Raw genomic sequence first — 130,216 nt, 5'->3', positions numbered from 1 at the left:
GAGCCGAACCACGCACCGAGTAGATGAGTCGCGGACACCGTTAGTTGTCGAGCGGCGCCACGTTGCTGTTGAGAGTTGCTGACAGGATGTCGAGAGCTGCAACACGAACTCAGAGTGGATGCCGAGTCCAGCAGAGCGCTGTCTCCTTAAAACAGATTCGACCCCTCCGTGGTGCTCAGAGGATTAGGTGGACGTCTGTTTCCCAGGATAAAACTGCAAGATCACGAACACAACCGAGCACTAGTTGTCGTGACGATCTGAACTAGATCCGAAAATTATCACTATTTCTGTTGAGCAAAATAAATACACAACAGAAGGAAAGAAAACATGAGGATTCAAAGAGGAAGGGAAGCAAGTGCTCATGTGCTCTTCTCACACACATACTTCTCTCACACAAAGCTCACATAAAGCTCGAGTTTTTTGTTCTCTGCTCTTGCTTCAAGCTTCAATGGTCTTATATAGACCTCTGCCTCTTCTTTGCTTGCAACGAGCTTGCCAAAACTGCCAGCAAGCCACAATGTGGCTTGCCTGCATGCATGCTGTGGCTTGCTTGAAAGCTTGCCACGTGTTATGGCCTGCTTGCAAGCTTGCCACGTGGCGAGCAGGCAAACTTGCCACGTGGCGTGCAGGTAAACTAGCGACCTTTCTTGTCTTGTATACTGGTCAATAAGTTGTCTGACTGATGTTACAAATAATGGAGTTCACAAAAAGACCCCTCGGGTTGATGTCATCCGGGCCCTGGATTTTCATCCCCTTTATTCCGAATCAACCGAAAGGTGTCACTTTCTTTGTAGGACTGAAACCCACACGTCATATTTCCATTCAAGTTTTTCCAACAACATTTGCCTTTGACATGTGAATAGCCATTAAGGTGAAATCATTACTTTAATTTGATTAACATGTACATGTTAAAAGAAATATGATACTACCGGTGTGCTTCTAGAGATTTTAATAGCTCACACGCTGTTATAGTTGCATCCTGATTAATGTAAGTCCATTAAAATAAAAGTCATTTCACTACATTCATAAGTTAAATTGCAACTGTGAGATCATAGTAAGGGTCAAGAGGACACGAAGATCAAGGGTCAAGGAGATGTGAAAGTCAATAATTAAGGAAGGAGGTGGCCTAGCCCTTTCACGTCTTGACTAAGTTCAAAGGGTTCAAAAGGATGAACTCCTGGTCAGCTATACATTAATCGGGTTATTAGGACTCGGTCCCTTCACCTTGTCTGTGCCTGACTCCCAGTTAACTCTTGGTCGGTTATTCACCAGTCGGATCATTAGGACTCGGTACCTTCACCTCACTTGTGTCTGACTCCTAGTTAATTTCTGGGTGGTTATACATTAGTCGGGTTATCAGGACTCGATCCCTTCACCTCGCTTGCGCCTGACTCCCAGTTAACCCATGATCGGCTATACACCAGTCGAGTCATCAGGGCTCGATCCCGTTATGTTTTCTGGATACTCGATCTGTGCGTGTGCAGGTTCTTCGTACCATCGGCTCTGCTGCTACCCCCTGTCGCACGCGAGAGTCTCAGGATTTGATGGGTGTATTCACGGTACTTCCAAGTCTTCTCTTAATCAATGCTACCGTTATTGTCATTAACTTTTATCAGGGATCATATACTTTTGAAATTTATATGAATTCATCTATGCTTTCATTTTATCATGTGAGATGATCTGTAATCTCTTTAAACTTATAAAAGTTGAGATGAAGAACAAAGTGAGTTTGTTGCTACAAGGACAAAGGACCCATTATAAAAGATTAAATTGAAAAAGCAAAAGAGAAAAAAATACTAGCAAAATTAGTTTTGCAGATAAGTTTTGTTTTTCTTTTTATCTTCTCTCCTTTTTCTTATCTTTAGTGAGCACTTTCCTTTCCATTTCTCTTATCTCTTGAGAGTATTTTTGAGGAAGAAAAAAACACATATTTTTATAATTACTGAATGAAATCAGAGTCTAAGTTTCTATCTATATATAATTAACATGCATTAAATGTTCAAAACAACTCGAGGAATAATGTGAGTTATTAAAATGGGTTCATCAGGTCAAATACGAAGAAGTTCATAAACACTCTAATACACTCCAATTTGTAATTGGAGTATAAAGTGAAATCGTCATTTTACCCTATACTTTTCAAAGAGGATAAATAACAGGAGCATATTTACCCCATACAAATGATCCATTTATAATTGGACGGGTTGACGAGGACGCTCGGGGATGAGTATATTCATCTTTTTGCCATCATGAAATTATCATCTTAGCAAGAGTGAGACCTATATAATATGGAGTCAACTGATAGATTGTAGGTCAAAGTTAAGATGCTTAACGTCTAGATATTAAAAGGTCAAATGGAGAATAATTGCAATGGTCGGTCCGGCAAGCAGGGCCTGACCGACAAGAGACATGTCCAAGTAGACCTCCAATCCAGCTCGGAATGATACGTAAGACAACCGATGCTCAATACAGAATAACAAGAGGCCGAGAGAGATCAAATAGTTGGTTCGAACGGGAGATGACATGTTACTGCACAGTTATCGCATGAAAGAGCAACTGAGATCGCCAGAGTGGAGGACTCCTTGTTGGAAACCAAACAATCTGTTGCCGAAGATTTTAGGGAACTTAGTTGAATTTAAAACTTACACGAAATTTAAATTAACTTACAGTCGAAATGACCTGAGCGGATAATCTCAGGCTGCCAGCGGGGGCTGGTTTCCGTAACGCAGCAGAGCTGAGCGACATGACAGGTCTGCAGAGCGGTAGAGCAGGTCTGTAGAGCGGCAGACCTGAGCGGAAGACTAAGCCTGCAGAGCAGAAGAGCAGGTTTGCAGAGTGACAGACCAGAGCAAAGACTAAGTCAAGTCTGCAGGGCGGAAGAGCAGGTCTGCAAGTGGCAGACCAAAGCTAGCGGAAGAGCAGGTCTGTAGAGCGGCAGACCAGAGCAGTAGACTAAGTCTGCAGAGCGACAGACCAGAGCAGCAGACTAGAACGGTAGAGCAGGTCTGTAGAGCGACAGACCAGGTCTGTTAGAGCAGAATTGACATACCAGAAGATGCATAGCAGATAGGCCGATTGGGCAGTAAGGTCGTCGGTCGGACAAAGAGACTGACCGGGCGAGATAACCGAGGCTTGCAACCTCCGGCTGTGCTTTGAGGTTTATATAGGAGTTCAAGACCAAAGGTCTTTTTTCGTTACACAATAAAATGTTGGTTATTCCGCTTGGACAAATTTTTGTCCCGACCAGTCCGACATTCGTGTGCGCAGGTCGCGCTCGCACTCGAGTCAACTTAGTTTAGTGCAATCCGGGCCCTAGATTTGCACTCCCTGCGCACCCACGCGCGAGAGAGAGCCTCTCCCCATGCATTTGTTCACATCCTCAATGTATGTGAATCAATATAAACCAACAAAAGTGCCTTGAAACTCTCAATGTGGGACTAAAATCCCCTTCACAATAGAGCTTCTTCTCTTCCACCTCTTCTCCATTCACACTTAATCAACAATCTCGATCGAGTAGCTACCCCGCTCGGTCAAGCGGCGAGACCTGACCGTGGATGGAGCGGCTGAGCGGCTACCCCGCTCGGCCAAGCAATGAGACCACTGTAGTATCTCTCGATATCCTTTTGTGAGATAGTGTCGCTGACATGAGGCATGACCGACAGACAGATTGTACGACGGAAGCTTCTACTGTCTCGTCAGGGATATGCATGTCCTGTTAAGGTATGTTGTCAAAGGTACTTTCCTGACATATCCTTCATAGGACATATTGGAGAGTATGCCCATGCCTCGAGAAGCGCATACATCACCCACTAGGGCTCTATATAAAGGGGGGTCCATCACCGGCAGAGGTACACATTATTACTGTTTAATGTTAGTTCTACTGTTGCTCCTCTTCTTCTCCAATTATAGAGACTTACTTGAGCGGAGGGCCAACGTTGGAGACTCCTTTTCTGGCTTGGCACCGACGTTACTTATTTTCCAAAGCAGAGCGAGATTTACAGTCGGTCAACGAAGCCGCCATATCCCTAGTTTTCCATCTTCCCGCTTTCGGATAGGATCAACAATTTCCCAATATGACTTTATGTTTTCTAGAAGTGAATAAATTATAGGGGTATATTTACCTTGATGTGACACCCTTTATATTGAATGATGATGTATTAATGATAGTCTTCTCAGAGATACCGTGGTTAAGACATGAGGTATTGTCATATAAGATTAGTTTCGAAACTTAGCGTATTTGATCATACTTTCTTTCATGTCTTGACTATTGCACTAATAGTCAGTGACTATCTATAATTTAATTTCTTCATATTGATCTAGGGACAAATTGACAATGACACTCGGATAAACAAATCACATTTTGCCAAATCATAAAGGTCGAGAACAATGCGAGTTATCATGGACTATGATATCATAAACAAAGCTGACCGGTGACCAAGACGGCGCGTCAGTATCTATTCGTGGCTGAATCCAAACAAATTGACTTTACCTGACGCAGTGGATACCGTGAGGGATGGTTCTGGATTTGGCTGGCCATCCAAGTCACTCTCAACACGTGAATGCCTCCCACTGGATAGCTGCCGGATCCAACGCAACTCCACCACCTCCTGCTTTCTTGATCCCGTCCCAAATCGCCCTTTAATTTTCCATTATTATTGCAGCAAGCAATCAACGATGAAGTCGTCATCTTATCCCTAACGATCTCATACACTTTTTGTGATCCGAGGAATTTACCATTTGTATTTGTGATTGGATTGTGATCACGATCTGATCGTAAATTATTGCGATTTCTTTTTGGATTCATCGTCCCCATTAGATTATAATTTTTGTTCGGAGCGGGCGGCCGAAAATTACTGGACGCCGAGCGAGGGTGTCTTCCAGGTGACCTCTGATCGTCTGTTCCGAATAAAAGCTATAACCTGATGAAGACGGTGAACTTAAGAAGAGATTATAACTATTTACGATAGGATCATGATCATGATTCAATCGTAAATATAAGTGACACAGCTTCTTAAAAAAAAAAAAAAAAACTAGCCCAGAAAATCCTGCCTCGATTCTTGGTATTGGATAAAGAGGGTAAAAGGGAGGAAAAGGGAAAAAGGGTAAAGGGAAAAGGAAGGCCGGGGGGACGAAATAAAGAAACGGAGTTCAAGATGAAAACGGAGATCGAGGCCGAAGAAGCTCGAAAACCCTAACAGCTTACGGATCGGAATCCTCTCTCCCGCGGGTCAGGTAGTCTCCGGTTCCTTCCTGTTCCTCGAGCTTCTCCTCGTCGAATGGTGCCAGTCAATTTCCGCATCGCGTGATCTCTCCGCCTCTCACGCCTCTTGCGGCACGTAGGGGCCTGCGATTCCACTGGAACGATCTCCTCTAAGCTCGGTGGGTCCGCGTCGGTCCTGTTCGGCTGGGATCAGCGATGGAGGTCTGCTGATGAGTGTAGAGGATTGCTCACTTTAGAGGTACTGTCGGAGCTTGCTCGTTTACTTATATCTTTATTCGACCTGGCCGTGAGCGATCCTTTGACGAAAAGATCCATTTTTGCTGGTATCTAAGTGAAAAATTGAAGCTTTGAGTATTATTATTTTTAAATTACGGTGCCTAACGGTGATGTAGATTATGTTTCTTCAGTTAATCTACACTAATACCGCAACCTTTGCTAACAAAACCTCCTTTTGACGTTACACCTAGACGTTCTCCTGAGTTAATTTTTGGAAGAGGATCCTTTCAGCAATGCGATCGTTGGCTGGTTTGAGAATTAAGTGGCATAACGTTGTTGTGAAGGCCCGTAGAAAGAGAAATTTTCTAGCTGTTAATGAAATGGATGCTTGTCAAATATTGTTTATGGCTAACCTGATTAGTCAGCATTGCTTAGATTTTGAGCTCTTTTTTATCAGTAATGTAAAGAACAACCAAGATAATGATGTTGTTTAGCTTAATCTGACCTTGATTTCTGGTTTGCAGGATTATTCAAAATGACATCAACAGCATTGTTGCTGTGTTATATGTCGGTTGTAGTATGCTTGCGATTGATTGTTGAGGCGAGACATGTCAGCCATATGTCAGCAGCGATGATAACATCTCCATCTGCTGCTCCTGTAGGTCGATGGGATCAAGTCTATTCCTTGATCTCTTCATCAAAGGTTGAAAATCATTTCCTAGAAAACCTTCCAATCAATAGAGAACACAGGAAGTACTCTTCACCGCTTGCTGCAACATCATCAATGACGTTCAGAGATTCAGTTGATTACAGGTCCCTGACCACTGTTAGGCTTCCGTCGCCAAGCATTTCAAGTTTAGTAAATACTTTCATGGATCATAGCATGTATCCTTCTACAGAGTTGGCTGTCACACCTTCACCTTTTGGATATTCTCCTCCAGCACATTCAAATGCAGTTCCAACTACCTTTACACAGCCACCATTGTCACCTCAAACTCGTAAGATTAATTTGCTATTTTAACTCGTTGACCTGTTTGTCTAAACTCTCAGAATTAGGATAATAAACTCTCCTTTTCATCATGCGCCTCCCCATTTTTTACTTACTTTCAAGCATGTATTTTTTGGAGCAGAATGTTGTGAGTCTAATAAGGTGCAGAAGCGAGGTACTGAAGATTGCTATTGTGTTTACCCAGTGAAAGTTGAGTTGTTCCTACAAAATGTTTCTATGATTTCAAACTGGAGTTATGAATTTCTTCATGAACTAGCTTATCAGCTCAAGTTGGACATGGATCAGTTTGAGATTAACAATTTCTATGTTGTTGGTGCATCTGGATTAAATATCACAATGGACATAGTGCCATTTGACGGGATAAGTTTTTTTGCTGACCAGGTTCTTGCTATGAATTCTTCACTTGCACTGCATAGGGTTCATATCAATCCTGAGCTAGTAGGTGATTATAAACTTCTTAATTTGACTTGGTTCAGGCCACTGGCTTCTCCTCCTGGTAATTTTCTAGAAAAAAATTGATTTTTAAATGTTATTGAGTTCTTATATTTTGCTGATTGTTAGATATTTATTGAATGTTGTTTTTACTTGAAATTCATGTTCATCTAATAGTTGTTTTGGTTCTAAGTAGTTCTGCAGCACTCTGAGCCATGAATTTTTTGTGATCACCATTCATTTTTATGTTACAGATAAAGTAGTATGTTGTTGGACACATGAACAAGCATAAAATTGTGAATACGAAATAATTTCATAACATGTAGCAATAAATGTCAACCATTTCCATGAGGCCAATGATTTAAGTAAATTTGTGCATGTTTAGTTTACTATGGTTTAAGTGAATTTGTGCATCTTCCCCATAGAGAACTGTTGCATGATTTTATTTTAGTTTTGTCAAAGGTCGTTCCATTTGTGATGTTTCAAAACATGAGCAGAATCTAAAGGGAACGTATTGTGTATCAGCGAGACATACCAAAACCTTCCTTGTCAATGGTTTTAACTGGGGTGACAAATAGCTTGATGTTGATTGTTATGAATTTTATTTCTGATTTATTTTTTATTTCATGGAATTTTACCATATGCCACAAGTTCCCAAATCACTTAAAAGCTTACACGATGCAACTTTGATGACTGCACCTACTTTTATTTGGGACTCCAGAATTTGAGTGCTGCATCTCCATGATGCATCTCACAGTTCACAGAAATTTTGTTCAATAGACAAATTGACAAATACTAACCCCACCTACTGGGATAAGGTTGGTGGTTGTTGTTGTTGTAGACAAACTGACAAATACTCTAAGACAACAAGTCACCTAAAGCTTACGGGATGCAACTCCTATTTCTGCTCTTGCTCTTCTTTGTTTAGGCTTCAAAATTTGAGGAGCTGCATCTCCATCACGCACCTCACATTGCAAAGAAACATTGTTAAGTAGCCAAACTGACAAATACTCCATGATTGCTTATATCTTATATATTCTTGTGACTGCCCTTGTTTGTTGTGTTTTTCAAGAAAAATAACATAAGAAATGGCTACTGATTTACTTTGCTAAAATTTTATGTACTTTTATAATTTCCTGTTCAATGGAACTGATTGATATTTTTTCCATAAAAATGATTTATATTGTCAGATGAGATGACATAACAAATAACTTCTCAATTATTCAGTTCCTTCTCAGTCCATCTCACCGGTGGCTTCACCACCTGGGATACCCTACTTACCTACTTTTACGACGAAGAGTGATACTGGAGATGACAGGAAACACTCAAATTTTTTATTGGTTATTGGAATATGTATCGGTGTCCTGGTTGCTGTTACTTTTGTTTCTCTTATCCTTTGTTTTTGTTCATCTCGCAAAAGGATGGAGGTGCCGACAGAAGAAGGTATGTGCTTAAAGTTTATTTTATGTTTAAACTTGTATCTATCAGTAGCATAATGCAACTTGTACAAACATTAGGAGGAAGCAAAAGAAACTATTAAAAATGGGGGAAATCATTAGAATTTGATACCATAACCTGTCCCTGTTTTCTGTGGTTATTATTCATTAATCTAAAATCTACACCGAAGTTCTTATATTTTATGTTGTTTATAAGAAGGGGAGCCTTGGCGCAAGGATAAAGTTGTTGCTATGTGACCCAGAGGTCACGGGTTCGAGTTTTGAAAACAACCTCTTGCAAAGCAAGGTAAGACTGCGTACAATAGACCCTTTCTCGGGACCTGCATTGGCAGGAGCTTTGTCCACCGGACTGTCCTTTTTATAAGTAGGTCCTTAATATTTATAATTAGTTCTCTCCTTAAAGTGACTCAAAGGTATTATGAAAATCCAGCTTATTATAGACAGACTAAAACGCTGATTACTTAGAAGGAAGATGTAAAGGAAAGGAGGGAAAGGATAACAAAGATATAAATAAATGATGGAGCTTACATATATATTTTGTGAATCTTTCCCTCCTTTTACTTATATCATTCCGACATTCTACCTTAGGTAGCTCCCATTTGCCTATATAGTGCAACTTCCATATTTACAAATTAGGCCTTGGTAATCCGACTATGCCTTCTCTTTGATGAAGTGACAATCAATATCTATGTGGTTTGTCCTCTCATGGAACACTGAGGTTATGTGAATGATAGTTTGGCTGTCACAAAACAACTTCTTGGATCTTTAAGATGAAGTCCTGACTTTTTGGTCATCAACTATTTAACCCACATAAGCTTGCATGTAGTTAGGGCCTTAACATTTGAACTCTACCTTTGCACTTGATCTAGTTACGACAATATGCTTTTTGTGCCTCTAGGAAATAAGATTACCTACTAGAAGGCCAAAATAGTTTGATGTGAATTTTGCATCCATGGGAGAATCTACCTAATTGACATTAGTGCACCTATAATCATAAGGTGATCTCGATCCTAATATAAAAGAGTACTCTTTAGTTTCTGTAGAATTTTATAATAACATAAAGCCTCAAATAGTTAATTGATCACACTTATTGTAAATGGTAGGTTTGGTCTTATAGTTATGAAGTAGTTTAGTTTTCCATCTAGCCTTTTATACCTTCCTGAAACATAATGACTAATGGCTTCCCCTATCCTTGCATTAGTTTGATATTTATATCTACAGAGGTATCAGCTGGTTTATCTCCCAACATATTAGTCTCCAACAAGTAAAACACATATTTTCATTTGGAGATAGTGTCTCTAGTTGAGTGGGCCACCTTTGTACCAAGAAAAGGTCCTAGGTCTCTTTGATTCTAGTCTGAAAGGGAGATGAAGATATGTGTTTTAGGTTCATGAACTTTGTAGAGTCAGCATCTTTATGATGATATCATCGATAGAGACGATGAGAATGCACTTTCTAGATGGAGAGGTATGATGAAATATTGGGTGGTTTGATTCTTTTGATCATCCTAAACTAAAGGATAGATAAATTGAATTTACTTAATTGCTCTCTAGGGGCTTGCTTCAAACCGTACAAAGATTTTTTAAACTTGCATTGTAGGCCACACTCCTGAACAACAAATCGTAGTAGTGATTTTTTTCTTTTCCAAATTGTCATACATGTTCAGTTGTTGCCCTAGATTCAATTACAAGCTTATTAGTTAAACAAAAATTAACTTGCTTCCTCAATGATCTATTTTAATATCACCAACAAAATTTTCTTTTGCAGTGAAGTCTACTAGAACAGCAGATGCAGCTTCTGTGGAAGGTTGTCTTCCATATCCTTCAAGTACACGCTTCCTTTCTTTTGAGGAGCTTAAAGAGGCTACACATAATTTTGAGCCTGCTAGCATGGTTGGAGAAGGTGGATTTGGTCGTGTGTTCAAGGGTGTGCTGAGTGATGGTACTGCTGTTGCTATCAAGAAGCTCTCTGGTGGAGGACACCAAGGAGACAAAGAATTCCTGGTTGAGGTTGAGATGTTGAGCAGGTTACATCATAGAAATCTTGTCAAACTGATTGGTTATTATACCAGCCGCGACTCATCACAGAATCTTCTTTGCTATGAGCTAGTTCCAAATGGAAATCTGGAGTCTTGGCTTCATGGTATTATTAGTTCAGGCTGTAGTTATATCATTAAGAATTTTATGCCATGGAATTCTTATGAGGGAAAGCTTCATGATGTGATGTTGATATCTATCTTTTCTCCAGGTTCTTCAGGAACAAACTGTCCTCTAGATTGGGACACAAGGATGAAAATTGCCCTTGATGCTGCTAGAGGTTTAGCTTACCTTCATGAGGATTCACAGCCCTGTGTGATCCACAGGGATTTTAAGACATCCAATATATTGCTGGAAAACAACTTCCATGCCAAGGTTTCTGACTTTGGTCTGGCAAAGCAAGCACCTGAAGGGTGTGCAAATTATCTTTCTACACGTGTTATGGGAACATTTGGGTGAATTAGCTTTCTCTTCATTTACATTGACCTTATTTTCTTCCATATAAGTGCACTTTTGAGATACATATCATATCAGGTACGTAGCGCCTGAGTATGCCATGACAGGACATTTGTTAGTAAAGAGTGATGTGTACAGCTATGGAGTAGTTTTACTTGAACTATTGACAGGAAGGAGGCCTGTTGATATGTCACAACCTTCTGGCCAGGAAAACCTAGTAACTTGGGTTAGTTCTTTTACAGCATCTACATACAAAATCAATTTTTTTATTTTTGTTGGCATCAGTTTTTTTTTTTTCCTATAAACTATATCTTACTATCATCATTATGTCATCAACCCAAATTTGTACGGACTTTTGGGGGTTGGCTTGTACAAATATATCATGGTCATTCATTAAAGGGTTAGGCAGCATGGTTGAAACTTGACTGAATGTAGTGATGAATGAACATATTGATTGACATATGACTGCAAGTTGCAAAATAATAGAGTGAAGAATAATATATCAGCAATAGCTAAATATTCTTAGAAAGAGCTCAATATTCTTAATAAAAATATTCTTCAAACACAAGTTCTGTCCAGCAACTTTGGCTATGTTTTTTATATCATATATCCAGCTCATGTAAGGAATTTAATTCTGGGCTGTTTTAGCTTGTGCAGCTCATACAATTCCCTCCACAAATAAGTAAACAAAACTCAACGAAGTATATAAAATGGACTAATTTGTTAATATAAAGAATGAACACTCATTTCATGTATGGTGGTACCTGCAGGCACGGCCAATTCTTCATGACGGTAATAGATTAGAAGAACTTGCAGACCCTCTGCTTGCTGGTAAGTATCCAAAGGATGATTTTGTGCGAGTTTGCACAATTGCTGCAGCTTGTGTTGCACAAGAGGCAAACCAGAGGCCTACAATGGGAGAAGTAGTGCAGTCCCTTAAAATGGTGTATCGTGTGGCAGATTGCCAGGATGCCCAGCCAACACCCTCAACTAATCCAAGGAATAAACCCTCAACAACCTATGAATCAGATGCCACTTCATCAATGTTCTCGTCTGGTCCTTTTTCAGGACTAAGCCTTTTTGACAATGACAACATTTCCAGAACAGCTGTATTTTCTGAGGATCTCCATGAAGGTCGGTGAGGTGGATGTTCAATGTTTAGATGTGAGTGCAGAATTGTTGGCTGGGTTAACTATTGAATTTTGTGTTATTTTTGTATATTGCGTTTGTCATCTTCAAATTTTAGATTCAAACACATGAAAATATTTATTCTTCTTTCCTCGATTATCACGTCGCATTGGTTTAAATTGCATCTAGTTACTTGGTTTGCTTTCAATTCTTTGTTTTTCTATGTGAGATATTAGTTTTTATTAGCAATGGATTATTAAGTTTATTATCAGCAGATCTCATGATTGTAATGCTGCTCGACCATATATCGATCCCCAATTCAGTTTCTGATGAAGAGGTATGTGAAAACTGGATTGTTTCAGAACTTAGTGATAGTATGTTCATATTAGAAATCTGCTGCCTAAAATCCAAAATTTGCAAAAGGTGACTGGGGCATGTCAAGTATATCAACATCAATAACCTGAGTTAGACTCAACTATCTGGGGTTGATTTTATGAATTTTAAACTCTATGCAAGGTAGGAGCACAGCAAATTTGATTCAGCTTTAACTATCAAGTCATGGAGAGAAGATGCTGCTAGTCAGTTGTATACTGTCTTCTCTGAAGAGTGAAGATACACTGATGTCAGTGCAGCATTTTGTAGTGTTTCTGGAAAGGGTTGTAAATGAAGCTGATCTCTGTTTAATTATGCTGATGAATTGGAAGAGTCATGTCTCTAATGTGGGCTCTCGATGCAGTTTTTTTTTTCAAATAAAAATAAAAATAAAAATAAAATAAAATTGGTGGAGCTCGGTGATCTTGCACAAAATGCAGTAGTTCCTTCAAATGTAATGCAGCTCTGTATGTGATACTGATAAGCATATCGTCTCATGTTGCATTTAAAGAAATTCAAGTATATTGCTTCTCTGAAGAGACTGTGGTGGTGTTCTAAATTTATATTCTGTATTTTAAAAAACATTCTTTCACCCTATGTTTCATTTCACATTGGTTTATTGTTTTAGTTACAAATGTGAAGGTATTAGTTACTTTATTTCTTAACAATTTAAGGTTTTTTTTTTTGGATATTAATAATATTTCCATGTTATTTTTATTGTCAACTGGCCGATCTGAATATTATAAGTAAATGATAATTCTAATTAGTCTTATTGATTATTTTTAGAGTGATCGATTTGATCTTACGAAAATTTTTCATTGATCATCAGAATAAATCGGAAAACGCACACGACAGTCAATTTAAAAATTTAATATCCTTTGGTTACGCTCTTCATTTAGAGAAAAAATTCTTATAAATGTATTGTAGTTGGAATTCGAATCGTGAATATCTGAATGACAATCTGAATATCCTACTACGGCACCATGATAGGCACCATGATAGAGGACTGAATATTACAAGTAGCTGGTTGGCACTGAAGTAATAATAATCGGAGATTAGTAATTAATTGGGTGCATTCGAGTTCGACTTCGTCTCCGATCGAGTCTTCGTCTCCGCTCACTTCACAATCGCACCCCTTTGTGCTGGCATAAAAATCCGATCGACCAGGACAACCTGGATCGCAGATCTCGGTGCCGGTGCTGATCTGCCTCCGCTGCTTTTCTGTGTAGGTCTTGCTTCCAAAACCCTAACTCGATCTCACATCTCATGATTCGCGCTAGGATTTTTCTTGGTGATTCGAGAAAGATTGCTGCAGTTCGCTTCTGTAATTTATTGCTGAATAATCGATGCAGATGAGGTTCTTTTCCATTTTACCTGTGCAGTGGCTGGCTTAGGAGATGCAGCATATTCCAACGACAATTGAGGAGCAGCTCCTCTTGAAGGCGATAAGGGACGAAAGCCCATGGGAAAACTTGCCGAAGAGACTTCAGGCGGTGCTTGCTTCGAAAGAAGAGTGGCACAGAAGGTTCCACTTCTGATTCTTCGTGTATTTGGACTGCCTTGTCAGATCGAGCATAGTAGTGTATTTATAGTTTCTGGTATGGAGTTCAGTCAAATGCTGGTCCCCTTGAAACCCAAACATTGGTTTTGCATGTTGGTTTTGGTCTTCGCGTCCCTGAATAATATCACGCTTCTGGTTCATGCTTTTGAATATGGAGCATTTTGCATGATCCTTTTTTGTAAAATTTGTAACTGTCAGTTGTATGCTTTGTTTGCATTCTTCATAAATAACATCAAATTTTTGTGGGGTGTGATTTAATACTTGCAAAAGCATGTGATTTCATGTTACCAGTCTCGAAAGCGTGATTTTATCTTATAACCAAAAATTCTCTGGAGCTCTCCTTAATATCTTTTCCAACCAAAGTTTAATTTTTCCTAAACCAAAAAATGTTTCTGTTGCAGTTTTCTTGTTTATCATCCAACAAATTTGTGGTTTAGAGCTTGTCGGATACAACTATTGATGTTTCTTATTGACTGTGTTTCTTTCATCTATAGATTACATGGAGTAGATATGTAGTCGATACCTAAATTTTATTATGGACACAGGATCATCAACCACTGCATCAAAAAACGTCTACAGTGGAATCATTGCTTTGCACGCAAAGTCTGCAAAGAAGGAGAATATTATGAAGAGATGATGCGCTATCTGCGTAAGAATCTAGCTGTATGTGCTGGAAACTGATTATTTTTTATGTATACCCATCTTTCTCCATGGTTCATAGATATTCTAATGTGTAGGGGATGCTAGCATGTAGCACTTTGCAAATGTGTAGGGGATGTTAGCATGTAGCACTTTGCATCTCTACTTGCACTTTTTTTTTTCACTTCATGTTTTTCCTTAATTTTGCCATGGTATTTTACAAATTTCTAAAATTTCCAAAACCTGATTATGTATAGTAGCTGGATGCACATTTTACTCTTGGTTTCAATTGTGTTTCTGATTCTTTAGTATTATGAATTGACGTATTGCCATTTCAGTTATTTCCCTACCATCTTGCGGAATATGTTTGCCGTGTAATGAGAGTGTCACCATTCAGATATTACTGTGACATGATCTTTGAAGTTTTGAAGAATGGTAATTCTCCATTTCTCTTAACTCCTACATTTAGTTCCTCTCTATATTTTCAACTCTCACCTTCGAGTAGCCTTTTTTATCTAGGGATTTCCTTGCCTTATGAACATAAGAATGTGAAATAGAGTCTTGCTAAAACGTAGTTATGGATGAAAAGTAAGACCAGAGGACTTGTGTCTTAATTTTCATGTACTAATATTCCTGAAGCATTCTGGATTCTTTGCACAAATGGGATATAAACTTCATTGATGTTTCTAGCTGAAAACAATCAATTTATATGTGTAATTATGCTAGCTATCAAAGTTTAAATTAGAGACCTCAAGTGCTGGGCCCTGCATTATCGTGTAGCTGGTAGTTACTATTATGCTCAGTTTTACATTGACATCTTACTATTGATCATGTAGCAAAAACTTCCAAACAAGTTCATTTCCATGTGGATTTCTGTGCAGAACTTTGCATTAAGTGGGTACCTCAATATTTGTTTGGTTGAAGAACTTGGTAGTTTCTTCTATTTTATTGGCATGGATGGATACACAAGTGTTTTGTGTTTATTACACCTTGTTTTCTTTATTAGTTGCAGTGTTCTTGTCTTCTCCCTTTTTGATCTATCCTTTCTTACGTATGCGTGTTACACAAGAAAAGAATTTAGACATGCCTTTATGGTCTTTTGAATTTACACATGCCTTTATGGTCACAAAAGAACTTTATGCATATCTAACGTTCCAAATAATTCGCAGAGCAACCTTACGATAGCATCCCAAATTTCAGTGCTGCAGATGCTCTGAGGCTTACCGGAATTGGTCGAAACGAATACATCGATATTATGAACAAGTGCAGATCGAAGGTCCATTTATTCCTTATCATGTGTGCATGGAAAGGGTTTGCCATTTCTTTAATTTGTTAACTTGGTTTGTTTTTCCATGTATAGTAGGCCTCATTTATTTTGCTTTTCGTAATCCTGTGTGATTGCCTTTTTCATCCATTAATGTGTATACGTGGTTAACTCAATGTGCTAAGGTTGTGTGGATGATGCAAAATTAACCGGTGGTATTTTGCTAAGTTATCATTAGTGTACATACGTTAATTATTAGTAGATTATTGTGCGTAGCCATATTTATTTTGCATAGATATAGTCTATATGGGAGGTTTCTTTGGTTTTATAGAACCTTAACATTATCCTATCATTGACAACTGCCTTCTCACTTCACCTACATTTGTGGTATGAGATTAGATCAATATCTCTGTAGAAAAAGGTTAACAAATTGACGCTGTTATTTTTTATTCTAATGGTGTCCAAGTGAGGGTGATTTATTCCATCTCTTGCCTAATTATTTTCTTCCTAAGTCTATCTGCTTCACCTACGCCTTATTATCCACCATCCATCTTTTTACCTGTCATCTTCATTTTAAGAATCTAATGGTGAAAGTCTATCTTTTGGCATTTCTCTAGCGAACTCTATATTTTTGGCATTTTTCATAGAACTTTAGAAAAGTGTTAATTTCTTATAAATCTTTCTTAAACACTAAAAACTCAACAACTTGCCTTTCTTCATTTGTCTTCCATCATATACATGGGGATGTCGAAGGTATAAACATGATCCCCATTTTATTTGTGCATAAAATCCATCCATTTTGTAATAGTATCGAAGTTGGCCATATGAAGAACAAAAGGACTAAAGGAGAAACAGGTTCATGTTCTTACTAATGACTTTTTTTTTATTTGCTCGGCACAAACCATTTTCTTGATGACAATAGAATTTTAACAAGGAAATGTTCTTGTTATTGTTCACTTAAGTACATAGGTGAGTCACAATTTGGTGAGTCTATTGCCAAATCCAAATATTTTGGAAAGAATCCTAGAACAATTCCTTCCTTGATGATGGTTACTTAGGTTAATATTTCCAACTTCATGTTAGCATTTAATGCCGGGATTACATTTTTTATTACTATCGATTAAGCACTAGATGCCCATCAAACTGATCCAATACTCAAACCACCTTTATGAAGTCATGTTCGTATGAATCAATTGTAATCTTTTGTGGAATACCTATTTCAACATACTACTTATTAGAGTGGGAGATCTAAAGATATCTTTAATTGCCATAATATGCAGAAGCAGGAAGCTCTAGTGTTGGGTGTGTTAGAATTAGACTTAAGAATGGTTAGAATTACAATTATATGTCGATAGGTTTTTATCCCACATTGGGTATTTAGTTATTCAATATATATTGTATAATGATCCTCCTTATACAATTACAATATAGTATTTTATCCCTCTTAACTTGGTATTAGAGCAACTTCCTTTTTCAGTGTTAGGGTTTTCTTCTCAATCCCCTTGATGGCAAGCTGCAACGTGGATTTGATACTGATGCGACCATCCTTTCTTCTACCATGCCGCTGCAAAATCCTACATCTATAATTTATTTTCTCTCTCATTCAGCACCCACCCCTCTCAGTTTACTCCTATGAAACATCAATGCTATCCTCTACAACTCTACCATTAAGATCCGAATCTGAATTCCCAGAGGTTGTCCTTACTCACAACTGTATCCACAGTCCACACTGCATGTTCACCAAGCATTGAATCTATGAAGACACTAGCTCACCGTTTACTAAATGCTTGAAGTGTAATTTATAATCCATCAACTTCTGTCTTCTATAATTTTAAGTATCCAAGTTGGTTGGGCAAATGCTAATATTTAGTCTCCTTATACATTGGCTCGACTTCATATGATACTTTCCTACTTTTCAATCCAACAATACCATGGAATTTCAAAGGAACTATTTGTTTTTTTGTAATCTCATGATATTTGTCTGTTTCTTTTTCTCTCGTTCCATTTTTTCTTCAGATAGTGTTTAGCTGCTGCTGGACTTTGTTATTGCATTGAGCCCTGACTGGTATGTTTTCTTGGATGTTTCTAGAAGATTATGTGGAAGCTGAACAAGTCAATTGCTAAGGAATTGCTCCCCACACAGCCTGTGGATTTTCCAATTGAGCCATGGTGGGGAGTTTGCCTTGTTAACTTCACACTGGAAGAATTCAAGGTCTGTTTCCTTGGCCACCTTTGTTGATAAATAGTGGAAATATGATAGTTGGTGTTCCTGCATATACTTTCACTTGTCATTCTGACCATACGAGTCGCCCAGATTTTGCTTCATGCATCTAGCTTGAAGATATTGACTATTCATTATTGATTCAGTGGAGATTCTTTCTTGGTAATGCTGTACTAGCCAATTGTTTGAATGGTTTCTAGTAACTTGGTTTTCCTCTATAGAAACTCACTGAAGAAGAAACAGCAACCATAGACAAGGTCTGCAAGGAGGAAGCAAATTCCTTTGTTCTTTTTGATCCTGGCATTGTAAGAGGTCTTTACAGAAGGGGATTGATATATTTTGATATTCCAGTTTATCCCGATGATCGGTTCAAAGGTATGTTCACATTAGGCACTGCTCAAATTAATTTGGCTAAATACTCATTACAAATTGATGGAGCTCGATGTATCCTTACCCTTTTCTAACCTAGTTGACAATAGTTTGGACTGTGGTGCATAGAATGTCTTGTCCATGCCCAATTGACACTTTGTTACATAAATGTTCCCGTCAATTAGTCATTTATCCACTGGATCATTTACATTTTGCTTTGTATTTTCAATGTTTCACTATCGACTTCATGTTATGTATGACTGATGCTGTGTATATATTAAAACTATACCACTTGATGAATTTAAGAAGCGTATGCAGTTTGTTAGAATAATAGTCCCTCATCGACTTTTCATTGAACAATATAAGGTGTGGCTGTCATAATTTGTCTTTAATAAACAATATTATTTCTCTTTCCACTTTGACTTGGTAGTGAAACAGGCGTTTTACCCTCAACAATTTCTGCCTCCCCCTATCCTTACATGTCAACTTTACCTTCACCTGACTGCTACAATACCACAGCAGGGTATTAAAGTAATTGGTGGTACTGTACTGTTGTGCCTCGCTACTGTGCATTCACTTCTGTAGTTAGTAAATAGATCTTAATATTATATTATAGAAAACTGTTTATTTTTTCCCTCATAGTTCTTTCTCAAGTCCTTTCGTATCTTCTTCACATGACTAACGTCTATTTATTCAGTTTCCAGGCTTGAAGGGTTTGTTTCAAACAGGGAACAATCCTATGAGGATCCAATTGAAGAGTAAGATAGTTTGAGCAGAAGAGATTGTCAAACCAATGTTATGAATTTTAGTTTTAACATTCTTGCTCATCAGGTATCTTTAGTTGCATATGAAATTTTGCTGCAGGTTGTTGTATGCAGTTTTTGTTGTCTCAAGTGAGAATGCTACTGTTGCTGAATTGGCAGCTACTCTGCAGGCTGACCTTTCTCAGCTGCAGGCAGCTGCATCATTTGCTTGCCGATTGGGCTGGGCTGTAAAGCTTTTGGATCCAGAATCTGTCCTTCATGATTCGAGCATTCATGGATTGGCTAACAATATACTAAGTGATGACGAGGAAGGTTCTAATGTTAGCATTAGCTCAGAAAAATCTGGTCAGCAGAATCATGGTTTGGTAGCCGAGAAAGATAGAACAATTTCTGGCATTGCTCATGTTGCTTTTGTTGTTGATGCCAATATAACTTCCTATTTGATGATGGGTTCTGTTTCACCAGGTTTGCTCCATTTTTTGTCTCATTGGTATTCTCACACGTCTTTTTGTATATCAGTTCTATTGCTAAATTGAACAGAGTAAAATTGAGCCACAAGAGTAAAGTTTCAACATTTTGAGGATGAACTATGATGAGAAATTGTGAGGATAAAACCTCTACAAGTTCAATTTTTTAAAATTAAGGCACAAGAGTAAAATTTCAACAGTTTGAGGATGAACTATGATGAGAAATCATGAGTATAAAACCTCTACAAGTCAATGAACTAGGACACCTTTTAGATTTGCTCAATATGAGCAAGTAAAGTTATACTCAATTCCTAGAAGTCAAAACTTTGTGCCCTTGCTCTCTTGAAGCTAGTATGTCATTGTTATAATCATTTCTCATATGCAGTGGTAGGTTTGTAGTGATGTTATTGAGTTGTACTTTTAAAAAAAAACAATAATTTCATATAATTAAACATCATGATTCACTCAATAACCACTTAGGAACAAGAGAATTTTATCTCCTACTGCTTTGATTACACAGGTAGGATTTTTTTAATATTTATTAGTTAGTTGTAGTAATTCCTTATCTATTGCTTGCAGGTTTGAAGTCTCATGCTGTAACGCTCTATGAAGCTGGAAAACTTGGTGATTCTAGTATTGCTGAACTCTGCAAGGATCTTTCTACATTAGAAGGGAAAAAATTTGAGGGTGAATTACAGGAATTTGCCAATCACGCTTACAGCCTTCGTTGTGTCCTTGAGTGTCTTCATTCTGGTGGAATAGCTGAAGATGACAAGAATGAGAGAACAATCAATTCAGCTGATACACGACTCCATCAGTCTGGTGGAGTAGATAATGGTGACAAGAATGAGAGAGCAATTAATCAAACTGGTATACAGAATTACTTTGTGGATGCTACAAGTTCACTTGTATCTGAAATTGAGATTTCAGACACAAATGAAGCAAAGATATATCATAATGTTGATTCTTCAACACACAGTCACACTAATATTCACCGGACTGATTCTTCTGAGGAATGTGATGGTGCAAATGTTCATCTTCTACCATATTCAGAAACTTCAGCTAAAGATAACACATCCAGACAGGAAAATTATTCACCTTGGGATCAAAAGATTCCATCTTTAGATGGTCCAGAAAACGAAAAGATCATTCAAAAAAGAAAAAGGAAGTACCGTGTTGATATTCTTCGTTGTGAAAGCTTGGCTTCTCTTGCACCGGCAACATTAGATCGTCTGTTTCTCAGGGACTATGATATTATTGTGTCAATGGTTCCACTTCCTGCTTCATCAGTTTTACCAGGTTCTTCAGGTCCGTTCCACTTCGGTCCACCCTCATATTCTTCAATGACACCATGGATGAAACTAGTTTTATATACTATAGTGGAAAATGGACCTATCTCAGTTGTCTTGATGAAAGGACAGTGTTTGCGATTGCTTCCTGCCCCATTAGCTGGTTGTGAGAAGGCACTAATATGGTCTTGGGATGGTTCTACAGTCGGAGGCCTTGGAGGCAAGTTTGAAGGGAATTTGGTTAATGGAAATGTATTATTACATTGCTTAAACTCAATCCTTAAGCATTCGGCTGTGCTGGTTCAACCTCTTAGTAGATATGATCTTGATAATTCAGGAAGAATGGTGACTGTGGATATTGCATTACCGCTTAAGAATTTTGATGGATCTGTTCAACCTGTTGGATCAGACATGGGACTAGATCCAGAAGGAATTGCAGACTTAAATACATTGTTAGAGGAGCTCTCTACCAAAATAGAATTATTAACAGTTGGTTATATTCGCCTTCTAAGATTGAGGAAGGTGATACAGTCAGAGATGTTTTCTTCAGATGATGAAAAGTATGAATGGGTTCCTTTAAGCTTGGAATTTGGAATTCCTTTGTTTAATCCCAAATTATGTGGCAGAATTTGTGAAAGGATATTCTCATCACATTTACTGCAAACAGACTGGCTTAGCGAACACCATGATGCAATGCAAAGTCTAAGAAAAAGATTGCGTGAGCTTTGCTCTGAATACCAAGCAACAGGCCCAACAGCGAAGTTGTTTTACCATATCGATCGGGTTCGGGAATCACCTCGTCATTTGATCAGCTATGCAAGTGGAAAATGGAGCCCACATTTGGACCCTTCAACGCCAATTTCTGCAGCCTCTAGTGAACATCAGAGGCTCAAACTTGTAAATCGGCAACGGTGTCGAACAGAGATTCTTAGCTTTGATGGGAACATGCTCAGGTAATTCAACAATATGGTTTGCATTCTATTTTATAACTATTGAAAGGGATTTATGAGCTTTATTGGTTTCCATTTGAACCTGCAATTTAATTTTTATTTTCCAGAATGTGGCAATTAAAAATCTATCAAAAATTTCAATTTTCTTAAATCTTTTTCAACTCTCCTTTTAATTTTTATTATCTTTTTTTATCATAAATTTGAAGTCTCTAAAGATAATAAAATTTCTTAATTTTATTCTAGCACCGCTATGTTGTAAACTTTTTGAGCTTGTACTTCCTTCCGTCGTTTTTGTGTTTCTCCATTTGAAATGTGCTATCTGATCTTCTCTTCCTTTTTATGCTGATGATCATGATGCCTGACTGTGGTCTTATGAAGGATCACATAATGAGTTTTGCATCAACTATCAGAGTTTGTCATCAATTATTTCTGATATCTAACTGTTTCTGTAAAAACTTAGCTATGTAGACTGACTATTTGTTGCCTTGATTCTGTCCAACTCTCTTGAAGTTTGTCTGCCTGCAGGTCTTATGCGCTTGGTTCTATTTATGAAGCTGGTGGACATCCATTTGAAGAGTCAACGTCTTCCGGTGGAACAAAACATGATGAATCTGATGAGGACAACAGTCGAGAAGTTGCCCTGCCTGGTGTTAATTTATTGTTTGACGGGGCATTGTTGCACCCATTTGATATAGGTGCATGCTTGCAAGCTAGACAGCCTGTTTTGCTAATAGCCGAGGCATCATCCGCATCTACTTCAATGCAGGAAACTAGGACGTCCTTATAGTGTTATAACTTACAAGTTCGTGACAAGGCTAGCATGTCTCCTTTGTTTACTTGATCAGTTCTCTTGCAGCATCTCGAAGACTCACTGTCACCGTTCTATTCCAAGTATTATTTAATTCAAGCAGGTTATTTGTCCAACTATGATTGACCAAAATTTTTTTCGAGAATTTTTGGTTTGTCCATAAAATTTTCTTATCCGGGAGAATGAGTTGTGATATCATATATGCTCTATATTCCTTGTACACTTTGATCCTCTGCAACTACATTATGGTTGTTGTAGGCTGTTAGTAGTTTATTTGAAGAATATGATGAGGATAGATGCCTTTAAAGGGAGGAATAAAAAAGATGTGAGAATTTCTCTTAATATTAGATTCAATCCCAACCAATCGAATACCAAGTTTAAATAGATGAATGTTATATGACCTTGTTGTTGCTAATATAAACTAATAGTCATGACTTCTAATTGAGTGTTGTTTTTTTCATCAAAATTCTTCTCCTAAAATAAGATAAAATAAAATAAGAAGATAGAAATCAACAGTGCACTAGTGACATGTTACTTTTCTAATTTAGTGATTCTTTTATCAACTCAATTATTTTTCATCGGGTTTAATATCCTGCACATTGACGGTGTGTAACATTTATGTAACATCTATGGATAAATAAGAAGATAGAAATAATAGGGAGCTCCTTTAAATTTTAAAACTTAGGAGTGCCTTTTTGTTTTTATTTTTCCAAATACAAATAGGGGAAGCTGGCGAACAGGAGAGGAGGAATCCATTGGACGTTCCAGATGAAAACATTTTTCGCGATTCGCCTTCATGATTCATCGTGTCTCTTGTGGAAGTCTGGGACTTCTGCCGCACTGCCTTCTTCCCCGAGCCCTAGCAAATCCGCCGTTGATGGCGGACGACTGGCTCTGCTCTTGAACGAAGCCCTGCTTCACCCTTACATTTCCCGCTTCCCCTCCTCGTTTGTCGCCGCAATCATCTTCCATGACGCCCTCCCCCCTGATCCATGCACTTCGGACCCGATTCAGGGAAGCGAAGGTCGGAGTGGAGGACAACGACCGGTCTGTATTCCTCCTTTGCCCCTGTCTCGCTGTCCGCATCTTACTCCTCCTCGCGGCTTTCATTGTGCTCGCCGTCAAGTTTCGCCTCTTCTGCCGTGGTCTCTTCCGACCCACGCTCGCCCGCCTCATCCTCACGGACAAGTGCCACCCTTCCACCCGAACGCCGCATCTCGATTCTACTGCGCCTCGTCTTCTGCCTCCGATTCGGATGCGGATTCTAGCAGCGAGGTCCCCTCGCGTCCATCCGACGCGAAGGAGGCGGAGCGCGTTTGTAAAGTGATTGACGACCTCTTGCTCTCTGATCGGAGCATGGAGGCTGTGCTTGATAATTCCATGGTCGACCTCAACTCCTCTCTCGTGGTTAACGTCCTCCAACGTTTCCGACACGCCCACAAGCCAGCTTACCGGTTCTTCCGTTGGGCCCATGGGCGCCCGGGCTTCTCCCATGACTCTGAGACCTACACGAAGATGCTTAGCGTTCTCAGTAAGACGAGGCAGTTTGAGACGATGATGGAGTTTCTGGAAGAAATGGGCAGGAAGGAATTCTTAAATATGGACGCTTTCAAGATTGCGATTATTGGTTTTTCAGCCGCTCGTCAGATAAAGAAATCATTGGCCATTTTTCAGCTGATGAAAAAATTCAACTTTAAGGCTGGACAAGAGACATTCAACTGCTTGATCGAAGCTTTAGCGAAAGTAAAGCTCGGGAAGGAAGCTCAAGCACTCTTTGACAAGATGAAAGATCAGTACCCACCCGACCTCCGGACCTATACCTTTCTCCTCTCAGGGTGGTTCAAGTTGAAGAATCTCACGGAGGCTAGTAGAGTCTGGAATGAGATGCTGGATATGGGATTCGAGCCAGATGTTGTTGTATATAATACAATGATCGATGGCTTGATTTTGGGACACAGGAGATCAGATGCAATCAAGCTTCTCGAGCTCATGAAAGCTAAGGGCCCAGCTCCAAATTCTAGGACATACACAATCGTGATACAAGACCTCTGCAAGGCTGGGAAGATGGATCTTGCAGTCAATCGTTTCCAGGAAATGCTGGATGCAGGATGTGCCCGGGATGTTGTAACCTACACTTGCTTGATTGTGGGGTTTGGAAATGATCGGCAAATGGATAAAGTTTCTTCGCTGCTGAGTGAGATGACTGAGAAAGGATGCCCACCGGATGCTCGGACATACAATGCCTTGATTAAACTCATGACTAACAGAAACATGCAGGGTGATGCTGTTAGGATCTACAAGGAAATGATTAAAAAGGGCTTTGAGCCCACAATTCACACATATAATATGCTTATGAAATCTTGCTTCCATGGAAATAATTATCTGATGGGTTGTGCTGCGTGGGAAGAGATGGGACATAAGGGTATTTGCCCAGATATAAATTCTTATACTGTCTTTATTGGAGGCCATATACGCCACGGAAGGCCAGGAGAGGCATGCAAATACTTGGAAGAGATGATAAACAAAGGAATGCAAGCTCCTCAGATAGACTACAATAAGTTCGTAGCTGATTTTGCTAGGATGGGAAATCCTAATATACTATATGATTTGGCACAGAAGATGAATTTCTCTGGGAAGTTTAAGGTCTCCAATGTCTTCCATGGTTGGGCAGAGAGAATGAAGAAGAGAGTCATAAGGCGAAGACCCAATCAGACTGGAAGACGTCTTTTCTAAGACTGACTGATCAAGACAAGCATACTTAAACTAAGAGAAACCTTAACTAAGGCTACTTGGAAGATGTTGATGTAACATAGCTGAGTTTCTTCTTCTGGTATGTGATTTCAGGTGCTACTTCTGTTATGTGTTTGCACATGATTTTGAAATTTCATAACTGCTGATACCCGACATTTTCTGTGTGTTGGTATCTGTATTTCCTCTGTCTCCTTCATAGATTGTATGCATTGATGAAACTGGATCGGAGTTATAGACATACTCTTTGCATTACATATTAATAGGCTCAGCTGTTTCTCAAGGATGCATTTCAAACTATTATATGGCTTGACTGAGACTCATGGATTTTTTTTTTCTCATATAATGATTATGCTAATTGATAATGTTGTTTAGCTCAAATTTTGATGAATCTATTCATTTGCATCTTCCCTAATTTCTCATGATGAAAATATGCCTAGATTGAAATTTTATCACCATTTCACGCTTTCACTTAGGTGAACTATTATGGTGTTGCAGAGAAGACTTCTTAACTGATTGTTTGTGTTTTTTTTTTTTAAAATAACAAACTAGTTAAAGACGGTATCATTAAATGTGACCAGGCTATCGAACTTATGTTGTGCGGACTATGATTCTTGTATCTAGTATTTGTATGATGGACCTTGTGTATTTTAGCTTTTCATAAAATGCAAATGAAATAATAGATCTCCAGTTAAGAACTTATAATATCTTGAAACTGAAACTTTATAGTGTTACAAACATATTATCATTACATGTTGTAAATGTTACAACTCAATAAATTAAAGTCCCTTGATTTAATTTGATCTGATGACATTTGTTTTGTGTTCAGTTTTTGGCTATGGATACACGCTCATACCGAATCCCATTTATGACCTTGTAAGATCCCTCAGCATACTGAGTCATTCAAAAGTAATCTTCACAATGTTTTACAGTATAAACATTACAGGTTTTGGCATTGCATACTAACTAAACAGCCGGTACAGGTTTGAACATTCGATGCCTCTTTTATTTCTTTCCTTTTTTCTTTTACTTTTAAGCTGCTCATAAAGAAGAAACGGAAGGGCTGTTTCATTAGCTATGGCCATCAGTACCTCAATACAAGTGAAATTTACAAATATACTGCCTCAGCACTGTGTTAATAGAAACAAGGTGCCAGAGACTGAAGAAAGATTGGGAAATTAAGAACGATACAAATGTGTAGTCATAAACTTATTTGAATTCTGTGCTCGTCGTAGTGCTCTTCCAAATTTCCTCTCTGCGTGGAGAAAATTTCTTCGATCTGTAGAACGATTACAATAAAAACTCGAAGATAGCAAACAAGAGAAAATAGGGAAGTAGAAGGAGGAATAAAATAACTTACCTGAAGCTGCTGCTGCTGTAGGTTATCTTCTTGTTCCGCTTCCTGTAATGCTGCAATGAACCGCATTACCAAGTAGAGTGGCAGAAGGATTCCACTGGCTCTCAGTAGGAACACCTGTGAAACAGACATGATCTTAACTATTTTGACTCAGGTACATTTACATTTTATTCTTGTTTACATTTATTTATTCATTTATTAATAATTCAGGTTTTCAGATTTTGTCCGATACTTACAGTGAGAATGGTGAATGCATAATGATCCTCCCCAGCGGTCATCACACCAACGAGGTTTCTAACCAACAAGACAACAATGAACTGAAAACAAATCAAAGCAAATCATCAGTTACAACAAAGCCCAACCGGCTTAGAATGTGACTCGTCGAACATACAATGAGGGCGACCGATCGGAAGTACGACACCCGAAAGCTGGACGCCGGCGAGCACTCAGCGTAGTCGGAATCTCCATCGTCATTGACGTAAACAAACTCCGGGTTCCGAGGGTCATAATTGATCCTGGGAACTTCCAAGCTTCCTCTGCCAAAGAATGAACGCAGCTGCTTAACTAACAATCATATGAAAGTAATTACTGATGTGCTGTGTGGTGTGCACATGCATCTCAACTGAGAATGTGGTCATTATTTTTTGGGCCCCACTATATCCATAATTGAAAGCAGGAGTAGGGTTGGAACATGGGAGAAGGCTGCAAACACAAGGAGGAGAAGAGTTGCAGAGGTATGGGCCAGTAAGCCACCCACAATAAAGCCAAAGACTTCAAATTCAAACAAGAAAGGAAAAAAAAATGTGCTCAGCAATCAGCTCCAATGGAACAGGACACGAGGGGGGAGGCCCAAGAAATGTGATACTGACAAAGAAAAAGGGGGAAAAAAATTTACAGCGAGGTGAAGAGAGTTTAAGCTACCTGATCGTCACTTCCACATCCACCAAGGCCTTCTTCTGATTGACGGTGTATCCAGGTTCAAAATTCTGCAGAAAACATCTTATTCTTCATGAATCTGTTTATTAATCCATTAATCTCGAAGAAAATAACGAGAATCCAATTTCAGAACATGTGATTCTTGAGGAGGACATCATATCGATCGATCGAGCTAGAAATTGTGCTCAGCCGGCAGGAACACTGACCTGAAGGCAAATCTCGCAGACAACGCTTCCCTTCTCATAGCACCATCTCTGTATGCATTCCCTGTGAGCAAACTGGAATCGAACGCAAGATCAGACCTTTACGCAGAAACCGCCGTCGCGAGAAGACGAGAAGGGAAGGAAAGGCCTGACCTTGAGCGTGCCGGAGCAAGCGCAGGGGGATTCCATGGCGGTCGACCGTTCTTCCTCTTCCTCGTGGCAAATCCTGCAGAGGCACACGGTAACGGCAGCGGCGGCAGCAGGAGAGCAAACGGAATCCTGTTGATGAAGATGATCGTGATCATCTATCAGAAATCTGATCTCTTCTCGCCCTGCAAACTCCATCCCTCTTCTTCCTTCTCCCCTTTTTTTTTCCAGTAAATTAAATCGGTAGCCTGTTCTTGGTGCTGGAAGATATAAATAAGGATGGGAAATCGGAGGGAGAAAAGGACGGATATGTCCTCATCAATCGGCAAGCGAGTAGATAGATAGAGGAAGAAGAAGAGAGTCTCGTGTTGTTGGTCTACGATTGGAACTTGGATTTGGATTGATAAACAGTTGAGAGTCTGACCACCAAAGTTGAAATTGAAATGTTCCAAGTTGAATTGTTCCCCTCCCTCCCCCTTCCTGGGTATGCAGAGTTCTAGACATGTTTTGATCCCTCATGCTCTTATTTAAGGGTGGGCTATCTAACTTCAACCGTCCAATATATTCTGAAACTCCAATTCAAAATCTACTCGATTCATGCTTACCGATGTCTTAGTCGTGCTCAATCAAACCAGTTTAGAGTCTTGGAATATTCTTGATGTGATGGAAAAGTCATGCTGTCAACCAAAGTCAAAATATAGTAAATGCTACTTATGGAGGGTCAAATTCATCGTAAAAGGAACTCAAGTTGAGTCGGATAAGTCCAATATACTTATTCCACAGACGCAAAGCTAAACAAGAACAAGTCGGTTACCATAGCCCCTGTCTTGACTCAAATCCCTACTCAACCCCAAGCCTTGGCACCAACCCTTAGTCTCGGCTTCAATTACCATAGCCCTTGTCTCGGCCAAATCTTGACACCTTCCTTGGTTCAACCCTAAGCCCTATCATCAGCTCTCAGTCTTGGGTCTCTTAGGTAGGTGTGAGTATTTGGTTAATTTTGTTCATAAATTAATCAAATTAATCGAAAATCAATTTAGTGTTCGCTAACTGAATCAAATCAAAATTTTATTAAAATCGAATTAACCGAATTGGTTATTTCAATTAACACTTAATTAACTAAATTTATTTAAAATAACAATAAAAAGAATTTATATAAAATTAATATCAAATTAACCGAATTCTCACCTCTAGTCTTGGCTTCAACTACTAATAGTCTCTTACTCTTGGCAACAAACTCCCTTGCAGTCTCAGCGACAGACTCTCTTTTAGTCTCGGTGACATACTCCCTAAGTTTTGGCAACAAACGTCCTCTTAGTACCAGCGACATAATCCCTTTCCGTCTTTGTTGCCATCACTAACATCATCTTTGTCTCAGCTTCATTCGTCGACGTCCTCTCTCTGTATTAAATTCCCACATCATCGTAGTCTTGATTTCAGATCCTGACTTTGTTTATTCTTAAGGTTATTTCACATCGACCTCATTTTTCTACTCTCAACGCTTACATCCTAGGCGAGCTTGCTGACCGTAACTACGAATATTTCAGGACGCGTAACATCCTAAGAATAGAGGAGCGTTTACGAAGTTGCTAGACCTGATCTCCTAGATGCTCCCCTAGGAACATGTGGTGCTGGATGAGAGGAGCGGTGGCTAACGACTGCTAGAAATAGTCCCCTCATTGACCCCATAATGAGGTTTTGGCGGACGTGGGGAGGCCTTCGAGGGAACCATATAAACACTCATGAAGGTAATAACAAAGGATTCCCAATCTTTCTAGAAATCATAGACCATGTTTTACCCTTCATCTCCATCTTCTTCTCGCATATCATCCCAAATAAATCCTAATTTGAACATCGGAGTGGCCTTGGGATCCGTCCCATTACTAATCTACCTCTCTTTTAGAATACATTTCAGGTTCTTTCATTTCAATCATCGACAATCTTTAAAAAAAAAATGTGTATCGATAAGTTCATTGACTGATGGTTTGACTATCCATGATGATGATTTGACTATCCATGATATTTGACCGGAACAATTATGATAAAAGATATTTTAGTGAAAAAATAATTAATATTTTTTTCCTTCAAATTCTAAGTCTGTTCTATATACGTTGATTGTCTAAGTTTCATATGTAGTATATTTTTGTTACAGGTCTTATCCTATCAATTCATCGTCTTTTATATATACATATATATTGTTCAGCATAGGACAAAATAATTTCGTAGGTTTTGGAGGCGTTGAATGGCTGCCATTTGCGCTTTGCAATCACACGTGTGGTTGTGTAGCATGATTATGCTATCTTTCATACTTCGTCTTTAGATTATGTAAAAAAAAAAATTATAATATTAATTTATATTCGACCGTCAAATAAAATTAGATAGTGTAAAATTTTTTTTCCCGAACACATACATTCGTTAGAAATTATTACAATAAAATTGTCATCCTTTTTGTCTAATTTGACACCCAGTGGGAACTACTAGGTTGAACTCACGACTTCATGCCTGGACGGCGGTTCGGTTAATTAATTAATTAAACAATTAGTTTGAAAAAGTCCCCTAATATATCCTGCTCTAGATATTGACTTCCTTAATCCTCTTGAACGATTCCAAACACAAACTGGATTCGACACAAAATCCAGTCGCCGCCGTGATGTGGGATATAACGTCCTAGTCAACGCCACATTTTGCTATATGATTAAGCAAATTTCGAATTTAGCACGATCGATCTGGTTGTATGAAAATTTTTCATCGGACATAATAATAAATCAACAAGCTCTCGTGACAAATGATTCAAAAATTCAACATCCCTTAATTATATATTTTATTTAGAAAAAAATCTTTACAAATGCATCATACTTAAAAATCGAATTGTGAATATGAGTAATAATTAAACACTCTTCCAGTACACCATAACCCGGGGAAGAAAAAAAAAATCTAATATGAACATACAAAAGAAAGATTTCCCAATTCAACTTCTTGCCATGTGTTTAATTTGCTTGTCTCGTGTTATTTGTTGCCCATGAAGAAAAGCCTAATATGAACATCACTTAGACTAATATTCGTCTTAAAGTAATAATTAATGATAAGACGAGACAACGATGATAATGATTTTGATTAAATGCCCAATTTGAAAAATAGGATTTTCTTGGGGGTGTTTACATTGATTTTGTGTATTCAATGTTTTATATTTCAGTTAGATTTTTGGAAATTTTTTATTTATATTTTGGATTTCAAGTAAATTTTTATTATATCTCCAATGCCCCGTTCCCTGCTTCTTCTTAACACTCTCAAGCATGTTAGTTGATTAGGATCTATAGTATTATCTTCATTGTTACTAGGGCCGTCAATTTAGGTTGGGCCTATCGGATTGACCCGTCTCGTCAAACAATTTAAGCGGGTTGGGTTGGAATTTTATCAACCCAAGTCCATCGTGGGCCGACCCGCCTAGGCCCGCGACCCGCGCGGGTCGGCCGGCTCGGACTTGGGTTGGCCCGCGAGTTGAAAAACACATGTAAGCTAAGTTTTAGGTCAATTTATTATCTTTCTTTGTTATAATTTTAAAATAAAAATAGTACTTTTCATCCAACATAAATACTTGTTTGTGTTCATTTATATTTAAAATACATGTTTATGCATACATTTAATTGTAAAAAAAAATTTCGAAGTAAAATATTGAAGATATGAAATATTTTTTAATTTTTTTAAAAATTTTTGATGGGCCCGCGAGTTGACCCGCCAAACCCGCAACCCGTTTTAGAATGGGTTGGGTTGGGGTTAGCCCGCCCTAGCCCCGCCAAATGGTTAACCCGCCACGGATCGACCCGCCCCGCCACAGATCGACCCGTCTGACAGCTCTAGTGATAAAAATTATCGATTAATCTATTTTCTACTATTAATGGTAACTTACAACGGAAATCTCAATTCATATATTTAATATAGTTCTAATATATAGAGTTATGTTTTTGTTTTAAAATTATATATTTATAATTTTATTGTTGGAGTTTCTATAGTAATTTTATTTCTTACAAATTGCAATCTTCAGGTTATAACTTTTTTTTTGAATTCGAATGGACTGTTAGACCATATGCCTCGGAAATTTTAGAGAAAATTAATGAATTTACAAGTAAATTCAAATCCATCTGTTAGAGTAGCTCGGATGGATAATCTTAGATTGTCGGCCTTATATTACCGAGTCTGAATGGCAGTCGAGTTCTAAGTGCCAAGTCAGGAAAAGTCACAATATCACCTGAGTGGATGCCGAGTAGGGAAGGAAGTTATCAATCAGATGTCAAGCGATACCCAAGTACAGAGTCAGGAGTTGGAGTCGTCGAGTTGGGACTTAGAAGGAGATGTCGAGGCTTGCGTTCACGTGGTTTCCTTAAAATGGATGCGCTCTATCTTCAGTTGTGCTTTAAGATTGTCTTGGGTCATCTATTTTCTAGGTTATAGTAGTAGATAGTGATTCCCACCAAACATTGGTAGATCACGATGAACTGAGAATGTACCCAAGAAATCAATAAAATCACGCATGAGACGACCCTACATCTATGTATTCACGCGTGAGAGATAATTTCTTCTATATATTTATAACATCATTACATGTGCCAAAATTTAAATAAACAATAAAATCAAGAAACTCTCAATATGAGACTAAAAACTCATACACAATATAATCTTTTATTCTCCATCTCTTTGCTATGTTCACATTTCCAACATTTATATATAGCGAAACCAATATAAAAGAATCTAAAATCCTCAACGTTTAAAGATCTAAATTCTTAAAATCCACGGACCAACATGATAATAACAATTTATAAAGTATAATACTGTTAATTTATAGCCACCATTAACCATGTATGGTAACAAATTTAATTAACTGCACACCAAGTGCTTTTGTACTGCACGCTGATGAGGCCTGAGGGAAAGCATTCTAGGACTCTTATTTCATGGACAGCTTGAGGGCACGTCCGAGTGCGTGTCTTCTGGACTGAACTCTATGGAAGTTTGCAAAAAGCTTGCTTGATATGAAATGAGATACATGCTGCTCATTACTTTTGCACCGTCCAAGCTGCATGGCGGGGGCCTATTTCCTTTTAAAATCTTCTTTAGCCTTTTAGGCAACAAAGCAAACCACTCACTCAGGATCATTAACTACGTTACCTATTTGATGTGGTGATAAAGAGAAGGCCTGCTAAGGGTAAATCAAAAGATGAAGATAACAAATGACGTGGAGGTCAAAGTTAAAAAGATAATGCAAGAGGATCAATGGAATCACTAAAAGAGTGCTGAGCGAAGCTCTATTACAGTGGTCGATCGAACATGAACAGCCTGACCAGCAAAAGACTTGTCTAAGCAGAACATCTGTTCAACCAAGATCATCAGACGCTCGTCATATAGCAGAAGACCATTGGGACGATCGGAAATTTAGTTCGATAGGGCGAAAACAGGCTACCAAGTCCAGTGATCGCAGGGAAGAGCAACTCAATCCGATCGAGCAGAAGTGTCCCTAGCCGAGCGACTTTCCCGCTTGACTGAGTAAGGGGATCACTGACGTATCTCGGGATATCCTTTTGAGAAATAGTGCCGCTATTATGAGACATGGTCAACAGATAGATCGTACAACAAAAATTTCTACCGTCTTGTCAAGGATATGAATGTCATGTTAAGATATGGTATCAGAGGTACTTTCCTAACAGGTTCTTTCATAAGACAAATTAGAAAACGTGCCCATGATCAATTGAAGAACATGTCCACGCCTCAAGAAACACACACGTCGCTCACCAGGACATTATATAAAGGGGTTCATACATCGACGGAGGTACACGTTATTTACTATTCATACTTGTGTCTACTGTTATTCCGTCTTTTTTCTCTTTTTAGTGTCTGACTTGAATGTCGGAGGACCAACGCCAGGGACTCATTCCCTGACTCGATGCTGACATTTCTTATATGACAGAGTGAAACAGAATTTACATTCAATCAACATAATAACCACATCCTAAATAGTCATCTTTTCAATTTTTAGACCGGATCACTATATTTTATTGGACTTAGCTTGCATACCGATCATGGCGAGCACGAACGCCTAACCCTATTCTTCAGGCTGAATCCAGCTCTTGATCAAAGTCAGCGTGCATTCCCAGTGTTCGATGCAGAGAGCTAGATCTGTCATATATTTCAGTAAACTAATCGATTTCAAGCACCCACGGAACCTGGAATTCCGCTACTCTACCCAGCTTATCAAACAGATACAATTACTTAAACTAGTCGTACAAAGAGGGATGCAGCAATAATTGCTCTGTTATCAGTCTCCATGAGTTTTCCATGTTGTCTGAAACTAGAAGATCTACAAATCACGAGAAATTATTTGTCAATGCTAGCTGCAGAGCATGCATATACGTTTAATTCTTACATTTTATCCATAATTATTCCAATAACAATTGACTAAATGTAACTGAAATTGAGATTTAATTATAAGGCCCTGCTTCTTCTTCTGCTGCTTCTCTGCATGGGAGTAGACAAATTAAGATCAGGTTTCTCCTACAAGAAGAAGAAGGAGAAGAGGAGTAGCAGTGAAAGTGATGAGGCCGGGAGAATGGAAGAAAAGTAGAGCTCCCGAGCGGAGGCGGCGGCGGCCGAAGAGTAGGCGGAGGGAGACGGAGGACTGTTATAGTAAAACGGGAAGTACGGTAAGAACGGGTTGGGCGGCGGCGGCGCGTTGTAGTAGACGTCGGTCGGCGGGGAGTAGTAGTAGCCGCCGCCATTGCCGCTGCCGCCGGCGGAAGGCGGGGGAGGGGAGTAGTAGTAGAAGGTGCCCGGGGTGTCTGACGGCGGCGGAGGGCACTCGTATGTGGTCGGCGAAGGAGGCGGCGGCGAGGGCGGCGGCGGGGAGGCGATGGGTTGGCAGGGGTCGTCGCAGGAGGCGCACATTGTGCACGAGGTGCCGTCTCTGACCACGACCCTGCCCGCCGTGATCGCCAGCGGCGAAGAGAAAGCAACTAGAAGGAGGAGGGAGATCAACGCAGCGGAAACCGCCATGGCGGACGGAGACGCGAAATGACGTTGGACGCATTTGGGCAGCGATCGAGCGCCCGTATTTAGCGTTGGGGTTCGGCCGAGGTGGGTTGACTCAGGGGAAGACTCGGAGAAGGGCGTGGCACGTGTGGCGTCGATGCGGAGGAGCTCGTGGCACGTGTGGAATTAAGCGGTGACAACTCACACGCGTGAACAGAAGGTCAATGAAGCTTGCAAGCTAAGCTACGTAACTATAGATGCATGGACCCTACGCAAAGGGGGTGCCATCATCAGTGAGTTCGCTTAATCATTAAGTTGAGGAGCTGGGGGTGCTCATGGAAGGACTCAACCTTTTGCAGTTCATTTGGGCACCTTTTTCAGGTTGTTACTTGTCGATGATAAAGAAGAAGAAATTGAGGCTTACTTTTCGATCAAATGTTCACTTATATGTCGATAATTGAAGTAAAGAACATTCAGAGGTTAGTTGAACATTTCACTCTTGTCAAAATATATTCAATAGAAGTAAAGAACATTGTTTCCTTGTCTCAACATACTTTATGACATGTTAGAGGGGTGGTTGAAGTGGGTTTCCTACGACTCTTTATCATTGGCATCCATTAGTTTTTTTTTTCTTTACTTATTAATATGGATTTATATCACTAACTTTTGTATACAAATTTATCTACAATGGAACTCAGTTTTCTTTACTTGAGTAAGTTTCAATGCGAATGAGAACCTTTGAAATTTCTACCCACCCTTCAAGTCGATTGAGTTTGTACACAACTCATATTTTGCCAATGTATTACCTACAAGAAACACATGTCCTCAATCCTCTTTCTAGTGATGGCCATGGGGCTGAAATCGGAGTGAGAGAACAAGCTCTCGTTAAAATTGGGAGTGAATATAAAATCATTTAATATGTGTAATTAATCAGGTCAAACAGAGGTGGATCCAGAAATAAATTTTAACGAGGGCTAACAGAATTTTTTTTTTTAACATAATAAATATATTTAATAACAAAAAATTCAATTTGACATCATAAAAAAATAAAATATTAAATTAATAAATTACAATCATTTTCTGCATCTTGCAACTTTTCATCTTTTGAAAACGCTGCAATATTTGCTCATTTTCAATTGTTAAAAAAATATCTTTCTCGATGTATATGACTAGACTGTCATTCATCCACTCACCTCCCATTCTGTTACGTAAATCAGCTTTTATCGTCTTTATCGCTGAGTTGGGACTTAGAAGGAGATGTCGAGGCTTGCGTTCACATGATTTCCTTAAAACAGATTCACTCTATCTTTTGACTATACTTTAAGGTTGTCTTGGGTCATCTATTTTCCAAGTTACAGTAGTAGATCGTGATTGTCACCAAATACTGATAGATCACGACGAACTGAGAATGCATCCAAGTGTTATCACGAGTAATTCATGTTGGATACAAACAATCTGTTATCGGACATTTATGGGGTGTTAATTCATGTTGGATCACAACTCATATTTTGTCAATGTATTACCTACAAGAAACACATGTCCTCAATCCTCTTTCTAGTGATGGCCATGGGGCTGAAATCGGAGTGAGAGAACAAGCTCTCGTTAAAATTGGGAGTGAATATAAAATCGTTTAATATGTGTAATTAATCAGGTCAAGTACAATCATAGTAGAATAGAAAATAAATATAAGACTACATATATGATCTATAATATATCTAGTGCATCATTTTTAAATTACTCTACTAAACTAACAAAAAAAAACACTTTCAATTATAATTATGTCGCTATTTGAATTTAGCGACAGAATTACGATGGATATATGGTAGTCAGAATCGATTGAGTCGGAAACGATTTTTTTCGAAATAAATTAAATACCATTGACAATATAAATATTCATAGCTAAATTTATCGACGGAATTTTAAATTCCGTTAATATATGTAACTACGGATTTTTAATTTCCATTAGTAATTTATCGATGAATATTATGATTTCGTCAGTAAATAGTGAACGGAAACTTGCTCCTGTAACATAAATTATCGACTGAACTTGTAATTCCGTTGGTAAATACGAGTTGTAATAATTTTGAACAAAATCTCTTTTACAAAGATGTACTTTCATAATATCCTCATCACAGAAAGCTTTATTTTTATATTTTGAATGATTACACAGATAGCTAGCGTAACTTGACACCATTCATACATTCTGGATGACTTTTAGTAAAAGTCACAAACTCTTGAACTTCAGTAAAATGTTCATTTTAGATAAATGATCAATTTTTTAATCTGTTATATATCCCAATTTTATTCATATACATTTGATCCTAATGAGCATAAAATTTCCAACATTACCAACACAAGTACAATAAATTTATGACCTAATTTAGTAACTTAGAATTAACTTTTGACATAATCTATTGTGCAACATTAGTAATAAGTTTTGACTTAACATGCCTATCCAACAACTACAACATATTTCAATCTATACATAGAAGTTATCATGGTATGCAATATCAAGAAATTTTAATCCAGAATTTAGATTTTTTTTCAATCTAGACCGAGCTGCTAGAAATAACGCAAGCTCACGGTAGCCACACAACCATCCCTATGGTCAGCCAGGGCCAAAAAAGCCGAGAGCAACCCGGCTATAGCTGGCTAAGCTTGCGACCAAGGCTAATATTACGCTACCGCAAGTGTACGTTTGTCATCAAGTAATAAAAATATCGAACCTACATAGACTGTTGATTAAACATTAGTTGAATTCACATGGTGAATTATCTAGCCAATCGGAGGTTGGTTGGAAAATCTTGAAGGCAAGAGAGAATGAGAGAGAGAGATAGGAAAGAGAGAGAGTTAAGAGAGAGAGATTGGGGGAATGATTCTAGGAGTTCGGTTTCATAATGATGCTAGTTAATGTCCCTATGTATTGTTCATCTCCTTACCTCCATGCCTACACTTTGTAAGATTTCTAACTAAAGTTTGGCTCAACCCCATGAAGATTGCGCCGGAGAGTTTACTAAAGTTCTAATGCCATTAAGTAAAAAAATAACTCTAGAAAATCCGGTCAAAATGTTACCCTAAGGTCCCTCGATCATACAATCCTAGAGTTATCCATTTTACTTCCTAAAAATAGATTAATGCAACTAAGTAGAAGAGGTAACCTAGAAAGTCCGGTTAAAGGGTTACCCTATGTCATAGGGCTCCTTGGTCATACAGTTCTAGATTACATAAGTCGCTTTCTAATATTAATTTGGAAGAAATCCTCTAAATTTTTATTAGATACTCTTTTATAGTGAATTGATATCCTTGCAAGAGGATTGTCTTAGAAAGTCCGCTTAAACGGTTATCCCTTGTCATAGGACCCCATCCCATGGTCATACAATCCAGTACTTCTCCTCTACAAGGTGGTAAATCCACCACAATCCAATGCATATACCACACACATTTCATCAAACATGTACAAGACATAATACACAAGAACAAGTCATAAACATTTCATTGAATAAGAAAACAAGCAAGTAAATAGTTCATACATTAACATCTCATTACAAACACTCTCTACATCCTAAGAATTGGAAGATCTACTCTATTACGAAGGATTTATAATAAAGAGGCAAGAAAATAACAATCTACAACTCAATAAACAAGATAAAGAGAGGAGAAAACTTATCAATGCATTGCCAGTCTTATTACTTGCAATCCATGCTTCGGAGGTGGACAGATCGATGAAGTTGGATGATCTAGGGCTTCCCCAAGGGGGAGAACTCTTCCCTAAGGAATGGGGGTTGAGCCCCAAACCAAAGATGAGTCAAAAGGCAGAAAAAAAAAATCCTCTTTTATAAGCAAGGGGTTGTGTCTCCCCTCGTGTTCTCCGCCATGGCCATGCCTTGCGGCACGGCCGGGGCAAGTGTGCCACGACCCAAAATAGGCACGACCCTTCTCTGATTGGGCTCTGGAAAAGATTTGGCTCTGAAAGGGGGACAAGGTCGTGTGAATTCATATGACCGCTCCTATTGGTGGGAGGCACGGTCTACCCCTGCTTCTTTGCTAGTGTTGGGGCACGACCTGCCCGTGGGTAGCTTGGGTGGAGGCACATGGTCGTGCCAAGGGGTATGACCAAGTTGTTGGTCTTCTTTCAAATTTGCTCATATGTGTCTTTCCACCCCATTTTTGCTCCAATTTGCATCCTGTTAATCAAAGCACTCAAAGAGCAAATCTTCGAATAAATAGTATGGAAATATGACATAGTAATGAAATAAGGTGCAATAAACATAGATTTTATACATAAAATACAAATAGATGTGCATCGAACAATACCTAAAAATATATATAATCTACGCACATCAGGTTGCGAGCAAGCTAGACGTGGTATCCTCAAGCTGGTCTGCAAGCAAGTCGACCACGACATTCTCAAGAGTGGTCACGACCAGCTAAGCTCGCTGCCAAGGGGCCATGAGCAAGGTGCTTGTGCCCGGCCAAGCCACGAGCAAGGTGGTCACGGTCGACCAATCTAGCGGCCAAGGGGCCGCGAGCAAAGTGGTCGCCCCACAAACAAGGTGGTTGCGGCCGATCAAGCTCACAGCTAAGGGGCCACGAGCAAAGAGACTGCAACCAAGGGGCCGCGAGCAAAGCGGTCACAACCGACCAGCATTACAGGAGAGGAGCTAGAGAGCTTACCAAATGGGAGAGGAGCCAGAGAGAAGAGATGCACCGGAGAGAAGCCTCGTCGATGTGCGATCAAAATAATGCAAGGAGAAGGAAGAGGTTGGGCGGGGAAATGCAAGATTTGCCAACAAAATCCAAATTTGGTCAGTAAATTACCGATTTAATCCAAATTCAGTCGGTATTTGACTGACAGCTTGAATATGATTTCCCAACCCCGCTAATCGACTGAATCCAAATTCAATCAATACCGATTGAATTGAAATCCCGTCAATATATACTAATGGAATTTATATATTTTCTAGTCCGTTTTTTCTTAATCCTCTCCTGATATGCTCCGTAATCGGAATCCGACCCAATTATCTACTATTCCTTCTTGGATTTATATTCCCATCCAATTTATTATTTGAGTCCGGACAGTGGCCGGAGGCCGTCAGAGCAAAGGTTTAACTTCTTACTTATGACATGTATGCATATGAGCCTCACAATATGTAAGAGATTCAGTTGGAACGTTTGCTACGATGGACGGAGAGAGTTGTGGAAAGTTGGATACAATATGCATAATTATATTGCTAGAAAGTGACACTAACGATGGTAGTTTGAGTTACGTTGAACGTTCCTCCATCGTCAGCTATGGCTGCATTAATTGAACGTTTCGTACACTGATGGGATGATGAGAACCACTAACTTTCTTAATTAACTAACCATTCATTAATCTTCAATTGCATGCAGGAAGTGTACAACAGTACAAACCTTGCCCATTTCAGGCCCAGCCTCTTAACAATTATGGTTTTGAACTCTTTGAAGTTTAGATACAAACTTCTAATTTACAGAAACCGCACGCCCCTATCTTCCGTTCAACTGCGTCCCAAGCCAATGGCTAACAGAAAAGGATCTAAACCTAACACTTCTCTATCAATTAACACTTGTATGCTTATACTTATTTTCCTCCCAATCATATATTCCTAATGATCCTGTCTGAAAATGAAAAGATAAAAAGAGAGAGATATGGTGATTTTGTTGATCGGATATAGACCTCGCTCCGCTCTATAAAACAAGTAACATCAGTGCCGAGTCAGAGAAGGGATCTCCGGTATTAACTCTCCGACGCTTAAGTCAGTCATCGGAATAGTGGAAGAAAATAGACCAACAGTAACCCTAGTACAAACAGCGAATAACGCATACCTCCGTCGATGATGGACCCCATTTTATATAGAGCCCTGGTGGGTGACTGTTCACCATTGGATCCTACGGTGTCAAAAATATACATGCTCTGTTAAAGTATAGTGTCAGAGTCACTTTCCTGACAGGTCAGCCCCTTCATAGGACATATTGGGCAACGTGGCCACCCCTCAAGGAGTGTACATGTTGTCCATCAGGACTCTATATAAAGGGGGGTCCATCACCGATGGAGATACGCGTTATTCACTATTTGCGCCTACGTTATTGTTTCTCTGCATTCTTTTTATTCTGGTGACTGACTTGAGAGTTGGAGGGTCAACGCTGGGGACCCCTTCTCTGACTCGACACTGACGTTACTTATTTTGCAAAAGGAACGAGATCTATATCCGATCAGTGAATTCATCATATCCCTAATTTTTTATTTTTTATTTTCGGACAAGATCATCTAGTATTAATTGTTACATTTTTCTACCGTGGCATGTACATAACAGCTCGCATGCAGCCATGGCATGCACTTGTTGCTTATATATATTTGCCATGTGAGATCTATATATATACATGTACATATGTATCTTCTTCATATTTATGTACTATGATCTGTTTGATGAACAGGACGAGAAATTAATCAGTGAGTTAACTAGCTAGCCAGGAACAAAGATGGTAAGGAAGCCTTGTTGTTCGAAAGAGGGGCTCAACAGAGGAGCATGGTCTCCTCGAGAAGACAAGATTCTCACCGACTACATCAAAGCTCATGGCGAAGGCAAATGGAGAGACCTCCCTAAAAACGCAGGTGATATATATGTTCAACTCCTATCTAACTAGTGTTAATTCAGATTAAATATCAGTCTTTTCAGGGTTGAAGCGGTGTGGCAAGAGTTGCAGGCTCCGGTGGCTGAATTACTTGAGGCCGGACATCAAGAGAGGTAACATCACAGAAGACGAAGAGAACCTAATTGTCAAGCTCCACGCACTCCTTGGAAACCGGTAACTTCTCTGTGTATCTTGAAGACGTTATCCAACCTGATTAATCATTTTTTGAATTGAACGCCTACCTCTTCTTGTACGTATAGATCAATTAATTTGGTTTTGGATACGGTGTATATACGTAGATGGTCGCTGATTGCCGGTAGGTTGCCTGGGCGAACAGACAATGAAATCAAGAACTACTGGAACACGAATTTAAGCAAGAAAACGATGCCTCGGCTATGCGACGACAGAAGGTGCTCGAACTCGAAGGGAAATAAGGAGGCTGACAAATTGGATCCGGTGAACGAGCAACCGAGTCATCGAGTGATTCGAACCAAGGCCGTAAGGTGCACCAAGGTGTATAATTTGGCGAAGGACGACAACTGCTCTAGCTCAAAGCTAATTGCTTGTAATGATGAGATCAGGCCTTCGTGCCCATGGCTGCTCCCTGATGATCAGGATATCGATCCGTCCGGTTTCTTGGAAGACTTTGACATGGAAGGATTCATGTCGGATTTTCAAGATGATAGTTTCTTACAATATTGCATCGATGGCAATAGCGGAGATGATCGTATCGATGGCGACTGGAACGTGATGATGGCCGGAGAGCTTGCACGGGATCGTGCAGCTGGTTGAGGCAAACAATGAAGTTTAATGCTCGTCTTTTATATGATACATGCAAATTCATGATAATTGACAGAGAGTTTAAATCACAAAGTTTAATTGGGATCATAATTTAAGCTAATGTGGTCCTGAATTTGTCATTAATTAGGTGGAGGTCATCTTTAGATTATCCATCCCTTTGCTGCATGCTATTCGAAGGATTATTTGTTGAGTAAAATTTATTAGACTTGCTGTATATATGTTAGATCTTTCTTGTCTCTTTGTTTTAATTTGCAACTTTTAGTCGGTAGACGATATATAGTTCCAGGAAGAGTTGAGCTAGTTTAGTCAGTTTTCGTAATACTAGTGCCCTTATAAGGGGTGCTACTTGGGGAAAATTGACTTAACTTGTCTTTGAATTACTAGGGTAAGTCCATTAATGAAATAAATTAAATTGGATTTCTTCAACATTAGGTCGCTGAAAAAATATTAATTTAGCGACAAATATTTGTGAATGATTATTCTCGTTGTAAATTGACAACGAATTTTGCAATGAAATAAGTAACTGTTGCAAATTAGTAACGAAATTTGCAACAACAAAAAATTATCCCTAAATTAGCAACAAAAGAATTTCTGTTGGGCCCCATAGTTGTTTTGATGTGATCAACCAAGTTAGGTTAGATTCTGCTTGTTATTTGATCCCTGTGTCTAATTGTGCAGGAGCTTAGAAGTGCAGGAAGTCTAGTGGAAGATGCAGCTAGCGAGAAAGACGGCACGGGAAAGGAGCCGACGGGCTCGGTCCGTCCGAGACGAGAGAGCTGCAGAAGAGTACACCGGTGGACGAGAAGAATGTGCTCGGCGTTCGAGGGACGAGAAGCCGGGTCGGAAACTTGCTCGAGGAAAAGGTCGGAAATTGAGTTCGGGTGAGCCCTATTTCGGTTCGCCGCAATCACCCAAACAATCAAAGCTTCGGAAGAAGAAAAAGAGTCAAAAGAAGCTGACTGCAGTCTTGGAGGCACCTCCATTACCTTGAAGGTGCCTTAACCTTGTCCGAGGCGCCTCAAGGGCATTGGAGGTGCCTCAGACCCAGTCCAGATGGCTGTTTGTGAAGCAGATAAGGTTTTATCCGGTCAATCCATTTGAGGCGCCTTCAACCCTCTTGGAGGCGCCATCAAGACTCGAGATAGAGTTTCTAGGAGCTATATAAAGGCCTCTGGAGCTAGGAAATATACAATCAACTCTGTATTAAGTTCCTAGCAACTTCTGAGCGTTCTTAGTGTGTAAAAAGCTTCTCCGTCTACAGTAAAGGAGACATTCTAGTAGAGCTGTTCGACTGTCTTGGATTAACAACCCCCTGGGTTATAACCAAGTTAAATTTCCTGTCTCTCTTTTCTTACTACTATTTTCAATTTTAGTGTTGCTATTATTTTTTTGAGTTGAAAAGTCTTGAGGAGGGTATTCTTAATTTGCAGGCAATTCACCCCTCCCCTCTTGCCGGTCACGCCGCACCAACAATTTCATCACAGAAAAATATTTGTCCTCAAATTTGTCATCAATGGGCAACAAATGCTGGATTCATCGCCATATTTGCGATGAATAAAGAAATCATTACCAAATTAGGATAAATTATGGATTCATCGCAAATTTTAAAGATTTTTGCTAGTGAAATTCTTTAAATTTGATGATGAATTATGGATTCGTCCCTATATGGACATGAATCCTAAACTCATCGCCAATTTGGGGATAAATACTTGATTCATCACTAAATCGATTGCGGTAATCAATTAAGAAGTTTCACGAAAAGTCACAAATTTGCCCCCAATGACTAAGTCAATCGATTCTGGGTCATTCGAATAATTTGTGTCAATTGGTGATGAATCTTGAATTTGTCACCACATTGGCGATGAATTCAAGATTCGTCGCCAATCACTAAATTGATCGATTGAGATAATCGATTAAGAAGCTTCATAGAAAGTCACAAATTTGCCCCAATCAATTGTTCAAAGCTAAATCGATTGTCCAATTGATTCTAGATCATTCTGTGATCCGAATAATTTGTATCAATTGGTGACGAATTCAAGATTCATCGCCAAATCGCTAAATCAATCCATTGAGCTAATTGATTAAGAAGTTTTGCGAAAAGTCAGAAATTTGCCCCCAACTGATTGCCCAATTGATTGACCCAATTGATTCTGAGTCATTATGTGATTTGAAAATTTTATCTCAATTAGGCAACGAATTAAAGATTAGTTGCCAAATCACTAAATCGATTGATTAAGCTAATCGATTAAGAAGCTTCATGAAAAGTCACAGATTTGTCCCTACTCGATTGCCTGATTGTACAATTGATTTCGGATCATATTGTGATGCAAATAATTTATGCCAATTGGCAATGAATCATTGATTCATTACTAAATGTAAGCCAAGTGTAAAAGGGTGAGATCTCAAATTTGGCGACGAATTGAAATTTGTCATCAAAAGCCCTAACTTAACAAATTTTCCCAATCTCCCTACCCCAAATCTGCCCGCTTCCTTTGACCCCCTCAACTCCCCCTGATCCAGCGATGACGACAATGATGGCGACGGTGACAATGACTTTGGTGAGCTTGGAGAGATGCAGTGGTAAGATTCCTCCGCTCTACTTTCCCCTCGCCACTCCTCGCTCTCATTTACCATATCCCTCACTTGCCGAATCTAGGTCAACGGTAGGAATGACAATTGGTTGGGATTTAGCTAGATTTCATATCCTTCGTCCTCATTCCCATCAAGTATCAGATATCCATCCACATACTCATACTCATTAATAGATCGAAAATCGTTTATACAAATAATTTTTCTCCTTTCCATCCAACTATTATTACTATTCAATAAAAGCATATTAAAATTAACATCATATATATATATATATATATATATATATATATATATATATATAAAATAAATTAAACATCTATATAGCCTACTCCTAACATCAAGAAAAATAGTTAGTGTGTTGACGATAGAATTTATACACTTTATTAATGATAATCTATGGTATATAAATAACCTTACAAATTGAAAAATAGAAAAACATATAAAATAAGAAAACATATAAAATAAATAAGTATTTTCTAATAATAATTATTCTCTAATAATTAGAAAACAAATAAGTATTTCCTAATAATAATTATTCTCTAATAACTAGGAAACAAATAAGTACTATTTACTAATATAATTATTTCCTAATACGCCCCCTTAAGATGGTGTCCCAGAAATGACACCAATCTTGCAGCAAATAGCAAACAGCCGAGCTTGAGAAAGTGACTTGGTAAGTGCATCAGCCAATTGGTCCTCAGCAGGAATATGAGTAACTCGTAGTTCGGAGGCATGCATCAGATGACGAACAAAGTGATAGTCAATAGCCAGATGCTTCATCCAAGAGTGAAAAATAGGATTACCTGAAAGATAGGTGGCATCCAAATTATCAGTGAAGAGCATAGTAGGCGTGGTAACCGGAAGAAGTAGGTCTATCGAAAGTGACTTAATCCATTGGATCTCAGATGCCGCAGAGGCAATGGCGCGATATTCAGCCTCAATCGAAGAGCATGCAATCGTGCGCTGTTTGGTAGATTTCCAAGAAATCGGATTAGCACACAGAAAAATAATAAATACACCCGTAGAACATCGATTATTTGGATCTCCTGCCCAGTCCGCATCGGAGAAACCATGAAGAGTAAGAGGTGTATCCGCAAGAAGATGAATGTCAACATCCCTAGTACCATTGAGGCATTGAAGTAGACACTTTGTGCAATAAAGTGAGACTAGTTTCGATAATATGATGATGACGACATTTAAAGTATCTATTGTGTTCAGGAGTATGTGGAGAAGTGGTAAGGTTACTGATACCATGAGTAGTAAGAAAGGAGCGAAGAGCTAAGAATTCACCTCCATTGTCAGTGAAGAGTGTTTTGATAGTCATCGATAATTGACTTAATTAAGATAAAAAAAAAACACGAAACTCAATATATTATTTTAAAATTAAGGATGAGGATATATTTATGATTAAAGGGAAATTAGAAATTTATAGACTCTTGTTTCATAAAATTCTGACATCTGTAGATATATATTTTAAGTTTTAAACACATATTTAAACATGCATTAAACGCTAACATACTTAATTAATACAAAACTATCTATGTTTCACTAAATATGGACCTAACGATCTCGGAATTTCATGAAATAAGTTTCTACGAGTTCCTAATTTTCTCATGATCTTAAAAATATCTTCATCCATAATTTTAACATATTATATTCAGTGCGGTAAATTTTTTATTACGAATTAGGTCATATTCATGTTAAAAAATCACCACACTCAATATATTAAGTTAAAATTTAGATTTAGGATATTTTTAAGATCATGAGAAAATTACGAACCCATAAAAACTTATTTCATGAAATTCCGAGATCGTTAGGTCCATATTTAGGATTCGTCCCAAACTTAAGAAAAATAAAAAATAAAAGAAAATTTATTTGGAATGCCTAAATATGGATCTAACGATCTCGGAATTCCATGAAATAAGCTTCTATGAATTTCTAATTTTCTCATGATCTTATAAATATATTCATCCATAATTTTAACATACTATATAAAAGCGGTGATTTTTTTATTATGAATTAGGTCAAATTCGGGTTAAAAAATCACCCTACTAAATATTTGAGGTTAAAATTATGGATGAGGATATGTTTAAGATCATGAGAAAATTAGAAACCCATAGAAACTTGTTTCATAAAATTCTGAGATCGTTAGATCTATATTTAGCCCTTCCAAATGATTTGTCTTTTATTTTTTATTTTTCTTAAATTTGGGTCGAATTCCTGATTCGTCCCAAAATCTGGGACGAATCCTGGATTCGTTCCAAAATCTAGGACGAAATATGGATTCGTCCCAGATTTTGGCCCATTTTTTCGTTTTTTTCTTAAAATAAATTTCGATTCTGGAACGAATCCTGGATTCGTCCCAGAATCTGGGACGAATCCTAGATTCGTTCTAGAATTTGGGACGAATATAGGATTTGTCCTAGATTTTTGGACGAATTTTGTAATGAAAATAATATTCGTTGGGAATTTGCGACGAAAATATTTTGTTGCAGATTTCGTTTCTAATTTGGATCAAATTTTGTTTTTGTCATCAAAATTGTTGCGATTTTGGGACGAAAATTTTTCATCCCAAACTTTCGTCCCTAAATTATTGTTTTTTTTGTAGTGATAAGCAGCTTGAGCTCCAGCAAGTCATCAATACACACGAGTCTGCAGTGCAGCTCTCTGATCAGCAACCTCATGAAGAGAAAAAGTTATTGCCTTAGACCTGCCATGAGAAAGAAATTAATCACGCATTGTGAATCAACTCTCAACTAATTTGTCAGTTGCAAGTCAAACGGCAACTGAGGATTTAATTCAATCCTGAGGATGGACGTGGATAGTCAAGCGGCAAATCATTGTGGCAAAAGATGAATACGCTCGTCTCCAGCGCCCCTGTCAATCCATCCCAAGATCAACACGGAGGAGATAAATCACGGACGGCTACTAGCCTTTTGAATAATGATTAACACATAAGGGAAGTATTTACCTCGATTTTATCGTAGTCAAGCGGCAAATCAGAAGCAAAGGGAAGTATCTAGGGACAAAAGTGAAATGAGAGGGCAAGTCTAGTTTCAATTCATGTCCCATATATGAATATGGGATATCAAATGTGTTGTTGAACCTGTGGGGTTTTTCTAGACTACAATGAGTGTTGCTCATTGATGGTTCTCTATCCTTCGGTGGGATGACTCCTAATACCCATTTGATAATAATTAGATTTTTTAAAAAAGAAACATATAAAAATAAAATCCTAACAGACTTGATTGTTATAGTAAAAGAAACATGAAAAATGCTTATAGATTCTCATGCAGATATGTTTGAAGATTGGTGCATGAACAAAAAATACCTTCCTCATGGGATCAAGTGGAAGTGTGAGGGCTGCACAATAATCCCATCTTCTGTTTTTTTCCTTAAATTCTGAAAAAAAAAAATTTCCAGCCACATTGAAAACTAAAGAGAATTTTGATATTATGATTAATATTATTCTTCATGTAGAAACAGCATAAGAGATCAATAGTTTTACCAATTTTCTAGATAAAAATTATAAATAAAAGACAAAAAATAAAATAGGGGCATTCCGAGAATTGAACTCGGAACCTCTCGCACCCTAAGCGAGAATCATACCACTAGACCAAATGCCCACATTGACTTAGGTCTTCGAATCTTGGATCAAGAGAAGGTAGTCACAGCGTCATCGGAGGTTTGTGGAGAGTAGCTCGAGCAAATGAAAAATAATCTCATCAAAGGCTATGTCGAATTTGTCCACCTATTGTATAGTTAATTCTTAAAGAAATGTACTTCCGGGCAATTTTTGTTTCATCTGGAGCATTTGAGCAACTTTTTGTTACACACATGCGATGGTCAACTCATTGTGAAACTATGAAGTGGGACTCATGAATTTCAACTATTTGGGATCGGCTACATATGGATATTGTTGCTTAAAAAAAAAAAAAAAAAAAAAAAAAAAAAAAAAAAAAAAAAAAAGTAAAATGCTCACCCCTAGCGTTTTTGTCGTACCAAATTTAAATTCATCACGAGAGAAGTAAATCGTAGCATCCGAACGAGCATGTGACGAACAGGGTATAATACGGGGAATAGGAGATTTATTCCCCAGCTACCCCGAGGATCGACCCTGCGGTCTCATTGTGTCAACACCCGTCACATACCAACTCGGATGACCCGCGGGGTCGAAAATTGTATGGGTAAATTTTTTATAGTGACCGACACCATCGTCGAAACGACCCCTTATAAAAAATCCCCGAAGAGATTTTTGGGTGAACTGTACCACTTAATTGATAAGAGCCTGCGCAGGGGGTGCTCGAACCTGGCACCTCAGTCAAAGGGTACAACGTCATAACCAGAGCACCCCCGGTTCGGTTAAAAAATTGTATAGGTAAACCGACACCACCGCCGAAACGGCCCTTTATCAAAAACCCCCGAAGGAATTTTTGGGTGAACGATACCACTTAATTGATAAGAGCCTGCACATGGGGTGTTCGAACCTTGTACCTCAGTCAAAGAGTACAACGTCATAATCAAAACACCCCTGATTCGATTGTTGGATATTGTTGTTTCATGATGTTTATACAAGAGCTATGAAAGATGAGTAGAGCTGTCAAATGGGCCAACCCATGGCGGGGCGGGTCGGCCCGTGGCGGGTTAATCATTTGGCGGGGCGGGGCGGGCCAACCCGCCAAATTGGCGGGTTGGAAAATTTCCAACCCAACCCATTCTAAGGCGGGTTACGGGTTTGGCGGACCAACCCGCGGGCCCATCAAATTTTTTTTTAAAAATTAAAAAATATTTCATATCTTCAATATTTTACTTCGAAAAAGTTTTCTACAATTAAATGTATACATAAACATGTATTTTAAATATAAATGAACATAAACGAGTACTTATGTTGGATGAAAAGTACTCTTTTTATTTCAAAATTATAACAAAGAAAGATAATAAATTGATCTAAAACTTAACTTACGTATGTTTTCCAACCCGCGGGCCAACCCAAGCCCGAGCGGGCCGACCCGCGCGGGTCGCGGGCCTAGGCGGGTCGGCCCACGGCGGATTTGGGTTGATAAAATTCCAACCCAACCCGCTTAAATTATTTGGCGGGACGGGCCAACCCGACGGGCCCAACCCAAATTGACGGCTTTAAAGATGAGCATCATAGACTAATTACACAATAAATCTACTAATCCAAATATTGACTCCAATGATTTTATAGTAATTTCCAAATGTAAGAAGCACCTCTGTCATCATTTCAATGTGTAATTTCATCGTCTAAGAATTTTTAATTAAGAAGATTTTGCCTTTACCATTATGGAAATATTGATAGTTTTTTCACAATGGGATGACTAAGTGATTCACAACGCAGAGTTGCATGCATATAACAGGCCAACTTAGCTAGACAAAGACAATAGCTTGAAGAGAAAGAGAATGCTAAAACAGGAACGAGAGATTCAAAAGAGGGTAATCCCATCTAAATTGTTGTTTGGACCTGCTAGCTCCAGCAAAGTTATATAGTGAAGATAGTCTCATCTAATGCTTGGCAGTTCTCGCAACTCCTGTATGTTTGAAGACCCTAGGCTCTTCATGGACACAATGCCAATTTATCTTTTCTAACAGGTATATGTTAAACTTGTTGCCCTAGGAAACATCAGTCTCTAGACCAAATATTGACTTCCTCTGTTCTGGAATCAATCTAACATTTGGATTCATACTAGTGTCATTAGGTCAATACTGACCTATACTAGCCTCTTTTTGCTTCCTATATATTTTCCATGCGAACCAACTTATGTTGATTTCAATGGATTATCTATATATTTCTCAGCATCCTCTCCTATTCAGGAAATGCAAGTTAATTGTAAGCTAAATGAATCTTCACTCTACATAGACTCTTTATAATAGTTTTGACAAAAACAAAAAACTGATCACTTGCATTCAGTAAGATAATTGAACTGATATTTTATGCACACCATTTATCTTCTATTTGAATGGTGTCACATTAGATTACTTAGATTGTTATGCTCATCATGCGTTTACAATTTGAATACTATTCAGTCAATTTCTTTTCTAGTGTGTTAATTATTCCAAGTGCTTTGCCAGTGATTAAAGTGATGATATAGAGTTGCAGGAGTACTCTTTTAGGGGCTACTTGACACCATATGCTATCTAGTGTGTTAATTTTTGTTGCTCTGGTGAGTTTTTCTTTTTCTCCATACGCAGGCTTGCACGGAGGGCAGATCTCTTAGTCCATATTTTGTTATGAATCAGAGGATACATCATATAGACTTGCGGCTGGATCGTGTGGTAATCTAACCATAATTAATTGTGATCCCTCCTTAGATTTATCATCCTCAGATTATAGTTTGCGTCTGAGAGAGTGGCCGGAGGCCGCTCGAAGGCCATCTCCTGCTCGACGACTAGCAACCTGGTCATTTACCCACCATCGGCGGCCTTCGGGCGGTTTTCGGCCAACTGCCCCGATCCAAATTATATCTTAGGAGACGGTGAATGTAGTGAGGGATTGCAATCAATTGCAGTTGGATCGCCGTCACAATTCGACCGTAATTCCATGTGGTCCATCCCTTAGTCCACAAAAATATGGATCAAGAGATCTGTTCTCGGCTTGCATACTCTGAAAATTGTGCTCGAAAAGTGTGATTTTCTAGTGGAAGAATGTGAATGATACATTTTTTTAATACCGTTGATCCTGTCTGAAAATTAAGAAGACGGTTAGATGGGTCTGTGGCTCTGTTGTTGACTAGAAAAAAACTCTGTGGTGTCCTGCAAAACTAGAAGTGTTAGTGTCAGGTCAGTAAGGGGTCCTAACGTTAGTCCTCCAATGCTCATGTCAGTCCTTGATTCAGTGGAGAAGAATAGTAAAAAATGAACAGTAGCCTAGAGCATGTAAATAGTAAAGTAACGCATATCTCCATCTATGGATGAGAACCCCTTTTATAATGTCACCGTAGTGTCTGTACATGCATCCCAAAATATATGCACGTTTTTCAAAATATCTTAGGAAAAGACAAGTCAAAAAGTGTCTATGATAACTTCCATTAAACGAGCACGTAAATATCTGATATGATAGTTGCAAGCTTTTAAAATACTATTTGTTTGTTGGAAATTCTTCGTTGTCGGTGGTATAAATTTTTAAAAGAGTACGTTAAGATACAAATGTGGGTCCCGTTATATATCGACTGGGACAGCTCGATCAAGACGTCACCAACTCAGTCATATTTAATGAAGCTATCGGCTGCTCTTCACTTAGTTTTACTATTGTCGGATAGACATATTATGTTTGATCAAACCTCCGATCTGATCGGCTAGGACAGTGCATCGGATAACTTAGTATTTAACTTTTGACTGGATGGAAGCTAAGGAGGACATGTGTAACTCTGAATCAAAATAAAAAAGAGAAGTGAATAGATCACGCAGGTTTTTTCCCTCTCCAATTCAAAATTCACCGAAACTCCATGTCCATTTGCAGCCTGTCGGCCAGACATTCCAAATCACCGTTTTCTATCGCTTTTCCATTCGCAGCATTCTAGAGAACGGCATCAATCATCAATGGAGGAACAGTCCAGAACAAGCCAATCAGCCTTCACTGCTTTCATTGAAAGCGTCGCCGGCCTGTCAACATTTTCTCGGCTATATCACGCAATCAAGAGCTGGTCCCCTTGCCGCCACCCGTACACCCCCAAAGCGCACTCCACTTCCCGATAAGAGAGAATCAAACCCCCCTCAGCGACAGCCATCGCGACGCCATAACTCAGAGCTCACGAGAATCCACCGTCGGCAAGGACGCTCATCAGGCCGCGTCGGACCCACACGCCTTACCGCCACAGCTCATCCCTGTCCTCCTTCGCTCAGTGAATGATTACCTTGTCCCTGCGCTGTAACGGCACCCCCACAACACAAAGGCCCCCCAACTGTGTGTGACACTGTCAGTAATCTATTCTTTATACAACAAAACATAGTAGCATTCCCTACGTTAATTTTAGAGCAACACAAAAGATCCCTCTACTCCACTATATTGTGGCTAATCATCTTGTGCCAAAACATAATACATAGTGCAACTCTGATTGGTTTTAAATGGAATTTTGCGATATCACCTCGCCGAACTTGAGGAAGAGCTGCGCGTCTGACGTGCTCTGTGAGGTAACACAGCTGAGGGCGTTCTGTGTCTTGAGGTTAGCATACTCATCGACGTAGCTGGGCACTTGTGGCTGCGACAGTTGAGCTGCCTGCTTTGGGGTTGAATCTGGCTGCACAAGACATCCGAGCACGCGGCTCACCTCGTGCATCGTCGGCCGGTCCGAGGGCTGCCTTTTGGTGCAGAGGAGTGCCAGTTGAAAAACCTTCTTCACGTCCCCGAGATCTTTGCATGTGGAGGAGACGTCCGGATCTACCGTCTCCATGACAGCATTGCTAGAGGCCTTGCACAAAATCTGTTAAAGAAACACAAATGAATGAGCAGTTGCATAACCTTGCCAATGTATATTACTTGAGATGATTACCAGCTGATGAAGATTAGACTCATTGTCGACGGCCTTCCTCCCGGTCAGAAGCTCAAGTAGGACAATGCCGAAGCTATAAACATCAGATTTCTCGTTCAATCTAGACGTCCGGGCGTACTCCGGATCAATGTATCCGATTGTGCCCATCACATAGGTGGACGTGTGAGTCTTGGAGATACAAAGACTCTTTGCAATGCCAAAATCTGTGAGATGAGGTTCATAATCTTTGTCCAGGAGTATGTTCGACGACTTGACATCTCGATGTATGATTCGAGGGCTACAGTCGTGGTGGAGGTAAGCCAGACCTTGTGCCGAACCAAGGGCGATACAAAGCCGTGCATCCCAATCCAGCTTTTTCTTCTTTGTAGGACCTATAAATTAGAAGAAGAAAAAAAAAAGAGGTCATTTGCCATGGCTTCTCCAATAATCAAACATGAAATTATAGAAAGAATGCAATACCATGTAGGATATCCCATAGGCTGCCATTCTCCATGTAATCATAAAAGAGAAGGTTGCCGAAGGGGGACAAGGAGTATCCTTGGAGACTGACCAGATTTCTATGCTTGATACTCCCCACCGTCTCGAGTTCGGTTTCGAATTCCTTCAAGTTGTGGGGATGTTGAGAATACAATCTCTTGATAGCTACTGGCTTGCAGCTCTTCAGAACACACTTGTATACTGTGCTTGATGCACCATAACCAATAATATATTTCTCACTGAGGTTTTCTGTCATTCTCATAATATCCTCATACACATGAAGGGCCATATTCATGTGAAGGACCACCAGCTTTGGAGAAATAGTATTGACTGCAATATTACAATTAAATATGAACACATTGATTTAAAAAGATTGTAGTTTTACAGCACAATCATCCACAAGGCTACCTGGTTTTTGTAGTGAGCCATCTGAAAATGGAGTTTGCCTGTGTGGTCGACAGGCGAGGACTAAGACCACCAAAAGGATTAACAAAGCTCCCAAGGCACAACCCCAAATGGCAGCTTTTGAGAATGGAGCTGCATTGGGGGGAAAAAAAACTCTATCAGCTTAGTTGATAGTCTATGTTCTGTTGCAATCTATATATTGTACTTTAAGAAAGACAGTATAAGCAATTAATACAGTTTTGCGAGGGAAATTCATAGATTCTACAAAATACAAACAACAAATAGCAGGTGCTTCTAGGAAAGTCCTAGATTATTGTAGAAAGAGTTATACCTCTCTGTGGTGGATGGAAGTGGCAAGGAGAGCTTAGCCAATAGCCACAAAGACCAGGATTTCCTATAAAACTGTGCAAAAAGTGGGAAAAGGATTAATTAAAAAGTCCTAATGATCAACCTTAGAAACAGAAACATGAGAGATTAACATGCTATGCAATGAGCAACAGAAGGTGAATTCTTACTAAGGAACTAAATCATGAATAGTCTACAATTCCTCACCTTTCGGGAGAAAATCGGGAGAAGTTGTAATCTGTGGGAACATCACCAACTAAATTATTATTGGACAGATTCCTGTTTGCCGAAACCAAATCAATTACAATCAAATATTTCATTTTCAAGACACAGAAACTGTGATCTTTCTAGTGTCACTTACAGGGCGATGAGACCTGGGCAGTTAGTGAGAGTTGTGATACCACCAGACAAATTGTTGTTTTCCAAATTCCTGCAACAAAATTTAGCATTCATACGGCAGAATAAAATTTCTCTAACCTTTCAAAGTGGCTGATTTAGTGGTTTCAAAAATAAACAGCAAATACATTCAGAAAGAGGTATACAGTGTGACCAGATTCTGAAGCAGTCCAAGTTCCTCAGGAATCGTATCGGACAAGTAGTTTTTTGACAAATCACTGAAATTTACACACAGAATAAACAAAATCAATAGAGTTACATGTAGAAACAAATATAGATATCTACAAGACCCTAGCAAAATAGTAATGTATCTTACATCTCCTCAATACTCCTCAAGTTTCCGAATTCAGCAGGTATGTTACCAGAAATTTGGTTGTTGCTCAAATTCCTAGAAATTGGTAGATAAAACCATCAGAGGAAGTCTAGAATGGTTAAACATATTTTAGAGAAAAATAACTCACAATTTCAGAAGGTGTTCTAAACCACCAATAGAGGGAGGTATGGGACCATTCATCTCATTGCCCGATATGTCTCTGCAGAAAATCAGTCTCATGTTATGAAGTGAACAAAAAAAATGTAGTGCAATGCCATAGTTGCTCTTAGTGACTTGAACTCAATAAGATTACTCACAGAGTGTCCAAATTACTGATTTTTGACAATTCAATGGGTATATATCCCTTTAATCTGTTTGATGAGAGGTTCCTGCATTCCCAACAGTTTCTTCTTATTAAGCAATCAATTAAATGTTGATAGTTTAAGGTTTACCAATTGTTGTATATGATATTAGCGAAGCACTGAAGCTAACTGAAGACTCTTTAACCTTCAAAAATTACAGCCAACCATCTAATAAATTTTGAATTTTAAAATTGTCATACTAAATGCAGGTATATTCAAATATAACATTAATATCATAAATGAGAATGCAATGGAGCATAAATGAGATTATACAAGAGAATGCGACAAAGCATGAGGCTTCCCATGCACATTTAAGCTTGGACAAGCATATAACTCATATATCAGTTTTGATTAAGATTGCTTAAGTGCACACATTAGACCATTTGGATAGCCAATCTAATTGTTTAGATCGGGTAAAAGTTAAACGATCTAGCAGGATTTATAGAGGTAAATTTTGTTTCTCTAGCAGGATTTATAGAGGTAAATTTTGTGAGAAACCTAATGAAACACTCTTGATGATATTGTTTTTATGCTCAATAAGGAAGCAATATCAGTCATATTTATCCATGGTCAACTAAAATCACAAAGACATTCAATTGGAAAATGTGAGATCTAGAAGCATGAAGAAACAGGAATCTACACTGAAAATATCAAGAGTTAATATTGAGGAAATTTCAAAGCATAAACAAAGTAATAGCATCTCACAGATAAGTCATGCTCTCTAGTTTCTTAAATGCTCGGGGAATGGTTCCATGTAGTTTATTGCCGTGTGCATTTCTGCAATGCAGTCAAGGAATCAGTTGTATGGAAAACACTTACAATGAATAAGACACCTGGATCAATTAAAAGAATCTGCTTACAAACTATTTAGATTCACGCATGAACTCAAATTTTCAGGGATAGGTCCCTCCAGATTGTTGTTTGCAATATTCCTACAGAGATAGATTAACAATCATTAGAATTATATTGTGAAAGAACTAACACAATCCTAACATCAACAAAATGCTTCCAAATTCACATACAAGTCAAACAAATCAGTGAGGCTTCCAAGCTCAGGTGGAATGTAACCAGTGAGCTGATTATCGTTCAGCTCCCTGCAAAAATGATTCAATTTAGATGCTAGAAAACCATAAATCCACCATTTTTTGCAGTGAAGATGTCCGCTTACAAGTAGTGAAGCCTTGTCATGTTACCAAGCTCCGGTGGGATTGATCCAGTCAACTTGTTACCTTGCAGATACCTGATTGACAGAAATGCCATTAATGTCTTAGACGAATGATCTTATCTAAGACCACAAACATTATTGAACATTTGTCAATTTAATGGCTGTGGAACCATATGCCATTTAGACAAAAATGCAACATATAGTCCAACATCAATCTAGGTATGACATTGAGAATATTTCTAACCTTAGCAAAGCAGGCCAAATTAATGTGAGATAAAGAAGAATCATCTTCAACAGAATTTAATACTCTATCAACAATATACTTGCAAAACAAGATTTGCAACCAACTATTTAAGACTTACAGTTTCTCCGTATAGGTCAAGTTACCCAAAATAGGAGGAATTGGTCCACTAAGAAGATTGCAACTCAAATCTCTGCAATACAATAATAGTAGCAATTAAACATTGGAATCTTACTATGAACAGAGTTTCAATATTGTGACTGCTAAAAAACCAAAATTTAACCTAGTGCAATCTAAGCATATGGAACAGAATGATCGAAGAAAGAAAGTAATGACGAATTAGTCTTGTATCTTACAGTACGGCAAGAGCTTGCATCAAACCAATCACAGGTGGAATGGGTCCAGTAAATTTGTTCCCTTGCAAAGATCTAACATGGATTATATTAATAACAATCTTCATGTTTATGATTCAAGAATCAGTCGACCATTCTAGACAATAAATAAGATTACTGCCCCTTACAGTGTAGCAACTTGCAAAAATCCAATATTAAATGGAATTTCTCCAGTAAGCTGATTGTATGACAAATCCCTACATTGCAAACATGATGTCATATTTTGCTAAGAAAATATTAATTTCATTTGTAAAATGGAAATGATACGTACAAAACCTGAAAACTGGTGCAATTTCCAATGCTCTCCGGGATATTTCCAGTCAAGCTGTTGTTCTTCACATCACTGGTAGAGTTCTTTTTGTAAGAAATAATCATAGAACTTGATTTTCCTATTGGTCATGAATATCTTAACATCATTAACTTACAAGTACCACAACCCAGTCAACTGACACATATCAGGGGACAAATTTCCTTCCAAGCTATTACCGCGGAGCCCCCTGACAAAAATCATGAAGTTCACCAGTGGAAAATGTATAATTAAAACTAAAAATATGAAAATACAAATTAGGCATCTAGTAAAAATACTACTAATAATGTAAAATTGTGGCCAATAAAAAAAATCCCAGGGCTTCTTACAAGTACTGTAACACTTCATTCCAGTAGATAAGCCTTGGTATTTCGCCACTCAATTTATTTTGAGCTAGGTCCCTGCAGTTTGGTCAATGGTAGACGAATCAGATCCTTCAATAAATAGGTGAATGAGAAAACAAAATACTTACAATATCTTCAAGTTTGGAATTTGCGACAAAGTTGATGGAATAGGTCCAACCAATTGATTGTTCTTCAATATCCTACAAAATTGGGGATGATTATCAGCAAATTATAATGTTGAATACTGACTGATGCTTTTTTACACCACATGTGTATCAACTAATCAGTTTCTTACAAGTTCTCCAATTGCTTCAGTTTTGATATCGAAAAAGGTATGTCCCCGAAGATGTTGTTGTAAGACAAGTCTCTGAGAGTCAAATTTATTAGCAAACTCACCCAACAAAGAGGTACACTTGGGTTCACCTCAGTTGCAGACAAATTAATAAACTTCTAGGAGGTTTAAAGCCATTTAGCAAAACACCATGATTGTGATTAAGAAAAGGAATTCAAGTGATCATACTCACAATGTTTTCAATGAAGAACAAGCACCAATCTCATCTGGAATTTGTCCAGACAATCGATTTGCCTTCAGATCACTTTTCAGACACACCAGAGAAATAAATAAAACACAACTCTTGGGTAGTTATGCATACATATATATCATGGTCATAGAGGAATGGATTTGAGGTATCTTACATAGAAACAAGGCTCTTCAGGTTTCCAATAGCAGGAGATATTTCCCCGTCAAGATTCAAGCCAGATAGATTACTGAGATTTCACAGCAAATGGGAAAAAAACATTACATGATTCAAGCTTTCAAGACATCTCATCATGAGAATAAACAAGCAGCTTTGATTTTGTATTCTTACAGTGCCACAACACTAAATGTTGCATTGTCACAGGCGACCCCTCGCCACAAACAATAGTCAGAAGATGGAGCATCCGTCCAATCATACAATATATTGCCTATATTACGGAATGACTTCTTGATCTCCAGTAATACGGCACCTAAACCAGGAAAAAGTAGTGGATTGGAGAGTATAGTTAAAAAATGGTTCCATATTAATAATTATAAGTTATTGATCCTTATGATCAGCAGTGAAAATATTAAAATATGGTTCCACTAGAACGCATGACCATTAATTTAAAAAACAAATAAAGCTACTCTTTTAATAAGCTAACCATATTGCGATCATATAGCTACTAAAAGATCCACGTAGTTGGGCTGTAGCTGAAATCTTTCTTGAATAACCAAAATTGGAGGACACGTTGGATAGTGTAGTGCACTTGAACGAAAACTGAGAGGAAAACAAAAATAAGGAGTAAAAGAAAAAAAAACAACAACAAAAACTTTATACGAGTGTGTTTTAACTGGACAGGATAGTGTTCATAGATTCGTAAGTATATATAATATATTATTCATTGAGAGAAGAAAATCTTGTACCGCATACTGAAAAGACCTAGCAAAGCAAGAAAATCTGGCGTCAAATGGAGATAAAATTGCAGAGCTAGGGAAGCTAAACCACTAACAAAGTAGTTGAATAGAAATAGACATGAGGAAGTTTTAAGTCTTTAGGAGACGCCGTTATAGAAAAACGATCCCAAACAATATAAAGAATCATAGTTGGATCAAACAAAAGGAGATAAGAAATTACAGGACCAGAAAGTGTACTTCCATCCCGATAAAATATTAAGAGAAGTAATGCGTGCCTCGAACAGATTATAGGAATAGAATAATAAGGTGAAGATCCGAGAGGCAGTCCTTAATATCCCCCATTTATTCTCTCGGGACACAACAAATGAACAAAAAAAAAAATCCAAACTTTGGCTGGATTCATGGCTCACCGTCGCTTGCTTCACCGGGTACGGAGCTCAAACCCCCGAGCAGGACCAAGACAGCGAGCCCGCCCCACCGCACAGCCATTGCCGGAAGGCGCTAGGAGGCGGGGATCCAAGATCCGATCTTTCGTGCCAAACGGAGTCGTCCACAGTGGAAAGGAGGCAATGGGAGCGAGGGAGGGAGAGGAACAACGCCGTCTTCTTCCGCTGCCGCAGCTGCAATCCTACTTACTGCCGCAGCTGCTGCAGTACCAAGGAGGATTGGGCGAACGAAAAGGAGGGAGATTTCATAGATGAGAGAGAGAGAGAGAGCAAGAGCGAGACGGGGATCACATCACGATGAGGTTGTTCGATGGGTCACATCACACTCTGCAGCCCCTCTGAATACAGTTCATCGCTCATTCACCCTCTTTTACTTCTCCTCTGCGCTGCCTGTCTGGGAGAGAGAGAAAGAGAGAGGAGCTAGAGGTTGGTGCAGGCAGGTTATGGCATCGGCATTAGCAGCCGGGGTGGCAGAAATTCGTACTTTTTCTTCCTCCATTTTTTTTCGGAGTTTTTCCATTGACCTTTTTAAATAAATTGGTAACTAGTAATCAATTAACCATTACTGTTACTCTGTAACTGAGGAGCCACGAGTGATCTCTCTCTCCCCTCTCTCCCGTTGTGTGTGTGGAGCGCAGCAGTAGAGTACAGTGCAGTGGAGTTGAGCGCTACTGTGTGATGCCTTTTGGCCTCAACTAAGCTTCATGCAGACCGACAGGGGTGTCATGTGAGGTGTGTAATGGGATTGGGTCGCTGACAGGATATGGAAAATCACATGGCATCGAAAGCTCTTTGTTTCCTTCCCCTCTCCTCCACTCCACTCATGGGCTTTTGGCTTGTTGGTACTATTTGGATTGTTTGGTTGAATATAATAATAATAATAATAATAATAATTAATAAATTATTATTTCTTAAGAGAAAGTACCGTAATATTGGAGTAAAAAATAATACAATAGTCACGCCCTATAATTTTAAAAGAAATAATAAATTCTAAATACGCTGGTACATTTAGTAAAATATTTTATATCAGTTAAGAATTTGTTATCTTGGATAAGGAATTTGAATCTCAAATATGTTGAAGAAAAAAAATTTGTAATTTTTTGATTTATCTTACCATATATGATTATGGAGTTGATTATGTTGTCTCGAGGATTATAATATTACAGTAAGATATTCAGATTATCATCCAAGTATCTGTAATTCAATCTTTAACTATAACGTATTATAAGAATTTTTCCTTTAAATAGAGGGTGCAATCAAATTATATTGGACTTCTAAGTTGATCGTCGTGTGTACTTTCCGATTTACTTTGATGATAGATGCAAATTTTCCTTGGGATGAATCGATCATTTCAGAAATGGTCAATGAGATTAACTGAGATTATTATAAAACTAACTATATAGAATCGCTCTGTGTCACCAAAAGCATAATAATATTGGTCTTGATGCTGGTTTATGATTATAAATGGTCAATTGGTTCATTGAGCTGGTAATTAGAGTGATTCATTTTGAATTTGGGTCAAGTTCGGCTCATTCTGATCTAATATTGTGTTGGATGATGTAGTGTTATACTCAACCTAATCAGTAAACGTATGATTAATCATTAAGGCAAGCGTAAACTATGAGTCTAAATCACAAAGAAATAAATATTAAAAGTTTGAAAGTTTTTTAATAAAAATTATAATTATACATTTTTTATTCTTATTGAATTAAGAAATAAATTTTAATTTACTATTACTTGGAAATTGCATTATAAAAATTAAAAATTGTTGAAGTTTTACCAATGTTATAAAAAAAATACAACAAAAATGTAAATATTTTAGGTAGAAAATAAGAATATGTCATAGGAAATTTAAAAAAAGATTATACACTATAATACTAATACTCCGATTTACTTAATTTTTTTTCCACCTCCTTAAAGTGACTAATTCAATAATTCACTTTTAACTCAGTTTCCACTATGAATACCCTCATTCTCGAAAATTTTTCAAATACGGAGAACCTTATACAACACGTTCTTGTAAGATCACAATAAGAAACAAAAAAACAAACACAAATACAATCAAAAACAATTTACAATTAAATCATACTTGCTTAATCTCTTGTTGCTAGTGTTGGTACAATTTATTATGGGTCAAAGTTGATCAGGTTAACTAAACTTGAGTTGGCTCAAGTTTGAGTCTTGATATTTAAGTTTTGATGTTTGACAATATTTAAAGATTACGGATGTAATTGTTTATCTAGGAGATTAACGGTCAAAGGTTGACCAGAAGAGTCAAGTAGATCCAGGTTGATCAGATATTTGACTGGGATATCCTAACTGGAGGTTAGGCAAGGGTAAGACCAACAAGAAGGTTGACAGAAGAAGAAAATCTAAGTCAATTAGTGTTAACCAGACACTTAATATGGAAAAATCCTGGTGAGTAAAGTCAGGTGAAAAGTCCTAATGAGTGAAACTAGATAGTGGTGAAAAGTCCTCATGAGTTAAGTCAGATAGAAAAGTCATAATGAGTGAAACTAAGTAGTGAAAAGTCATAATAAGTGAAACTAGATAATGAGAAAGTCTTGATGAGTAAAGTCAAACAGTAGAACTTTAGATGGGTAAATGTTGACTGGATATCTATCTGGTATTCGGAAGTCCGAGTGGGTCATGAAGGACCGGACACTTGAGACAAGTATAAATCCAGATAGGTCAAAGGATTGACTGTACATTTGATGAGTGGATATCCAAGTGGGTCATGGAGAACTAAACATTTGACATAAGATGACAAGTCCAAATGAGTTAAGGGTGACCGGACACTTGGCGTGAGAAGATAAAGTCTATGTGGGTAAAAGGATCGACCAGACACTTGATAACGAAATCCTAGCAGATCAAGGTTAATAGAATGTTGAGCAAGTGAAGGGAACCTTAAACTTGATTAAGTCAAGATTGGTCAATTAGTTAGGAAATCGATTGAGCTAGAGTCCTAGTTGATTGATTAGGGAAGTGTCAGTTATGTCAATCGATCAGTTGATCAATTGGAGGTTTTTCTCGCAAGTGCACAAAATATGACTGGATCAATCAGTTGATCGATTAAGTCAAATCGATCAAGTGATCGATTGGGGCTGGTTTCTTGCAATGATGTGGAAGAGACACTAAATTGATTAGGAAGAAGCCAAATTGATTCTGAAGTTTTCCGTAACAACATAGAGGCGTTCTGAATTGATCATTTGATCCATTAAACCTCTCCAATTGATTGATTAATAGATTGGGATATGATCGTTACGCATGTTTGAATGAGAATCCGATATGGCAATCAATTGGAATCATGCCCAACCGATTGGGAACCCTAAAGCGCATAGATAAAGGATGTTTTTGCCATAGCTTGAAGGGATCTTTTCTCCGTGATCTTCTCCGCTATTGTCGTCAGTTCTTGAAGATTCTTAGATACCAGTGTTGTTGCACTTCCAAGGTTCAAGAGGTGTTTACAAGATTCAAGAGATCAAACAAGATGAGGTTTTCCTTTTGTATTATTGTATTTACTTCTTATTTGAATTGTATTCTTGTTAAGAGTTTGTATGAGGTTTCTCTACATTCGAAATGTTTCCGAGGAGTTATTTCATAGTGGATGTATAAAAGAGAGCTGAATCCTTAGATTAGTCACATAGTTGAGGTGGATACTAAGTAAATCAAAACGTTTGCATTTATTTTAAGTTTTCCACTGTAAATCATCATTGACAAAGCGAACAGAGCTAATCACCCCCTCTAGCTCCTGGAGTGTCCCAACCACTAGAAAATATCCCTTGATGACTCAAAAATGTAGCAACACATCGCTTCAGAATCTCCAAGAATCGTTGTTGCGAAATCTTCACAAAATCCCATTCTCAAGGGTTGCTTTCAGGCTGGAAAACGTCTCTCAATCGATTAACCTTATTCCTAATCTATTGGTAAGTAAGATTCAACCATTCAAACTTGCAAAATGACTATTTTTCGCGCAATCAATTGATTAGTGAGGTAATCATACTAATCGATTAAGTCAATCAATTCTAAAGCCTTTTGTTCTCCCAATAAAACACTTAATTAATTGACTATGATTAATCGATTAGGTTGTTCCCTTATGAAAACCTTGCCAATCGACAATACTCAATAAATTAGGTCATTTGATTCAACAACTTTCTATTTTCTTGTGAAAATGTTGTCAATCGATTGCCTCGGTCGATCACTTTGGGTTAATCAATTGACCAATCCTAAAGTCATCCATGATTTATTGGGGTTTCTTGTTATCTAACATTTGATCAATCTTGACTTGCTATATCTTTACCAAGTATCCGATAACCCTTTAACCCACTTAAATTTTGTATCTCATGCTAAGTGCTCGGTTTTCCATGACCTAGTTGGACTTATCGTCTCATGTCAAATGGTCGATTCTATTTGACTCAATTAAATTTTTCTCTTGTCAAATTCCAGTTAGGACCTAATCTGACTTCCAGTTAGAACTTTCCTCTGTCTAACCTTCAGTTAGGATTTTCCGTTACATAACATTCAGTTAGGACTTTCTCTTGTCTAACCTCCCATTAGGATTTTCAATTACCTAACCTCCAGACTTCATGTTACTTAATTTCCAGTTAGAACTTTCCCTTATCTAACTTCCTGTTAAGACATTCTCTTGTCTAATCTCTCGTTAACGAGATTTTCAATTACTTAACCTCCAATTAGGATTTTATGTTATCTAATTTTCAATTAGGACTTTCCCTTATCTAACCTTCTTTTAGGACTTTTCGTTATTTAACTTCTAGTTAGGACTTTCTGTTTTCTAAGTTCTAATCTCCCATTAAATTTTTTCATTGTCTAACCTCCGATTAAAATTTTCCATTATTTAATTTCAGTTTATACTTTCCTCCACCTAACCTCAATTAGAAATTTCCAAATTAACTATCTGATTCTACTTGACTTCTCTTAATTACATATAATTTTAATTATATTAATTTAATGATTATCTTATGTAATTACGTTGACAATGCCCAACTATTCTCCAGTCGGTCAAAGTTTCTACTTGTTTTAATAGTATTAAATAATTTCTCATAGAATAAGAAAAAAGAACAAAAATAGATAGAATAATAAAATCTTTGTGGAAATTTATTAAGCGCAAAAAATAGTCCTTTTAATTTTTTTTACAAGGAATTACTGCATATAGAAATAGAATTCCAACATACTTGATACTACTTTTCTAGCTCGAGGTAGGTAGGTCCCGTGCTGATAATTATACAAATTATACAATTTTCTAAGTCGTTATTTTTAAATGACAAAAATGCTGAGGAAAACCGAGTGTGATTTCATCATCATCAACATGTGCGATCAAAATCGATCAGTACAATGGAAAACAATCCCTCGGTCAAATAATATAATTATTTAATATGACAAAAAAAATAGGGATCATATATTGCTTTAATCCCTGACGTACAGAGTTTAAAGATCAATATTATCATTTAAAAAATGTCACAGACCTGTAGACCATTGAACGACGGTCAATGTTTGTGTGTGCAACCGCTGAATGCTTCTTGCCGTATAATGTCCTCCAAGCTCTCCGAGCCCCAACACTCGTTTCTCCTTCGGTCAACGAGTTATGAATTGTCAAACTTGTACTTTTTGCCAAACAAAATCAAGCCACTTGGGAGCATCAGTTTTTTACACTACTCCCTCTCGGTTTTTCTTTCGAACCTTGGCAAAATTGACTAATGAATCTAATAAAATTTAAAATAATATAAATTAGATCTTATATATTTATTTATTTATTTTTTATTATATTCATATTCTCGAATATTAATTTAATTTAAGCGATAAATTTTTTAACATAAATATATTAAAAAAATCGAATTTACTTTAAAAAATCATTATTTTTAATATAATATGTCAAATTTATATTTAAGGACATGAATATAATCAGAAGAGTCAGACGCATATGATATGATTCTATATCATTCTGAACTTTCTAAGTTTATCAATTGATTTTGACCGAAATTGATTGATATATTTAGAGAGCTCGGAATGACAAGAAATTATATTATATATACTTCTCTGATTCTTTTGATTATATCCATACTCACAAATATTAATTTGACATACTCTATTAAGAACAATATTTTTTCAAACTCAAATAAAATTTTTTAATTAATTGTTATAGTATAACAAGCGATTCGAGAGTAATTTGAGTAATATCCTGAATCGATTGTTATACTGTCATCGGCTATGATAAATATAAAAGAGTAATCATATAAAAGAGTAATTTGAGAATGTAATCAGCGATTGGATAATTTTAAAACTTGAATATGTGGCTTTGAATATTCAGAAGCTTCATCTACCTGGTTGATTCCATAATTTACCGTATACTTTTTGCCAAACAAAACCAGACCACTTGGGAACTGGTCTGCATGAATGTACTAATAAAAACTCACTGAGTGTGTCCGCGGGTTGGCATGAAAAAAACCAGCACTACGACTAGACAGAGACCTCAAACTGGATTGACATAACATTTATCTTTTTGAATTAACTAACATGCTCAAAGCCACTACATTTGTCTTGCATTTTTGTGATCTAATCATGCATTAAACCCTAAAACAATGACCAGACGGTGTCAATAGAGTATTACTAGCACATAGTCTCGCAAGGGCTCAATGGTCGAATAAGGCCCGTGTAGCTAGACTAGAGCTAGAGATAAAAATCACATTTTACTCGATTATTCTAAATTCGTCCATAAATCTTATTTATCGGCCACCACCCTATTATTTTAAGTCGAGATATTTTAGTCGGACGCCTTGCAACTCACTGGATTTTCGTCGCGTGTTCACCTAAATGCGACCCCAATTTCCGACTAAAACATTCAACCGTATAATTGAAATGAAATAAAAAGGGAGACACCCACCGCGGAAAGTTGGGCAAGCTGCAAGGGAAGACCGTCGTAGTGTTTCGGAGGAAAAGGAAAGAGCAAGGAGCAGGAAAGGAAAGATCGTCTCTCTCTCTCTCTCTCCAAAGTCCAATCCGTCCTGGCTCCTGCCGAGTGAAGTGATCAGCAGCTAATTAGCGACTCATATTTTACTCGTCACCTCTTCCGGTAAGTGATCCGCTTTTACTCCTCCCCGAAACCCTCGTTCGGGAGGAGCGATCGGGGAAATTGAGGAGGAGGAGGCGGAGGAGGAGGAGGCGGAGAGAGGGGATCCATTGCCATGAGGGTGCCCTGCTGCTCGCTGTGCCATTCGCGCTACGACGAGGAGGAGCGCGCCCCTCTGCTCCTCCACTGCGGCCATGGCTTCTGCAAGGCCTGCCTCTCCAAGATGTTCGCCGCCTCCGCCGGCACCTCCCTTTGCTGTCCGCGCTGCCGCCTCCCGACCCACGTCGGCAACAGCGTCCATGCGCTCCGCAAGAACTTCCCTATCCTCTCCCTCCTTGCCTCCTCGACCTCCTCCCCTTCCTTCGACTACGACTTCACCGACGATGACGAAGAGGGGAATGGTCAGGGGGAGGAAGATTATGACCTCGACGAAGACGATTACATTTCCCACGGGGGCGGCCGCCGCGGCAGGGCTGGATTGTCCTCGCACGCCGGTTGCTGCACCGCTGCCAGCACTAGCGCGGCCTCCACTACGGCTATTGACCTTGGCCTCCACCACGAACTCAAGCTGCTAAGGAGGCTCGGAGAAGGGCGGCGAGTAGGGCAGGAGGTGTGGTCTGCTGTGCTGTCTAAGGGTTCCCCTTCCTCGAGTCAAAATGGCGGGAGTTGTCGACACCTGGTGGCGGTGAAGCGCATTGCGCTCACCGAGGACACCGACGGGGTGTGGTTGAAGAGTCGGCTGGAGAACCTGCGCCAAGCTTCCATGTGGTGCAGGAACATTTGTACCTTTCACGGGGTGAGACAGACGGATGGATACTTATGCCTCGTTATGGACAGGTTCACTAGCTCCATCCAGTCAGAAATGCAGCAGAACAAAGGCCGTCTTACATTGGAGCAGATACTCAGGTTCTTGTCTTCTTAATATACCATGCTTCGAATGAATCAGTAAGATTGATTAATTAGTTTGTAAGTAATGGGTACCATTTACTAGGATTTTGAGATAAAATGCTATTGAATGTGTAAAAAGACATGGTTTGTATAGCTAGGAGCCTAGGATATTTGCCTGTTTGTCCTGTTTTTAGTCTTCCATTCGTGAATTGCTCTCTAGCCTAGGCAACAAGACAACAAGTGTACTTTGGTAGAAAATGAGCAATCTTTTGTCTACAAATCAGCCCAGCGCATCTATGCTCAAAGAGTTAAAGTTTTCTTCACATAACAAAATTTCCCCAAGTTGTTCAAAATGTCTTGTCGATCAGTCTATAAACTTTCCGAATTAGTAGGGACAAAGGCGGTGCAATGATTTTGAAATTTTCCATTTATTACAAATTTTAAAACACTAAGTAGGAGGAAATATTATGTATGCCTAATGATCAATTGAGAGAACTTTTCATGATTCAAAGCAATAAAGTTCAATCGATTGCATACAAGAGCTTTGAAGACTAAATGGTTTAAACACAGTAGAATTAAATGTATGAAATATAGCTTTAATAATAAGAAAACTCTCTTTAACTAAACTAAAAAAGGTATTTTTAAGAACTGAATATTTCTAGCAAATAGCAATATATCATTTAATAGAAGGAAAAGATATATTTAGCCTACCACAGATAGTTAGGACTCATGGCTTCTTGTTGTTATTTCACCATGCTAAATTTCACATTGCCTGTAGCTCCACGCATGTCTTGCAAAAAGGATATAACATCCATGTAGTCAAATGTAGTCATTTCTTGATCAAGTTAAGACTTGGGCCAGTAATTCTACTTTGTAGGCCATCAAAATCTGAAGGTGTATCATGGTCACCACCATCCTTGGTCACAACCAAGGTGTCAGTAAAGTCTTGAGTTCCTTTAAGTTGGTATGGAGTTGACATACAATGTTATAGATTTCTCTGAGTGAAGGAAGTTAAAACAGTCTTATCCCTGGTCCATTGGGAGTTAACCCATTTAACCCACTAATCTATCCAAAGTCAAACGCAATTTGATTAGGAAGTAATTTGGGATGATACAACAACAACCAAGCCTTATCCCACTAGGTGGGGTCGGCTAATTTGGGATGATGAGATTAAAAATTGTTGCGGGTGCTAAAGGTGCATTTTTCAGTGTTTCAGTTACATCTTTCCTTGTCGCCCTACTCGTTAGGAACATCCACCATATAATATATAACATCTTGGGCTGAGTTTGCAAAGTAGTTTTCATGATTTGCCTGAATTCAATTAAGAAAGGGCAGGGATTCAATCCCTTATTTGAAGCATACTTTGGCTTTCTTCAATTTTTTATAATAATGCAATAACTTTGTTGTAATGTCTTGATTTTGTTACCCATCCTGCAATAATAAGATAAGGAAAGAAATATGATGATTAGGTCCAGTGAAAAAAGATAAGATACATCTAGGAACCATTTGATTGTGTCATAATATGCCAAAGTATCACAAGCAATTTACTAAATTGATTTTTTTTTTTTTGAAATTTATTAACTTAAGCTTCATATACTCATGCAGTACATTGCATCCACTTATGATCACATAGAGATTATGTTAACTAAATCAGCCTTCGGCTTGTTAAAGTCCTTGCTAATTCCAAGTTACGACGATTCAATTAGACCAATTTCTACCTAGTAAACAAACAAGAGCATATTCTGTGGACTGCTGAGGTCAATGTGATATTAGCTGATGTTCTTAATATAATCAATGCCATTTTTCTAAAAGCATATGGGCCATATACCATCTATATTATGCAATGGTTCGACTGCATACATATTTATATACTTTATTTTTTTTTGGGTTAGAATCTGCATATTCTTTTTAAACCTTCACGTGATATTTTGTTAAGATAAATCTAATCCAAGGGATGATTAACTGATAACATATATTTATTTAATCCATCTATTTATTCTGAACAAGTGTCATCATAATTTTGAACATACTAGTCGAAGAACCAATGTTAATATGGTTAATCCCTACTTCAACTCTCAATCATGAAAACAAAGTTCCTCTACAGAAATGTTAGTAGGATATAGATCAAAGTAGGGCCAACTTCCTACTAAGAACACTCAAAAAGAAAGGTGTCAGGGGAAAAAAGTTCTCCCAAGGAGGGAAGAAAGAAGCTCGCTCAGCTTCTTCACAAATTGTTTAGGTTTGATTTGGACAAAAGCAATAATGATGACAACTTTGACCAGTGATTCTAGTCAAAATAAGACCTACCCAGTTTTTTCTTGGACACTATTGTGTTAATCATTTGTTTAATGTTTGTAAACAAACAGCTTTATAAATTAAAATTTCCCTTCCTCTTTCCTTCCTTGGAAAGAAAGAGAAACCAGGGAAAACTTTTCCTTTTCTGTTTTTCCCACCTAAATTTCTTTGGATACCTATTTACTTTCTCTAACTGCTTTCCTTCCATATAGGTAATTGGCCCCTGAAGCCATCAATCTAAGATAGGGTAGAACCTTCGTTTAGGTTGGTCATCCGCCAGTTTGATTAGTCACCATTTAACTTCAGGAACTCTAATTTTCCATTTAGACCCAAGAGGGTTTTCGACCTTTTAAATGCTCTCTACATTCTAACAGATAAGAGTAGAAATGTGGGGAATGCAATTCCACCCATCTTACCTTGTGGATGTCCTTGCTAGATCATTGGTTCTCTGATTCAAAGAAGGGTAAAAGAGGTTCCCTAGAGCAAGATCATTAATAATGTAAAAGACAGGAACAGTTGATCTAATTAAAAAAAGAGATGAAAATCATGCTGAGGACACTTATAATATTCTAATTGCAACAGACTGATTCAGGAAAGAGACCGCAATGCTCTGGAATGATGCAAATGATGAACACCTGTTTAGGTGTTCAGAACTACTTTTTGGGGATCCATTCGTGCCTTTCTAGCTATTAATGGGATTTGCAGGAGGCAAGATTAATATATGACAACGATAAATCCTTAGAACCACTTGAAATTCAAACTCTGTTTAACAGCCTCTCTAATATATACTAGAGGGCAGTATCCTTATGATTTTCTGGCCACCATTTTATCCTTTTGCTAAAACTTATAGCAAGTGAAGGTGTACCTTTTCTGTTTCCATTTTCACATTGATCTGGGCAACATTTGATCTTTCTCTTAAGCTTCTCCTAAGCCATCCATGGAAATTGCTTACAAGGTCCTCTTCATTTGATAAATACACTGGGACTAGTGCTCTATATCCTCATGACCTGAATCATCTCTATTGAACCCCCTCGAAGCACGCATTCATGAATGGCATGAAATGTACCCAGCTGAATCAAACACTACAAGCTGCATTTAACCTTTAGGGTGACCTGTAGTACCTATCTAAGGGATCTTGGAAGCCTTTTAACTGTAGGAGAGTCGTTGGTGGGACCACACTAGAATGCATGTATTGAGAGAAGCGAGTAGTATGGACATAGTTTTACTTCTCTGAGAAAATTAGCAAGATATATTACACAATAGGTATATAACCTTGCTAACAACTACTTATTATGTTGCATTCTGCTTCTTGGAAAAGGTAGCAATGACTAAAAAAAACATATGCGCGCTATTAGCTTGATGCATCCGTCAAGTGCAATTCCAACTTCTTCCTGTGGCACCTATGTAATATTTGTTTGCTTAGTTGGAATGATCATTAACTTGATGTCTCTTGTACCCTATAGATAAGTCTTTGTTTGTGAATCTCTCTTCTGTGGCAACTTCTTAGTATGTTAAGCTTGATATGCTGTATGGTATTTGTCGCAGGTATGGGGCGGATATTGCTCGTGGTGTGGCAGAGCTCCATGCTGCTGGTATTGTTTGCATGAGTTTGAAACCATCAAACCTTCTTTTGGATTCAAATTACCGTGCGGTGGTCTCAGATTATGGGCTTCCAGCTATTCTAAAAAGACCTATGTGCCGAAAAGCCCAATCAGTTGCAGAGGGATGCCCTTCAAGTTTGCATTCATGCATGGATTGCACAATGCTAAGCCCTCATTACACAGCTCCTGAGGCATGGGAGCCAGTCAAGAAATCACTAAATTTATTTTGGGATGATGCAATTGGTATATCTTCTGAGTCTGATGCTTGGAGTTTTGGCTGTACTCTTGTGGAAATGTGTACTGGATCTGCCCCGTAGGTCATCTAAACACTTCACTTACTTGAATGTTTTGTTATAGTACATTTATAAGTTTCTATGCAGATGGTCTGGACAAAGTACCGAAGAGATTTATCGGTCTGTTGTCAAGGCACGGAAATTGCCCCCTCAATATGCAAGCATAGTCGGTGTTGGAATTCCTAGAGATCTATGGAAGATGATTGGTGATTGTCTGCAATTCAAACCTTCAAAGAGGCCAACTTTTCATTCAATGCTAGCAATCTTTCTTCGACATCTACAAGAAATTCCTCGGAGTCCTCCTGCTAGTCCAGAAAAGTAAACTGTTGTGTGCTTATGATGTTAGTTAAATGAGCTCATACACATAACTTATTTTGTTGTTTTGATGCCAAAATCCTTCTTGAAAATTAGTAGCAAGCAAGGAGAAGGTTTTATTAGAATATCAGTAGGCAGTATAGGACATGTAATATGTTTGCCAATTGACCTTTTTAATCTGTCTTCTCCCTTTTATTCATATCCAAATCAAGAAATTATGGTTTTTGTACTCATGGTTCTTAAGCTGGAAGCATCAGGATTGATTTTTTTACTTGCAAAGAATTGAATACCTAATGCTAGTTTCTCTTTTTCTGTCTGCCTAATCTAGAATCTATTTAGCTCCAAAACTAATAATCGCTTATCTGTTCAAGTCTTTGCTGTATGGTTGTTATGTGTTGTTTTATATATTACAAAAGATTTTCACAAGGGATTTGCTACCACTGAATGTAGTCCGGAGAATTCTTTTATGTGTTTCTTTTGTGCTATGCTACCTGTCTCGATGGTTTCACTGTCCTCCTTAAGGGTTTGTTACCCTTGTTATCTTTATTATGCACGAATTCTTTATTATACATTAAAATTTCTTTTTTATTTGCCTGCCACAGTGAGTTTCCAAGAGCTACTACAACCAATAATACCTCAGACCCTTCTCCTGTATCTGTGTTAGAGGATTTTCAGTGTAACCCAAATATTTTACATCAACTTATATCTGAAGGAAATTTTTGTGGTGTGAGGTATGTCGGAGGAAATGAGAATGCATTACCACATGCCAATTCTTCTAAGTCAATAGGTTCATCATGGATTACTTCTTTCTTGTGTTTGGCAGTGATCTGCTTGCAAAGGCAGCTTCAAACAGTAAGAGCTCAATTGGTTCTCTTCTAGAAGCACAAAATGCAGAGGGACATACTGCTCTGCATTTAGCTTGTAGGCGAGGTTCAGTGGAGCTTGTGAAGACTATTTTGTCTTTCAAAGAAGCTGATGTGGATATTTTAGACAGAGACGGTGATCCTCCAATTGTGTTTGCTGTGGTTGCTGGTTCTCCAGAGTGTGTTCGTGCTTTGATTAGTAGATCTGCTAATGTTAGTTCCAGGCTGAGAGATGGCCTTGGCCCTTCTTTAACACATATATGTGCTTTGCATGGCCAACCAGAGTGCATGAAAGTAGGCATCCATGTTATTATTTTTTTTCAGAACATTGCCTTTTGGTTGTGTTCATTTTCCTAAACTCAGTCCATTTGAATTTTCACAGGAATTACTGTTGGCTGGAGCTGATCCAAATGCAGTCGATGATGAGGGCGAATCAGTTTTGCATATAGCCATTTCAAAACGATACTCTGATTGTGCTATTGTTATTCTGGAAAATGGAGGATGTAGATCAATGAGAATACTGAATTCACAGAGAAAAACGTAAGACTATGTAGCTGCATTTATTAGTAAACATGTGAATTCAAGGCTGATTTTTTTGTCCATATCTCTGAACATGCTCAACAATTACCTTATTTTTGTACTGAGTCCTTTCTGTTCAGGTTTGTTTGCATCAAGCCATCTGTAGGTTTACTTATTTATCTAGTTAAAATGTATTTTGTTAGCTACATGAACCTAAATTTTACTACCCTTATTATAAAGGATGGTATTTTGCTACATAATAAAGTATGAATGTTACCTAAAATATGTCGCTAAGGCCTTTACGTGTTCTGCTTGGTCATGAAATTAAGATAATTGCATTTTTTTAATTATAAAAATAGTAGTTCAAGATGAAAATATGATAAGGACTTGGTCTATATGACCATATTACTTCTAGTCATTTCACTTGCAGTTATTTAGCTACTGTTTCGGATTATTTATGTGATTGATCATGAAAGTAATACCTATGACAACAATTTATTATTGTTAGTGCTGATTATAGTTACACAAACTTGATTATATGTGATGTTAAGCAGTCCCTTGCCTCTAGCATGGAGCTGGAGTTTAAAGTCGGTACATTTAAGCGAATATATCACTGCTTGATACCTACTCTCCTGTTTGGCCTCCTCATTGCATATTCAATGCAGTCCCATGTCTAAAATGCATAATCGACTACATGTCGAGCACACTTTAGTACATTGCATAATTGTCCAGTAAGTTCAAATTGCCTTTTCTAGTTGCATGAATATCTACATTCTCCTCCTTGGATACTATGCGACCAACTAATATACCATCTTTGTCAAACTATATTTGTTCTAACTATTTGGGGCCAGCTATATAACTCTTACCCTCCATTGACGTGTCAAACTATATTTGTTCTAACTGTTTGGGGCCGTCTATATCTCTTACCCTCCATTGAGCTATGCAAGTCTATAACATTCCCATACAGAAGCTACAGACAAACTACCATTTGGTTAACCCCTTTTCTTTAGGATGTGCTTGGTTTTAGAAGGCAATCATGGGTAGTTTCAATTTAATTGCATTATTGTAGTTGGAATGATTATCTAAAATCTAGTTCCCATCACTTGCTAAAGAATCAATTTCACATTCCACATTGATTGGTAAGTTCTTCAGAAAAATGACAAGTTTACATACGATGTAGATCTAGCATAGGCGAAAAAACTACAAAATGCCACCGCTTAAAGAATTTGAATAAATTATAATTATTAGCTAATTTCATTTTAAACAATTGATTAGAATTTTTCTTGACGTACTTAGATTATTCTAAACAAATAATTAAATTGTGTGTACAAAACTATGTGGTCCTAACTCCACTTGTCACAAATCAAATAATACTCGAAATTTGTCTAGCAAAATTCTTTGATATTGCTGCAGAACTATTAGATGTAACATATATTCGGAAAAACATGGAGTGTGGTTACACAGAACTTTTAAGCACATTTTCCCATGTTTTATCATTTATGAGCTATCATGCATGCTGCATTGGTTCCATGAAGCCTTACTTCTATATTGCGCTGCACCACAAAAGAAGATTTGGAATAAGGCACAAGAAGAATAAAATGAAATAGTGAGATTACTAATTCATTAAAGTTTTTTGGCATCATTAACTTTTACTTATTGCATGAGTTGCTCCTTAGATATTTTGATTCTGTTATGATTAACATAAAATAACTTTTTCTTTGAAATTTCTTTATCCTTATCATTATCATGATTTTTTTTAAAAAACTTTTTGATAACCATTTTGATGAAAGGCCCTTGCATTTATGCATTGAGACATGGAATGTTGAAGTGGTGAAGAAGTGGGTTGAGTTGGCATCACAGGAGGATATTGATGAAGCCATAGACATTCCAAGTTCAAATGGAACAGCATTGTGCATGGCTTCTTCTCTCAAGAAAACTCGTGAAATTGGTAGTTTTCCCTTTATGCAAATGTAACACTATGTTTTTCTTACCTTTCTACTGCTATTTAATCTATTTACGATAGAAACATAAACATTTCCATCAGCTCTCAACAATACACAGAAGCTTCAAGGTATAAATGAAGGGATCACACTGATAATGCTATGATCATGAGATAAATTTAACCTTAACATTGGAGCAACCACCCATGCAGGTATCAACTGCGTCAACCCGTGGAGGCAAATTTAACCTTAACATGCTCTGTAATTTTATCTTAGTTGTTATTATGTGATGGTTGATCACAGTCAACTTTTTCAAAATGACATGGTTGACTTGCTAGATTTTTTGTACCAACCATATATTTAAAATTCTGTTTAGTGCTAGCCAACATGGGTGATTTGCAGCGTTTCACCCGTGTTCCAAAATGAATGACAGTTGGCATGAGAAAAAGAGATAGTGAACTAGTTGACACGGCTGAACATTATCTGTTTTGCTCGTGTGATTTATGTATTGCCCCATTTATTGCCTGTACCAAATCACACAATTCTTGTTTTTTGGTGTGGACCGAGTTAACTAAAACCTACTCGAGAGTCATCTAAATCTAAATGAAACCTAATTTAGATTAATTATCAATAGTTATTCATCGTACATACAATGCAGTTTAATTATTGGTTTAGATGTGACAGATACTATATACTATGAAGTATTATTATATAATATATATAACTACATATGTAATAGATTAAGTAATTAATAAGCCCATGAAAGCTCATTTTAACCATAATTGATATCCATCGTAACAACTTCCCTAACACTATATTTTTGAAGCATCATATGATCACTAATCAAATCATAGCTTCAGCACCTATTTGTACCTATGTCTGATCTAATTCCATTTATGCTAGTCTAGCTTCTAATTGTTAATCAAGTAGATTGCTTAAATACCAAATTTTCTAAGAGAAATATTTAATCTTGGTGCTGGAAAATTATGGTGTTAATCTCTTTATACCCTACAAGAATCAATGCTTCTGTCTGCATGATACCCATTCTGGTAGTAGTACTTAGTAGAGGCTCCTACTAATGAGCCATTAGTAGTGATACTTTTACTATTACTAATAAGGTATGGCATAAGTTCATTATTTTGTTATATTTTTTTAGTTGTTTCTATGAAAATTTAAATGTTATTATCTAGTTTTTGGTAGTGAACAAATAAAATTGGCAGTGTTCAAAGGGTGGGCTAGTCTAAAACCATGATGGCATGGTCCAAACCAAGCATGTCCATGCCAGTGTTGGCACCACCTTGACATTGAGATAATACTATTCTTGGTTGATATCAAAACCAAAACTGATAATGGAATAAACCTTATTTGGCAGTCCCACATCCTTTGGAACATTCTCTTTGCTTTCCACCTTGTGAGCAGATCTGCCTCTCATGCCATGTGGAGGCCAACAACTACTTCAATCCAAAATTCCTAGGCATTTGGGTGATGGGTCCCCTTGGTGCTTAAACATGTCAATTCTGAAGGCTGTAAAGGACCATTGGTGCTTGACCAGATAATATATTATTGTTAGATCCAAAGTCTAATGATGTGCTTGTTTCCTGGAGGTATTGACCAGATAATGTATTATTATTAAATGCAAGATCTTGTAAATGAAACAATATGATGTTTGATCATGTTATTGTTAGAGAACCTTTTGATTTGGAAATGATCTTTAACTTCAATACATTTAAGATAATGCCATGGACTTTGTGTTATTTTGTAGGTGTTGATGAGCTTTTCATTTAGTTACAATTTGTATTATTCTTCTTTTATCATAATTTCTTGTTAGTTTGAAGTGTTTTATAGTATTGAAATTGATTGGCTTGAAACTCTTTGATAGAGGGCCGGGAATTGGTTAGAGTGTTGTTAGCTGCTGGTGCAGATCCCACAGCCCAAGATGAACTGCACTACCGCACGGCATTGCATACTGCAGCAATGATCAATGATGCAGATTTAGTTAAGGTAGCATCGAAGTATTCTATTTTTTTTCTCTCAACTGCACACGTGTTTTTTCCCATTTATTAGATTTCTCTTCACATGGAAATTATTTTTGATATTTATGACTAGATCATTCTGGAAGCTGGGGTTGATGTGAACATAAGGAATGCTCAAAATACAATACCTCTCCATGTTGCATTGAATAGAGGTTCAAATTCATGTGTTGGTGTGCTTTTATCTGCTGGAGCAAACTGTAATTTGCAGGTAATATGATAACTTGTTTTTGTATTTTGAGATGAAAAGTTCTTCTAAGCGAGTTTAAGTGGGGAGTTAATATCTGTGTGATTATCCTAATCTACTACTCAATCTACTTCAGAACTGTTAACCGCTTTCAGTACATGGAGGTTTCTTATGGCCTTGTTTGGATACAGTGCTGTCTATTGTCCTCTAGATAACATGCAAGAAAAAATTGTTTAGCATCCAAATTTAATAATTTTGAGACTTGAGAACTACAAATGTTTAATAAAAAAATTGCATTTTTTCTACTTTAATCTTTGATAGGAATTCTAGTTGAAGATCTTGCCATTGAACTTTTTCAATTGCAGTAGCAACACAACAAAGAAATGTGGTGTCATTTTCCATTAAATTGACGACAGGAAATTGTAAATACCTGGCTAGCTAAGATTGCTAGTGTTTGAGAGGAAAGGGCAATTTAATTCATTAGAAAAGTCAATAGCTAAGCCAAACATAATACTCTTTCATAGTAATGATCAAATGAGCATTGGGGAGGCAGTAAAATGAGTCTCATCGAAAGGTTTGATGAAGACATCAGTAAGCAATCAATTCTTTGGATGAGAATAATAGTGTCTTGGTTTTCTTGGATGTTACATGTCTGTTGAAGGCATAATCAGCTTCGATATGTTTTTTTTTTTTTTTGTTGCATTTTTTCTCTTAATACCTCCTTAAACTATAGAAATACAGGAATGCAAAGTTTTCAACTGTAAAAGGGAAAATGTGAAAAATTATTGATGGAGGAGAGATTAATGGCTTCTATAACTACAAAAGAAGAAAAGAGGCAAAAGAGAGAAAGGAGAAAATGCTGAGCAAAGAAAGAGTAAATCCAAACATTTCATTGATTAAATGGGAGAGAAAATGTCAGAATAGAATTTATCCAGTAACCATCCTAAAAAGCAGCCTTGGAGGTCACAGATAAGGGATGACATGTCGCATATGTGATATGCAGGTTCGAATAGGTAGCCCTGATGCCTAGGTAAGCAAAATAGGTGCTTAGGCAGGCTAAATAAGCTATTTATGTGGTGAAAAGGGGGAAACTAACTAGGTTCATATGATGATCGAGAACTTAATGAGAACTTTTAAAATGATTTTCTCGTTAAAGAAAAGTAGTTCTTGTGATTGTGGAAGTCTAGACTATAAGCTTTGAGGTGTTTACTAAAATTTGTTTTGCAAATGGCAAACACTTTAGTTAATCATATGCATGTTATTGACAAATATGACCTATTGTATTGTATGTTTGTTGTATGATTGACATGCATTTTTTTTCTATGTCAAATTATGAATTGGATGGATTGGCTGGTGTACTTTCTTTTTGAGTAAATGATAATCATCATATGTAGTGGGTTGACAACATGTCACTTGGAAACACTTTTTTTAAAACCTTGCATCTACTCAATAAAAAGGGAGAAATGTAGAAAAAAATGCTATGAGAGAGCAATAAAGCTTCAATATCTAATCAACCAACAAAGAGAGAAAATGCTGGAAGGAAGAGGGATAGGATGTTTTGACATTAACTATGATAAGAGCATTCAGGGGGATATGTTGGAAAACAATAGATAAATAGTTGGATACATAGGGAGTTATAGTTCAAACTTAAGAAGGCATGGGCAACAAAGAGATCCATGCTGCTGAATGCAAAGAAGCAAATGTAGATTAGCAAGCTAAACTGACAAAAAGGTGGAAGTTTGAGATCTCTTTAAAAAAAGCTTCAACTACAAAGTTGGGGCTTGATGCTGAACCTGGTCAGCTCAAATTTTACTAGATCACTCTGTTTAGACTGATTCAGATATTTGATTCATGACTAGATCATTTGGATGTGCTACGTTCTTTTAACTGATCCTATGGATGAATTGTAGGAAGATAAGAGTGCACTTGCTCATGGGCTTTGCTTAGGCGCACCTTTATCCTTGTGCGATTGTGTTTTGCTGAGCCTGTGCCTGCACGTGGGTAAAGTGAGTCCTCACTTTGGAGAGAGGTGGATCAATGTTCTTTGCCATACAGAAGGATGATGCTTGGAAGAGGTGATCATAACAATATTGAACTGGGCACATATAGCTAAATATTCATGTGCTACCGAAGGAAAGCACAAGGAGATGATGAATCCTTGTGAAATTGAGAGGGTTGCAATGACTATGCTGCTCTTGACAAGTTAATGGAAAAGAGATTGGTTTAGTAGACAAGGTGTACGATTGTGACTACATGGCGAGGGGAGGGTTGTGAGTATTGTTAGTGCTATACTAGATCAACGACTACAGGGAGACAGTTTGGAAAGTGAAATGAAAACAAAGCAATAGTATAGAGCTTTAGGAAGTGAGCATACTGGTTGTGGCTTAGTATGGTCTGTGGTGATGCAATAGCAAGTGAGACCGTAAAATGCAGTGGTCGTGCATAAATGAAAGATTGGGAGGAGAGGGAAAAAGAGCAGTAGGAGAAATGTGCTAAAGGCTGGAGGAGGGGAGGCTATGGTCAGTTGTATCATGCCCATTGTCCTCCTCCTTGATTGAGGAATACAGAACTTTGAGAGGATAAAAATCAAGAACTATAATGGCGATTTGAGAGGAAGAACTATAATATCATGTCGAGAGCAAAATTGCAATTGCATAATTAAAAACATTGAACAGCTATACCATCTACAAAAGCTTCCGAGATAATAGCTAATGAAGCTCGATAACCAATACTTATTATTTAACACTGGTTAAGTTGCAACCGTGAAAACAGAAAGTGTACAATCAAGGTAGCTTATAGTGTCTCCTGAAACTCGATAGACTGTGGTTGGTAGAGAAAGCAGTTTGCTTATATCCTTTTGAACTTCATTCATGTTATCTAACTTACTTCATTCATGTTATCTTGTCATTTGTTATTATTTCTGAAATGTATTTGAGGTAGATCAACATTTATTCCTCAAATAATTGGACATCTTGCTAATTTAAAATTTTGCTATGTCAGGATGATGATGGTGACAATGCCTTCCACATAGCAGCTGATGCAGCAAAAATGATCCGTGAAAATCTCAATTGGATTGTTGTTATGTTGCTGTACCCATCTCCTGCTGTTGATGTGCGAAACCACAGGCAAGTACTTGTTTAGGAATTTGTTGTATTATCTTGCTGTTTCATGGTTAAATTAATGACTTGATGTTGTGATCTCAGTAAGAAAAAAGTTGAAGCTTGTTTTTCACTTGTGTTTTTTTACAGGCTACTCTATTTAGGAGATTGATTGTTTACTGCTCCTATCAATATTTTTTTGTTATTGTCATGAATCATTCTTCTGAAAGAGTGATAGTTCAACCATCTTGATCTTCTGCAATTGCCTTCTTTTCCCTATATAGCGAACCAAAATAAATGATGCTGTTGTTGATGCCAATGATATAGGGGTTGGACGTTGCGTGATTTTCTTGAGGGCCTGCCTCGAGAATGGATCTCGGAGGAGCTGATGGAAGCACTCATTGACAAAGGAGTTTTTCTTTCTCCAACCATGTATGCTTGAATTTTTTTTCTTTAATGTTGCAAAGTACTCTATGTATTTCTGGACGAATAGTCTGAATATCTATCATGAACATAACTGTACTTTTTAATGTAATAATATCTAATTTTATTTAAGAAGATTTTACACTATGTTAACAGATATGAAGTTGGAGACTGGGTGAGATTCAAAAGAAGTGTTGAAAACCCAACTTACGGTTGGCAAGGTGCCAATCACAAAAGTATTGGATTTGTCCAAACAGTGCCGAACAATGAAAATTTAATTGTGTCCTTCTGCACTGCGGAGGGCCGAGAGGCACGTGTTTTGGCAAATGAGGTTGTTAAAGTGATTCCTTTAGACAGAGGACAGCATGTCAAGATGAAGTCTGACGTTAAAGAACCAAGGTCCTACAACATCTTATGCACTATTTATGAATTTACTTGCTGCCTAGCCATATAATTTTGCATTGGGTTTCTGTCCTATCTGATCATTTACTTCTTAAATATGACTTCAATTTGCTATCAACTTGATGTTTTGGTGCACCTTCTTAAGTTAACACTCAGGCACGATTCATAAAGTTAGTGTAAATTCTTTTTTTTCTTGTTTTCTTTTATATACCTTTTGAATGTTATTCTTCAAATTTAAAATATTTTTTAGTATTTTGCTCTTCTTCTAATTGTTGTTATTGATGATTCCCTCCCTTTTCCGAGCCTAAATCAGTAGATGTCTGCTGTTCCTCTGCAGGTTTGGATGGCGTGGTCAATCACAAGACAGTATTGGTACTGTCCTCTGTGTTGATGATGATGGTATCTTACGGGTTGGTTTTCCTGGAGCATCTAGGGGATGGAGAGCTGATCCTGCTGAAATGGAAAGAGTTGAAGAATTTAAGGTGGGTGACTGGGTCCGTGTTCGCCCTGTATTAACAGCCGCTATTCATGGCATGGAAGCTGTAACTCCTGGAAGCATTGGGATTGTGCATTCCATCAGGCCTGACAGTAGCCTGTTGCTAGGTCTTTGTTACTTAAACACTCCTTGGCACTGTGAACCTGAGGAAGTTGAGCCTGTGGAGCCATTCAGGGTAAGTTAGGTAGATGGTTACTAAAAATTTGCCACCAATTTATCACTCTCAACAATTTGCTCTCTCCTTTTCTGAAATATTTTTTGTTGGTACTTACTAATCTATTTGTAGATTGGTGATCAAGTATGTGTAAAGAGGTCTGTTGCAGAGCCTAGGTATTCTTGGGGTGGAGAGACACACCATAGCGTAGGAAAGATAATTGAGATAGAGAGTGACGGTCTACTTATAATTGAAATTCCAAACCGTTCAACAGCATGGCAAGCTGATCCTTCTGATATGGAGATGGTTGAAAATTTTATGGTATGCTTCGTCTCTGAAAACTTATTTCTATACAAGTCAACATGCAGATCTCTCGGGCAAAATTCCAAGTCTTTGAGACATTTGTCACGCAGGTCGGTGACTGGGTGAGAGTCAAAGCTTCAGTACCGTCTCCCAAATATGGATGGGAAGATGTGACACAGAACAGTATTGGGATTGTCCATAGTCTAGAAGATGATGGTGATATGGGTGTTGCATTCTGCTCTAGGAGTAAGCCTTTTTTATGCTCAGTGGCAGATATGGAGAAAGTACAGCCCTTTGAGCTAGGAGATAAAATTCATGTGATGCCAACCATATCTCAACCACGATTAGGATGGTCAAATGAAACTGCTGCAACTGTTGGGACAATATCAAGAATAGATATGGATGGAACTTTGAACGTGAGAAAGATAGTGTTATTATGTTTGATATATTATTATTCTTCCAAAGTTTTTACTGAATTTTTGGTTTATGCAGGTCAAAGTTGCTGGTAGGATTAACTTGTGGAAAGTAGCTCCAGGTGATGCTGAGAGACTTACAGGCTTTGAAGTTGGAGATTGGGTGCGTGTGAAACCACCAACTTTTGGGGCTAGTAGACCCACATATGACCGGAATAGCATCGGAAAAGAAAGTATAGCTGTTGTTCATAGTATACAAGACTCTGGATACTTGGAGGTGGCTGGGTGTTTTAGGAAGGGAAAATTGATCACTCATTTCATGGACATTGAGAAGGTCCCATGCCTTAGAGTAGGGAACTATGTTCGATTTCGGGCTGGAATTGTTGAGCCAAGATGGGGCTGGAGAGGCGCTAGCCCAGATTCTAGAGGCATAATATCTGGCGTGCATGCAGATGGAGAAGTAAGAGTGGCTCTTTTTGGCATGTCAGGACAGTGGAGAGGAGACCCTGCTGACCTTGAGAAGGAGGAAATGTTTGAAGTTGGCAATTGGGTTAGGCTGAAGGATGAATCTGGTTGCTGGAAGTCTCTGAAACCTGGAAGCATAGGTGTGGTTCATGGAATAGGATATGAAAATGATATGTTCGATGGAACTATTCATGTTGCATTTTGCGGTGAGCAAGAAAAGTGGGTTGGACCTGCTACTCATCTAGCAGGAACAGCTAGGCTCAATGTCGGGCAACGAGTGAGGATTAAGAAATGTGTGGAGCAACCCAGATTTGGTTGGTCCACACACAGCCACGCAAGTATCGGGACTATTTCATCTATTGATGCGGATGGAAAATTAAGGATATATACGCCTGCGGGATCCAAGGCGTGGATGATTGACCCTGCCGAGGTGGACATACTGGAGGAAGAGAAAGTACAAGTTGGAGATTGGGTGAAAGTGAGGGAAGACATTGTTACGCCGACATATCAATGGGGAGATGTTACCCATGCGAGCATAGGAGTGGTGCACAGGGCAGAGAATGGCGAGTTGAGGATTGCTTTCTGTTTTAGAGAGAAACTATGGGTATGCAAAGAGGAGGAGGTGGAGAAGGTGACAGCATTCAAGATGGGGGATAAGATAAAAATAAAACCAGGCTTAGTAATGCCAAGGTGGGGGTGGGGAATGGAAACATCCTCAAGTAAGGGTGAGATCATGGGTGTAGATGCCAACGGAAAGTTGAGGATCAAGTTCAAATGGAGAGATGGAAGATTGTGGAGAGGGGATCCAGCAGATGTTGTTCTTGATGACTTGTGAACCATATCCGGTGCCATTGATGACTGCTGCCTGTAGGTGTTTTTCAGCAATTTTATCTTATTCTTTTGTCATTCTACTTTTTTTCTTCAGTTTACTACTGGAACACTAAGTCAGCCATGATAGGCCCATCTCAACCTGGTCTAAGATACACAAACTGAAGAACATGGACGAAATGCCTTCAATCATCCTGATCCAGGAGATAAGATTGCCCCTCTTTAATTATGAAAAACTTGAATGTCTCAAGTTTAGTTTGTATCACCATAAATTATGCTACTGTCTGATGTAACTCTAATACTAGTGTACAGATTTACCTTGGGAAAAAAATCTTAGTCTTTTTTTCATAAATAATAATATGTAGACTTTTAAAAAAATAGAAAGAAAAATATTACAACATTAAGAATATTTAAGATATTTAACAATATGGCTGATTTATTTTTTTTAAAAAATATCCAATAAGAAATTCCCAACTTTATATTCACAAGGAAACTGCATTTTCCCTTCCTCACACGATAGAAAAAGAAATTACTAAGGTATTTTATATTGTAGTAAAAGATAATTATACTTAGTTTATATATTTTTTATAGTTTATTTTTAAATTATATCAAGAGTGGTAAATTGTAAGATGAATTTATAGTTCATCGTTAATTTATAGTTCATCGTTAACTAGTTAGGCTCGAGTTTGACTCGTTTAAGTTATATTCGGGTTCGAGTTCGAATTGAGTTTTTATTATAAGGTTCGAGCTCGGCTCGTTTTAGAATTATCAAGCTCGCGAACAGTTCGAGTTTGACTCGTTATTAGTTCAATTATCAAAGTTAACGAGCCTAACTCGTTAAGCGAGCTCGGGCTCGTTTTCGGACTCGTTTAGAGTTCGTTTTTGGCTCGTTTTAGAGTTCGTTTTTTGGCTCATTTTAAAGTTTATTTTAAAGCTCGTTTTTTTGGCTCGTTTTAAAGCTTATTTTTTGGCTCGGTTTAAGGCTCATTTTTTTAGCTCGTGAGTCTATAAACGAACATGTTCGTGAGCTCACGAGCCGAATATCCTTAAGCTCGAGCTCAGTTCGATAAAACTATCGAGCTCGATTTCGAGCTCAAGTTCAACTCGATAAGATAAACGAACGAACTTTTTACAGAATCAAATTTCGAATAGTTCGTGAACTGTTTGATTCATTTACCTCTCTAATTTTCTGTAGGGCTTATGTGATATGTCCTAAGACATTATATAGATCAAATGCACCATGAATTACGGAAGATGAATTAATGTCATTTAATTTAACTTTTTAAAGTTTTCCTCCAAAGGAAAAGTAATAGCAAGACAGCATCTATATAATATTTAAATTAAGTGACAATAATTCATCTTCGACAATTCCACGCGTTAGTCGAAATTCGGAAAGTGCACACTAGACTTTGACTTGGAAATTAGAAGTCCACCACAAAGAATGTCATCGTCACGAAATTAAATTAAATGACATAACATATCTTTTTAGTTTAAAATCCATACTTTATTTTGATTTTAGTTTAATACCTGAAATAATATAAATATTTATTTATTTCTCTGACAATGACATATAGTTTCCTAAATGAAACAAATATATATTTTTTATTTCTCTGTTTAATTTTCAGGAATTCTGCAAGTAATAAATTAAAGAAAAACATCTGTATAGCAATATTTTGTTGGCTCACTTGATTGAATGGCCTCACTCAATTCATCCTTGACATAAACTAATTTAATAATAGAATCTCTAATATTGGCTAGTAAATGGCCAAAACTAAAAATAGTAAATCTGATAGTTAAATCATGGACTAGTGAATCATTAAGATTGAATAAAAAAACTAAATCTTAACTCGTAATTCAGGTGTTAAAGTTTTATTAGGATACTAATTTTGATCCTCTTTTCCTAAAGTCATTACCACTGCAGTAGTGGCGAGGGCTTCCTCTGCTCTCACTAGTCTTCCCTCGTCATTGTCCACCGTAGCGTCTCCGACTCTTCCGCATTGTAGAATTTTTTTTTCTGAAGACTGCATTTATTGCCTCTCCATTTATAATTCAATGTGATTAGAGCCGTCACATGAGTCAATTCGTAACGGGATGAGTCAGCCTATGGCGGATCAATCATTTAACGGGACGGGATGGGCTGACCTATTAATATGGTGGATTAAAAAATTTTCAACCCAACTCAATTCAAGACGGATTCTGAATTTGACCGACCAATTTGCGGCCCCATTAATTTTTTTTAAAAAAATTAATAAGTATTTTATATCTTCAACGTTTTACTTCGAAAAAAATTAATCAATTAAATATATCCATAAATATATATTTTAAATATAAATGAACGTAAATAAAAACTTATATCGGATGAAAAGTATTATTTTTATTTTAAAATTATAATAAAGAAATAATAAAATGACATAAAACTTAGTTTACATGTATTTCTCAACCCGCGAGTTAACCCAAACCCGTCATGGATCACGGGCCTAAGCGGGTCGGCTCACGATGGACTTGGGTTGATAAAGTTCTAACCCAATATGCTTAAATTATTTGACGGGACGGACCAACCGGACGGATCTAATCCAAATTAACAGCTCTAAATATGATCAGACGACCTAATTCTCTACCGAATAAATTTAGCATATTACATTTGAAATTAGAAAAGGATCTTAGTACAAAGATAAAATTATTATCATGTGACTAAAAGATTAATGTTTAAATTTTGAAAATAATCTTTTATAAAAAATAAAATAAGACTAGGAACAATAAATCTTTTCCCAAAAATTTCGTGGACTGTCCGTTCTTATATTACATTTGAAAATCGTAAGATTTAAATTATGATTCTTTTTTCTTCTATTTTTTATTCCCTGCCAGCTCCACTTTCGCAAGACTAACGAGCATGAGGCGATTCACCGGCGAAGCAGAAACAGCTCCTGAAAAGCTGCCACATCCGGGGAGACAATTCTTCCTGCAACACCCTCTTTATCTGGACGCCATCGCTGCCTTCTTCGTTGGTTTCGCCGTTGGGATCCTCCTCTTCCTCCTCTGGCGCTCCCTGCTCCTCCTCCGGAGATTCTTTTTCGCCGGCTGCACCCTCGTCAGTAGAGTCACTGTCCTGGAGGGAGAGGAGCCGGCGGGAGACGCTCCGATGGTCTTCGGCCCGATGCTCCGCGGGCCGGAGTTCGACCTCTTCATCCATCAACTCCAGCAGGACGGCGTTCCCCGCCCCGGCAAGGTCATCGGCCGCGGTGGCTGCGGCGAGGTCTACGAAGCTGAGCTCCTTCTCCGCGACCGGCCGCTGCGCGTCGCCATCAAAAAGATCGATCTGCCCGCCGACGGCCAAGAGGAGCCCGAGGGGTTCCACTGCCGCATGCGGCAAGTGCAGTCGGAGATCCGGACGGTGGGTTACATGCGCCACCCCAACCTCCTCCGCCTGCTGGCGCACATTCCGAGCCCACCCCGCTGCCACTACCTCGTCTACGAGTACATGCCGCACGGTTCTCTGCACGACCTCCTCCGGCGGCGCGGGGCGGCGCTCGATTGGCCGATCCGCCAGAGGATCGCGCTGGGCATCGCCGCCGGCCTAGAGTACCTCCACGCGGTGCACTGGCCGCGGGTCATCCACCGCGATCTCAAGCCCGCCAACATCCTACTCGACCGTCACTTCATCCCGCGCATCGCCGACTTCGGGCTCGCCAAAATGCTGAGCGGCGGCAACGGCGGCGGCGGGAGCGGATGGACCTCGCGGTCCAACAACCTGGTGGGCACGATGGGATACATCGCGCCGGAGTACTACCAGACGCTGGTCTGTACGGACAAGTGCGACGTGTACAGCTTCGGCGTGATTCTGGCGGTGCTGGTGACGGGGAGGTTCCCGAGCGACAAGTTCTTGGAGGAGATTGAGGAAATGAGCCTAGTGAGTTGGGTCCGGCGGGTGGTGGCGAGCTCCGATGAGGAGTTTGCGGCGGCGATCGACGAAAACTTGCAAGGGAAAGGGTTCGAGGAGCAGATGCTTCTGGTGCTGAAGGTCGCGTGTTTCTGCACCTACGATGACCCCAACCAGAGGCCTGACACTAGGGACGTTCGTCGCATGCTATCGCAGACAGTCCAATCCACTCACGGTAACAATATCTCATGCGCTAACCACTAGATCGTCTCGAGGGGATCAGTCCAATCCACTCACAATAATATTAACGATAACAATTAAATGATTTCATATTTTTATGAGATTGTTTATTTAATTCTAATCAGCTTTGAGAAACAACCAATCAATCCTTCACGACTAAATCAAGAACAGCTAGATTATCTTTCAAACTACTTAATCAAAGTCCCTCCTAAGATATGATTATAAAAATGCGAAAGAAAATCTATTCTAACATTGGTTTAAATTTATAGAAAATTTTACTCCCTGTTGCTCGTATCTGTGTCTGTATCTGTAGCCCTTCCTTTGGGTCCTCAGCTTCTGTCTGGCTTCCGTCAAGAATGCCAAAAATCTCATGTTGGGTAAGGCGACAGTTCTTGCAAAGTGCGAACAGCTTTCTCAGTCGCATGGACTATCATCTTTTTCACCTGTTCATCAGAGAATTCACAGAAAGAACAATGCTTGAATGAGTTCATTTGATTGCGGAATGAGAAGGTGACAGGTAAACCTAGCAAAATGCCATCGATATATGCAGTTTAAATAAGACTTCGTTGCATGTTCTTTGTCACAAATATCAGACAGAAAATAGAGGGGAAAAAATCGTGCATCATGATATTGGATGGGCATTAGCCAATGGGCAAAGCCTCATTACATTTCTTAAGATTTCAAATGATTCAGATGGAAAGTGAAAAGTTTCCTATCCATGACCCTTGTGGCTCAACAATAACCTACCACGGAAAATATATCTAAAACTAAATGCTAAGGTGCTGGCTGAATTTATCCTTTAACTTCTTTGTCTATCAAGTATCAGGTCGGGCTACGGTGCGATGGTAAGAGGTAAGACGGGCTCCCTATGACACATTACACCTAAAGACCACCAAGCCAAACATGACGACTTGCAATATGATTGCATAGACAAAAATAACTATGTTGTATAATAAAAAAGTTATTTGAAAATAGAATAAAGTTTGTGATCAAAATATCATTGGAATTGAAATATTAAGGTCATTTTTGACACCAAACATAAGATCTGACACTTGAGTGCCTAAATGTGTAATAAAAATTCTTACTTTCTATCATGAGCTAACGACACCATTTAAGTGCCTAAATGTGCAGTTAAAGCAATTTAATTGGAAAAGTATGAGCAAAGGACTAAGTGACATCAATGTTTCACAATTAAACTAAATGTGCAACCAGGTTTTGGTTTTGTTAATTGAGATGGAAAGAATAATACACTTTATTGAAAGATGAGGTATATTTTTATACAAGATTAGAAATCTATATTAGAAACTATCTATAATTAGGAAGCCAATTAACAATAACATAATTGACAAATATATAACATATATAACACTCTCCCTCAAGTTGAAGTACATATAATAACACTCTCCCTCTAGTCTTCACATATTATGTAGAAATCAAGTTTTGTTGAATTTTCTCACGAATAAAATGACAATCAATTTTAATGTGCTTAGTTCACTTATAAATTACAGAATTTGATGCAATATGATCACACCACAGTTTCGTTGGTACTTAAATTTCAAGTACTATTTCAGTCGAGAGTTGATATATTCACATTATTTCACACACAAACTCTGTCATAGCCCTATATTCGGACATTGCACAGGGTTATGACACAACATTTTATTTTTTACTCTTCCATGAGACTAAATTTTCTCCCACAAAGATACAATAACATGAAGTAAATTTTCTATCCATTTTGGAATCTGCCCAATCTACATCTGAAAAACATTCAATATGAGTGTGTCAATGATTTGCATATATGATATCTCGTCCGAGTGCTCCATTCAAGTAACACAATTTGCTCTACCACTATCCAATGATGAACTGTTGGAGATGACATAAATTGACTGACAACACTAACCGGACATGCAATATATAGACGAGTAACGGTAAGGTAATTCAACTTCTTAACCAACCTTCGATATCTCTTAGGATATTCAAATAGCTCCACATCTCTTGTGAAGTGCATGTTCTGAGTCATTGAGCATTACAAGGCTTTGCCTCCAATTTTTCGATCTCAATTTATAGGTAGAGGACATATTTTCTTTGAGATAAAAATATATTTTTTTTTTACTCCTCGCAACATCTACATCCAAGAAATACTTTGGCGCCCGTCTTTCGTGTGAAACTAAGTATGAATGAAAGATTTAAGAGATGAGATTCCTGTAGTATCACTTCCAATGATAACAATATCATCCGCATACACAACTAATAAGATGATACTAGCTATTGACTGCTTGTAGAATACAGAATGGTCAAATTTGCTTTTAATCATACCAAAATTTTCAACAACCTGACTAAATTTTCCAAACCAAGCATGAGGACTCTATTTCAAACCATACAAGAACTTTCGAAGACGACAAACTCGCCTCGACTCCTCCTGAGCGACAAAACCAGGAGGTTACTCCATATACACTTCTTCCTGAAGATCTCCATGAAGGAAAACATTCTTAATATCAAAGTTGATGTAAAGGACAATGATGAGTAACAGCCATAACATATGTCAATTTTGCAACAAGAGAAAAAGTGTCACAATAGTCCACACTATAGCTTTGAGCAAAGCCCTTTGCGACAAGACGGGCTTTCAATCTGACAACTAACCAATCCGGGTTGACTTTAACTACAAACACCCACTTGCATCCAATAGCATATTTCCCTGAAGGTAAATCGACCAAGTCCCAAATACCATTGTCATCTAAAGAATTCACATTGCATCATCCCAACTACGATGAGATATGGCTTCATGGACAATTTTAGGAATAGAAAGAGTTAAGTGTAGCAATAAAAGAATAAGAGGAAGACGACAAGTCGTTATAAGAAACAAACGAAGTAGGATTGGTACATTGGCATTTAACTTTGCCTAACTGGATTTGCTGACGAAGGTGTAAGACCTGAATCAAGAGGTTGACACCTAAAGTAGACTTGAATAATAGGATGCTTGCTAGGATTTGGTTTCGATACAGGAGCGAAGGATTTGACAAAATATTACCAATAAATCATCATTCTTTACTAAACTCATGTGTCAAGAATGTAGAGGTCTCTAGACTCATGTCTTTTACCAATAATCTTCTTCGTCAAAGGATCCTGAAATAAGCAATGATTGGTTAAGATTACGAGTTAGCTAGTTGACAGAGAGCAAATTAAAGGATACATTAGATAAACGTAAGATAGAGGATAGAGGAAGTAAAGGGTTAAGGTTGATAATGTTAGACCCACAAACATAAGATAGAGACCCATTAGCTAAAGTAGTGGTAGGATTATTAGCTGAAAAGTAGAAAAAAGACTAGAATTATTGTCATATAATCCGTGACACCAAAATCAATGACCCATTTGGAGGCTGAGAAAAGAAGACATGCATTGTGTTTACTTGAATCAGCAATAGCAGTGATAGAAGATGATAAAGACTTAAGTGATTCTTAATATTGTGAGAACTAGACAAATTCATCTGCAGAGATAAGAACAAATTTATCAAAGGCTTCATTAGTGGACGCAATATGGGTCAAGTGTTTTTCTTGATTTTTGTACTGAAGTTCAAACTTCGTATGGCCTAGCTTACGATAGTAGTTGCACACTATACCACTAGAATTTGACGTTCAAGTTTTAAAGTTCCGAGAGCCACTTTCTTTGTTTCCACTATATTACTAGTTGACCTCCTGAGCATAAAATTAGAATTGTGACGTACCAAAGCACTACTATGTAGAACGGATGTAATAATTTATGTACGAATAATGCGATTAAATACATCTTGTAAAGAGAAGACCTCAGAATTAGAGAGAACTTGTGATTTAATAGAGCAAGGAAGCTCATGATAGTCATTTGCTCTCGTTGACGTTGTTGAACCTTCAAGCTAAAGGGTAGAAACATTTTAAGCTCCTCATGCCTTCTTGAATGCCATAAAGGAATTTATCAGAGACTGATTTTGTTTTTCCACATAGTAAAAGGCTTTGCATACGTCATATATGCGGGAGGGATTTCCTTTTCTAGAGTACAAACATTTTAGATAATCCATCAGTTCTTTCACAAATTCACAGTGATTGATCAAACCAATTACCTCACTATCAATAGAACTCCGAATCTGAAGGAACAAGCGAACATCCTCTGTAAGCCATATCTGCTTTGAATCATCTTTAGGAGGATTATCAGTCAAATGATCATCTTTATCAATACTTCGTAGATAGAGGCGAATAGCCTTACTCCAATCCAAGTAGTTTGAACTATTTAGCTTATGGTTCGTGATTTTAGACATGCATCACATCTGTCACAATAGATGACTTATTTTCAGCTATAAGACCTTGAAACCCAGGAAAAATAGTGGAAGACCAAATAGAGAATACAAAACAAAATAGACAACAAAGTCCCAAAGGAAGTCAAAGAAGAGAAGAATTAAAGGATGTTTTAGAAGGCTGCAGCGAAGAAGGCTGCTGGAATCCGAAGGAAGTTTCAGAAGGCTGCAGCGAAGAAGACTACTGGAATCTGAAGGAGATGAAGACCAGAAAGGGTGAAGAGAAGATCTAAGACGCAGCGACTGATGGGCGGCGAGTTGATGAAGGTTATGGCGGAGATGAACCCTAATTTCAAATTTCTAATGCTCTGATATCACGTTAATTGAGATGGAAAGAATAATACATTTTATTGAAAGATGAGGTATATTTATATACAAGACTAGGAATCTACCTTAAGAAACTATCAACAATTAGGAAGCTAATTAACAACTAACATAATTGATAGATATATACAGATATATACTGCTATATATACACTTAACAGATATGTACAGCTAACAGGTTTGATAAGTTCAGTTGCCACAATGCAAAAAGGACAATATAGTTTTTGAAATAGGGCAGGTTATTGATATACAAAGTAACAACTAGATATGGGATTAGGGATGATAAATTTTCTTGCCCCTAAATAAATGGGACCAAGAAGGGGATGAAACTAGTTAAGCAACACGAAGCAAGTATGAGATTAAATTTTTATTTCCTGCCATGCTTGTGCCACATGAAATATAGTTTGTAATGTGTAAATTTTGTGACATTCATATATTTAGTTTACATTTGTTGCCTTGCCCCCAATCTGACTCGCATATGAAGTACCGCATGGGAGAGATGGGAAAGTAGAATTCCTCCCATAACTCACACTGTTATATATGGGACAAATACAAAAAACTAAAAACCACCCACCCCATTGTTATCCCTATATGGGGCTACTCCAAGTAAAATCCATATGTTGGGCTTTATAGTAAGCAAGTGTAATATTTAAACGACCTTAATGTTGGATAAAAAGATGGAAAAGAAGAATTAAAGAAAAATTATACATCCAAAGTAAAGAGAAAAGATAAATTGGAATTTAATGAAGGCCGCTAACTTCATAAATCAAATCAAACCAAACATTTTACAATAACATAGATCCTGCAAACAAGACTTAAGTAACCCTACTATAACTACTCCAATCCAAGAAAAAAGGGAAAGACACCAAGAATGTTTGAGTGAGTGACTATCAATCCTAGAAAATATGAATTAACATCAACAATGTTGGTGTTTATCAAATTTTAGGAAATAGAAATTAAAATCAATGACAATAGAAAATCAAGAATAGCATCAAAATCGGCCAGCAATTAGCTCAGTCATTACCAACTCAGCCTTCAATTATTTGATGAGGGTTTATCCAATGCTTTAGTTTCAACAAGGGCATCAAGCTTCTAATAGTTTGGTGTGCGATCAAATTGGTCTTCCTACTTGATGCTGATTTGGGGCGTAATAAATATATCATATTATAATTCAATATCTCTTTAGTCAAATTGATATTTGAGGACATGGAAGCACTTTTGATCCTTGTTTCTTCCAAGCTGACTAGTTTTATTGGTCAAATTGATTGCAGAACATTAACAACAAAAACCAACATAGAGCCATTGGTTGGGATTCATCAATTGTAAAGCTAGATTTCTTGACACACACTTGAAGCTACAACTACATGCTCCGCTTCACACATTAGAAGCACAAATATTTGTTCTCAAGCATGAACAAACAGTTTCAAATCAAAATGATACACAAAATATTACAATTTTTCTGAAATGTGCCTAATCACTACAAAGTAAGCCTACAATGACAGGATTATATGCTGAAGAATAACTAGAGATCATGTGTCATTTAATATGTATCACATGCATCTTTTGGTAACTTGCATGCACCGTTGTCAAGGAAAACCCAAAAACTTGCAAATCAATCATACTCCGTACATGACAGATGATGTCAGGCCTTGTGCATGTAAGATATCTCAAACTTTCAACAATATGATTGAAATAGGCAGGATCAAAATATGGCTGATCAGCCTCTATGGATAAATTTTATTGCAACTTATGAAATCCATGCATTCCACTTTTGACTTAAGAAATTTTATTGACAAAAAAGAGAGTACAATATTACATAAGACAATTTCCCATCATGCACCTTAGACCTCTCAAATACTTCAATCAACCTAAGATTATTACATGTATGAATTGACCATGTGCGCACAGGCTTGCAACCCTAATATAACTAGTTTTTTTGTCTTAACAGCTGTAAACATTGCTGACTTCAATTAGACCTTTGTTTAGTTCATGGGAAATCACCAACATGGAAAGTGTCTTCCTCTAACCTCAAAGGGGTTTGATTTTGGTGTCTAGGTAGCAAACCTAAACTTGCATTAGAATTTTGGTTCTAAATTCCAGTCCATCTAACATAACATAGATTTGAATTGAACCATGACAAAAAATAATCTTCTAGATGTCAAGATATGTTATTAAGGCAAAGGCGAAGAATGTAAAGGATTGGAATTGCCATGTATTTTTCTTTTTTCCCGTGCCAACTGATGTTTGATTGAAAATGTATAAAAATAAATAGAAGCAAAAAATTATCTAGATAAACAAGTCTGTAAAATAATATGCTTATCCTTCAGGCTAAGTAGAAGTGATTCCGTCCTAAGAAATAGTCCATTATCTATGAGCACACAACAGTTTAAGATCAGAATCACACTGCTACAGCTGTCAGTTGACCAATGAGAGACTGCCAAATGATTTGGCTGGGTAGGAGCGTTGTTAGAGGGATAGAGGTCTTTACCAAGTGGTCACACAGATGGTGATTTTCCTGTGTCACAACCTTTAGTCTTGAGATAATGTACATCATAACCAGATTTGATAGTGATCAAGCAAGTCTGATAAAATAAAATCAAGTTGGGCTTACTTCTGAAAAATCAAATAGAGAATACACTAAGGACCAATCAAAAGATGCTAAAATCAACTTAAAAGTGAAGAGTTGTTATCTGTAAGGTAAATGATTCAAAAATCCACTTGCACACATCATCAGAATAAGATGCTATTAACAAAAAGAGCAAACCTCTAGTTTGTCTTCTTTGGCTCTGTGATTTTTCGGAAGCAATCTGAAGTCCTCAGTTAAATGGATGCACTGATCAATATTTTCTGGTGAAACAAAGTCTATTGCAATCTTGGTACATGACTGCAAAGAGAAATTTTTGGATTAGTGAAATATTTAATAGACAAAAACATAAATCCCAGATATCTAAATAGCCAAACCTTTGTACCTTCAAATTTCTCACTTGGTGAGGACATCCAGCAGGAATAAAAACAGCTTCACCAAGTTGTTGTGTGAAAGTCCATGGTTCAATTCCTATATCATTTCAATTATTAGGATACAATTATTTAAGAAAATGTAGAAATCTAGAATGTCATATCACTTAAAACTACTAACCAAATTCCTCCTTGAGCTTCCTTTTGTGTTTTCTAGTCAGGTAAAATGTTTCATCATGGATGGGATTAAATACCTGATCACAATAAGAGAAAGATAAGTTCTTATCTCATTGTTGGAGGCACTAACTATTAATGATACCACTTGGGACAATAACAAACCTGTTCAACTGGAGAACAATAAACATGTCGGAATTCTTTTGAATGATTCTTGAGGTAAGCTTGTAAAGAAGGAACATCTTCTCTCCTAAAGATATCCCATAAAGCTCCTGCATTTTCTATTGAACCCTTAAAATCATCTGTCAGCTCTGGAACTATACAGTCTATCTCTTCTCTCCAATCTTGATTCATTTCAGCCTCATCAACATTAACATCTTGAAGTTGCTCCATTAAATCTTGAGCTTTGTGCCTTCTCTTTAGAACTTTTATTGCAGCTTTTTGCTTCCGAGAAAGTATTACTTCACTAGTGTGCATTAATATATTTACCTAGCAAAGAAAAAATGTAAACTCCACTTACAAGATTATCTCATTATGAAACAACTGGTGTTGTGCACTATTAAGGGAGATAAGAAGAATAATTATATGCGGATAACACAGTTTAATCAATTGAAGCAGGCTAATTTTAAAAATTCCCAGAAATAAAAGGTTTCTGAATTAACAATGACACTAAAGAGCATGGTAATTATACTGATTTGCAGCTGGCGCAGATAAAGAACATGAAAAGAAGCCCAAGTTCTGAAGGAAGATTTACATTCACTAATTCCCTTGAAGCAAGTTACTGGGAAAAAAAAATAAAAATAAAAACAGATAGCAGGTAGCAGTTCTATGATATTTTGCAATCAGGATAAAAAATAGAAACATTTTAAGAAATGAGGATCTTAAATCAGTAATGGTAGCAGTTTTAGAAAGAAGATTCAAGAAACAATTTATCAAAAAAAAAAAAGCTCTGGAAGCTATTTTTCAGTTGAAATCTTTAGCCTTTTCAGTCAATGTATCACATGCATGATTTATCCTTTTTTTTAGAAAAAAGTCACATGAACGATTCTAATTGCTTACATGTCTGACTATTGTCACTTTTAGCAGAAAAAATGCAGGGATTTTTTACATTAGATGGGAGACATTGAGCCAAAATGTCCATCAAACAAAAAAAACAGTAAAAGTTCTGCAGCTTCTAAAATTGTAAAATAATGAAGTATATAAAAGATAATAATAGGGAATAGACTTATCAGCTAAGATACTCGCATTCAGAATTCCCTCTCTTCAACCTGTAGACATACATGGCATACGTACAAGTATAAAATGAGTCCAACAAACCGGACTTGTCTATTTTCAAAGCCGTATCAAGCAGAGAATGTTTGCAGCCTTTCCAGTAAGCCCCCATGAGAAATTCAAAACGATGATGAAGATCTAACCACCTTAGTTAGAAATCAGATAGCAACCTTAAATTGAAAAGCAAAAGCTTGCAAAGTCCTTTGATAGCCTATCACTATGAAGAAGCAAAAGGAAGTGACATTAGATCAAGACCCTTCTCTACTTTGGAATTGTTATTTGAGATAAAAAGAATCAGTATTCTTTATAGAAGTGTGAGGCATATTTATATACAAAAATGAATCTATGTTAGGAAAGAATCTATCTAAGGGAACTATAATTAGGCTAATTGGCAACTAGCTAATGACAGATATATTAACTAATATATACAGATAATACTCCCTCTCAAGTTGGATCATAGATATTAATCATGTCCAACTTGTTACAAAAATAATCAACCCAGACCTTATTTAAAGCTTTTGTGAAGATGCCCCCTAGTTGTTCTCCGGTCTTCACATATCTTGTAGAGATCAAGCCTTATTGAATTTTCTCACAAACATAATGACAACCAATTTCAATGTGCTTAGTTTGCTTATGAAACACAAGATTCGATACAATATGAAGAGCAACTTGGTTATTACACCACGGTTTTACTGGTAATGAAATGTTAAGTCCTACTTTGGTCATGAGTTGATATATCCACATTATCTCACACACAGATATAATAATTTGAAGAAGATCTTCTATCCATTTTGGAACATGCCTAATATGCATCTAAAAAACATTCAATATGAGTGTCCATGATTTCCATATACGATACTCCCTCCGGGTACTTCCTTCAAGTAATACAAAATTTCCTCTAATGCTGCCCAATAGAGATGACAAAAATTGATTGACAACACTAACCGAATATACAATATCTAGACGAGTCACGGTAAGGTAATTCAACTCCCAACCAACCTTCAATATCTCTCAGGATGTTCAAATAGTTTCCCTCTCCTGTGAGGTACATGTTCTAAGTCATTGGAACACTACAAGACTTTGCCCCTAATTTTCCTGTCTGTTAATAGGTCGAGAACATATTTTCTCGAAAATAGAAATATATATTTTTTACTCCTCGTAACTTCAACACCTTAGTATCCCAAGTCTTTCGTGTGAAACTGAGTATGAATAAAAAATTTATGAGATCGCATTCCCGTAGTTTCACTTTCAGTAATAACAATATCATCCACATACAGAACTAACATAATGATACCAACTCCTAACTGCTTGTATAATACAGAATGGTCAGACACTTTTCATCATACCAAATTTTCCAGAACCCAACTAAATTTTCCAAACCAAGTACGAGGACTCTGTTTCAAACCATACAAAGATTTTTGAAGACGACAAACTCACTTGACTCCCCGTAACAAAACCTAGAGATTGCTCCATATGAAGATCATCATAAAGAAAAACATTCTTGATATCAAGTTGATGTAAAGGCCAATGATGAGTAGCGGCCATTGAAATAAACAATAGAATCAACTTTGCAACAAGAGAAAAAAGTGTCAAAATAATCCACACTATAGGTTTGACCCATCCAGATTAACTATACTCATTGGCATCCAATAGGCCATTTCTCTAAATGTAGATTGACCAAGTCTCGAGTGGCATTCTCATCTAAAGCATTCGTGTCCTCTGTTATTGCATTTTCCAACCAGAATGAAATATGACCTGACAGACAATTTTAGGAATATAGATAGAGTCAAGTGAAGCAATAAAAGAATAAGAGGAAGACGACAAGTCATTAAAAGAAACAAAAGAAGTAGGATAAATACACTGGCGTTTACTTTTGCATAATGACAAAGTAGTAGGTGAAGGACATGGTGGCAAAAGGAGAATACACTCACCCCTAGTGCCTCCGCCAATCTGTCTAGGACCAACACGGAGGAGGTAAATCATGGGCGGCTACTAGCATTTGGAATAGGGACTAGCACATAAGTCATAAGGGAGACATTTACCTCGGCTTTGCCGAAATTTGAACCCCAGACCTCATGGTGGCAACACCTCATGCACTAACCACTAGACCATCCCGAGGGGACAAAAGAATCAAAAGGTTGTCACTTAGAGTAAACTTGAATAATTGGAGACTTGACAAGAGCCGGTTCTGGGACAGGTGCGAAGGATGTGATAGAATACATCAACAAATCATCATTCTCCCTTTGACTTGTCGGAATATGTAAGGACAGGAAATAAGGTGTGTTTTCCATGAAGGTAACATCACTTGAGATAAGATATTTTTTAATACTGGGGCAATAACACCTAGAACCTTTCTAAAGTCCAGAATAACCAAGGAAGATACACTTTAAAGACTTGGGATCAAATTTAGTGACATGCAGACGAACATCCCGAATAAAACAAGTGCTACCAAGTATCCTAAGGTTAACAGGAAAGAACGATTTATTGGGAAAAAGGGTTTTGTAAGGGATCTCACCATGAAGAACAAAGGATGACATGCAGTTGAGAAAATATGCTGTAGAAATTACACCAACCCAAAAAGGTTCGAGAACATCTATTTGAAATAAAAGGGTCCGTGCAGTTTCAAGAAGATGTCTGTTTTTAGCCACACCATTTTGGGATGAAGAATTAAAACAAGAGGTTTCATAAAGCATGTCATTCTGACCCATATTACCCATATAAGATTGGAATAAACCGTACGCATATTCCTTAGCATTATCACTTCATAAAGTACGAATGGTGAATTGAGTTTTAATCTCAGCATAAAATGCACTTGACAGAGAAAATAACTCAGAACGACTTTTCATTAAATATAACTAAGTTACACGAGAATAATCTTCCACAAAAGTAACAAAATACCTAAAACCAGGTCTAGACAAATTAGGACAAGGAGCCCAAATATCAGAATAAACTAATTAAAAAAGAATAGTAGTACGTTTATTTACTCTAGGACTCAAACTAAGACGGTGATGTTTTGTAAACTAACACGACTCACAATCTAATAAAGACACCTTACCATATTGTGGACAAAGTTTTTTTTGAGCAAAGGAAGAGATGGATGTCCCAACCTACGATGAGCCTCAAAAGGAAAACTGACACTCGAGCAAGCCAAAGAATTTTAGAGCGGTGTCAAGAATGTAATGGCCTCCAAACCCATATCCTTTACCAATAATCTTCTACGTCAAAAGATCCTGAAATAAGCAATGATTAGAAAAAAATGTGATACAACATTTAAGATTATGAGTTAGTTGACTGATAGAGAGCAAATTAAAGGATAAATTAGGTAAATGTAAGATAGAGCACAGAGGAAGCAAAGGAGTAGGATTGATAGTGCTAGACTCACAAATACAAGATAGAGACCCATTAGCTAAAGTAACGATAGGAGTGTTAGATTTAAATTAAAAAAGGACAGTCCGATGCACGAAGATCCCACCATGCGGAGTCCCGCGAAAAGATCCATTGTACGAAGCCTTACCCAAAAAAGTTAGATTGAAATTGAAAAATCAAAAATATACTAGAATTACATGTCATATGATCCGTGGCATCAAAATTAATGATCCATTTGGAGGATGAGGAAGAAGACATGTATCTTATTTACCATAATTAGTAATAGTAGTAACAGAGGGAGATGAAGACTTAAGCGATTCCTAATATTTTGAGAACCTAGCAAATTTATATGTAGAGATAAGGATCGATTTATCAGAGACATCATTAGTGGACGCAATATGGGCCAAGTGTTTTTGTTGATTTTTGTACTAAAGCTTTCTAAACTCAAACTTCGTATGAGCTGGCTTACGATAGTAGTTGCGCATAATACCATCCGAATTCAATGTTCAAGTTTTAAAGTCCTGTGAGCCACCTTTCATTCTACTGTGACTAGTTAATCTTCCAAGCACATAATTAGTATTGCGACTTACCAAAGCACTATTAAGCGGAACAAATGCAGTACTTTATATAAGAAGAACACAACTAAATACATCTTATAAAGAAGAGACCTCAGAACCTGAGAGAACTTGTTACTTAGATAGCCATATGCTCTTGTTGAACTTTCACATCAAGGCTAAAGGGCAGCAACATATTAAACTCCTCATATGTCTTCTTGAACGCCGTAAAATAATTGATCAAAGGCTGATCTTGTTTTTCCACACGGTAAAATGTTTTGCAAACCTTATACCTGCGAGAGAGATTCCCTTTTCGAGTACAGAAATTCCAAGTAATCCATAAGTTATTTATAAATTTACAGTGATTGACCAAACCAATTACCTCACTATCAATACTGAATATAAAGGAACAAGCGAGCATCCTCTCTAAGTCATGTCTACTTCGAATCACCTTGAGGAGGGTCATTAGTCAAATGACCATATTTGTAAATATTTCGTAGATAAAGATGACTACCTTAGTCTAATCCAAATAGTTCGAACCATTTATCTTACAGTCCGTGATTTTAGACATCACACAGACCACATCCGTCACAATAGAAGACTTATTTTCAGCCATAAGACCTTATCCCAAAGGAAGTCAAATAAGAGAAGAATACGACAAGTACAGACAAACTCACGAGCACAAGAAGGAAGACCAAACCAAATATCAGCATTGGCTGCTAGCACGTAGAGGCTCCAATAACTATCAAAAAACACGTCACGAGTGGGGCAAGAAATCATATCAAGGGAGAATGCACAATGTCCGGTAAATCGCGTCTAGGGAGAACGCTCCAAGAAACCAAGTCGAGGAAACCAATACGACAGTGGATGCTCAGCGCATGAGACGACGCGACCTGCAATCGCGCATAGGTGTTGTTTGCATTGAGGAATGCAGAGCAGTGTTGGAGATGTTGAGATCGACGAAGATGGCAAGGAAGGCGTCTAGGGTAAGATCACCATAGCGTGCCTTGTCGCGATTGAGGGCACCAAGGATGAACCTGAAGAAGGCTAGGTCACAGGGCCAGGATTCAACTGCACTAGGGTCAGAGGCACGTAATGACTTTTGCGGTGAAAAGCCGCGCTGTTGCACGTACGTGACAACGAGCGTCGTTGCATGTGAGAGGAAGAAGAGGCAGATATGGAACCCTAATTTTGAATCCCTAATTTCGAAATGACTTTGATACCATGTTATTTGAGATAAAAAGAATATGTATTCTTTATTGAAGAGTGAGACATATTTATGTATAAACTAGGAATCTTAGGAAAGAATTTATCTTAGGAAACTATAGTAATGTTAATTGACAACTAGCTAATTAACGGATATATAAACTAATATATATAGATAATAGGAATGTTGTATGAAATACAACTTCTCCGTGAGGCTACCATCATAGAGAAGCGAAGAACAGAGGCATTATAGAGAAGCAAGAAGAGTGCTTCAAAGTTGGAAAAGGAGAGATCAGAAGGAATACAAAGAGGTGAAAGAAAGGAAAAGACAAAACTGTGTTGTGTGTATAAGAATGAGGAAAAAGTAACTTCTACATATCAAGTCTCCATGTTTTTTAACTGAGAATAATATAATTAATAGAAGAGCAATCTATGTATTAAATAATTATACGATTCTGTAAAAGGAAGTAATTAATGATCAATCTTGGTGATTTGTTGCCCAATTACTTAATTCTAATTCTATCACCTTATCATATTAACATTAGCATCGGACAAGAAATCAACTTTTAATATCATATACATATAATCTCCATTGAGATTTATAAAAGAATATATCACTGATAATATGCAAATTAATTCATTTTACTACATTGACTAATGTTTTTATATCTCCCTCTACCTTAAGTTTACAGTCTAATAGATAAATTTCTTGTAATTGATATATTGAAATTCTATTAAATTATTTTTCTGATTAAAAATTAATAATGATTGCAAGTACAAAAAAGTACCCAAAATTATTCATTTTAAGCTTTGTCGCGCCCTGTAACAGTGTCCAAATATGAACTTGTTTATGCTGAGTCACCATCTTCCTACTTTGAAAGATCAAATGTGAAACATTTAGTTCCATATCCATGTTGGACACTCATACCCAAGCCCAAGTAACATAGCATTTTAAAATTCAATCTTAGCCACACATATGAAGGTCCGAAAGAGAGTGTCCATGTTCAGCAACTTTAAAGATAATTATAAATGAAATATAACATATCAAAGAAAGAAAATGATGCATTAAGGTCATTAATGTTTATCCAATTATTATCCCTTTCTCCGATCTAGAGGATGGATATGGAATCCAAATTTGAGAGAGATTTGCTTTATCTCAATCTTAGCAATCATGGTCCTGAGATTTGTGTTAATCCATCATTTGTATGCAAAAAAACATTTTAACACTATGAATACAAACGTAGAAGCAAAAATTGTTAGCTTACTGCATCAGAGACATCACAGTGAATCTTGGTTACTGAATCTCCCCTCTCAAGCTCTTCTTCAATTCCATATGCAATGTATGATTTTGGTCCCACATCCAACTTTAATACATCTTTGGGAAGTGCAGCAGCAACGTTCAATGAACCATTATGTGGATTTGTATATTCTTGAAGAGGTAACACATTAATATACTCAATTCCATGGCTTGGTAACAAATCCTCCAAATTGCTGGAAGTTGGCCAATCCTTCAATTTGAGCATCTCAGGCCACATATTACTATACACCCTTCCCTTTGTGTATCCTTCGAAAAATAGCTGAGGATCTATTTCTACCTGAAAAACAAACAATAATCATGTCAATTGAATATGATGCCTATAGACTACAGAAATGATTTGGCTAATGCATAATAAGAAGTAGAATATATCAATGTGTTCCATATGATTTAAAAGCTAACCTCGCAGCAAGCTAAACAATCAGTAGCCCGTACACGTGATAAATCAGTTGGAATATTACTCTTAAACATTGTACTCCACATATGTGATGGCTCCCAGATCAAACGTGATTCCTCAAGCACTCCCCTAATAATGACTGGTTCTCCGTTTAGCCAATGCCTCCGGAAGTGCTTTTGATCACCATTCTTAATATCACTTGCCAATGGACTATATAAGTAATTATCCATATCATTCCTTCTGAAAGAAGCTCTCCTTGAATTTTTTGTTGTGGAACATGCACACACACTCTCGACTTTTTCAATAGAATTATATGTATGGGTTGGACCAAAGATTTTGATTGATTCCTCTGCTTGTAGTTCCAAATCAACCAAGAAATTCTTAGGAAACAGGTGTTTCAATTCAAGATGAGAAACACCACATCCACCAACCAATGTATGAGGACACGGAATGATTCCACTTGCATTCACTTTCCAGCTAGTAAAATGATCTGAATCATTAAGCAAGCTATCCTCTTTTTTATTAGTGAAATTTTGTGGCTGCCCACCATGCATGTAATCTTGACCTCTGTTAAGAAAATTGAATGTCATTTGCTCACCCGATGCTTGAAGGTTATTATCACGGATATCGCGACAACATCCAAGACACAAGTCATATGAACAACTTGAACAACTTCTGTGAAGGTCGAAGATGGAAGTTCTACAATTGTCGCTTATCAAATTGAAAAGAAAAGCAAAGAGAGAGAAAAAGAAACAAAGGTCAATTCCACAAACAATTGAATTCATAGGGAAAAATAAGGAAGAAATAAGGCCAAATCAAACTAAATGGCGGAAGTCACGTACCAGAAAATCCGTTCATCCCTTCCACAAATTGCATAATCTGGTTGCAGGTCACACATTTGAATTCCTGTTGAAAATAGTAATGAGCATATATTTCAAAATTATGGATGTGAAGTTCTGAGATTTGGCACCTCTGATCTTGGCCTCTATCTTCATCTCCATAAACTGTTCTTGGTTCAATCGTTTTAGACCAGGCAGTAGATAGTGCAACATGTAACCAGCATATTTAATCTTGTCAGATTTGCCCACATCATTGGTTAAAACCTGTTCATCATTTCCAAATAAAACACAAGCTTCTTACAGACTACTCAAAATAATGAACCGAAGTAAACTATAGGTAATACAAAATCAACTCGAGAAAAGAAGTCCAGACCAAAGACGAGCTACTCTCCCTCAAGCAAATAAGACAATTGCATCTTTCACGGCAGAAAGGACAGGCCTTTGCTACCATATCATCGGGCATATGCGGATACCTAAAACCCCAAAAATGAAACCTTCATTGTAATGCCATGATCTAAGAGCGAAGGAGCAGAGCAAAATAGTAGCAGCAGAGATATGTGTACCAGAGCCGGATGCAAGAGGCGCAGTAGCTTCTGCTCCTGCAACTGGAGCACAGAATGGTGGAAACGCGTGCCTTCCTGCATTGGTGGCACATTCTCCTTCCGAACTACATTCATATTCGAAAAAAGGGAGTTAGAATAAATGGCAGATAGACGATGAACGAAATAGATATGTTAGAGGGGGAAAAAAAAGATGACCTTCCTAGGGCTCACCGTCAAGGTCGTTCTTTTCCTCTTCATCACCTCCACCGACACCATCATTGTTCGCACTCACGGGAAGTAGAAGCAGCGGCGGTAGCAATTGAGGGGGATGCACCTTGCGGCGGCTAATTATTCCTCGGGGAACGATTCGGGGTTGTTAGGCGGCGCACATCATCGGCATCAACTCTTGCGTTTGTTGATAAATTATTCCAGATCCGGATGGACGACGAATCTCTCCTTTCTTACAGCCCACGGGATCGGTTTATTTCGTTGCCTATACGGTTAAGCTACCAAAATTGGATGAATGAAATACGGTAATTAATTAACTTAAACTTTCTTAGTTATTAAAAAGATTTTTTCCCTTTTTTATAAAGAAAAAAATACGAAAGGAATTATTAAATTATTAAATTTTAATTTATTGATTAATTAGTTTAATATTATAAGATTGTTTAGAACTAAGTTTGATTGAAGTTTTCTACTTTTCTTGATAAAAATAATTTATAAAATTTATTCATAGATATTATTATTTATGAATATTATTTATTTATAACCATAACAGATTAAATATATGTCTATTTAATTTAATAAATTATTTAAATTTATTTATATTGAATGAATGTAAATAATTTTTATTAGATTGATTACTAAATTTATTGTATTTACATGCTGATAAAATATTAATTAACTTATCAAAATCTTCCGCAATTAACTGAAGTCAAAAAGAGCATTTGAATTTCCAAAACAGACAAATGGCGCATTATAGTTTATAATTTACCTTTGTAACAAAAGAATTCCATGATCCAAATAAATTAATCTTTTTAAGAGTATTTCAGTCAATTTTTATAAAATTATCAAATTAATTTGAAACTTTTTACCTATAAATATCCCAATTCAAGTCTCAATTACTGTAATTGCTTGTTCTAGGGTTGCTGTAATGGCTCTAATGGTGAAAAACAAGAGGTAAAAAAAGAACGTTGAAATTTGGGTAAAGAATAAGGAAAATTTCACTATAAAAATTTCCTGATTTATCGATGAAATTCACCGACGGAATATTATTCCGTTGTTAGTTATTATACTTACCGACGAAATTGAATTTTTGTCGAAAAAATTTAGGTTTACCGATGGAATAAAAATTCCGTCGGTAAAACCCGTTATTCTAGCCAAAAAAACCACGAAAATCCGGGGGTTACCGACAGAATTTGATTTCCGTCGATAACCCCGGACGGAATATGAAATCCGTCGGGGATTATCGACGGAAATCAAATTCCATCGGTAATCTTGCAAAATACTAGGGCATGCGCGATCCCTTTCTTTTCTCTCGCGCGCACGTTTACTCTCTCCGGTGGCGGCGGCGGCTAATTATTCCTCGATTGGGGAACGATTCGAGTTAGTAGCGGTTTTCCACTCTAGCATCGCACATCATCATCATTAGCTCTTGCGCTCTGGTCCCTGGACAATCATCACCCGAGAGAGAGATGTAGGAATAAAGCGATTCCTAGGGTTGTTGCCATATAAGAGGGTTCAATGCCGCAATTTAACCTCGATTATGAACCAATTTAGCAACACACTCTCAATCCGTCAGCGGCCGTGCGCCATCTTTTCTTGCAGCCCATGGGATCTGTTTATTCCTTGCCTTTATGGTTAAGCTATCAAAATTGGATGAATGAAATATGGTAACTAATTAACTTAAATCTATTAAAATGATTTTTTCCTTTTTTTTATAAAGAAAAAAATACGGAAGGAATTATTAAATTTTTAAAATTAAATTTATTAATTAATTAATTTAATATTATAAGATTGTTTAGAACTAAGTTTGATTGATAAAAATAATTTATAAAATTTATTCATAGATATTATTATTTATGAATATTATTTATTTATAATCATAACAGATTAAACATATGTCTATTTAATTTAATAAATTATTTAAATTTATTTATATTGAATGAATGTAAATAATTTTTATTAAATCTGATCCGGCGGTTAGAACAGAGGACCCCCATCCTGAGGGGTCAATACCACGTGAGAGTTAAAAGGTCAGGTGGTCGATCGGAGAAGGATGGGCCGACCTCCCGGCCGGCCGACCGGTGAATAACGGACAACAAAAGGGGCCCCGACAGAAGTCGGGGTTCCGACGCTCAATTGAACAGTAGCGAAGAGCCGAGCGAGAGGCCGAAGACAAGGTGACATACTGCTAGCAGTCCCCACAGCACCTTACCGAGGATCTACCCAGCATACCGAGGCATACGAAGAGCCGGACGGGGTGTGATTGGTTTTGGTGTGGAGTAAGATGAGTGTCGGCCGGACGCCCCGTCCAGCCGGCCGGACGCCCCGTCCAGCCGGCCGGACGGGCACCTCGTCATGGGGTAGGGAAAGAACAATTTATATCTTATGACAGCGGTCAAGTCCTATGACTAGGCCATACTCCTAATCTGACAACGAGGTGTTCTGCTGTCCCATCGAGAGCGTGCTTGGACTGTAGCAGTATGGTGTCAGGTAAGCTCTCTGACAAACACATACCGAGGTATGGGCTAAGAACACGTGTTTACGTCGATTGGTGTGCATGAGTTTCTTCCAGCCCTATATAAGAAGCCTTATACTTCGCCGGAGGTACGGTTGGACATCTTTGGAGCCACTTTTTTTTACTACTTGCTTGCCTGACTTGAGCGTCGGAGGGTCGTCGCCGGGAACCCCTTCCCTGCCCGACTTCTGTGCAGGTTCGTCGGAGGTTCGTGCAACCAGTCGAAGATCCACGTCAGCAGCCGGGAGGCGCCACGTGCCCAGCGTCCGTTGATTCAGCATTCAGACAGGATCAATTTGGCGCCGTCTGTGGGAACGCTCCTGCATCCGAACGGAAACAATGGACGAGGCTGGACGACAACACACGGTGACGCTCTCCACGGAGGAACTCGACGCTCTGATCGAGTTGAGGGCCGCCAAGCTTGTGGAGCAAAAACAGAAAGCAACAGCCGAGCGGCCGGAGTAGCAAGCAACGCCCGCGTCTGGTGGCCGAGCAGAAGCACCGCAGGCCACCGTTGCATTTCATCGGGCCCTATTCCGCACCCCCGAAGCTGCAGCAACCAATAGAGATCGGGGATCTTCTTTGGATGAAATGCCTAGAAAAGACAGAAAAGGGAAAGCCCCTCGAGCGGACTCATCGCCCGAGCGGATTAATCGTTAATTTTCAGAGGCTATTCTACGAGACCCTCTGCCCAAGCACTACGTGCCTCCGACGATCGGCGAATACAATGGAACCACCGATCCGGATGATCATTTGGGCAAGTTTGATAACACGGCAACCCTGCATCAATACACAGATGGGGTGAAGTGTCGGGTTTTCCTCACCACCCTCTCTGGGTCGGCTCAACGGTGGTTTCGGAGATTGCCGGATGGATCTATCTCAAACTTCAAAGACTTCCGAACGGCCTTCCTCCACCACTTCGCCAGCAGTCGGCGCTACCAGAAGACTAGCGTGAGCCTATTCGCCATTAAGCAAGAGGCTTGCGAGCCGCTCAGAACTTATATCCAGCAGTTCAATCAAGTGGCCATGGACATTCCAACGGCCACCTCAGAGACAATGATGAACGCATTTACACAAGGCCTCGTGGACGGGGACTTCTTCCGCTCGCTCGTTCGGAAGCCGCCTCGAGACTACGACCAAATGCTACACCGGGCCAACGAATATATCAACGTAGAGGAAGCCCAAGCGGCTCGAAGAAAGGAAACTCCAACTGATCGGGCTCCCCCTGCCGAACGGAAGCCTCACACCGCTCATCAACCGCCGAGAGGACCGAGGGCCGAAGCAATCCGCTCCCCCCATGTGAGGTCCCACGTACAAGAAGTAGCGGCCGAGCGGCCCAAGCCAAAGAAGAAATGGACTCCCATGTTCTGCTCATTCCACCGCACGGACACCCACAATACCAGAGACTGCCGGAGTCTGCCCCTGATTGCCCATCCCGTTCCCCAAAGTGGTGGCCGTAGATCACCGTCATCCGACAGACGACAGAGGCCTCGTATATCCGAGCGGGCAATGCCCGATAGGCGGCAAAGGCAAACTCCCGAGCGGCATCATACACCGAGACGAGAAGACAATCCCCGACAGTCTAGGGAGCGACCCAGACCGTCCGCCCGGGAGGAAGAGAATAGAAACAACACTTCTCAGGGCGAGATCAACATCATAGCTAGTGGGCCGACCGGAGGTGACTCCAACCGAGCAAGAAAGGCGAGCGTCCGGCAGCTCCAAATCCATGCAGTCGACTGCAGCCAAGAGCGGGCGAGCGGACCTGAAATCAGTTTCGGGCCAGGGGACTTGGAAGGAGTTGAAGTACCCCACGACGACGCTCTCCTCATCAAAGCGGTAATAGCCAACTACACTGTTCACCGCGTATTTGTTGACACAGGAAGTTCAGTCAACATCATATTTAAAAAGGCATTCGATCAACTACAAATTGATCGGGCCGAGCTGCTACCCATGACGACCCCCCTATACGGGTTTACGGGTAACGAAGTTCAGGCGGTCGGATAGATCCGGCTGGCTATCTCGCTGGGAGAAGAGCCGCTCAGGAGGACGCGGACAACAAACTTCGTGGTGGTCGACTCTCCCTCGTCATATAACGTCATTTTGGGACGACCGGCACTCAGCGAGTTCCGAGCGGCCGTCTCCACCTTCCACCAGAAGATCAAGTTCCCCGTCGAAGACAAAGTGGGAGAAGTACGGGGAGATCAACTGGCAGCTCGGTGATGCTATGTCGAAATGGTCCGAGCAGAAGCAAATTCCGCTCGGAAGTCGCCACGGATCGAGGTGAATGCTATAACTGAAAAGCCTCCCTCTTTAGTTTATGAAGAAAAAGAGGAAGTGCAGATACACCCGACCCGATCGGAGGCCACGACATTCATCGCGTCCAATCTGGAGGCGAATCAGAAAGAGGAGGTGATACAATGCCTTCGAAAAAACCATGATGTCTTCGTCTGGTCGACACATGAGCTGCCCGGAATTTCACCAAGCATAGCGCAGCATGAGCTCCACGTCCGACCAGACGCTCGGCCAGTGAAGCAAAGAAAAAGGGACTTCAGCGCCGAGCAGAATGCCATCATCCGAGCGGAGGTGGAGAAACTCTTGGAGGTCGGCCATATACGCGAGGTCCAATTCCCGAGCTGGTTAGCGAATGTGGTGCTAGTTTCCAAGCCCGGCAACAAGTGGAGAGTGTGCATCGATTTCCGGGACCTTAACAAGGCGTGCCCAAAGGACTTTTACCCCTTGCCCCGAATCGATCAACTGGTGGATTCTACGGCCGGCTGCGAGTTGATATGCATGCTCGACGCCTATCGGAGATATCATCAAGTGCCGCTCGCCTGGCAAGATCAAGAAAAAGTGAGCTTCGTGACGTCCGACGGCACCTACTGCTATAATGTGATGCCGTTCGGATTGAAGAACGCGGGAGCCACCTATCAACGCTTGATGAACAAAGTGTTCAAAGAGCAGATCGGGCGGAATCTAGAAGTTTATGTGGACGACATTCTTATCAAGTCCGTCCGAGCGGCTGATCTCTTCAAAGACATGGAGGAAACCTTCCGAACGTTACGAAAATATGGAGTCAAGCTAAATCCTCAGAAATGCCTGTTCGGAGCAAAAGGAGAGCATTTCTTAGGATACATAGTGACCGAGCGGGGTATCAAAGCAAATCCCAGCAAGGTGAAAGCTCTACAAGGCATGCCGCCTCCGCGAAATACGAGGGAAGTGCAGCGTTTAACCGGTCGGATAACTGCTTTGTCCAGATTCATATCCAAAACCGCCGACCGGAGCCTTCCTTTTTTCAAAATCTTGCGCAAGGCCACTAAGTTTCACTGGGACGAAGAATGCGAAGGCATATCTGAACTCTCTCCCGGTATTAGCCAAGCCGGCTGTGGGTGAGCCACTTTGTATCTACTTGTCTTCAACCGAGCAAGCAATCGGCTCGGCACTAGTGAAGGCGAGCGGGGAAGAACCTGTGTATTTTCTTAGTCATATTTTAAAAGATGCTGAATCTCGCTATACTGGGCTCGAGAAGCTGACTTTCGCTCTGGTCCTCGCTGCTCGGCGCCTTCGTCCCTACTTCCTGGCGCATACCATCATTGTCAAAACCAATAGCCCGCTCGGGCGAGTATTACTGAATCCAGAAGCGTCCGGGCGACTCATCAAATGGGCGACGGAGTTGAGTGAATTTGACATCCAATACCAGCCCCGCTCGGCAATCAAAGCACAGTCCTTGGCAGATTTCGTGACCGAGGTGCAGAATTCAGAGCCCGAAGCTATGTGGAAATTATTTGTGGACGGGTCATCCACTCGGCTCGGAAGTGGGATTGGAATACTGTTGCTCTCCCCTCAAGAAGAAAAGATGCACTTATCCGTCCGGCTGGATTATAAAGCTACAAACAATGAAGCAGAGTATGAGGCCCTCATAGCCGGCTTGCAGGCAGCACGGCATGTGGGAGCCGGTCGGGTAACGCTTCATTCGGATTCACACACTACAAGAAAAAAGCCTTACAACAACGGTTTTTCACCGTTGTCATAGCCCCTTTCGGACTGTTGTTAAAGGTTGTGTTGTTAAAGGGGATACCCAAAGACAACAGTTTTTAACCGTTGTCTTTGAAGACAAAGACAACAGTTTTTACAACGGTGAAAAACTGTTGTCTTTTCCTTCAAAGACAACAGTTTTTCACCGTTGTCTTTGAGCGTCTACCTTTAATAACAGGGTCTTCAACAACAGTTTTAAACTATTTACGACAACAGTGAAAAACCGTTGTCTTTTTTTGATAAAAAATAAAAAATATATTAAAATTTATTATACAATTTTCTAGTATTATAAATCATTCAAAATACTAAATTTGTAAATAAAATTTAACATATAATTTTCTAACATTCGAAAATAATATTTACAACATTCCGAAGAAAATTCAAAAGCAGCCAACAAAATGACAACGACACTATTAAAACAAAGGTAGAACAACACAACATCCTAATCCTAGAAGAGTAACACAACATCCTAATCTTGATATCCAGTTTTGAAGAGTTGGATCATTTGAACTACTTTTACCATGTACAACACTAGAAGAGTAACAAAACACCGCTTCTTAATTCTCCTAATCCTTCATCTTCTTCATCCTTGCCATGTTTGCATCGTACTTGGATCGAAGTGGACCAAGTAGATAAAGAAAGAAGATAAACTAAATGCCTTCATCTTCTTCATCCTTGCTTCTTAATTCTCCCAATCCTTCATCTTCTTCATCCTTGCTTCTTAATTCTCCTAATCCTTCAAACTCCACCTGTAAGAAGAAGATAAAGAAATGTCACTTGATCTAAACTAAATGCCTATGAATAATAAAAATGCATTTTCCTGTTTAATAAAGGATGTGATAGCTTGTTTCAACTAATGCATTTGTTTCACCATATCCTATATCAATGAACAAGCTAATGCATTTGTTTCAACTATTTCCTGAGCAACTAAATTGTATTGCTGAATGCATTGTGCCTGTTAGTACACTCAAGTAAGACTGTGACTTAACTTAATAAATTGAAATTATGTTAAATTATATATCTGAAATAGTCATGATAAAGGAAAATTGTAAATAATATTGTGACAGAGGCTATCTGGAACAATCTTGTAAGAATAAAAGGTTATCTTTAGGATCATTACTAACCGAAACAACTTGAGAGCAAAGCATTGAAAATGGACCTTTGATTTCACTGTTGCATTGGTATGGAATAACACCATATGTACACTTAATAAGTGAAATTTGTAGCATTGAACTGTACCGTCAAAAATCCTCCAATGGACAAACTACAAGTATGTTAAACTATCTCTCTAAATAATTACACTGGGAGCAAAGCATGGCTAAATACATCATCAATTAGGAACAAACTACTAAGAATAAAGAAAGGAAGAATGTAGATGAACTGAAACAACTACTGGCTAAATACCTAAGTGGATCTTCAAAAGTATAGTTATATTGCAAAATTGTTTAAGCGTGGCTCTTGAGTATGCAATATCAAACAGTATAAAGGAATCCAAAAGAAGAATGCATGTGCACAAATGTTAGGAAGGTGAATCCAATGGTCAATTGCATTTTATGGACCTGAAGAATTTTAACTTTTTTACGCAGATCATCAACTAATCTTGTGGTTGGTCTTTCTTGAAGTTCTCTTCTTATCTCCAAAAGAGCACTATCCTGCAAGAAAATAGAGATATAGAGATTAGGAACTGTAAGCATTGCTATTTTATCAAATCTAATTGTGTTAATAAAGGATGTGATAGCTTTAAACATGTCCAAGATCATATTGTTGTGCCGAGAAATTGTGATAAAATTTTAATTGAACTATAATTGTTGGTCATCTCAAATGCCAAAATGTTGCAACTTATACTTCATATCAGTTATCGTATAAAAAATTAGGTATAAACAAAGAACTGAAACCTTTTCATTGATTAGTGCATTCAACTTCTTTATCTCATTCAAATGCTGCTCCCTCCCCTTTAATAATGTGGATTCCATGTTATGAAGCTCCATATTCAACTCAGAGATTATTTTCTCCTTTGCATTCAAGGAGCTCTCCAACATAATGTTCATCTCCACATCACTACAACAGATGCATTAAAAAAAAGAATTGAATAATAACCAGGGAAAAATGACAACATCTAATAAAAATTTGCTTTAAACAAAACAATTAATTTCATCAATTATGAAATGGGTGCAACAGTTGCAAACGTCAAGGAATTTAATTTACGCTAATTGGAAAAAAAATGAATTGAGCAAAATGTTTTTAACATACCAATAAAAAGTTGTATAGATCAAGATCTATGCATAAAAGGTATTACAAAATACAGGAATGAAATATAAAAAAACTAAAGATCAAAGATCAGTCTAGCCCTAGGTAGGCTTAACATCTAGGCATGCAAATTACTATGTAGCTTGAACATTAATATAATGAAACATTGAAAATGCTTCAATGATCACTTGAACTCAACCACATAGCCTAGGACTTATCAATCAGATAGTTACAACTTTCAATTGTTGTCTTTGTACCGATTGGTGAAGAAATATTTGTCTATTTTGTAAGAAATAGAGTATAAAATATTTTCTTGTCTTCATTGGTTTCGTCTGTTGATTGCATCTGGGAACGGAAAGTCCCTGCACAAAAAGTAACAGTAAAATATTATAAAGTAACTTGGCAGAAAAATAAAAAATAAATAAGTGATACAGAGAATATAGGAATAATAATACAGAGAATATAAGAAATACAAATAAACTGAAAATCTCTGTAGACAAGCATAATTGCAACATATTCTGTCGTGTTGTATATATATTTACCAAATGCATTTTCCTTCCACATGGTTGAACTCTAAAAATAATTCAGAAAGTACCCCAATAATAAGACTGACAACAGAAAATACCCCAAACATAAAAATTTAGTTTTATTTACAATTATGACAGATAATCATGTAACTAGCTTCAGTATTCCCACAAAAAAAAGATATGTAACATAACAATATACTGATACAAAGAAAACTAAAGGGATGACCATTAAAGGAAAGAATACCTTAAATAAAATGAATTCAGAAAGTTCCCATAGGCTCTGGATTAATCCTTTAAGTTTACTTTGATCATGAGCTAAAACATTGCAGTGAATAGATTTAAATCGAAGTAGGTAAAATTCCCATTTTGGCAGCCTGTATACCTCACGAAACCCATCTGCAATTTCACACTAGAGGTTGAAATCGAGCTCTTAAAAATCTTTAAAATTGATATACCGAAAGCTGGAATAGAGCAGGAGGCTATATTCAATGATGCGGAGGGATCGACCATGAGATCGACTGCACGTTCAATGATGCCGTTGAAAATTGTATCAACCTGATCCTTTCCTTCATCAAGTTGCTGCTACAATAACCGGCATCCGTGCTGGTCTTTAGCAAGGCAATATATTTGTTCTTTACTCATAAAGCTGAGACACTTTGTAATGGTTCCCTGAACAATCCTTTGGTTCCTTGGGGAATGAAGCCCCCCCAATTGCCGAGGAATTGAGTCTCCCTTAGAGATCTTCCGTGCCATTGTCACTAACTGATCGCCAGAAACCAAGAAAGGTTCTCCTCTAATCATCTGTGATTGAAATAACATATCAAATATTGGATAAGACCCATTACCAGATTGACTAAAATTGCCAGAATCGTTTCCCTGGAAAGGGGTATTTGGTCGCGAAACTTGACCAATTTTCAACTCTCTTGTTCCAAAAGAGGGATTCCCAAACAAGTTTACAACTCCAGGATAACGCTGCCGGATTTGAGGCAGAGACGCGTTCCCATTCCCATTTACCAAAGAATCCCGTCCAAAAGAGTCGAGCGAAGACCCAAACAAACAACCCACTCGGTGATGGTTGGTATGGGGCAGGGAACGATTGATCGGTCCATTTCGGTCGGCGCCGAGACGGACATTGCGAAGGTTTTGGAGCAGGAGGGTCTCCTCCAACGGAAGCGAACGCTCCGCTAACGAGCTCGGAACCCCCTCAGACCAGATACACCCACCGCCATCCCCATGGAGGACCGACGTCGGCAACTCATCGGCGATGCGGAAACCGGCACCGTCAGGTCTATCGAGGACACCACGATGACGAAGATGGGGAATCTCATCCAATAGATTATCGATATCGAGCTCCTCCACTCTCTTTCCCATTATCACGTCTCGCTCCTCCAAGAGTCTAGCAGAATCAGGAAAGAAACGGGATAAGAGGAGGATTAGGGTTCGACGACCAGGATTTGTGGCACGGGGAGCCTTCGCGGAGGCGAAGAAGAAGAGAGTGGAGCAAGAAGACGATAGAAGGGGCTTTATATAGAGGAATGCGAAGAGGGCGAGCCCAGAGTACCGCAGACGGCGAGAAGATGCAGGAGTATCTAGGGTTTTCGACGAGAAGATGCAGGAGGAAGGAGGAAGAAGTAGAGGACACTTACTGTTAGTGGATTTCATGTCGGAGGTCTTGCCGGTGAGGGCGTCCTTAATGGACTCGTGGACTGCTGCTGCTCCTATGCGGCTCCGGTGAGCGAGAGATTGTGAGAAAAGAGAAAAGAGGGACGGATTGAGAAGATAAAAGGGTGGAATGCGGCGGCAAAAAACTTTCGGGGAGAGGGAAAGAAAAAAAGCGGGGCAAAAATTGGCGAAGGGGAAAAAACGGCGAAGGAAAAAAAACACTAGTATTCAACATCACTTAAGACAACGGCTTTTAAAAACTGTTGTCGTAATCCCAAAAAAAAGCGCACATAGACAACAGTTTTCAAAAACTATTGTTGTAACATTTAAAAATCGTTGTTGTAGTCTTAAAAAAACATAAATAGACAACGGTTTTTAAAAACCATTGTTGTAGGCCAAAAAAATTGCTAAAAGACAACGGTTTTGGTTAAAACCGTTGTTAAAAGGCAAAAAGACAACGGTTTGGTATAAAACCGTTGTCGTTTGAGTGTTGTTGAATGACATTTTTCTTGTAGTGACAGTTGGCCGCTCAGCAGCTCTCTGGCATCTTTGAAATCAACAGCGCTCGGCTCAAACTCTACGCCGAAGCCTTTGAGAAGCTCAAAGCCGATTTAGAGAAGTCATTGTTCGGAAGATACCCAGAGCGGAAAATCAAGCGGCCGATGAGTTAGCCAAACTCGCGAGCTCAATAATGTCGGTCGCCATTCTGCAGCCGATTGAACAAGTATTGTTGGTGGCGCACATCGACCGTATGAAGGGTCTCACGTTTCCGAGCGACTAGAGGACACCGATTATGGAGTTTCTCCGCTCGGGTTCTACGCCGTCCGATCGGGATGAGGCCCAGCTACTAAGGAGGAGAGCCGGTCGGTTCACGCTCATTGGAGATCAGTTATACAAGAAGGCTTTCTCCCGTCCGCTTCTGAAATGTGTGAGTTCAGAAGATGCGGCATACATCCTTCAAGAAGTGCATCAAGGGTCGTGCGGGGGTCATCCGGGCGGACGATCACTAGCTAAAAAGATACTGCTGGCTGGATACTTTTGGCCAACTTTACAAGCAGATGCCGCTCGGACCGTCGCGACGTGCCTTTCTTGTCAAAGGTATCATAATTTCTCTCACCGACCAGCGGAAGAAATGAAGGCCACTACTGTCTCTTGCCCGTTCGATCAATGGGGAATGGATATTGTGGGTCCGTTTCCTATGGCAACCGGACAACGGAAATTTTTATTGGTGGCGGTTGATTATTTTTCCAAGTGGGTGGAGGCCGAGCCGCTAGCCAAGATCACCGAGCAGATGGTCAAGAAATTTATTTGGCAGAACATCATCTGTCGGTTCGGCATCCCCCGTCGACTTATCTCCGATAACGGGCGGTAATTCACAGGAAAGTTGCTCGAAGATTGGTGCAAAAGCTATGGCATCGAGCAACACTTCACGTCCGTGGCATATCCCCAAAGCAATGGTTAAGCCGAAGTAGCCAATCGGGAAATTCTTCGTATTTTGCGCGCTCGGCTCGATCATATGGGAGGAAGCTGGGTGGATGAGGTGCCCGGCGTCTTATGGGCCATCCGAACGACCCCGAAGGAAGGAACTGGCGTCACGCCCTTCCATTTGGTGTATGGCGGTGAAGCGGTTATTCCTGTCGAAGTTGGAGTTGAGTCCGCTCGGATCCAAAATTATGATGAGGACAACGCCGAGCGGAGGAATATGGAGCTGGATTTGGTCGAGGAAGAAAGAGCCAAGGCATCCGTCCGGCTGATGGCGTATCGTCAAAGAATGAAGCAGAATTACAACCGGCGCGTAATCCCCAGATCATTCCAGGTTGGCGATCTTGTCTGGAAGAAAGTAAAGCCGGTCGGCGACGTCGGCAAGCTAGAAGCTCCTTGGACAGACCCCTTCAAAATCATTGAAAAGCTCCGCTCGGGCGCTTACTATTTGGAGGATGAAGGCGGGCGGCAGCTGGACCGACCTTGGAGCGCGAATCATCTCCAGCCTTACCGGGCGGGGTGAAAGGTGCGCCAATTTAAATCATCCTGTATACTTTTTTCAGCTGTATACTTGAAATGCAGAAATGAAAAATCGCAAGAATAAAGCAAGTATAAGGCATCGTCAGCAAAAAGGAAGGCCCGCGTCGTTCGGCCGGAGGTAAATTATCCGAGCCAAGCGCTCAAAAATGAAGGCCCCGCGTCGTTCGGCCGGAGGTAAATTATCTGAGCCAAGCGCTCAAAAACGAAGGCCCCGGACCACTCTGACCAGAGGTATATTATACAAGCCAAAGGCTCGATGCCGAAACCCCTGCGCCGTTCGGCCAGGTAGACATCGTCCAAATTAGGCTTAGAAGACCGTCGAGCTCCGACGTTAAATATCGAGAGACGAGCCGGCGTCTATAAATCCTCCGAGCGGAAGGCCGTCGAGCTCCGACGTTAAATATCGAGAGACGAACCGGCGTCTATAAACCCTCCGAGCGGAAGGCCGTCGAGCTCCGACGTTAAATATCGAGAGACGAGCCGACGTCTATAAACGCTCCGAGCGGAAGACCGTCGAAATCCGACGTTAAATATCGAGAGACGAGCCGACATCTATAAACGCTCCGAGCGGAAGACCGTCGAGCTCCGACGTTAAATATCGAGAGACGAGCCGGCGTTTATAAACCCTCCGAGCGGATAGCCATCCACGTGATACATTCCGGCGGTAAGAGCCGATCGACGACAGAGCCTGTTCTTTAAGGCCAACATACGGCCGAGCGGCTCGCTTAGCAAAAATAGATGAAAAACCCCTTTGAGGTAAGGTGCAAAGCAAAAGATGGTTAATAAGAATTAAAGATGGGAGCGCGTGAACGAATGACGTTCGCGCGCCGAGCGTCTATGCAGTCGCATGGCGAAAGGCGTTTTTTGAAAACAATCGGCTTGAGCTCATGTTAGAGTATGAAGCCGAGCGGAGGAGTTTTAAAGAACACTTTAAACATGACGAAAGAAAAATTTCTTGCCAAAACAAAAGTTGCAAGAACAGAGAGATGATCTATTTACGCCAAACGCTGGGCAAACAAAAGAAGTTGCAGCAAAAATAAGTTGTGCTGAACAGCAAGAGTACAAAAACATGATCACTCCTCACACATCAAAATCAAAAAGAGCATCAGGAATGACGCCCATCACGGTAGCCAGATCCTCTGGGGGGATGGTCAGCTCGGCGGGAAGGTGGCCTTTAGTCTTCAAGTAATCCACCGCCGCCTTGATCGCCTCTTCGAAAGTGAGGGAAATCTTGTCGGTGAATTTCTCTCCGAAGTCGTCCGAGCGGACAAATGCCTTCCTCACTTCGTCAGAGCGAGCCGACTCCCCATCCTGATACCCTTTGAGCGCGGCTCGGGAAGCATCGTTGGCGCCCTGGAGATCCTTCAAGTCTCCTTCAAATTTGAGCAGATCGGCCGAGCGGCTCTCATTCTCGGTGGCCAGAAGGGCATCCAGATCCTTGATGCGTTGCTCTAGCCCTCTGATCTCCACCTTCATTAGGTCCATGTCGTCGATGGTCTTGCGCTTCCGAGTGGTCGCCGTCTTGATCTCTTTATCCCGTTGTTTGACCACAGCTTCAAGCCGAGCGACCTCGCTCGCCAGATCAGAAGCTCATTTCCGTTCGGCTTCCAAAAGCTTTTTGCTTTTCTCCAGAGCAGCCGTGGATTGCCCTTGGTTTGCCTCCGAAAGTTTGAGTTTTTTCATTTCGTCCTCCAGCTCAGCCAGTCGATTGCTGACTGCAATCTGCTCTACCCAACTCTACGAACAAAGGCAGTTAAGTTAAAAGCTAAAATAAAAAGTATCAGTAAAGCAGAAAGGCATACCCCGGTCACCTGCTGCAGGTTACTGTCCCCTAGCTGACTGGGGCACATGAGCGCGACGCGTACGCGCGCGTCCTCCCAAACTTTGGCGAGCGGACCGGTGAGGGTGATCTGCTGCTCGGGAACCGATGGCCGATCGGCGGCCAGTAGGTATTCCTCCGAGGGAAATCTTAGGACAGTTTTAATCACCCTCGGGCCGCTCGAGTCATCTTGAGATGCAGCAGCATGGCCAGAGGACTCGCCGATCGGGACCGGATGGTCGCCCAGTCGCCTAAGACGACGTAGAGTCCGAGAGGTGGAAGGTTGCGCCTCAGGGATGGTCGGCGGCAAGTCAAGCTGAGTCAGAGTGCGCTCCGAGGAGACCGCCTCAAAAACCACATGAGCCTCATCGCTCCGCTCGGAAAGCTGCTCTCCTGGTGGGGGCTGTTGAGCGGCTTGCTCTAGCCGACGGCGTTTACGAGTCACCAGAGGGATTTCATCAGCCGATCGGCCTTCCTCCTCGGCCTGGGCAGATGTTGTGATATTGGCCGCGGCGTCATCAGTGGAGATAGGGGCGGCCGGATCAGTGGGAACCATCTGAGTCCCCCCATCCCCTTCAGTTGTCGAGCCGGACAGAACCAAACCCCGTTCGGCTACCTCTTTGTCCTTCACCGCCTCAATATTGGCGGCTTTCAGCTTGAGCTTTTCGGCTGCCTTAGCACGCCACATAACTTCAGCTGCAGAAACAAAGAATAAATCAGTTAGAACAAAAGAAAAAGGGAGATAAGAATCGCTTACTCATGCTACAAGGCAGATCGGCTTGGATGGGAGACAAGCCAAATATATACATTACTCCAGGAAGGAGCAACTTGTCGATATCGTAACGTTGGCCGACCAGCTGGTTGGCCGCATGAAGATACGCCGGATGGCTCTTGCCAAGACCCGGTTGATTCGGCACCGCCGTCTGCCACTTCGTTCGGAAGGCCGGCCGTTCGGGGAGACGCATAAAAAAGAAATGCTCCTTCCAATGCTTATTGGAGCTCGGCATGTTGGTAAATAGAACGAAACCCGACCTAGATTGAAATATGAAGGTCCCCCACTCGGATTGTTTTGGGTAGAAGAAATAGTGGAAGATTTGGGGGTCCAAGGGGATATCGTTCAATTTGAAAATGACTATCACCCCGCTCAGCAACCTAATTGAGTTCGGGACTAATTGGCCGAGCGGGAGGCGAAAGTGGTTGCATATTTTGAGGATGAACGGATATGGAGGAAAGCGCAGCCCGGCCAAAAATTGATCACGGAAGAAGCAAATGGTGCCGGGCGGTGGATCATTAGGCCGATCGGAAGGAGTGGCTACAACTATCTCATGGTCGGCCGGAATTTCATACGCTCGAATGAGACGCAGTGCGTCTTCTTCATCGAATCGGCTCTCCATAGTCGTATACCACAGACTAGGAGCACCGACTGTAGGCGTAGAAGTACTCGCCATGGTTGAAACAGAAGAGATATCGACAGAAAAAAAAAAAAAAATGCCGACAGAATGAAAAAGAAAGCAATACAGGAGGCGGGGAGCTGAAAAGTAAGGCTTACGGGTACGAGAAAGATCGAGGAAAGGAAGAAGAGGGCGAGCGCACCAAACAGGCGGGGAATAAGGATCGCCGGAGCAAAAACAACAGCGGGAGGTCGAAGGACGATGAAGAAGAAGGCGGCGGAGAGAGGGGGCCGCGAGATTTATAACGTTTGCCCCGTACGGCCTTAGCCGTCCGATTCAGGTCGTGAAGAACGAGGTCATCATCCAGCCGTTCATTTCAAACGGCGGCTATCCCATCGAAGGTGACGCCACCGCCATACCCTGACAAAGGTAAGATTGCCACGTGTCAGCATGATACGGGTTACATTTATTTAGCGCCCCGTACCGCACGCAACGCACGTGATGGGCAGTAGAGAAGAGGATTCATCATGGATTCCAAGGCAATACAAGGCACGGGCAAGATACCGCCGAACGGATGAGCATCCCTGAGCCTGGCCGAGCGGACTAGTGTATCGGTCGTTACTCAGTCAGATCGGCAGTCCAGTCAGTCGGACTTTGCCTCCTTCGACTAGACTTGAGGGGGAGGCAAGTGATCCGGCGGTTAGAACAGGGGACCCCCATCCTGAGGGGTCAATGCCACGTGAGAGTCAAAAGGTCAGGTGGCCGACCGGAGAAGGATGGGCCGACCTCCCGGCCGGCCGACCGGTGAATAACAGACAGCAAAAGGCGCCCCGACAGAAGTCGGGGTTCCGACGCTCAATTGAACAGTAGCGAAGAGCCGAGCGGGAGGCCGAAGACAAGGTGACATACTGCTAGCAGTCCCCACAGCACCTTACCGAGGATCTACCCAGCATACCAAGGCATACGAAGAGCCGGACGGGGTGTGATTGGTTTTGGTGTGGAGTAAGATGAGTGTCGGCCGGACGCCCCGTCCAGCCGGCCGGACGGGCACCTCGTCATGGGGTAGGGAAAATACAATTTATATCTTATGACAGCGGTCAAGTCCTATGACTAGGTCATACTCCTAATCTGACAACGAGGTGTTCTGCTGTCCCATCGAGAGCGTGCTTGGACTGTAGCATTATGGTATCAGGTAAGCTCTCTGACAAACACATACCGAGGTATGGGCTAAGAACACGTGTTTACGTCGATTGGTGTGCATAAGTTTCTTCCAGCCCTATATAAGAAGCCTTATACTTCACCGGAGGTACGGTTGGACATCTTTGGAGCCACTTTTTTTTACTACTTGCTTGCCTGACTTGAGCGTCGGAGGGTCGCCGCCGGGAACCCCTTCCCGGCCCGACTTCTGTGCAGGTTCGCCGGAGGTTCGTGCAACTAGTCGAAGATCTACGTCAACAGCCAGGAGGCGCTACGTGCCCAGCATTCGTTGATTCAGCATTCGGACAGGATCAAAATCGATTACTAAATTTATTTTATTTACATGCTGATAAAATCTTAAATTGACTTGTCAAAATCTTTCGCAATTAACTGAAGTCAACAAAGAGCATTTGAATTTCCAAAACAGACAAATGGCGCATTATAGTTTATAATTTACCTTTTTAACAAAAGAATTTCATGATCCAAATCAATTAATTTTTTAAGAGTATTTCAGTCAATTTTTATAGAATTATCAAATTGATTTGAAAATTTTTACCTATGAATATCCCAATTCAAGTCTCAATTGATGTAATTGCTTGTTCTAGGGTTTGCTGTAATGGTTGTAATGGTGAAAAACAAGAGGAAAAAAAAAACAACGTTGAAACTTAGTAAAGAATAAGGGAAATTTCACTACAAAAATTTCCTAATTTACCGATGGAATTTACCGACAGAATATTATTCCGTTGCTAGTTATTATACTTACCGACGGAATTAAATTTCCATCGGAAAAATTTAGGTTTACCAACGGAATAAATATTTCGTCGATAAAATCCGTTATTCTAACAAAAAAAAAACCACGAAAACCCGGGGGTTACCGACGGAATTTGATTTCCGTCGGTAACCCCCGACAGAATATGAAATCAGTCGGAGGGCACGCGCGATCCCTTTCTTTTCTCTCGCGCGCACGTTTACTCTCTTCGGCGGCGACGGCAGCAGCTAATTATTCCTCAATTGGGGAACGAATCGGGGTTGTTAGCGGTTTTCCACTCTGGCGTTGCACATCATCATCAGCTCTTGCTTTCCGATCCCTGGACAATCAACACCCGAGAGAGAGAGGCAGGAATAAAGCGATTCCTAGGGTTGTTGCCATAAAAGAGGGTTCAATACCGCAATTTAACCTCGATCATGAACCAATTTAGCAACGCAATCTCAATCCGTCAGTGGCGGTGCGCCATCTGTTTGCGATCCGATAAATCATTCCTTTCTTGCAAATCCGACGAATCTTTCCTTTCTTACAGCCCACGAGATCCGTTTATTCCGTTGTCTTTACATAACTAAGTAAAAAATACGGAAGGAATTATTAAATTTTTAAAATTTAATTTATTAATTAATTAATTTAATATTATAAGATTGTTTAGAACTAAGTTTGATTGAAGTTTTATTGATAAAAATAATTTATAAAATTTATTCATACATATTATTATTTATGAATATTATTTATTTATAACCAAAACAGATTAAACATATGCCTATTTAATTTAATAAATTATTTAAATTTATTTATATTGAATGAATGCAAATAATTTTTATTAAATTGATTACTAAATTTATTTTATTTACATGCTGATAATATCTTAATATCTCAATTAATTGAAGTCAACAAAGAGCATTTGAATTTCTAAACCAGACAAATGGCGCATTATAGTTTATAATTTTCCTTTGTAACAAAAGAATATCATGATCCAAATCAATTAGTTTTTGTAAGAGTATTTAAGTAAATTTTTATAGAATTATCAAATTGATTTGAAAATTTTTACCTATAAATATCCCAATTCAAGTCTCAATTGCTCTGTAATTGATCGGTCTAGGGTTGCTGTAATGGTGAAAACAAGGGGAAAAAAATAGAGTCAACGGTGAAACTCAGTGACTAACTATGAGTGTGCGAAGGCAACCAGAAATGTTCATATACTTTTTGGTCCTTTTAATATTCATCACAGGTAAAGAATAACATCGTATCAGTGTCTCGAGTTTATTTTGATATAATTAATTAAGTTAAGTTAGGCTATGTATTATGTTATTATATCTAAGAGTACTGGAACTTAGGTACATAGAAAGTCAAGCAGAAGACGTATCGCACGAGAAGGATAGCACAGAAAATAGATTGATTGGCTTAGTGCATCTGAGGGACAAGATATTGCGAAAAAAAATATACCGATGGACAAGAAGGATATGCACGACATTCGAAAGACGAAAAGCCGAAGAGGAAGCCTACCCGAGAAGAAGTTCGAAGTTGGATTCGAATGAGCTCAACTCCAGACGGCCGGAGAATTACCCAAAGAAGAGCGAGGAAAAGTTATAACTAGTTTTGAAAATTAACTGGTGAGCTACCTGGTGGAAGACGCCTCCAACATGCTTCAAGGTGCCCCTCGTGCTTTTTGGTGGAAGACGTCTGATCCTTCTTGAAAGCTGGAGATGACATGCTGGGTAGGTGGCTACAGCGATGAACGAATGAAGACCTCTGGGTGGAATTGAAGACGCTTGAATGGTGCGCTGGACTCCGTACACACACTCAAGACGAGCCAATAAAACGTAAGCGCCAAAACCAGGAATTGGGTCCCTAGCAAAGGCTCTCTGACGCTCAAGTTAGTGTATGCCTGGATAGGAATTAGAGCAGTAGTAATAAACATCAGGATGCGCGCTTAGTGTAATAAAGTGTGTATACCGTGCCATCGGAGAGAGCCCCCTCTTTATATATCACTTCTATAACCCCTGCAATCATGAGATGATAGAGAATGTTGGGTGTCAGAAGTTGTTGAGTGATGGAGTATATGCATCCTGGAAGGCGTATAGCCAGTCCGAGGTGTCACGCCCCCAGAGGAGATCGTACCGAAAAATTTCGGCAGCATCTCCCCTGTACGGGTGACAATCTGAGGCATACATACATACAATATACATCAGCCACATAAGGCTGGAATATATCTACACAACCACGCAGTTATATAAGCAGCCCACTCGGCTGAGACAGAAATAAACACAACCACGCAGTTATATAAATATATGATCAGCCCACACGGCTATACTAAATCAACACAGCGGAAATCACAAACAACGATAACAAAACATAAAGTAACTAACTGCGAGCCGGCTCGGCTTGACACAATAATATCAAACCAAATACAAGAGAACTCAAATACATAAATAAGTACAAAACCCAAAATACAAATAGCGTAAGAAATACCAAAATCGTAAGGTCGTCCTCGAATGTGACGTGGAACTGGCGGACAGGATCTCCAGGCGACTCCATAAATCCTTTACCTGCTACCTGGTGAAATTACCAATATACGGGGTGGTGAGTATAAAGACTCAGCGGGTAATAGACTGATAGTGCATGAGTAAAGTAAAGAACTAGAGATGCAAGGGTATACAGTCTCGTATGGAAATAGCAGATACTACAGTGATATCATAATAAGTGTCCATACCTGAAACCATATCCTAGGCTAGTGGTAGAAGGTAAAGTGTAGCAAAGTCCTGCTACAGTACTGCTCATAACTACATGGTATCATGTGAGGTATATACATGATCAACAGTAAGTAAGCCAGTGTCTAAACACCTAACACAGGTATAAATCTCAACCTACGTAAGCATATGACATAAATAAACAACGACATAATCTAGCAATGAAGTAGATAAACAACAACGGATAAGTAAACAACCAGCAGATATAAACAACAGGTATGTACGGATGGTCACCCCACCTCTCCGCACCATGACCCTGTATGGTCGAGAGGCCGAATGACAACTGTCCCACCCAAAGGCCGCCACTACTCTCGAGTGACCGGACAGTGCATAGTAGCTGAATAGCTACGTCTGCGATGGGGTCCCTGCAACTCCAGCCGCCACTACCCATGAGTGACCGAGTGTGGCACGACAGACAAGCGGCACGCTCCAGTTACCACCACCATGAGTGGCCGAGCGTGCGGCTCAGGCCAACGACCGTCTCAACCACAAGGGAGCCAAAGTCGTCGGCTATGCATGCAATGACATGATGCGAATAATGCAACAGTCATCATATATATATAACAGGAAATCAGGTATGCTACATGAATCTGCATGCTCAATACTAAGCATAAATAAACAGTAATCAAAGTAGGTAAACATGGTATCAGGTGTCCATATATCCAATACCTACTATCTAATGTCTGGTATCTGGTATCCAATACCTAGTACTATAGTATCTGCTGAATATCATGAATAGCAACGAGAGACTGTATAGATACAGAAACGAGTAGCTCAAAGATCGAGTGGAAGTATCAAACGCAGGAAGAATAAGAGTAGAGTCAAGATAGATACAGCAACTATCTGAACATAAAGCTCATGCACTAGGATCAAAATACTAAAAAGATAAAGCAAGAAGTACCCGCCTTTATACGTAGACCATGTCCAGTATTCCCATGTCGAGACGCTTGTCCCGAAATCCAAGTCCTGTGATCACATAATGAATAGATTTAACTAATCACATCTACAACAATTAGCCCAACTTCAAAACCTAAACTAATAGGAAAAAACCCTAATCCAAATGACCATTAATTAACCCTACTTAAATGATAATCCGATAATCCTCAATCAACTGATTGTTTCATCTTCCAATAAAAATTCGTATATAGTAACACATTTATAACCCAACCTAGCATCAGGAATCACTTAATTCATTTCTAACCTTCTTAATTACAAATCCACTTCATATCGAAATCAAACTACAATAACCTACTTTGCTAATTCCATTTACCATTCTAAAATCCATTAGCTCATCATTCACCCCATTGTATCAACTACAAGCATAATGAACCACTAATATAATAACCCATTACAACCACATTGGATCAGATATCCTTAAGCATTCCACCAACCAAAATAGACTAAATAACCACATTAAATCCACCATCCGAAATCTAGAATCAAACTTCCTTCAACCACACATGAACCAACCGGTTACAATACTCAAATCAACCGATGATTACAACTAAACACAACCTAATCCTTTCAAATTCCAAAATAAAAACTCACCCGAGTACAATGTATCAGTTGATGATCCACAGATCTCCCTCGGACATAATCTGTATGCTGTGATAGCGAGCCAACCAAATGAAAGGTGATGAACCTAAAGCTAGAGCATGGCCAAAGGTAAGCTCGACTGTGGCTAGATCAGGAAGGACACTCGGCATCAGCTCAGGGAGGAAGCTAGGGCACAAACTCAGTCGGTTGAAGGAAGAAGGGCCGGCGGTGAAATTTGGAAACAGGGCTCGACCAATTCTCCAACCAATGCTATCACAGGTCTGAGAAGAACCTCAGCGACGGCAGCAGCAGATCCACATTGGCGATGGAGACTTGAGGAAGAGGAGAAATGGGAGAAGGTCGGAGCTGACAGTGGTGTGCTCCTCCACAACCGACGGCTGGATCTAAGGAAGCCCAACACCGGCGAGATCGGGCAAAGGAAAGCTCCCGGCGATGGTGTCGGCGAGATGAGGAGATCGGGATGAAAGAAGGCGCTCGAGCGAGGTAGCTGTGACAGGGAGCATCACCGGTGACAGTGGCTCAAGGAAGAAGAAGTGGCCGGCAGTGGATTTGGGGGAAGGGTTCGGCGAATCGGTTGGATGAGGAGGAGATCGGGACGAAGCAGGCTTCGGCGTGGAGAGGTTTAGGGCACGGGTAATAATGGATTTAATATCCTTAGGTTTGCTTAATCAAATACTAAGTACATTCCTCAATCAATTCCCACTTATTAAGTATTCTAAACAGACTTTCTCTAAACCCAATAATTGATCCCCTTAAAATACGTCATACGAGCTCCGATTAAATCCCAGAAAATTCCTAAAAATTCCTGAAAAATCTAATAAGATTATTTTTCCAATAATCTTATTATTTTATTATTATTTGGGCACCGTATTTTACATTCTCCCCCACTAATAAAAATTTGGTCCCCAAATTTACTGCTCAACTCAAGGATCCACATCTAAGTGTAACAATCCAACAACATACTCATATACAGCTCCACCCAAATATCCAGTCGTAAGAGATAACTCTATGGGTTATGAGCTCACTCTGCTTCTGCTACGCCCACACTTCTATCTAGTCAGCTGTGGGTAAACCAACTGCCTCCAAAATCCATAACCCATACTATCAGCAAACCTCTAACATCCACATTAAGTGCTAACTTTATACTCATGGTTTGCTGTAAAATCTTCCACTATCGTAATGTGAATTATGAATCTCCATCCAGCTCAAAACTCAGAGATATATCCTGAGATCCGGTAATCTCTCTACCATATAATCCTGCTACTTGATCAAAAGCATCCATCCTAC

The 130,216-nt window shown here is 39.0% G+C and overlaps 10 protein-coding genes and 1 non-coding gene across 28 annotated transcripts; 6 read left to right on the top strand and 5 right to left on the bottom strand.

Annotated features, from left to right (window-relative positions):
• The first annotated feature begins 5,091 nt into the window (after nucleotides 1-5,091).
• On the top strand, nucleotides 5,092-12,114 carry LOC122033562 (probable serine/threonine-protein kinase PBL7). 3 transcript variants are annotated; one of them, XM_042592604.1, is made up of 9 exons: nucleotides 5,092-5,229; nucleotides 5,338-5,456; nucleotides 5,959-6,432; nucleotides 6,565-6,939; nucleotides 8,103-8,318; nucleotides 10,100-10,474; nucleotides 10,580-10,823; nucleotides 10,903-11,050; nucleotides 11,595-12,114. In XM_042592604.1, the coding sequence occupies exons 3-9, from the start codon at nucleotides 5,970-5,972 to the stop codon at nucleotides 11,964-11,966; spliced, it is 2,193 nt and encodes a 730-aa protein (XP_042448538.1). In that variant the 5' UTR covers nucleotides 5,092-5,229; nucleotides 5,338-5,456; nucleotides 5,959-5,969; the 3' UTR covers nucleotides 11,967-12,114. The 3 variants fall into 3 exon arrangements, with proteins under 3 accessions (XP_042448538.1, XP_042448537.1, XP_042448539.1); XM_042592603.1 differs by having other exon boundaries at nucleotides 5,102-5,456; XM_042592605.1 differs by lacking the exons at nucleotides 5,092-5,229; nucleotides 5,338-5,456 and having other exon boundaries at nucleotides 6,105-6,247; nucleotides 6,334-6,432.
• A 1,259-nt stretch (nucleotides 12,115-13,373) lies between these two features.
• Nucleotides 13,374-22,829, top strand: LOC122033402 (protein FAM91A1-like). 4 transcript variants are annotated; one of them, XM_042592409.1, is made up of 11 exons: nucleotides 13,374-13,549; nucleotides 13,707-13,849; nucleotides 14,431-14,548; nucleotides 14,863-14,959; nucleotides 15,694-15,800; nucleotides 17,878-18,000; nucleotides 18,231-18,384; nucleotides 19,076-19,136; nucleotides 19,243-19,607; nucleotides 20,189-21,851; nucleotides 22,374-22,829. In XM_042592409.1, exons 2-11 carry the CDS (start codon nucleotides 13,722-13,724, stop codon nucleotides 22,633-22,635), a joined length of 3,078 nt encoding a protein of 1,025 aa, XP_042448343.1. In that variant the 5' UTR covers nucleotides 13,374-13,549; nucleotides 13,707-13,721; the 3' UTR covers nucleotides 22,636-22,829. The 4 variants fall into 4 exon arrangements, with proteins under 4 accessions (XP_042448343.1, XP_042448344.1, XP_042448342.1 ...); XM_042592410.1 differs by having other exon boundaries at nucleotides 13,374-13,553; nucleotides 17,881-18,000; XM_042592408.1 differs by having other exon boundaries at nucleotides 13,374-13,553.
• A 572-nt stretch (nucleotides 22,830-23,401) lies between these two features.
• On the top strand, nucleotides 23,402-28,511 carry LOC122033674 (pentatricopeptide repeat-containing protein At3g62470, mitochondrial-like). Of its 9 annotated transcripts, none has more exons than XM_042592785.1 (6): nucleotides 23,402-25,486; nucleotides 26,234-26,280; nucleotides 26,351-26,381; nucleotides 26,786-26,915; nucleotides 27,000-27,737; nucleotides 27,828-28,511. In XM_042592785.1, the coding sequence occupies exon 1, from the start codon at nucleotides 23,425-23,427 to the stop codon at nucleotides 25,387-25,389; it is 1,965 nt and encodes a 654-aa protein (XP_042448719.1). In that variant the 5' UTR covers nucleotides 23,402-23,424; the 3' UTR covers nucleotides 25,390-25,486; nucleotides 26,234-26,280; nucleotides 26,351-26,381; nucleotides 26,786-26,915; nucleotides 27,000-27,737; nucleotides 27,828-28,511. The 9 variants fall into 9 exon arrangements, with proteins under 9 accessions (XP_042448719.1, XP_042448716.1, XP_042448722.1 ...); XM_042592782.1 differs by having other exon boundaries at nucleotides 26,351-26,387; XM_042592788.1 differs by having other exon boundaries at nucleotides 23,402-25,500.
• On the bottom strand, nucleotides 26,450-28,245 carry LOC122033675. Its single transcript, XM_042592790.1, has 7 exons — nucleotides 28,054-28,245; nucleotides 27,904-27,975; nucleotides 27,683-27,747; nucleotides 27,153-27,297; nucleotides 26,998-27,078; nucleotides 26,765-26,878; nucleotides 26,450-26,683 (listed from the first exon to the last, which is right to left on the bottom strand). Exons 1-7 carry the CDS (start codon nucleotides 28,243-28,245, stop codon nucleotides 26,606-26,608), a joined length of 747 nt encoding a protein of 248 aa, XP_042448724.1. The 3' UTR covers nucleotides 26,450-26,605.
• Nucleotides 28,512-34,436: 5,925 nt separating the features above from the next.
• On the bottom strand, nucleotides 34,437-35,138 carry LOC122034558 (extensin-2-like). Its single transcript, XM_042593857.1, has one exon. It carries the CDS (start codon nucleotides 35,083-35,085, stop codon nucleotides 34,588-34,590), a length of 498 nt encoding a protein of 165 aa, XP_042449791.1. The 5' UTR covers nucleotides 35,086-35,138; the 3' UTR covers nucleotides 34,437-34,587.
• A 254-nt stretch (nucleotides 35,139-35,392) lies between these two features.
• On the top strand, nucleotides 35,393-42,638 carry LOC122034922 (transcription factor MYB1-like). The gene is made up of 4 exons (XM_042594277.1): nucleotides 35,393-35,540; nucleotides 41,515-41,692; nucleotides 41,757-41,886; nucleotides 42,012-42,638. The coding sequence occupies exons 2-4, from the start codon at nucleotides 41,560-41,562 to the stop codon at nucleotides 42,502-42,504; spliced, it is 756 nt and encodes a 251-aa protein (XP_042450211.1). The 5' UTR covers nucleotides 35,393-35,540; nucleotides 41,515-41,559; the 3' UTR covers nucleotides 42,505-42,638.
• A 6,021-nt stretch (nucleotides 42,639-48,659) lies between these two features.
• TRNAP-AGG lies at nucleotides 48,660-48,731 on the bottom strand. The gene has a single exon. It is a non-coding gene; the product is annotated as a tRNA-Pro (tRNA).
• A 4,294-nt stretch (nucleotides 48,732-53,025) lies between these two features.
• LOC122034636 (LRR receptor-like serine/threonine-protein kinase ER1) lies at nucleotides 53,026-60,769 on the bottom strand. Its single transcript, XM_042593956.1, has 27 exons — nucleotides 60,205-60,769; nucleotides 59,229-59,367; nucleotides 59,056-59,127; nucleotides 58,884-58,955; nucleotides 58,655-58,726; nucleotides 58,488-58,559; nucleotides 58,345-58,416; nucleotides 58,134-58,205; nucleotides 57,980-58,051; nucleotides 57,837-57,905; nucleotides 57,673-57,744; nucleotides 57,438-57,509; nucleotides 57,079-57,150; nucleotides 56,933-57,004; nucleotides 56,771-56,842; nucleotides 56,616-56,687; nucleotides 55,866-55,937; nucleotides 55,697-55,768; nucleotides 55,552-55,623; nucleotides 55,382-55,453; nucleotides 55,201-55,269; nucleotides 55,047-55,118; nucleotides 54,826-54,896; nucleotides 54,498-54,626; nucleotides 54,072-54,419; nucleotides 53,613-53,983; nucleotides 53,026-53,543 (listed from the first exon to the last, which is right to left on the bottom strand). The coding sequence occupies exons 1-27, from the start codon at nucleotides 60,281-60,283 to the stop codon at nucleotides 53,184-53,186; spliced, it is 2,931 nt and encodes a 976-aa protein (XP_042449890.1). The 5' UTR covers nucleotides 60,284-60,769; the 3' UTR covers nucleotides 53,026-53,183.
• Nucleotides 60,770-67,123: 6,354 nt separating this feature from the next.
• LOC122033733 (E3 ubiquitin-protein ligase KEG-like) lies at nucleotides 67,124-85,189 on the top strand. Its single transcript, XM_042592897.1, has 16 exons — nucleotides 67,124-68,230; nucleotides 72,053-72,421; nucleotides 72,489-72,719; nucleotides 73,319-73,447; nucleotides 73,540-73,873; nucleotides 73,962-74,119; nucleotides 75,889-76,046; nucleotides 77,918-78,039; nucleotides 78,145-78,279; nucleotides 81,256-81,380; nucleotides 81,681-81,785; nucleotides 81,933-82,175; nucleotides 82,516-82,849; nucleotides 82,961-83,149; nucleotides 83,242-83,547; nucleotides 83,624-85,189. The coding sequence occupies exons 1-16, from the start codon at nucleotides 67,440-67,442 to the stop codon at nucleotides 84,842-84,844; spliced, it is 4,950 nt and encodes a 1,649-aa protein (XP_042448831.1). The 5' UTR covers nucleotides 67,124-67,439; the 3' UTR covers nucleotides 84,845-85,189.
• A 2,514-nt stretch (nucleotides 85,190-87,703) lies between these two features.
• On the top strand, nucleotides 87,704-89,121 carry LOC122034277 (leucine-rich repeat receptor-like serine/threonine/tyrosine-protein kinase SOBIR1). The gene has a single exon (XM_042593454.1). It carries the CDS (start codon nucleotides 87,728-87,730, stop codon nucleotides 88,976-88,978), a length of 1,251 nt encoding a protein of 416 aa, XP_042449388.1. The 5' UTR covers nucleotides 87,704-87,727; the 3' UTR covers nucleotides 88,979-89,121.
• Nucleotides 89,037-106,683, bottom strand: LOC122034276 (lysine-specific demethylase JMJ25-like). 5 transcript variants are annotated; one of them, XR_006126668.1, is made up of 12 exons: nucleotides 106,436-106,682; nucleotides 106,241-106,344; nucleotides 106,051-106,150; nucleotides 105,809-105,941; nucleotides 105,681-105,744; nucleotides 104,844-105,549; nucleotides 104,392-104,721; nucleotides 96,894-97,217; nucleotides 96,736-96,808; nucleotides 96,561-96,654; nucleotides 96,364-96,483; nucleotides 89,037-89,397 (listed from the first exon to the last, which is right to left on the bottom strand). XR_006126668.1 is itself a non-coding variant. In XM_042593450.1 (12 exons), exons 1-12 carry the CDS (start codon nucleotides 106,496-106,498, stop codon nucleotides 89,323-89,325), a joined length of 2,178 nt encoding a protein of 725 aa, XP_042449384.1. In that variant the 5' UTR covers nucleotides 106,499-106,680; the 3' UTR covers nucleotides 89,037-89,322. The 5 variants fall into 5 exon arrangements, 3 of the variants coding, with proteins under 3 accessions (XP_042449384.1, XP_042449385.1, XP_042449386.1); XM_042593450.1 differs by having other exon boundaries at nucleotides 96,569-96,654; nucleotides 106,436-106,680; XM_042593451.1 differs by having other exon boundaries at nucleotides 96,569-96,654; nucleotides 106,451-106,679.
• Between the last annotated feature and the right edge of the window lie 23,533 nt (nucleotides 106,684-130,216).

This window comes from Zingiber officinale, chromosome 11B, assembly GCF_018446385.1.
Source record: "Zingiber officinale cultivar Zhangliang chromosome 11B, Zo_v1.1, whole genome shotgun sequence".
NCBI classification, from domain to species: domain Eukaryota; kingdom Viridiplantae; phylum Streptophyta; class Magnoliopsida; order Zingiberales; family Zingiberaceae; genus Zingiber; species Zingiber officinale.
Note: the sequence above shows the minus strand (reverse complement) of the source record. Positions and strands in the feature narration are given on the sequence as shown.

Bases quoted from the DNA above. Each gene is read 5' to 3' on its own strand.
- LOC122033562 (XM_042592604.1), top strand. From the start codon at position 5,970: ATGACATCAACAGCATTGTTGCTGTGTTATATGTCGGTTGTAGTATGC. The intron at 6,433-6,564 runs GTAAGATTAATT...TTTTTGGAGCAG, and splicing joins ACCATTGTCACCTCAAACTC to AATGTTGTGAGTCTAATAAG. The intron at 11,051-11,594 runs GTTAGTTCTTTT...TGGTACCTGCAG, and splicing joins AGGAAAACCTAGTAACTTGG to GCACGGCCAATTCTTCATGA.
- LOC122033402 (XM_042592409.1), top strand. From the start codon at position 13,722: ATGCAGCATATTCCAACGACAATTGAGGAGCAGCTCCTCTTGAAGGCG. The intron at 18,001-18,230 runs GTCTGTTTCCTT...TTTCCTCTATAG, and splicing joins TCACACTGGAAGAATTCAAG to AAACTCACTGAAGAAGAAAC. The intron at 19,137-19,242 runs GTAAGATAGTTT...ATTTTGCTGCAG, and splicing joins TATGAGGATCCAATTGAAGA to GTTGTTGTATGCAGTTTTTG.
- LOC122033674 (XM_042592787.1), top strand. From the start codon at position 23,425: ATGAAAACATTTTTCGCGATTCGCCTTCATGATTCATCGTGTCTCTTG.
- LOC122033675 (XM_042592790.1), bottom strand. From the start codon at position 28,245: ATGGAGTTTGCAGGGCGAGAAGAGATCAGATTTCTGATAGATGATCAC. The intron at 27,298-27,682 runs GTAGCTTAAACT...ATTCTTTGGCAG, and splicing joins GATGTGGAAGTGACGATCAG to AGGAAGCTTGGAAGTTCCCA. The intron at 26,684-26,764 runs GTAAGTTATTTT...ATCGTTCTACAG, and splicing joins TACAGCAGCAGCAGCTTCAG to ATCGAAGAAATTTTCTCCAC.
- LOC122034558 (XM_042593857.1), bottom strand. From the start codon at position 35,085: ATGGCGGTTTCCGCTGCGTTGATCTCCCTCCTCCTTCTAGTTGCTTTC.
- LOC122034922 (XM_042594277.1), top strand. From the start codon at position 41,560: ATGGTAAGGAAGCCTTGTTGTTCGAAAGAGGGGCTCAACAGAGGAGCA. The intron at 41,693-41,756 runs GTGATATATATG...CAGTCTTTTCAG, and splicing joins AGACCTCCCTAAAAACGCAG to GGTTGAAGCGGTGTGGCAAG. The intron at 41,887-42,011 runs GTAACTTCTCTG...GTATATACGTAG, and splicing joins CACGCACTCCTTGGAAACCG to ATGGTCGCTGATTGCCGGTA.
- LOC122034636 (XM_042593956.1), bottom strand. From the start codon at position 60,283: ATGGCTGTGCGGTGGGGCGGGCTCGCTGTCTTGGTCCTGCTCGGGGGT. The intron at 57,906-57,979 runs GTACGTATCATT...TTTGCAATGTAG, and splicing joins TGCACCAGTTTTCAGGTTTT to GGATTTGTCATACAATCAGC. The intron at 55,769-55,865 runs GTGAGTAATCTT...GATTTTCTGCAG, and splicing joins ATCAGTAATTTGGACACTCT to AGACATATCGGGCAATGAGA.
- LOC122033733 (XM_042592897.1), top strand. From the start codon at position 67,440: ATGAGGGTGCCCTGCTGCTCGCTGTGCCATTCGCGCTACGACGAGGAG. The intron at 73,874-73,961 runs GTAGGCATCCAT...GAATTTTCACAG, and splicing joins GCCAACCAGAGTGCATGAAA to GAATTACTGTTGGCTGGAGC. The intron at 81,381-81,680 runs GCAAGTACTTGT...CCAATGATATAG, and splicing joins GTTGATGTGCGAAACCACAG to GGGTTGGACGTTGCGTGATT.
- LOC122034277 (XM_042593454.1), top strand. From the start codon at position 87,728: ATGAGGCGATTCACCGGCGAAGCAGAAACAGCTCCTGAAAAGCTGCCA.
- LOC122034276 (XM_042593450.1), bottom strand. From the start codon at position 106,498: ATGATGGTGTCGGTGGAGGTGATGAAGAGGAAAAGAACGACCTTGACG. The intron at 106,151-106,240 runs GTACACATATCT...TTGGGGTTTTAG, and splicing joins GCCTCTTGCATCCGGCTCTG to GTATCCGCATATGCCCGATG. The intron at 105,550-105,680 runs GTACGTGACTTC...CAATTTGATAAG, and splicing joins AGGGATGAACGGATTTTCTG to CGACAATTGTAGAACTTCCA.